Source organism: Entelurus aequoreus, linkage group LG14 (genome assembly GCF_033978785.1).
Source record: "Entelurus aequoreus isolate RoL-2023_Sb linkage group LG14, RoL_Eaeq_v1.1, whole genome shotgun sequence".
Taxonomy (NCBI): domain Eukaryota; kingdom Metazoa; phylum Chordata; class Actinopteri; order Syngnathiformes; family Syngnathidae; genus Entelurus; species Entelurus aequoreus.
The window spans coordinates 5,037,396-5,157,395 of NC_084744.1; the positions used below are offsets into that span (position 1 = coordinate 5,037,396).

Below are 120,000 nucleotides of genomic sequence, written 5' to 3' on the forward strand. Positions count from 1 at the left end.
TATGTATATATATATATGTATATATATGCATATATATATGTATATATATATGTATATATATATATATATATATATATATATATATATATATATATATATATATATATATATATATATATATATATATATATTAGCACTTCCATAACGAGGCTACTGACAGATATAAGTTCGAACTATACACTACTTTGTATTAGAAATGTTGTAGTTTTTATCTTTCATAACGTGTCTACTGACAGATATAAGTTAGAACTATACACTACTTTGTATTAGACAAGAGGATGGAGAAAAAGAAGCAACTTATTGACCACAACGTCGGACTACAACTGAATTAACAATGGCGTACTCGCGCAAATTGCTCTGGTTAACCCCCTACCATATATGGATAATCTGTTGACGTAATTAAGGCAACATGCATCAATTAGGTCTCAAATTCCAAGCAGAAATTTTAGAAGAAAGCAAACTGTTTAATAAATAACTCTCCATACTTTGACTTCACATTTTGGGGACTTATGCAGATTAAAATACACAAGAACATGCATGAATGGGCTAGAAATGTAGTTTTTGCTTAGTATTTAAATGGCAGTGAGTTATGTATATAAAGGCCACTTTCTCTATACACAGGTTTATATACTATACTATTATATGTATATATATATATATATACACACTTATATATACCATTCAAGAACTGCCTTAGTTATTTCCACACACAGTTGCGTGGGCGAGACGTGTTATTGTATTAACCATGCAGACAAAACAGGGACTCCATCACAATCCAGCATGCAACATGTTGCACTCCTGACGCCGACGCAACGTCGGCGAGGAATGGCCGCGAATAGCTCTCAATTATTTTCAACCGTGAGTCATCGTCTCAGAGAGCTCTTGATTTAGCCGCGCTCGCTCAATAATTGATGGTGGAAATAGAATCGACATTAATGAAATGTCCATCAACAAAAGAGAAGGAAGCCCGTCCTAATAGGCTCCCTGTTGCTGCTGCGTGCCAGTGGAAAATACACACACACACACACACACACACACACACACACACACACACACACACACACACACACGCACATATATATACGCTGTTGAAACACCTGGCTTGGCATCGTCTTGCTGAAATAAGCAGGGGCGTCCATGATAACCTTGCTTGGATGGCCACATATGTTGCTCCAAAAGCTGTATGTACCTTTCAGCATTAATGGTGCCTTCACAGATGTGTAAGTTACCCATGTCTTGGCCACTAATACACCCCCATACCATCACACATGCTGCCTTTTGAACATTCTGGATGGTTATTTTCCTCTTCGGTCCACAGTTTCCAAAAAACAATTAGAAATGTGGACTCGTCAGACCACGGAACACTTTTCCACTTTGCATCAGTCCATCTTAGATGAGCTCGGGCCCAGCAAAGCCGGCGGCGTTTCTGGGTGTTGTTGATAAATGGCTGTGGCTTTGCATAGTAGAGTTTTAACTTGAACTTACAGATGTAGGGACCAACTGTAGTTACTGACAGTTGTTTTCTGAAGTGTTCCTGAAGCCCATGTGGTGATATCCTTTACACGCCGATGTCGCTTTTTGATGCGGTACCTCCTGAGGGATCCAAGGTGTGTAATATCATGGCTTACGTGCAGTGATTTCTCCAGATTCTCCGAACCTTTTGATGGTATTACGGAGCGTAGATGGTGAAATGGTGTCTATTAAAATCCCCCATTATAATTATATTGTCTATTACAATCCCCCTTTATAATTATATTGTCTGCTTGTGTCACTAGATCAGCGACACAATCACTGATAAAGTCCGAATAGGGCCCAGGTGGGGGGGGGAACGACTGAGCATTTCATGGAAGCTGCTTTTATACCCAATCATGGCACCCACCTGTTCCCGATTAGCCTGTTCACCTGTGGGATGTTTGATGAGCATTCCTCAACTTTCTCACTCTTTTTTGCCACTTGTGCCAGCTTTTTTTGAAACCTAGTTTATCAACAAAGTTTATCAGTTCATACGTTAAATATCTTGTCTTTGCAGTCTATTCAATTGAATATAAGTTGAAAAGGATTTGCAAATCATTCTATTTTGTTTTTATTTACCATTTACACAACATGACAACTTCACTGCTTTTGCACTTTCGTAAGTAATAAATATAAACCATTTGAGATGCTAACTATGAGATCTGTCACACCGCTACCTCTCTATCTGGCTGTTATCTATCCCCCCCCCCTGGGTCCTATTAGGACTTTATCAGTGATTGTGTCGCTGATCTAGTGACACAAGCAGACAATATAATTATAAAGGGGGATTTTAATAGACAATATAATTATAATGGGGGATTTTAATAGACAATATAATTATAATGGGGGATTTTAATAGACAATATAGTTATAATGGGGGATTTTAATTGACAATATAATTATAATGGGGGATTTTAATAGACAATATAATTATAATGGGGGATTTTAAATATGCATATGAATACTGTGGTGCTCATGACTATAAGTATCTTGTCAACTTCAGTGGTCTTGGGATTTGTATGAAGTCAACATGTAACTGCAGTACACATCACGGCCACCAGGGTGGGAGTTAGTTGTCAGCGAATGAAAGTAGTATCACTGATACTTGACAACGTTCATTTTCTAATTGGTCCCGTCAGTCCACAGTGCTGGGATAGGCTCCAGCTCGGTGGTGAATGAATGGAACAACAACGTCTCTGTAGTCTATTGCCTTTGCGTGACTCTGGTGGGATCATGTGACTTTTGATCTGCTGTTGATCTGGCGATGAATCCCGATGTAATACTCGTTAATACTGGCCGGAATCCAATCAAGGTTCAATAAGCCAGACAATGTGATGGCATTACATATTCAGCTTCCTGGGTGGATCCTTCATTCATGTGTGTGTGTCAATAGTATCTTGTTGTGTATTCTTCATTCATGTTCATGTGTTAATAGTATCTTGTTGTGTATTCGTCATTCATGTTTGTGTGTTAATAGTATCTTCTTGTGTATTCTTCATTCATGTTTGTGTGTCAATAGTATGTTGTTGTGTATTCTTCATTCATGTTTGTGTGTTAATAGTATCTTGTTGTGTATTCTTCATTCATGTTTGTGTGTTAATAGTATCTTGTTGTGTATTCTTCATTCATGTTCATGTGTTAATAGTATCTTCTTGTGTATTCTTCATTCATGTTTGTGTGTTGATAGTATGTTGTTGTGTATTCTTCATTCATGTTTGTGTGTTAATAGTATCTTGTTGTGTATTCTTCATTCATGTTTGTGTGTTGATAGTATGTTGTTGTGTATTCTTCATTCATGTTTCTGTGTTAATAGTATCTTGTTGTGTATTCTTCATTCATGTTTGTGTGTTAATAGTATCTTCTTGTGTATTCTTCATTCATGTTTGTGTGTTGATAGTATGTTGTTGTGTATTCTTCATTCATGTTTGTGTGTTAATAGTATCTTCTTGTGTATTCTTCATTCATGTTTGTGTGTTGATAGTATGTTGTTGTGTATTCTTCATTCATGTTTGTGTGTTAATAGTATCTTCTTGTGTATTCTTCATTCATGTTTGTGTGTTGATAGTATGTTGTTGTGTATTCTTCATTCATGTTTGTGTGTTCATAGTATCTTCTTGTGTATTCTTCATTCATGTTTGTGTGTTAATAGTATGTTGTTGTGTATTCTTCATTCATGTTTGTGTGTTAATAGTATCTTCTTGTGTATTCTTCATTCATGTTTGTGTGTCAATTGTATGTTGTTGTGTATTCTTCATTCATGTTTGTGTGTTAATAGTATCTTGTTGTGTATTCTTCATTCATGTTTGTGTGTCAATAGTATCTTGTTGTGTATTCTTCATTCATGTTTGTGTGTTAATAGTATGTTGTTGTGTATTCTTCATTCATGTTTGTGTGTCAATTGTATGTTGTTGTGTATTCTTCATTCATGTTTGTGTGTTAATAGTATCTTCTTGTGTATTCTTCATTCATGTTTGTGTGTTAATAGTATGCTGTTGTGTATTCTTCATTCATGTTTGTGTGTTAATAGTATCTTCTTGTGTATTCTTCATTCATGTTTGTGTGTTAATAGTATCTTCTTGTGTATTCTTCATTCATGTTTGTGTGTTAATAGTATCTTCTTGTGTATTCTTCATTCATGTTTGTGTGTTAATAGTATGTTGTTGTGTATTCATTCATATTTGTGTGTTAATAGTATCTTCTTGTGTATTCTTCATTCATGTTTGTGTGTTAATAGTATCTTCTTGTGTATTCTTCATTCATGTTTGTGTGTTGATAGTATGTTGTTGTGTATTCTTCATTCATGTTTGTGTGTTAATAGTATCTTCTTGTGTATTCTTCATTCATGTTTGTGTGTTAATAGTATGTTGTTGTGTATTCTTCATTCATGTTTGTGTGTTAATAGTATCTTCTTGTGTATTCTTCATTCATGTTTGTGTGTCAATTGTAGGTTGTTGTGTATTCTTCATTCATGTTTGTGTGTTAATAGTATCTTCTTGTGTATTCTTCATTCATGTTTGTGTGTCAGTATCTTATTGTGTATTCTTCATTCATGTTTGTGTGTTAATAGTATGTTTTTGTGTATTCTTCATTCATGTTTGTGTGTCAATTGTATGTTGTTGTGTATTCTTCATTCATGTTTGTGTGTTAATAGTATCTTCTTATGTATTCTTCATTCATGTTTGTGTGTCAATAGTATCTTGTTGTGTATTATTCATTCATGTTTGTGTGTTAATAGTATGCTGTTGTGTATTCTTCATTCATGTTTGTGTTTTAATAGTATCTTCTTGTGTATTCTTCATTCATGTTTGTGTGTTAATAGTATGTTGTTGTGTATTCTTCATTCATGTTTGTGTGTTAATAATATATTGTTGTGTATTCTTCATTCATGTTTGTGTGTTAATAGTATGTTGTTGTGTATTCTTCATTCATGTTTGTTTGTCAATAGTATATTGTTGTGTATTCTTCATTCATGTTTGTGTGTTAATAGTATCTTCTTGTGTATTCTTCATTCATGTTTGTGTGTTAATAGTATCTTGTTGTGTATTCTTCATTCATGTTTGTGTGTTAATAGTATCTTGTTGTGTATTCTTCATTCATGTTTGTGTGTTAATAGTATCTTGTTGTGTATTCTTCATTCATGTTTGTGTGCTGATAGTATCTTGTTGTGTATTCTTCATTCATGTTTGTGTGCTAATAGTATCTTGTTGTGTATTCTTCATTCATGTTTGTGTGTTAACAAGAACTAGTATGTTGTTTTGTATTTTTCATTCATGTTTGTGTTAATAGTATGTTGTTGTGTATTTTTCATTCATGTTTATGTGTTAATAGTATCTTGTTGTGTATTCATTCATGTTTGTGTGTTAATAGTATCTTGTTGTGTATTCTTCATTCATGTTTGTGTGCTAATAGTATCTTGTTGTGTATTCTTCATTCATGTTTGTGTGCTAATAGTATCTTGTTGTGTATTCTTCATTCATGTTTGTGTGTTAACAAGAACTAGTATGTTGTTTTGTATTTTTCAATCATGTTTGTGTTAATAGTATGTTGTTGTGTATTCTTCATTAATGTTTGTGTGTTAATTGTATATTCTTGTGTATTCTTCATTCATGTTTGTGTGTAAACAAGAACTAGTATGTTTTTGTGTATTCTTCATTCATGTTTGTGTGTTAACAAGAACTAGTATGTTGTTTTGTATTTTTCATTCATGTTTGTGTGTTAATAGTATGTTGTTGTGTATTCTTCATTCATGTTTGTGTGTTAATAGTATCTTCTTGTGTATTCTTCATTCATGTTTGTGTGTTAATAGTATCTTGTTGTGTATTCTTCATTCATGTTTGTGTGTTAATATCTTGTTGTGTATTCTTCATTCATGTTTGTGCATTAATAGTATGTTGTTTATTCTTCATTAATGTTTGTGCATTAATAGTATGTTGTTGTGTTTTCTTCATTCATGTTTGTGTGTTAATAGTATCTTGTTGTGTATTTTTCATTCATGTTTGTGTGTTAATAGTATGTTGTTGTGTATTTTTCATTCATGTTTGTGTGTTAACAAGAACTAGTATGTTGTTTTGTATTTTTCATTCATGTTTGTGTTAATAGTATGTTGTTGTGTATTTTTCATTCATGTTTATGTGTTAATAGTATCTTGTTGTGTATTCTTCATTCATGTTTGTGTGTTAATAGTATCTTGTTGTGTATTCTTCATTCATGTTTGTGTGCTAATAGTATCTTGTTGTGTATTCTTCATTCATGTTTGTGTGTTAATAGTATGTTGTTGTGTATTCTTCATTAATGTTTGTGTGTTAATAGTATATTCTTGTGTATTCTTCATTCATGTTTGTGTGTAAACAAGAACTAGTATGTTTTTGTGTATTCTTCATTCATGTTTGTGTGTTAACAAGAACTAGTATGTTGTTTTGTATTTTTCATTCATGTTTATGTGTTAATAGTATGTTGTTGTGTATTCTTCATTGATGTTTGTGTGTTAATAGTATGTTGTTGTGTATTCTTCATTCATGTTTGTGCGTTAATAGTATATTCTTGTGTATTCTTCATTCATGTTTGTGTGTTAATAGTATCTTGTTGTGTATTCTTCATTCATGTTTGTGTGTTAATATCTTGTTGTGTATTCTTCATTCATGTTTGTGCATTAATAGTATGTTGTTTATTCTTCATTAATGTTTGTGCATTAATAGTATGTTGTTGTGTTTTCTTCATTCATGTTTGTGTGTTAATAGTATCTTGTTGTGTATTTTTCATTCATGTTTGTGTGTTAATAGTATGTTGTTGTGTATTGGGGCGGTATAGCTCGGTTGGTAGAGCGGCCGTGCCAGCAACTTGAGGGTTGCAGGTTCGATCCCCGCTTCCGCCATCCTAGTCACTGCCGTTGTGTCCTTGGGCAAGACACTTTACCCACCTGCTCCCAGTGCCACCCACACTGGTTTGAATGTAACTTAGATATTGGGTTTCACTATGTAAAGCGCTTTGAGTCACTTGAGAAAAAGCGCTATATAAATGTAATTCACTTCACTTCACTTCACTTATTCTCCATTTATGTTTGTGTGTTAATAGTATGTTGTTGTGTATTTTTCATTCATGTTTGTGCATTAATAGTAAGTTGTTGTTTATTCTTCATTCATGTTTGTGGGTTAATAGTATGTCGTTGTGTATTCTTCATTCATGTTTGTGTGTTAATAGTATGTTGTTGTGTATTCTTCATTCATGTTTGTGTGTTAATAGTATGTTGTTGTGTATTCTTCATTCATGTTTGTGCATTAATAGTAAGTTGTTGTTTATTCTTCATTCATGTTTGTGTGTTAATAGTATGTCGTTGTGTATTCTTCATTCATGTTTGTGTGTTAATAGTATGTTGTTGTGTATTCTTCATTCATGTTTGTGTGTTAATAGTATGTCGTTGTGTATTCTTCATTCATGTTTGTGTGTTAATAGTATGTTGTTGTGTATTCTTCATTCATGTTTGTGTGTTAATAGTATGTTGTTGTGTATTCTTCATTCATGTTTGTGCATTAATAGTAAGTTGTTGTTTATTATTCATTCATGTTTGTGTGTTAATAGTATGTCGTTGTGTATTCTTCATTCATGTTTGTGTGTTAATAGTATGTTGTTGTGTATTCTTCATTCATGTTTGTGTGTTAATAGTATGTTGTTGTGTATTCTTCATTCACGTTTGTGCATTAATAGTATGTTGTTGTGTATTCTTCATTCATGTTTGTGTGTTAATAGTATGTTGTTGTGTATTCTTCATTCATGTTTGTGTGTTAATAATATGTTGTTGTGTATTCTACATTCATGTTTGTGCGTTAATAGTATGTTGTTGTGTATTCTTCATTCATGTTCGTGTGTTAATAGTATGTTGTTGTGTATTCTTCATTCATGTTTGTGCGTTAATAGTTTGTTGTTGTGTATTCTTCATTCATGTTTGTGCATTAATAGTATGTTGTTGTGTATTCTTCATTCATGTTTGTGTGTTAATAGTATGTTGTTGTGTATTCTTCATTCATGTTTGTGTGTTAATAATATGTTGTTGTGTATTCTACATTCATGTTTGTGTGTTAATAGTATGTTGTTGTGTATTCTTCATTCATGTTCGTGTGTTAATAGTATATTGTTGTGTATTCTTCATTCATGGTTGTACATTAAACATATGTTGTTAGTTATGGTTATAGTTAAGGTTAGAGTTATAGATGTTATAGTTGATGTTATGGGTAGTGTTAGAGTTATAGTTATGGTTTTAGTTATCGTTATATTTATGGTTAAAGGTAAAGTTTTTTTATCATAATAAAAATCATACTTTTTAGAGGCGGTATAGTACAGAATATGATTCATTAGTATCTTGGTACTATACTAATACTGGTATACCTTACAACCCTCTAGTCGGGTGGCAATTCCAACTTTGGCCACAACGTCAGTTGCTATGTCGAGTGGCACTTTCCATCATTTCCAGCAGACTGCATTGCAAAATGATTAAATCCCCTTTCCCACATGCTGAAATGCTAAAAGTTGTAATTGTTGTGCGTGCACGAATTGTATGACGATGTTTGTCGACAGTGTCTACAGTGCGATACGGCGTTAGAGTGGTGTCTACCAAGATAATGGAGATAACACAAAAAGACAATATCAGATCAGACGCACTTCTTCGCAGCCCTAAAGAGCTTTTGTAGCGAGCGTGTTGGCAGGATGACATTCAGCGGGACGCCACATGAGTGGGGACCCCCCACCGCTAAACCTTTCAGCGGAACTATCGCTTCCTCTTCTGCTTTGAACATACCTTTTTTTTACTTTTCAAACCATTCGTGTTGTGTAAAACTGTAAGTATTATGCATCTGAGTCAAGTATTAATACCTGTATTATTTATAAAATATACAGTATGTTTACTACTGCTAACATACTTTATCAATGTCAAGTATTAATACCTGTATTATTTATAAAGTATACAGTATGTTTACTGTTGCTAACACACTGTATCAAGGTCAAGTATTAATACCTGTATTATAAAGTATACAGTATGTTTATTGCTGCTAACATACTGTATCAAGGTCACGTATTAATACCTGTATTATTTATAAAGTATACAGTATGTTTACTGCTGCTAATATACTGTATCAATGTCAAGTATTAATACCTGTATTATTTATAAAGTATACAGTATGTTTACTGCTGCTAATATACTGTATCAATGTCAAGTATTAATACCTGTATTATTTATAAAGTATACAGTATGTTTACTGCTGCTAATATACTGTATCAATGTCAAGTATTAATACCTGTATTATTTATAAAGTATACAGTATGTTTACTGCTGCTACCATACTGTATCAAGGTCAAGTATTAATACCTGTATTATGTATAAAGTATACAGTATGTTTACTGCTGCTAAAATACTGTATCAAGGTCACATATTAATACCTGTATTATTTATAAATTATACAGTATCATTACTGCTGCGAACATACTGTATCAAGGTCACATATTAATGCCATTATTATTTATAAAGTATACAGTATGTTTACTGCTGCTAACATACTGTATCAAGGTCACATATTAATACCTGTATTATTTATTAAGTATACAGTATGTTTATTGATGCTTACATACTGTATCAAGGTCACATATTAATACCTGTATTATGTATAAAGTATACAGTATGTTTACTGCTGCTAACATACTGTATCAAGGTCACGTATTAATACCATTATTATTTATAAAGTATACAGTATGTTTACTGCTGCTAGCATACTGTATCAAGGTCACATATTAATACCTGTATTATGTATAAAGTATACAGTATGTTTACTGCTGCTAGCATACTGTATCAAGGTCACATATTAATACCTGTATTATGTATAAAGTATACAGTATGTTTACTGCTGCTAGCATACTGTATCAAGGTCACGTATTAATACCTGTATTATTTATAAAGTATACAGTATGTTTATTGCTGCTATGATACTGTATCAAGGTCACATATTAATACCTGTATTATTTATAAAGTATACAGTAGGTTTACTGCTGCTAACATACTGTATCAAGGTCACGTATTAATACCATTATTATTTATAAAGTATACAGTATGTTTACTGCTGCTAACATACTGTATCAAGGTCACATATTAATACCTGTATTATGTATAAAGTATACAGTATGTTTACTGCTGCTAGCATACTGTATCAAGGTCACATATTAATACCTGTATTATGTATAAAGTATACAGTATGTTTACTGCTGCTAGCATACTGTATCAAGGTCACATATTAATACCTGTATTATGTATAAAGTATACAGTATGTTTACTGCTGCTAGCATACTGTATCAAGGTCACGTATTAATACCTGTATTATTTATAAAGTATACAGTATGTTTATTGCTGCTATGATACTGTATCAAGGTCACATATTAATACCTGTATTATTTATAAAGTATACAGTATGTTTACTGCTGCTAACATACTGTATCAAGGTCACGTATTAATGCCATTATTATTTATAAAGTATACAGTATGTTTACTGCTGCTAACATACTGTATAAAGGTCACATATTAACACCTGCATTATTTATAATGTATACAGTATGTTTACTGCTGCTAGCATACTGTATCAAGGTCACATATTAATACCTGTATTATTTATAAAGTGTACAGTATGTTTATTGCTGCTTACAAGGTCACATATAAATACATGTATTATTTATAAAGTATACAGTATGTTTACTGCTGCTTACATACTGTATCAAGGTCACGTATTAATACCTGTATTATGTATAAAGTATACAGTATGTTTACTGCTGCTAGCATACTGTATCAAGGTCACGTATTAATACCTGTATTATTTATAAAGTATACAGTATGTTTATTGCTGCTATGATACTGTATCAAGGTCACATATTAATACCTGTATTATTTATAAAGTATACAGTATGTTTACTGCTGCTAGCATACTGTATCAAGGTCACATATTAATACCTGTATTATGTATAAAGTATACAGTATGTTTACTGCTGCTAGCATACTGTATCAAGGTCACGTATTAATACCTGTATTATTTATAAAGTATACAGTATGTTTATTGCTGCTATGATACTGTATCAAGGTCATATATTAATACCTGTATTATTTATAAAGTATACAGTATGTTTACTGCTGCTAACATACTGTATCAAGGTCACGTATTAATACCATTATTATTTATAAAGTATACAGTATGTTTACTGCTGCTAACATACTGTATCAAGGTCACATATTAATACCTGTATTATGTATAAAGTATACAGTATGTTTACTGCTGCTAGCATACTGTATCAAGGTCACATATTAATACCTGTATTATGTATAAAGTATACAGTATGTTTACTGCTGCTAGCATACTGTATCAAGGTCACATATTAATACCTGTATTATGTATAAAGTATACAGTATGTTTACTGCTGCTAGCATACTGTATCAAGGTCACGTATTAATACCTGTATTATTTATAAAGTATACAGTATGTTTATTGCTGCTATGATACTGTATCAAGGTCACATATTAATACCTGTATTATTTATAAAGTATACAGTATGTTTACTGCTGCTAACATACTGTATCAAGGTCACGTATTAATGCCATTATTATTTATAAAGTATACAGTATGTTTACTGCTGCTAACATACTGTATAAAGGTCACATATTAACACCTGCATTATTTATAATGTATACAGTATGTTTACTGCTGCTAGCATACTGTATCAAGGTCACATATTAATACCTGTATTATTTATAAAGTGTACAGTATGTTTATTGCTGCTTACAAGGTCACATATAAATACATGTATTATTTATAAAGTATACAGTATGTTTACTGCTGCTTACATACTGGATCAAGGTCACGTATTAATACCTGTATTATTTATAATGTATACAGTATGTTTACTGCTGCTAGCATACTGTATCAAGGTCACGTATAAATACCTGCATTATTTTTAAAGTATACAGTATGTTTACTGCTGCTAACATACTGTATCAAGGTCACATATTAATACCTGTATTATTTATAAAGTGTACAGTATGTTTATTGCTGCTTACATACTGTATCAAGGTCACGTATTAATACCTGTATTATTTATAATGTATACAGTATGTTTACTGCTGCTAGCATACTGTATCAAGGTCACGTATAAATACCTGCATTATTTTTAAAGTATACAGTATGTTTACTGCTGCTAACATACTGTATCAAGGTCACATATTAATACCTGTATTATTTATAAAGTATTGAAATCCATGACAAAATTAGTAAAAAAAAAGCTTGTATTAAACGTTAGCATGATGACATAGGACAAGTTAGCATACTTCCAAAAAGGGCGGCAAGTATTTAAATGCAATATTTTTATGTGTAAACATACAAAGTTAGCTACAAAGCTTGCATAAAACGTTGGCATGTTAAAATAGGAGATTTTAGCATACTTCTATGATGGCGCCAAGTACCGAAAATCACCATTTTTTTTGTTTTAAACATGCAAAATTAGCTAAAAACCTTACTAGGGGTTAAGGTGCTGGAAGCATATTATCTGAATAGACAAACATTTTGTCAATAATAAATCTCTAAGCAACAATATCACAACAATCATATGGTTATTGTCAGTACTACCAGAAAAGCAAGACTAAAACCAACTACAACCACAACAATCATATGGTTATTGTCAGTACTACCAGAAAACCAAGACTAAAACCAACTACAACCACAACAATCATGTGGTTATTGTCAGTACTACCAGAAAACCAAGACTAAAACCAACTACAACCACAACAATCATGTGGTTATTGTCAGTACTACCAGAAAACCAAGACTAAAACCAACTACAACCACAACAATCATATGGTTATTGTCAGTACTACCAGAAAACCAAGCCTTAAACCAACTACAACCACAACAGTCATATAGTTGTTGTCAGTACTACCAGAAAACCAAGACTAAAACCAACTACAACCACAACAATCATATGGTTATTGTCAGTACTACCAGAAAACCAAGACTAAAACCAACTACAACCACAACAGTCATATGGTTATTGTCAGTACTACCAGAAAACCAAGACTAAAACCAACTACAACCACAACAATCATATGGTTATTGTCAGTACTACCAGAAAACCAAGACTAAAACCAACTACAACCACAACAATCATGTGGTTATTGTCAGTACCACCAGAAAACCAAGACTAAAATCAACTACAACCACAACAATCATATGGTTATTGTCAGTACTACCAGAAAACCAAGACTTAAACCAACTACAACCACAACAATCATATGGTTATTGTCAGTACTACCAGAAAACCAAGACTTAAACCAACTACAACCACAACAATCATATGGTTATTGTCAGTACTACCAGGAAACCAAGACTAAACCCAACTACAACCACAACAATCATATGGTTATTGTCAGTACTACCAGAAAACCAAGACTAAAACCAACTACAACCACAACAATCATATGGTTATTGTCAGTACTACCAGAAAACCAAGACTAAAACCAACTACAACCACAACAATCATATGGTTATTGTCAGTACTACCAGAAAACCAAGACTAAAACCAACTACAACCACAACAATCATATGATTATTGTCAGTACTACCAGAAAACCAGGACTAAAACCAACTACAACCACAACAATCATGTGGTTAATGTCAGTACTACCAGAAAACCAAGACTAAAACCAACTACAACCACAACAGTCATGTGGTTATTGTCAGTACTACCAGAAAACCAAGACTAAAACCAACTACAACCACAACAGTCATGTGGTTATTGTCAGTACTACCAGAAAACCAAGACTAAAACCAACTACAACCACAACAGTCATATGGTTATTGTCAGTACTACCAGAAAACCAAGACTAAAACCAACTACAACCACAACAATCATATGGTTATTGTCAGTACTACCAGAAAACCAAGACTAAAACCAACTACAACCACAACAATCATGTGGTTATTGTCAGTACCACCAGAAAACCAAGACTAAAATCAACTACAACCACAACAATCATATGGTTATTGTCAGTACTACCAGAAAACCAAGACTTAAACCAACTACAACCACAACAATCATATGGTTATTGTCAGTACTACCAGAAAACCAAGACTTAAACCAAATACAACCACAACAATCATATGGTTATTGTCAGTACTACCAGGAAACCAAGACTAAACCCAACTACAACCACAACAATCATATGGTTATTGTCAGTACTACCAGAAAACCAAGACTAAAACCAACTACAACCACAACAATCATATGGTTATTGTCAGTACTACCAGAAAACCAAGACTAAAACCAACTACAACCACAACAATCATATGGTTATTGTCAGTACTACCAGAAAACCAAGACTAAAACCAACTACAACCACAACAATCATATGATTATTGTCAGTACTACCAGAAAACCAAGACTAAAACCAACTACAACCACAACAATCATGTGGTTAATGTCAGTACTACCAGAAAACCAAGACTAAAACCAACTACAACCACAACAGTCATGTGGTTATTGTCAGTACTACCAGAAAACCAAGACTAAAACCAACTACAACCACAACAGTCATGTGGTTATTGTCAGTACTACCAGAAAACCAAGACTAAAACCAACTACAACCACAACAATCATATGGTTATTGTCAGTACTACCAGGAAACCAAGACTCAAACCAACTACAACCACAACAATCATATGGTTATTGTCAGTACTACCAGAAAACCAAGACTAAAACCAACTACAACCACAACAATCATGTGGTTATTGTCAGTACTACCAGAAAACCAAGACTAAAACCAACTACAACCACAACAGTCATGTGGTTATTGTCAGTACTACCAGAAAACCAAGACTAAAACCAACTACAACCACAACTTATTGTCAGTACTACCAGAAAACCAAGACTAAAACCAACTACAACCACAACAGTCATATGGTTATTGTCAGTACTACCAGAAAACCAAGACTAAAACCAACTACAACCACAACAATCATGTGATTATTGTCAGTACTACCAGAAAACCAAGTCTCAAACCAACTACAACCACAACAATCATATGGTTATTGTCAGTACTACCAGAAAACCAAGACTTAAACCAACTACAACCACAACAATTATATGGTTATTGTCAGTACTACCAGAAAACCAAGACTAAAACCAACTACAACCACAACAATCATATGGTTATTGTCAGTACTACCAGAAAACCAAGACTAAAACCAACTACAACCACAACAGTCATGTGGTTATTGTCAGTACTACCAGAAAACCAAGACTAAAACCAACTACAACCACAACAATCATATGGTTATTGTCAGTACTACCAGGAAACCAAGACTCAAACCAACTACAACCACAACAATCATATGGTTATTGTCAGTACTACCAGAAAACCAAGACTAAAACCAACTACAACCACAACAATCATGTGGTTATTGTCAGTACTACCAGAAAACCAAGACTAAAACCAACTACAACCACAACAATCATATGGTTATTGTCAGTACTACCAGAAAACCAAGACTTAAACCAACTACAACCACAACAATTATATGGTTGTTGTCAGTACTACCAGAAAACCAAGACTAAAACCAACTACAACCACAACAATCATATGGTTATTGTCAGTACTACCAGAAAACCAAGACTAAAACCAACTACAACCACAACAATCATATGGTTATTGTCAGTACTACCAGAAAACCAAGACTAAAACCAACTACAACCACAACAATAATATGGTTATTGTCAGTACTACCAGGAAACCAAGACTAAAACCAACTACAACCACAACAATAATATGGTTATTGTCAGTACTACCAGAAAACCAAGACTAAAACCAACTACAACCACAACAATCATGAGGTTATTGTCAGTACTACCAGGAAACCAAGACTAAAACCAACTACAACCACAACAATCATGAGGTTATTGTCAGTACTACCAGGAAACCAAGACTAAAACCAACTACAACCACAACAATCATATGGTTATTGTCAGTACTACCAGGAAACCAAGACTAAAACCAACTACAACCACAACAATCATGTGGTTATTGTCAGTACTACCAGAAAACCAAGACTAAAACCAACTACAACCACAACAATCATGTGGTTATTGTCAGTACTACCAGAAAACCAAGACTAAAACCAACTACAACCACAACAATCATATGGTTATTGTCAGTACTACCAGAAAACCAAGACTAAAACCAACTACAACCACAACAATCATATGGTTATTGTCAGTACTACCAGAAAACCAAGACTAAAACCAACTACAACCACAACAATCATATGATTATTGTCAGTACTACCAGAAAACCAAGACTAAAACCAACTACAACCACAACAATCATGTGGTTAATGTCAGTACTACCAGAAAACCAAGACTAAAACCAACTACAACCACAACAGTCATGTGGTTATTGTCAGTACTACCAGAAAACCAAGACTAAAACCAACTACAACCACAACAGTCATGTGGTTATTGTCAGTACTACCAGAAAACCAAGACTAAAACCAACTACAACCACAACAATCATATGGTTATTGTCAGTACTACCAGGAAACCAAGACTCAAACCAACTACAACCACAACAATCATATGGTTATTGTCAGTACTACCAGAAAACCAAGACTAAAACCAACTACAACCACAACAATCATGTGGTTATTGTCAGTACTACCAGAAAACCAAGACTAAAACCAACTACAACCACAACAGTCATGTGGTTATTGTCAGTACTACCAGAAAACCAAGACTAAAACCAACTACAACCACAACTTATTGTCAGTACTACCAGAAAACCAAGACTAAAACCAACTACAACCACAACAGTCATATGGTTATTGTCAGTACTACCAGAAAACCAAGACTAAAACCAACTACAACCACAACAATCATGTGATTATTGTCAGTACTACCAGAAAACCAAGTCTCAAACCAACTACAACCACAACAATCATATGGTTATTGTCAGTACTACCAGAAAACCAAGACTTAAACCAACTACAACCACAACAATTATATGGTTATTGTCAGTACTACCAGAAAACCAAGACTAAAACCAACTACAACCACAACAATCATATGGTTATTGTCAGTACTACCAGAAAACCAAGACTAAAACCAACTACAACCACAACAGTCATGTGGTTATTGTCAGTACTACCAGAAAACCAAGACTAAAACCAACTACAACCACAACAATCATATGGTTATTGTCAGTACTACCAGGAAACCAAGACTCAAACCAACTACAACCACAACAATCATATGGTTATTGTCAGTACTACCAGAAAACCAAGACTAAAACCAACTACAACCACAACAATCATGTGGTTATTGTCAGTACTACCAGAAAACCAAGACTAAAACCAACTACAACCACAACAATCATATGGTTATTGTCAGTACTACCAGAAAACCAAGACTTAAACCAACTACAACCACAACAATTATATGGTTGTTGTCAGTACTACCAGAAAACCAAGACTAAAACCAACTACAACCACAACAATCATATGGTTATTGTCAGTACTACCAGAAAACCAAGACTAAAACCAACTACAACCACAACAATCATATGGTTATTGTCAGTACTACCAGAAAACCAAGACTAAAACCAACTACAACCACAACAATAATATGGTTATTGTCAGTACTACCAGGAAACCAAGACTAAAACCAACTACAACCACAACAATAATATGGTTATTGTCAGTACTACCAGAAAACCAAGACTAAAACCAACTACAACCACAACAATCATGAGGTTATTGTCAGTACTACCAGGAAACCAAGACTAAAACCAACTACAACCACAACAATCATGAGGTTATTGTCAGTACTACCAGGAAACCAAGACTAAAACCAACTACAACCACAACAATCATATGGTTATTGTCAGTACTACCAGGAAACCAAGACTAAAACCAACTACAACCACAACAATCATGAGGTTATTGTCAGTACTACCAGAAAACCAAGACTAAAACCAACTACAACCACAACAATCATATGGTTATTGTCAGTACTACCAGAAAACCAAGACTTAAACCAACTACAACCACAACAATTATATGGTTGTTGTCAGTACTACCAGAAAACCAAGACTAAAACCAACTACAACCACAACAATCATATGGTTATTGTCAGTACTACCAGAAAACCAAGACTAAAACCAACTACAACCACAACAATCATATGGTTATTGTCAGTACTACCAGAAAACCAAGACTAAAACCAACTACAACCACAACAATAATATGGTTATTGTCAGTACTACCAGGAAACCAAGACTAAAACCAACTACAACCACAACAATAATATGGTTATTGTCAGTACTACCAGAAAACCAAGACTAAAACCAACTACAACCACAACAATCATGAGGTTATTGTCAGTACTACCAGGAAACCAAGACTAAAACCAACTACAACCACAACAATCATGAGGTTATTGTCAGTACTACCAGGAAACCAAGACTAAAACCAACTACAACCACAACAATCATATGGTTATTGTCAGTACTACCAGGAAACCAAGACTAAAACCAACTACAACCACAACAATCATGAGGTTATTGTCAGTACTACCAGAAAACCAAGACTAAAACCAACTACAACCACAACAATCATATGGTTATTGTCAGTACTACCAGAAAACCAAGACTAAAACCAACTACAACCACAACAATCATATGGTTATTGTCAGTACTACCAGAAAACCAAGACTAAAACCAACTACAACCACAACAATAATATGGTTATTGTCAGTACTACCAGAAAACCAAGACTAAAACCAACTACAACCACAACAATCATGAGGTTATTGTCAGTACTACCAGGAAACCAAGACTAAAACCAACTACAACCACAACAATCATGAGGTTATTGTCAGTACTACCAGGAAACCAAGACTAAAACCAACTACAACCACAACAATCATATGGTTATTGTCAGTACTACCAGGAAACCAAGACTAAAACCAACTACAACCACAACAATCATGAGGTTATTGTCAGTACTACCAGGAAACCAAGACTAAAACCAACTACAACCACAACAATCATGAGGTTATTGTCAGTACTACCAGAAAACCAAGACTAAAACCAACTACAACCACAACAATCATGAGGTTATTGTCAGTACTACCAGGAAACCAAGACTAAAACCAACTACAACCACAACAATCATATGGTTATTGTCAGTACTACCAGGAAACCAAGACTAAAACCAACTACAACCACAACAATCATGAGGTTATTGTCAGTACTACCAGGAAACCAAGACTAAAACCAACTACAACCACAACAATCATGAGGTTATTGTCAGTACTACCAGGAAACCAAGACTAAAACCAACTACAACCACAACAATCATGAGGTTATTGTCAGTACTACCAGGAAACCAAGACTAAAACCAACTACAACCACAACAATCATGAGGTTATTGTCAGTACTACCAGGAAACCAAGACTAAAACCAACTACAACCACAACAATCATGAGGTTATTGTCAGTACTACCAGAAAACCAAGACTAAAACCAACTACAACCACAACAATCATGTGGTTATTGTCAGTACTACCAGAAAACCAAGACTAAAACCAACTACAACCACAACAATCATATGGTTATTGTCAGTACTACCAGAAAACCAAGACTTAAACCAACTACAACCACAACAATTATATGGTTGTTGTCAGTACTACCAGAAAACCAAGACTAAAACCAACTACAACCACAACAATCATATGGTTATTGTCAGTACTACCAGAAAACCAAGACTAAAACCAACTACAACCACAACAATCATATGGTTATTGTCAGTACTACCAGAAAACCAAGACTAAAACCAACTACAACCACAACAATAATATGGTTATTGTCAGTACTACCAGGAAACCAAGACTAAAACCAACTACAACCACAACAATAATATGGTTATTGTCAGTACTACCAGAAAACCAAGACTAAAACCAACTACAACCACAACAATCATGAGGTTATTGTCAGTACTACCAGGAAACCAAGACTAAAACCAACTACAACCACAACAATCATGAGGTTATTGTCAGTACTACCAGGAAACCAAGACTAAAACCAACTACAACCACAACAATCATATGGTTATTGTCAGTACTACCAGGAAACCAAGACTAAAACCAACTACAACCACAACAATCATGAGGTTATTGTCAGTACTACCAGAAAACCAAGACTAAAACCAACTACAACCACAACAATCATATGGTTATTGTCAGTACTACCAGAAAACCAAGACTTAAACCAACTACAACCACAACAATTATATGGTTGTTGTCAGTACTACCAGAAAACCAAGACTAAAACCAACTACAACCACAACAATCATATGGTTATTGTCAGTACTACCAGAAAACCAAGACTAAAACCAACTACAACCACAACAATCATATGGTTATTGTCAGTACTACCAGAAAACCAAGACTAAAACCAACTACAACCACAACAATAATATGGTTATTGTCAGTACTACCAGGAAACCAAGACTAAAACCAACTACAACCACAACAATAATATGGTTATTGTCAGTACTACCAGAAAACCAAGACTAAAACCAACTACAACCACAACAATCATGAGGTTATTGTCAGTACTACCAGGAAACCAAGACTAAAACCAACTACAACCACAACAATCATGAGGTTATTGTCAGTACTACCAGGAAACCAAGACTAAAACCAACTACAACCACAACAATCATATGGTTATTGTCAGTACTACCAGGAAACCAAGACTAAAACCAACTACAACCACAACAATCATGAGGTTATTGTCAGTACTACCAGAAAACCAAGACTAAAACCAACTACAACCACAACAATCATATGGTTATTGTCAGTACTACCAGAAAACCAAGACTAAAACCAACTACAACCACAACAATCATATGGTTATTGTCAGTACTACCAGAAAACCAAGACTAAAACCAACTACAACCACAACAATAATATGGTTATTGTCAGTACTACCAGAAAACCAAGACTAAAACCAACTACAACCACAACAATCATGAGGTTATTGTCAGTACTACCAGGAAACCAAGACTAAAACCAACTACAACCACAACAATCATGAGGTTATTGTCAGTACTACCAGGAAACCAAGACTAAAACCAACTACAACCACAACAATCATATGGTTATTGTCAGTACTACCAGGAAACCAAGACTAAAACCAACTACAACCACAACAATCATGAGGTTATTGTCAGTACTACCAGGAAACCAAGACTAAAACCAACTACAACCACAACAATCATGAGGTTATTGTCAGTACTACCAGAAAACCAAGACTAAAACCAACTACAACCACAACAATCATGAGGTTATTGTCAGTACTACCAGGAAACCAAGACTAAAACCAACTACAACCACAACAATCATATGGTTATTGTCAGTACTACCAGGAAACCAAGACTAAAACCAACTACAACCACAACAATCATGAGGTTATTGTCAGTACTACCAGGAAACCAAGACTAAAACCAACTACAACCACAACAATCATGAGGTTATTGTCAGTACTACCAGGAAACCAAGACTAAAACCAACTACAACCACAACAATCATGAGGTTATTGTCAGTACTACCAGGAAACCAAGACTAAAACCAACTACAACCACAACAATCATGAGGTTATTGTCAGTACTACCAGGAAACCAAGACTAAAACCAACTACAACCACAACAATCATGAGGTTATTGTCAGTACTACCAGAAAACCAAGACTAAAACCAACTACAACCACAACAATCATGTGGTTATTGTCAGTACTACCAGAAAACCAAGACTAAAACCAACTACAACCACAACAATCATATGGTTATTGTCAGTACTACCAGAAAACCAAGACTTAAACCAACTACAACCACAACAATTATATGGTTGTTGTCAGTACTACCAGAAAACCAAGACTAAAACCAACTACAACCACAACAATCATATGGTTATTGTCAGTACTACCAGAAAACCAAGACTAAAACCAACTACAACCACAACAATCATATGGTTATTGTCAGTACTACCAGAAAACCAAGACTAAAACCAACTACAACCACAACAATAATATGGTTATTGTCAGTACTACCAGGAAACCAAGACTAAAACCAACTACAACCACAACAATAATATGGTTATTGTCAGTACTACCAGAAAACCAAGACTAAAACCAACTACAACCACAACAATCATGAGGTTATTGTCAGTACTACCAGGAAACCAAGACTAAAACCAACTACAACCACAACAATCATGAGGTTATTGTCAGTACTACCAGGAAACCAAGACTAAAACCAACTACAACCACAACAATCATATGGTTATTGTCAGTACTACCAGGAAACCAAGACTAAAACCAACTACAACCACAACAATCATGAGGTTATTGTCAGTACTACCAGAAAACCAAGACTAAAACCAACTACAACCACAACAATCATATGGTTATTGTCAGTACTACCAGAAAACCAAGACTTAAACCAACTACAACCACAACAATTATATGGTTGTTGTCAGTACTACCAGAAAACCAAGACTAAAACCAACTACAACCACAACAATCATATGGTTATTGTCAGTACTACCAGAAAACCAAGACTAAAACCAACTACAACCACAACAATCATATGGTTATTGTCAGTACTACCAGAAAACCAAGACTAAAACCAACTACAACCACAACAATAATATGGTTATTGTCAGTACTACCAGGAAACCAAGACTAAAACCAACTACAACCACAACAATAATATGGTTATTGTCAGTACTACCAGAAAACCAAGACTAAAACCAACTACAACCACAACAATCATGAGGTTATTGTCAGTACTACCAGGAAACCAAGACTAAAACCAACTACAACCACAACAATCATGAGGTTATTGTCAGTACTACCAGGAAACCAAGACTAAAACCAACTACAACCACAACAATCATATGGTTATTGTCAGTACTACCAGGAAACCAAGACTAAAACCAACTACAACCACAACAATCATGAGGTTATTGTCAGTACTACCAGAAAACCAAGACTAAAACCAACTACAACCACAACAATCATATGGTTATTGTCAGTACTACCAGAAAACCAAGACTAAAACCAACTACAACCACAACAATCATATGGTTATTGTCAGTACTACCAGAAAACCAAGACTAAAACCAACTACAACCACAACAATAATATGGTTATTGTCAGTACTACCAGAAAACCAAGACTAAAACCAACTACAACCACAACAATCATGAGGTTATTGTCAGTACTACCAGGAAACCAAGACTAAAACCAACTACAACCACAACAATCATGAGGTTATTGTCAGTACTACCAGGAAACCAAGACTAAAACCAACTACAACCACAACAATCATATGGTTATTGTCAGTACTACCAGGAAACCAAGACTAAAACCAACTACAACCACAACAATCATGAGGTTATTGTCAGTACTACCAGGAAACCAAGACTAAAACCAACTACAACCACAACAATCATGAGGTTATTGTCAGTACTACCAGAAAACCAAGACTAAAACCAACTACAACCACAACAATCATGAGGTTATTGTCAGTACTACCAGGAAACCAAGACTAAAACCAACTACAACCACAACAATCATATGGTTATTGTCAGTACTACCAGGAAACCAAGACTAAAACCAACTACAACCACAACAATCATGAGGTTATTGTCAGTACTACCAGGAAACCAAGACTAAAACCAACTACAACCACAACAATCATGAGGTTATTGTCAGTACTACCAGGAAACCAAGACTAAAACCAACTACAACCACAACAATCATGAGGTTATTGTCAGTACTACCAGGAAACCAAGACTAAAACCAACTACAACCACAACAATCATGAGGTTATTGTCAGTACTACCAGGAAACCAAGACTAAAACCAACTACAACCACAACAATCATGAGGTTATTGTCAGTACTACCAGGAAACCAAGACTAAAACCAACTACAACCAACACTAGCAATGGTTATACTGGTGAAAATAAGCTTATTACGCCCAGAACTAGAGAGGAGACATTTTAGTTGCCATGACAACAGGCTGGAGGGGTGTGTCATCAGGAGTATTTATAGACAAGATAGTTTTGTGACACTCACACACGTCGTTCCGTCAAAGTGAGGACTCGTCTTCCACACAGAAAATCCTTCCACGGCACCCTGACATGTAGCGCCTTATTTTTAGTCTCCTGATCATGGAAGCTACTGGCAGCCCCGAGGAGATTATGTGTGTGTGTGTGTGTCTGTGTGTGTGTGTGTGTGTGTGTGTGTGTGTGTGTGTGTGTGTGTGTGTGTGTGTGTGTGTGTGTGTGTGTGTGTGTGTGTGTGTGTGTGTGTGTGTGTGTGTGTGTGTGTGTGTGTGTGTGTGTGTGTGTGTGTGTGTGTGTGTGTGTGTGTGTGTGTGTGTGTGTGTGTGTGTGTGTGTGTGTGTGTGTGTGTGTGTGTGTGTGTGTGTGTGTGTGTGTGTGTGTGTGTGTGTGTGTGTAAAGAGGGAGATATTTTTCTCAGGTCTCAAGAAGGTCAGAAATACAAGAATGTGTGTGTGTGTGTGTTTTTGGCCTTCTAGAGACATGAAGAAGGAAAAGTATCTTCCACATGAGGAGGTGTGAACAAGTGATGACATAAATCAATAACATTGCATCTAATAGACAATGTCTCATTTGCACCCCTGCTGGTCAAAATGAGGGCGGTCCCTTAAAGGAGGGATTTTTCACATTGACTGTGTGTCGCTTTTAAAAGTGCTCCCCCTCTGGTCAACATATGACATAACAAGCGTGTGTAAGAAATTGAAATGCGCCCCCTTTGGCCGAAATGTATTGAAAAACAATAAATAAATATGTATATAGAGACATACTGTAATAACTTGAAGTAAATAATGAAGATTAAAAAACAATTACAAACAAAAAATATATATATATTTTTTTAAATTACTGAAAGCTGTTTTTTTCTCACAATGTGTGGACTTTTTTCTTATAAAATTGGGAACAATTTCTCATATTCTTTCTGTTTCTGTAATATTGCAATATTTTCTCGTAAAATTATCACTTTTTTCATGTAAAATATTAACTTTTTTCATGTAAAATACTAACTTTTTTCATGTAAAATATTAACGTTTTAATGCAAAATGGTGACATTTGTCATATAAAATTCTGACTTTTATCACAATATGACAAATATTTTTGTTGTTCTTGTAAAATAATGAATTTTTTTTAGGAAAATTATAACTTTTGTCATAATTTTGCCCTGCAAAATTCCAATTATTATTATAATGTTGCCAAAATTTTAAACAAACAATTTAAGAAAATAAAAAAAACTGACTAAAAGCAGTTTTTTTTCTCACAATGTGTCGACTTTTTTCTTATAAAATTGGGAACAATTTCTCATATTTTTCTGTTTCTGTAATATTGCAATATTTTCTCTTAAAATTATCACTTTTTTCATGTAAAATATTAACTTTTTAATGCAAAATGGTGACATTTGTCATATAAAATTCTGACTTTTATCACAATATGACAAATATTTTTGTTGTTCTTGTAAAATAGTGATTTTTTTTTTAGTAAAATTTGGACTTTTGTCATAATTTTGACCTGCAAAATTCCAATTATTATTATAATATTGCCAAAATTTTAAAGAAACAATTTAAGAAAATAAAAAAAAACTGACTAAAAGCAGTTTTTTTTCTCACAATGTGTCGACTTTTTTCTTTTAAAATTGGGAACAATTTCTCATATTTTTCTGTTTCTGTAATATTGCAATATTTTCTCTTAAAATTATCACTTTTTTCATGTAAAATATTAACTTTTTAATGCAAAATGGTGACATTTGTCATATAAAATGCTGACTTTTATCACAATATGACAAATATTTTTGTTGTTCTTGTAAAATAATGAATTTTTTTTAGGAAAATTATAACTTTTGTCATAATTTTGCCCTGCAAAATTCCAATTATCATTATAATATTGCCAAAATTTTAAACAAACAATTTAAGAAAATAATAAAAACTGACTAAAAGCAGTTTTTTTTCTCACAATGTGTCGACTTTTTTCTTATAAAATTGGGAACAATTTCTCATATTTTTCTGTTTCTGTAATATTGCAATGTTTTCTCTTAAAATTATCACTTTTTTCATGTAAAATATTAACTTTTTAATGCAAAATGGTGACATTTGTCATATAAAATTCTGACTTTTATCACAATATGACAAATATTTTAGTTGTTCTTGTAAAATAGTGAATTTTTTTTAGTAAAATTATGACTTTTGTCGTAATTTTGCCCTGTAAAATTCCAATTATTATTATAATATTGCCAAAATTTTAAACAAACAATTTAAGAAAATAAAAAAAAACTGACTAAAAGCAGTTTTTTTTCTCACAATGTGTCGACTTTTTTCTTATAAAATTGGGAAAAATGTCTCATATTATTTCTGTTTCTGTAATATTGCAATATTTTCTCATAAAATTATAACTTTTTTCATGTAAAATTATAACTTTTTTCCTGTCAAATTACAACGTTTTTCATGTCAAATTATCACTCTAATGCAAAATGCTGACATTTGTCATATCAAATTCAGACTTTTATCCCAATATTGCCAATTTTTTTGTTGTTCTTGTAAAATAGTGACATTTTTAAAGTAAAATGATGACTTGTCATAATTTTGCTAAACAAAATTCAGATTATTATTATAATATTGCCAACGTTTTTAAGTTTTCTCATAAAATTGTGACTTGTCGAGTAAAATCCCAACTTTTATCCTAAAAATGCCAAAATGTTCAGTTTTTCTTGTAAAATTTTGACTTGCGTGGTAAAATGACGACTTTTACTGCCAAAATTCTAAGTTTTTCTTGTGAAACTGTGACCTTTTTCTTGTGAAATTCCAACTCATTTTTCACAACAAGCTTTTTTATATGTGCATAGTATGTATATATTATTCATGTTGTAAAACAAATAAATAAATATGTATATAGAGACATACTGTAATAACTTGAAGTAAATAATGAAGATTAAAAAACAATTACAAACCAAAAAATTTAAATAATTAAAAAAATTACTAAAAGCAGTTTTTTTCTCACAATGTGTCGACTTTTTTCTTACACAATTGGGAATCATTTCTCATATTCTTTCTGTTTCTGTAATATTGCAATATTTTCTCTTAAAATAATCACTTTTTTCATGTAAAATATTAACTTTTTAATGCAAAATGGTGACATTTGTCATATAAAATTCTGACTTTTATCACAATATGACAAATATTTTTGTTGTTCTTGTAAAATAGTGAATTTTTTGGAGTAAAATTATGACTTTTGTCATAATGTTGCCCAGCAAAATTCCAAGTATTATTATAATATTACCAAAATGTTAAACAATTTAAAAAAATTACTAAAAGTTGTTTTTTTTGTCACAATTTGTCGACTTTTTTTTTCATAAAATTGGGAACAATTTCTCATATTATTTCTGTTTCTGTAATATTGCAATATTTTCTCATAAAATTATAACTTTTTCATGTCGAATTATAACTTTTTGCATGTCAAATTATAACTTTTTTCATGTCAAATTATTACTCTTTAATGCAAAATGCTGACATTTGTCATATAAAATTCAGACTTTTATCCCAATATCGCCAATTGTTTTGTTTTTGTAAAATAGTGATTTTTTTAAAGTAAAATGATGACTTGTCATAATTTTGCAGAGCAAAATTCAGATTATTATTATAATATTGCCAACGTTTTTAAGTTTTCTCATAAAATTGTGACTTGTCGAGTAAAATCCCAACTTTTATCCTAAAAATGCCAAAATGTTCAGTTTTTCTTGTAAAAGTTTGACTTGCGTGGTAAAATGACGACTTTTACTGCCAAAATTCTAAGGTTTTCTTGTGAAATTGTGACCTTTTTCTTGTGAAATTCCAACTCATTTTTCACAACAAGCTTGTTTATATGTGCATAGTATGTATATATTATATAAATAAATAAATATGTATATAGAGACATACTGTAATAACTTGAAGTAAATAATGAAGATTAAAAAACTATTACAAACCAAAAATTTCAAATAATTTAAAAAATTACTAAAAGCTGTTTTTTTCTCACAATGGGTCGACTTTTTTCTTACACAATTGGGAATCATTTCTCATATTCTTTCTGTTTCTGTAATATTGCAATATTTTCTCGTAAAATGATCACTTTTTTCATGTAAAATATTAACTTTTTAATGCAAAATGGTGACATTTGTCATATAAAATGCTGACTTTTATCACAATATGACAAATATTTTAGTTGTTCTTGTAAAATAGTGAATTTTTTTTAGTAAAATTATGACTTTTGTCATAATTTTGCCCTGCAAAATTCCAATTATTATTATAATATTGCCAAAATTTTAAACAAACAATTTAAGAAAATAAAAAAAAATGACTAAAAGCAGTTTTTTTTCTCACAATGTGTCGACTTTTTTCTTATAAAATTGGGAAAAATGTCTCATATTATTTCTGTTTCTGTAATATTGCAATATTTTCTCGTAAAATTATAACTTTTTTCATGTAAAATTATAACTTTTTTCATGTAAAATTATAACTTTTTTCCTGTCAAATTATAACTTTTTTCATGTCAAATTATTACTCTTTAATGCAAAATGCTGACATTTGTCATATAAAATTCAGACTTTTATCCCAATATTGCCAATTTTTTTGTTTTTGTAAAATAGTGATTTTTTTAAAGTAAAATGATGACTTGTCATAATTTTGCAGAGCAAAATTCAGATTATTATTATAATATCGCCAACGTTTTTAAGTTTTCTCATAAAATTGTGACTTGTCGAGTAAAATCCCAACTTTTATCCTAAAAATGCCAAAATGTTCAGTTTTTCTTGTAAAAGTTTGACTTGCGTTGAGTAAAATGACAACTTTTAAAAAAAATTACTAAAAGCAGTTTTTTTCTCACAATGTGTCGACTTTTTTCTTATACAATTTGGAACAATTTCTCATTTTCTTTCTGTTTCTGTAATATTGCAATATATTCTTTTAAAATGATCACTTTTTTCATGTAAAATAACTTTTTAATGCAAAATTGTGACATTTGTCATATAAAATTCTGACTTTTATCACAATATGACAAATATTTTAGTTGTTCTTGTAAAATAGGTAATTTTTTTTAGTAAAATTATGACTTTTGTCATAATTTTGCCCTGCAAAATTCCAATTATTATTATAATATTGCCAAAATTTTAAAGAAACGATTTAAGAAACTAAAAAAAACTGACTAAAAGCAGTTTTTTTTCTCACAATGTGTCGACTTTTTTCTTGTAAAATTGGGAACAATTTCTCATATTCTTTCTGTTTCTGTAATATTGCAATATTTTCTCATAAAATTTTTACTCTTTAATGCAAAATGATGACATTTGTCATGCAAAATTCTGACTGTTGTCACAATATGGCAAATATGTTTGTTGTCCTTGTAAAATGGTGATTTTTTTTTTAAGTAAAAAGATGACTTTGGTCATCATTTTGCCGAACAAAATTCAGATTATGATTATAATATTGCCAAAATGTTAAAGTTTTCTCATAAAATTGTGACTTGTCGAGTAAAATTCCAACTTTTATCATAAAAATGCCAAAATGTTAAGCTTTTCTTGTAAAATTGCGACTGTTATTGAGTAAAATTCCAACTTTTATCATAATATTGCACAAATGTTCAGTTTTTCTTGTGAAATTTTGACTTGCGTGGAGTAAAATGAGGACTTTTATTATAATACTGCCAGAATTCTAATTTTTTCTTTTTCTGTCCTTGTAAAATAGTGACATTTTTAAAGTAAAATAATGACTTTTGTCATAATTTGGCCAACCAAAATTCCGATTATGATTATAATATTGCCAACATTTTAAAGATTTCTCATAAAATTGTGACTTGTCCAGTAAAATGCCAACTTTTATCATAAAAATGCCAAAATGTTAAGCTTTTCTTGTAAAATAGACAATGTCTCATTTGCACCCCTGCTGGTCAAAATGAGGGTGGTCCCAAAAAGGAGGGATTTTTCACAAGGACTGTGTGTCGCTTTTAAAAGTGCTCCCCCTCTGGTCAACATATGAAATAACAAGTGTGTAAGAAATTGAAATGTGCCCCCTTTGGCCAAAAATAATAATACATTTTTATATATATATATATATATATATATATATATATATATATATATATATATATATATATATATATATATATATATATATATATATATATATATATATATATATATATATATATATATATATATATATATATATATATATATATATACACACACATATAGAGACATACTGTAAAACTTGAAGTAAATAATGAAGATTAAAAAACAATTACAAACAAAAAATACAAAAATAAATGAACTAAAAGCAGTTTTTTTCTCACGATGTGTCATTTTTTTCTTATACAATTGGGAACAATTTCTCATATTCTTTCTGTTTCTGTAATATTGCAATATTTTCTTGTAAAATTATATCTTTTTTTAATGCAAAATGGTGACATTTGTCATATAAAATTCTGACTTTTATCACAATATTCCCAATTTTTGTTTGTTGTTCTTGTAAAATAAAAAAAAATAAAAAATGTGTGTGGTTGTACTGTGCAGGTTTGAAATAAATACTTAAATTCAATTCAATTAAAAAAAATAGTGCATTTTTTAAAGTAAAATGATGACTTTTGTCATCATTTTGCCGAGCAAAATTCCAATTATGATTATAATATTGCCCAAATTTTAAAGTTGTCTCATAAAATTGTGACTTGTCGAGTAAAATTCCAACTTTTATCCTAAAAATGCCAAAATGTTAAGCTTTTCGTGTAAAATTGCGACTGCAATTGAGTAAAATTCCCACTTTTATCATAACGTTGCACAAATGTTCAGGTTTTTTTGTAAAATTTTGACTTGCGTCGAGTAAAATGAGGACTTTTATTATAATACTGCCAACATTCTAAGTTTTTCTTGTGAAATTCCAACACATTTTTCACTACAAGCTTTTTTATGGAGGGTCTGACGTGTCGGACATGTCTGCTGGCATCAAAACTGGCCGCTAAAAACAGAGACGAGTCGTGAGTGGAGGAGATCCTGCTCGGATGCTTTTCTGCTCTACTGCTCGCATGATGCTCACCAGTACTGATTGTTGCTCTCAGCACAATGTAACAAATTGGCTGCCATCTTTTGCTCCCTCGTCATCAATTCTATTCAACTGCTCTTGTGATGTGTGTAATACATGTATAGTACACATAGTTGTAGTATTTATAATGTATATAATACATGTATAGTACACATAGTTGTAATATTTATAATGTATATAATACATGTATAGTACACATAGTTGTAGTATTTATAATGTATATAATACATGTATAGTACACATGGTTGTACTATGCAGAAAAGCCAAAAGCAGTGAAGTTGTCACGTTGTGTACATGGTAAATAAAAAGAGAATACAATGATTTGCAAATCCTTTTCAACTCATATTCAATTGAATAGACTGCATAGACAACATATTTCATGTTCACACTAAAAAAACTATTTTTTTTTCATTCTGGGTGTTGTTGATAAATGGCTGTGGCTTTGCATTGTCGCGTTTTAACTTGCACTTACAGATGTAGCGACCAACTTTAGTTACTGACAGTGGTTTTCTGAAGTGTTCCTGAGCCCATGTGGTGATGTCCTTTACACACCGATGTGGCTTTTTGATGCAATACCGCCTAAAGCTTCCAAGGTCACAGCATGCGGCATTTGGCCTTTACATCACATCAAGTCCTCGTCATCATGGTGTTAAAGATCCACAGGAAAGCAGAGGGATAGTTTTAGTACACAAGGATTTATTCAAATATTATGTTGACATCCAATATAATATTTTCAGCCACAGAACCTCACACTGATCTACTAAATGATGATTGTCTGTTCAATCAAACTTGTCCTAAAGATTATTATTGTGCAGCACGCTAATTGTGGCTGGCAACTAGCGCACTAATTGCTAACGAGATCCAGGCCAGCAGACTATGACCTCCATGTTGTCTTGCAGGCTCAGACTTCCAGTGCAACATCCACATCATCCCTGTGAAGAACGAGGAAGGCGTGGTCATGATGTTCATCCTCAACTTCGACTACGTGGCCGACGAAGGAAGTGACAACTCTGCCGAGAAGATAAGCCCCGCCTCCCCCACTAAGTCTGATCAGAGTGAGTACTCAACACCTGTCAGATATTACACAGCAGCTCTCTACAACAAACATTTACTGTTGTATACGTTATAATCAGATCGATAATACGTTATTGTAAAAATGAGTAAAGAGACTCCAACATGTCGTCTTACTGTAAAAGGTCATTTCAAAATAAAAGCTGACAGGACTGAGAGTTTTGCTGCAATGATTTCATTGTTTGTCTCCAAATGTCAGGCTCTTATTTTGAAGTGATTTAAAATGACGCAATAACCCGTGATTAATCATGATTAATCACACTTGTGAGTGTGATTAATCATGATTAACTCACAGTTGTGAGTGCGATTAATCATGATTAACTCACACTTGTGAGTGTGATTAATCATAATTTAACTCACACTTGTGAGTGTGATTAATCATGATTAATTCACACTTGTGAGTGTGATTAATCATTATTAACTCACTTATGAGTGTGATTAATCATGATAAATTTACACTTGTGAGTGTGATTAATCATGATTAACTCACACTTGTGAGTGTGATTAATCATGATTAACTCACACTTGTGAGTGTGATTAATCATGATTAACTCACACTTGTGAGTGTGATTAATCATCATTAACTCACACTTGTGAGTGTGATTAATCATGATTGACTCACACTTGTGAGATTAATCACACTTGTGAGTGTGATTAATCATGATTAACTCACACTTGTGAGTGTGATTAATCATAATTTAACTCATACTTGTGAGTGCGATTAATCATGATTAACTCACACTTGTGAGTGTGATTAATCATGATTAACTCACTCTTTGGAGTGTGATTAATCATGATTAACTCACTCTTTTGAGTGTGATTAATCATAAATAACTCACTCTTGTGAGTGTGATTAATCATGATTAACTCACATTTGTGAGTGTGATTAATCATGATTAACTCACTCTTGTGAGTTTGATTAATCATGATTAACTCACACTTGTGAGTGTGTTTGATCATGATTAACTCACACTTGTGAGTGTGATTAATCATGATTAACTCACACTTGTGAGTTTGATTAATCATGATTAACTCACACTTGTGAGTGTGATTGATCATGATTAACTCACACTTGTGAGTGTGATTGATCATGATTAACTCACACTTGTGAGTGTGATTGATCATGATTAACTCACACTTGTGAGTGTGATTGATCATGATTAACTCACACTTGTGAGTGTGATTGATCATGATTAACTCACACTTGTGAGTGTGATTGATCATGATTAACTCACACTTGTGAGTGTGATTGATCATGATTAACTCACACTTGTGAGTGTGATTGATCATGATAAACTCACACTTGTGAGTGTGATTGATCATGATTAACTCACACTTCTGAGTGATTAATCATGATTAACTCACACTTCTTAGTGTGATTCATGTGACTAAAAAAGGACGAATCGTTTAAAAGTTGTCACTTTGGACACAAATAGCACAACAAAACAAAGCTGTGCTAACTTTAATTTGAAAAAGAAAACCATGAAAAGAAAGCACACGTCAATGTGTGTTGACACACTAATACTTTGTGAGTGTAGTGCAATACTTTTCAAAATAAAATGAACCACAAAAAAGACTTCATTTTTGTCTTTATTCAAACAGAAAATGTTATCATGCATGAAACTTCTGTTTCTTATTGCAATCCTTAATTTGTGTCCTTTCATTTTGTCAACATTATTCATCTACTTGTCCATTTCCTGTTTATATCTGCTCACTTCCTGTTTCAACATGTTTCCTAATAAAGGGGACCACAAAAATTGAATTATTTACTTTATTGTAGCACATTTTTTTAATGAAACATATGTTTATTATTGTAATTTAGTCCTTAAATAAAATGTTGAACATACTAGACAACTTGTCTTTTAGTAGTAAGTAAACAAACAAAGTTGGTCCTAAATTGGCCTAATTTGCCCTAATTTGCCTAATTTAGCCCTAAATTGGCCCTAAGTTGGCCCTAAATAAGTTGGCCCTAAATTGGCCCTAATTGGTCCTAATTGGCCCTAAGTTGGCCCAAAATTGGCTCTAAATTGGCCCTACAAACATTTTACAAAGTGATCACTGCAGACACTTGTTTGCCAATTTAATCCTTAAATAAAATAGTGAACATACTAGACAACTTGTCTTTTAGTAGTAAGTAAACAAAAAAAAGACTCCTAATTAGTCTGCTGACGTATGCAGTAACATATTGTGTACTTTATACACCTATTATTTTGTACACATTATGAGGGACAAACTGTAAAAAATATTATTAATCCACTTGTTCATTTACTGTTAATATCTGCTTATTTTCTGTTTTAACATGTTCTATCTACACTTCTGTTCAAATGTAATAGTCACTTATTCTTATCTTCTTTGATACTTTACATTAGTTTTGGATGATACCACACATTTAGGTATCGATCCGATACCAAGTAGTTACAGGATCATACATTGGTCATATTCAAAGTCCTCATGTGTCCAGGGACGTATTTACTGACTTTATAAACATAATATGAACAAAATAAAACAAAAAACATATCAATGTAATCATAGTAGTATCGACTAGATACGCTCCTGTACTTGGTATCATTACAGTGGATGTCAGGTATAGATCCACCCATGGCGTTTGTTTACATTGTGATGCCGGTGAGCTATTGTATCCTCCTACGGTGTGTAGTGAAGCATGTTTAGCTGTTCCTCCTCCTCCTCCAGTGATAATGATACTTGTAAGGCCAGGATTAGTGATTTAGAAGTAGCCAAAACACTGCGGATGGACGTTAGCCGCTAGCTAGCTAGCCATGTCTTAAAGCAGCTCTTCCTGAGGGTGTTTCAGTGTTATAACTTCACCTTTATCTTGACTTTTCACACCAAAATGCGTCCGTTCTCCCTTTTCTGTCTCCACACTGTGTCTGCTTGTAAGTACTCAGTGTGTGTGCGCTGCCCAACATGCTCCTCTTTGTCAGCACGTACAACTGTCACGATGTCATGTCCGGGGAAAAAAAAAAGTACTGGTATTTTTCAGAAGCAGTATAGTACTTAATTCATTAGTACTTTATTAGTAGAGGTACACCTTATTTTATGATTTTATTTCATTCTTCTTGTGGATGAATGTCCATCCATCCATTTTCTACCGCTTGTCCCTTTTGGTCAGAAGGTTTAAATGTGAGAGTGTGACTCCTGCTGCCTTCTGATTGGACGCTGTCAGCATCATGTCTCTGACTCATGCTCCCTGTGTGTGTGTGTGTGTGTGTGTGTGTGTGTGTGTGTGTGTGTGTGTGTGTGTGTGTGTGTGTGTGTGTGTGTGTGTGTGTGTGTGTGTGTGTGTGTGTGTGTGTGTGTGTGTGTGTGTGGGGGTAATCACATTTGTTTGCTTGAGAGCACGTGTGTGTAGTGGGACGGCTTCTGATGTGATATGATGTGTTCAGATGGCACTGAAGTCGCGTATGAAATCTTCTTAATATTGTACACCAACATATATATATATATATATATATATATCCAAGTAGCATTATCACTGGAGGAGGAGGAATAGCTAAACATGCTTCACTACACACTGTAGGAGGATACAATAGCTCACTGGCCTCACAATGTAAGCAAATGCCATGGGTGGATCCACTGTAATGATACCAACTACAAGAGCGTAGCTAGTCGATACTACTATGATTACGTCGATATTTTTTGTTGTCACAAAATCTTTTTTCCTTTAAAAAAAAAAAAATCATATTCTGTTTATAAAGTCAGTAAATACGTCAGAACTTAAATTATGACCAATGTATGATCCTGTAACTACTTGGTATCGGATTCAGATCGATACCTAAATGTGTGGTATCATTGAAAACTAATGTAAAGTATCAAAGAAGAGAAGAATAAGTGATTATGACATTTTAACAGAAGTGTAGATAGAACATGTGTACCCTCTAAATATATATATCTTGAAGACACACAGATTCACCCGGTCACAACAATAGGTACACAACGTGCACTCACTAAATATATATCTTGAAGACAAACAGATTCACCCGGTCACAACAATAGGTACACAACGTGCACTCTCTAAAACTGTATCTTGAAGACAAACGGGACTTTCTGTCTTCTACATGTGGTTGAAAAAAAGTCATAAACATAATACAGATTCACCCGGTCACAACAATAGGTACACCATCACACTCTGACTGATCAAACTCTGCATACAAAAACAATTGTTATTAGCATTTATGTCCCAGCCTGCTAAATGTCAGTTAGGATGTACTTGCCAGGATTACATGGAATATAACTTAGTCTTTTATTAGCATTTATGTCACTGCATGTGATACAAGCAGGCCTGCAGAGTATTTACTTGTGTGTGATATCATGTGTGATACAAGCAGGCCTGCAGAGTATTTACTTGTGTGTGATATCATGTGTGATACAAGCAGGCCTGCAGAGTGTTTACTTGTGTGTGATATCATGTGTGATACAAGCAGGCCTGCAGAGTGTTTACTTGTGTGTGATATCATGTGTGATACAAGCAGGCCTGCAGAGTGTTTACTTGTGTGTGATATCATGTGTGATACAAGCAGTCTTGCAGAGTGTTTACTTGTGTGTGATATGTGTGATACAAGCAGGCCTGCAGAGTGTTTACTTGTGTGTGATATCATGTGTGATACAAGCAGGCCTGCAGAGTGTTTACTTGTGTGTGATATCATGTGTGATACAAGCAGTCCTGCAGAGTGTTTACTTGTGTGTGATATCATGTGTGATACAAGCAGGCCTGCAGAGTATTTACTTGTGTGTGATATCATGTGTGATACAAGCAGTCTTGCAGAGTGTTTACTTGTGTGTGATATCATGTGTGATACAAGCAGGCCTGCAGCGTGTTTACTTGTGTGTGATATCATGTGTGATACAAGCAGGCCTGCAGAGTGTTTACTTGTGTGTGATATCATGTGTGATACAAGCAGTCTTGCAGAGTGTTTACTTGTGTGTGATTTGTCTGATACAAGCAGGCCTGCAGAGTATTTACTTGTGTGTGATATCATGTGTGATACAAGCAGTCCTGCAGAGTGTTTACTTGTGTGTGATATCATGTGTGATACAAGCAGGCCTGCAGAGTGTTTACTTGTGTGTGATATCATGTGTGATACAAGCAGGCCTGCAGAATGTTTACTTGTGTGTGATATCATGTGTGATACAAGCAGGCCTGCAGAGTATTTACTTGTGTGTGATATCATGTGTGATACAAGCAGTCTTGCAGAGTGTTTACTTGTGTGTGATATCATGTGTGATATAAGCAGTCCTGCAGAGTGTTTACTTGTGTGTGATATCATGTGTGATACAAGCAGGCCTGCAGAGTGTTTACTTGTGTGTGATATCATGTGTGATACAAGCAGTCTTGCAGAGTGTTTACTTGTGTGTGATATGTGTGATACAAGCAGGCCTGCAGAGTGTTTACTTGTGTGTGATATCATGTGTGATACAAGCAGGCCTGCAGAGTGTTTACTTGTGTGTGATATCATGTGTGATACAAGCAGTCTTGCAGAGTGTTTACTTGTGTGTGATATGTGTGATACAAGCAGGCCTGCAGAGTGTTTACTTGTGTGTGATATCATGTGTGATACAAGCAGGCCTGCAGAGTGTTTACTTGTGTGTGATATCATGTGTGAGACAAGCAGTCCTGCAGAGTGTTTACTTGTGTGTGATATCATGTGTGATACAAGCAGGCCTGCAGAGTATTTACTTGTGTGTGATATCATGTGTGATACAAGCAGTCTTGCAGAGTGTTTACTTGTGTGTGATATCATGTGTGATACAAGCAGGCCTGCAGAGTGTTTACTTGTGTGTGATATCATGTGTGATACAAGCAGGCCTGCAGAGTGTTTACTTGTGTGTGATATCATGTGTGATACAAGCAGGCCTGCAGAGTGTTTACTTGTGTGTGATATCATGTGTGATACAAGCAGGCCTGCAGAGTGTTTACTTGTGTGTGATATCATGTGTGATACAAGCAGTCCTGCAGAGTATTTATTTGTGTGTGATATCATGTGTGATACAAGCAGCCCTGCAGAGTATTTATTTGTGTGTGATATCATGTGTGATACAAGCAGTCCTGCAGAGTATTTATTTGTGTGATATCATGTGTGATACAAGCAGCCCTGCAGAGTATTTATTTGTGTGTGATATCATGTGCGATACAAGCAGTCCTGTAGCGTGTTTATTTGTGTGTGATATCATGTGCGATACAAGCAGTCCTGTAGAGTATTTATTAGTGTGTGATATAATTTGTGATGCAGGCAGTCATGGAGAGTATTTAATTGTGTGATATCATGTGCGATACAAGCAGTCCTGCAGAGTATTTAATTTTGTGATATCATGTGCGATACAAGCAGTCCTGCAGAATATTTACTTGTGTGTGATATCATGTGTAATACAAGCTGTACTGCAGAGTGTTTAGGTGTGTGTGATATCATGTGCAATACAAGCAGTCCTGCGGAGCATTTACTTTTGTGTGTGATATCATGTGCGATACAAGCAACCCTGTAAAATGTTAACTTGTGTGTGATATCATGTGCAATACTAGCAGTGCTGCTGAGTGTTTACTTGTGTGTAATATCATGTGCGATACAAGCAGTGCTGCAGAGTGTTTGCTTGCGTGTGAGATCAAGTGCAATGCAAGCAGTGTTGCCGAGTATTTACTGGTGTGTGATATCATGTGCGATACAAGCAGTTCTGCAGAGTATTTTGTTGTGTGTGATATCATGTGCAATACAGACAGTGCTGCAGAGTGTTTGCTTGTGTAGGAGATCAAGTGCAATACAAGCAGTGTTGCAAAGTATTTACTGGTGTGTGATATCATGTGCGATACAAGCAGTCCTGCAGAGTATTTAGTTGTGTGATATCATGTGTGATACAAGCAGTCATGTAGCGTATTTAGTTGTGTGTGATATCTATCATGTGCGATAAAAACACAGCCTTGCAGAGTATTTACTTGTGTGTGATATCATGTGCGATACAAGCAGTGCTGCACAGTGCTTACTTGTGTGTGGTATCATGTGATAAAACCAGTCATGCAGAGTGTTTTTATGCGCAATACAAGCAGTCCTGCAGCGTGTTTACTCGTGTAATATCATTTGCGATACAATCAGTCATGCAGTGTTTTTTATGAGTGATATCGTGTGTGATACAAGCAATCCTCGATCATGTGCGATACAAGCAGTCCTGCACACTTACTCTGCAATCTTACAAACTCACTGTACAAAGTTACACACTTACTGTACAAAGTTACACACTCACTCTACAAGGTTACACACTTACTGTACAATGTTACACACTTACTGTACAAAGTTACACACTTACTGTACAAAGTTACACACTCATTGTACAAGGTTTCATATTTACTGTACAAAGTTACACACTTACTTTACAAGGGTACACACTTACTTTACAAGGGTACACACTTACTGTACAAGGTTACACGCTTACTGTACAATGTTACACACTTACTGTAAAAGGTTACACACTTATTGTACAAGGTTACACACTCACTGTACAAAGTTACACACTTACTGTAAAAGGTTACACACTTATTGTACAAGGTTACACACTCACTGTACACGGTTACACACTTACTGTACAAAGTTACACACTCATTGTACAAGGTTTCATATTTACTGTACAAAGTTACACACTTACTTTACAAGGTTACACACTTACTGTACAATGTTACACACTCACTGTACAAGTTTACACGCTTACTGTACAATGTTACACACTTACTGTAAAAGGTTACACACTTATTGTACAAGGTTACACACTCACTGTACAAAGTTACACACTTACTGTAAAAGGTTACACACTTATTGTACAAGGTTACACACTCACTGTACACGGTTACACACTTACTGTACAAAGTTACACACTCATTGTACAAGGTTTCATATTTACTGTACAAAGTTACACACTTACTTTACAAGGGTACACACTTACTGTACAATGTTACACACTTACTGTACAAGGTAACACACTCACTGTACAAAGTTACACACTTACTGTACAAAGTTACACACTTACTGTAAAAGGTTACACACTTATTGTACAAGGTTACACACTCACTGTACAAAGTTACACACTTACTGTACAATGTTACACACTTACTGTAAAAGGTTACACACTTATTGTACAAGGTTACACACTCACTGTACAAAGTTACACACTTACTGTACAAAGTTACACACTTACTGTAAAAGGTTACACACTTATTGTACAAGGTTACACACTCACTGTACAAAGTTACCCACTCACTGTACAAAGTTACACACTTACTGTACAAAGTTACACACTCATTGTACAAGGTTTCATATTTACTGTACAAAGTTACACACTTACTTTACAAGGGTACACACTTACTGTACAAGGTTACACGCTTACTGTACAATGTTACACACTTACTGTAAAAGGTTACACACTTATTGTACAAGGTTACACACTCACTGTACAAAGTTACACACTTACTGTAAAAGGTTACACACTTATTGTACAAGGTTACACACTCACTGTACACGGTTACACACTTACTGTACAAAGTTACACACTCATTGTACAAGGTTTCATATTTACTGTACAAAGTTACACACTTACTTTACAAGGTTACACACTTACTGTACAATGTTACACACTCACTGTACAAGTTTACACGCTTACTGTACAATGTTACACACTTACTGTAAAAGGTTACACACTTATTGTACAAGGTTACACACTCACTGTACAAAGTTACACACTTACTGTAAAAGGTTACACACTTATTGTACAAGGTTACACACTCACTGTACACGGTTACACACTTACTGTACAAAGTTACACACTCATTGTACAAGGTTTCATATTTACTGTACAAAGTTACACACTTACTTTACAAGGGTACACACTTACTGTACAATGTTACACACTTACTGTACAAGGTAACACACTCACTGTACAAAGTTACACACTTACTGTACAAAGTTACACACTTACTGTAAAAGGTTACACACTTATTGTACAAGGTTACACACTCACTGTACAAAGTTACACACTTACTGTACAATGTTACACACTTACTGTAAAAGGTTACACACTTATTGTACAAGGTTACACACTCACTGTACAAAGTTACACACTTACTGTACAAAGTTACACACTTACTGTAAAAGGTTACACACTTATTGTACAAGGTTACACACTCACTGTACAAAGTTACCCACTCACTGTACAAAGTTACACACTTACTGTACAAAGTTACACACTCATTGTACAAGGTTTCATATTTACTGTACAAAGTTACACACTTACTTTACAAGGGTACACACTTACTGTACAAGGTTACACGCTTACTGTACAATGTTACACACTTACTGTAAAAGGTTACACACTTATTGTACAAGGTTACACACTCACTGTACAAAGTTACACACTTACTGTAAAAGGTTACACACTTATTGTACAAGGTTACACACTCACTGTACAAAGTTACACACTTACTGTACAAAGTTACACACTCATTGTACAAGGTTTCATATTTACTGTACAAAGTTACACACTTACTTTACAAGGGTACACGCTTACTTTACAAGGGTACACACTTACTCTACAAGGTTACACACTTACTGTACAAAGTTACACACTTACTGTAAAAGGTTACGCACTTATTGTACAAGGTTACACACTCACTGTACAAAGTTACACACTTACTGTACAAAGTTACACACTCATTGTACAAGGTTTCATATTTACTGTACAAAGTTACACACTTACTTTACAAGGGTACACACTTACTTTACAAGGGTACACACTTACTGTACAAGGTTACACGCTTACTGTACAATGTTACACACTTACTGTAAAAGGTTACACACTTATTGTACAAGGTTACCTACTTACTGTACAAAGTTACACACTTACTGTAAAAGGTTACACACTTATTGTACAAGGTTACACACTCACTGTACAAAGTTACACACTTACTGTACAAAGTTACACACTCATTGTACAAGGTTTCATATTTACTGTACAAAGTTACACACTTACTTTACAAGGGTACACACTTACTTTACAAGGGTACACACTTACTATACAAGGTTACACGCTTACTGTACAATGTTACACACTTACTGTAAAAGGTTACACACTTATTGTACAAGGTTACACACTCACTGTACAAAGTTACACACTTACTGTAAAAGTTTACACACTTATTGTACAAGGTTACACACTCACTGTACAAAGTTACACACTTACTGTACAAAGTTACACACTCATTGTACAATGTTTCATATTTACTGTACGAAGTTACACACTTACTTTACAAGGGTACACACTTACTTTACAAGGGTACACACTTACTCTACAAGGTTACACACTTACTGTACAAAGTTACACACTTACTGTAAAAGGTTACACACTTATTGTACAAGGTTACACACTCACTGTACAAAGTTACACACTTACTGTACAAAGTTACACACTCATTGTACAAGGTTTCATATTTACTGTACAAAGTTACACACTTACTTTACAAGGGTACACACTTACTTTACAAGGGTACACACTTACTCTACAAGGTTACACACTTATTGTACAAAGTTACACACTCACTGTACAATGTTACACACTTACTGTACAATGTTACACACTCACTGTACAAAGTTACACACTTACTCTACAAGGTTACACACTTACTGTACAAAGTTACACACTCACTGTACAAAGTTACACACTTACTTTACAAGGGTACACACTTACTCTACAAGGTTACACACTTACTGTACAATGTTACACACTTACTGTACAAAGTTACACACTTACTGTACAATAATAAATGTTACAAAGTTGGATCATGGTGTTACACAACAACAGAGCATCAAATCCTGAAGTTGAAAGTCTGGCTACGTTGTGATGTCACAGCGAGGTGGAAGTCCTTATTTAGACTTGAGGTCAAGCTCCTCCCCCTTTGAGGAAACATAAAAAAGGTAAATAAACATGAAGTGAATATTTGTTTCATCTCCACTTTCAGGAATGAGTCGATTCTTCCGCTTCCGCCAGGCGGCTCTGAGCCTGATGAACACCAAGCAGTCTCTCCCGCAAGAGGACCCGGACGCCGTGTTGGTGGACTCCCCCAAAGACCAGGAGGACTGCGTGGCCCTCCAGGGCCTCCCCTCCCCCACCAAGAGCACCTGCAGCCCCCTGGAGGCCAACGACACTCACGCTCTCATCAGCTCCAGCCGACACTCCTCCCAGGCCAGCGTGGCCCCGGAGCCTCTGGACCACTCCTCTCCCAAACTCCTGTGGGAAAAACTGTACCAGACCCAGGCGCACCATTCCTCCACCTCCCTGTCCAACACCTTCCCCCGAGGAAGTGTCAGCAGCATGAGGCGGGCCTCCTCCGTCCACGAGATGGAGGGTTACACCTCCAGTTCCAAGAGCATCTTCAGGGAGCGGCACGCCAACGAAGGTACAGTAGGGGCCACACCCCAATAAGGTGCAATGAGGGCCACATACCAATCAGGGTACAGTAGGGGCCACTCCCCAATCAGGGTACAGTAGGGGCCACACCCCAATAAGGTGCAATGAGGGCCACATACCCCAATAAGGTGCAATGAGGGCCACATACCCCAATAAGGTGCAATGAGGGCCACATACCAATCAGGGTTCAGTAGGGGCCACACCCCAATCAGGGTACAGTAGGGGCCACACACACCAATCAGGGTACAGTAGGGGCCACACACGCCAATCAGGGTACAGTAGGGGCCACACGCCAATCAAGGTACAGTAGGGGCCACACACACCAATCAGGGTACAGTATGGGCCACACCCCAATCAGGGTACAGTAGTGAAGTGAAGTGAATTTTTATTTATATAGCGCTTTTCTCTAGTGACTCAAAGCGCTTTACATAGTGAAACCCCAATATCTAAGTTACATTTAAACCAGTGTGGGTGGCACTGGGAGCAGGTGGGTAAAGTGTCTTGCCCAAGGACACAACGGCAGTGACTAGGATGGCGGAAGCGGGGATCGAACCTGCAACCCTCAGGTTGATGGCACGGCCACTCTACCAACCGAGCTATACCGTCCAGTAGGGGCCACACCACATTCAGGGTACAGTAGGGGCCACAAACCAATCAGGGTACAGTAGGGTCCACACGCCAATCAGGGTACCGTAGGGGCCACACCCCTATCAGGGTGCAGTAGGGGCCACACGCCAATCAAGGTACAGTAGGGGCCACACGCCAATCAGGGTACAGTAGGGGCCACATGCCAATCAGGGTACAGTATGGGCCACATGCCAATCAAGGTACAGTAGGGGCCATATGCTAATCAGGGTACAGTATGGGCCTCACGCCAATCAAGGTACATTAGGGGCCACATGCTAATCAGACTACAGTATGGGCCACACGCCAATCAAGGTACAGTAGGAGCCACACGCCAATCAGGGTACAGTAGGGGCCACATGCCAATCAGGGTGCAGTAGGCGCCACATGCCAATCAGGGTACACTAGGGGCCACACACCAATCAGGGTACAGTGGGGGCCACACACCAATCAAGGTACAATAGGGGCCACACACCAATCAGGGTACAGTAGGGGCCACACGCCAATCAAGGTACAGTATGGGCCACACGCCAATCAGGGTACAGTAGGGGCCACACGCCAATCAAGGTACAGTAGGAGCCACACACCGATCAGTGTACAGTATGGGCCACATGCCAATCAAGGTAGAGTATGGGCCACATGCCAATAAAGGTACAGTAGGGGCCACATGCTAATCAGGGTACAATATGGGCCACACGCCAATCAAGGTACAGTATGGGCCACACGCCAATCAGGGTAAAGTAGGGGCCACACACCAATAAGGTGCAATGGGGGCCACATACCAATCAAGGTACAGTAGGGGCCAAACACCAATTAAGATACAGTAGGGGCCACATGCCAATGAAGTTACATTAGGGGCCACATGCCAATCAAGGCACAGTAGGGGCCACACGCCAATCAAGGTACAGTAGGGGCCACACACACTATCGGGGTACAGTGGGGGCGACACATCATTCAGGGTACAGTAGGGGCCACACACACTATCAGGGTACAGTAGAGGCCACACACACTATCAGGGTACAGTAGGGGCCACACACACTATCAGGGTACAGTAGAGGCCACACACACTATCAGGGTACAGTAGGGGCCACACACACTATCAGGGTACAGTAGGGGCCACACACACTATCAGGGTACAGTAGGGGCCACACACACTATCAGGGTACAGTAGAGGCCACACACACTATCAGGGTACAGTAGAGGCCACACACACTATCAGGGTACAGTAGAGGCCACACACACTATCAGGGTACAGTAGAGGCCACACACACTATCAGGGTACAGTAGAGGCCACACACACTATCAGCGTACAGTAGAGGCCACACACACTATCAGGGTACAGTAGAGGCCACACACACTATCAGGGTACAGTAGAGGCCACACACACTATCAGGGTACAGTAGAGGCCACACACACTATCAGGGTACAGTAGAGGCCACACACACTATCAGGGTACAGTAGAGGCCACACACACTATCAGGGTACAGTAGAGGCCACACACCAAATGGACTTCATAGTGGACTTCATAGTGGACTTCATAGTGGACCTCATAGTGGACCTCATAGTAGACTTCATAGTGGACTTCATAGTGGACTTCATAGTGGACTTCATTGTGGACGTAATAGTGGACTTCATAGTGGACGTCATAGTGGACTTCATAGTGGACTTCATAGTGGACTTCATAGTGGACGTCATAGTGGACCTCATAGTGGACTTCATAGTGGACCTCATAGTGGACGTAATAGTGGACTCCATAGTGCACCTCATAGTGGACTTTATAGTGTACAAATGTGTTTTTCATAGTAGACTTCATAGTGGACCTCATAGTGGACTTCATAGTGGACCTCATAGTGGGCCTCATGGTGGACCTCATCAATCAATCAATCAATCAATGTTTATTTATATAGCCCTAAATCACTAGTGTCTCAAAGGGCTGTACAAGCCACAACGACATCCTCGGTGTCGAGTGGGTCTGATATAATATTGTGAAAGTCCAACACATCAGCGAAAGTCCAGTCCATGGTGGGGCCAGCAGGAACCATCCCGAGCGGAGACGGGTCAGCAGCGTAGAGATGTCCCCATCTGATGGACAGGCTAGCGGTCCACCCCGGAGCAGAGTAGAAAAGAAAAGAAAAGAAACGGCAGATCAACTGGTCTAAAAAGGGAGTCTATTTAAAGGCTAGAGTATACAAATGAGTTTTAAGATGGGACTTAAATGCTTCTACTGAGGTAGCATCTCTAACTGTTACCGGGAGGGCATTCCATAGTATTGGAGCCCGAATAGAAAACGCTCTATAGCCCGCAGACTTTTTTTGGGCTCTGGGAGTCACTAGTAAGCCGGAGTTCTTTGAACGCAGATTTCTTGCCGGGACATATGGTACAATACAATCGTCAAGATAGGCAGGAGCTTGACCGTGTAGTATTTTATACGTAAGTAGTAAAACCTTAAAGTCGCATCTTAGGTGCACAGGAAGCCAGTGCAAGTGAGCCAGTATAGGCGTAATATGATCAAACTTTCTTGTTTTTGTCAAAAGTCTAGCAGCCGCATTTTGTACCATCTGTAATCTTTTAATGCTAGACATAGGGAGGCCCGAAAATAATACGTTACAGTAATCGAGACGAGATGTAACGAACGCATGGATAATGATCTCAGCATCGCTTGTGGACAAAATGGAACGAATTTTAGCGATATTACGGAGATGAAAGAAGGCCGTTTTAGTAACACTCTTAATGTGTGACTCAAACGAGAGAGTTGGGTCGAAGATAATACCCAGATTCTTTACCGAGTCTCCTTGTTTAATTGTTTGGTTGTCAAATGTTAAGGTGGTATTATTAAATAGATGTTGGTGTTGAGCAGGACCGATAATCAGCATTTCCGTTTTCTTAGCGTTGAGTTGCAAAAAGTTAGCGGACATCCATTGTTTAATTTCATTAAGACACGCCTCCAGCTGACTACAGTCCGGCGTGTTGGTCAGCTTTATGGGCATGTAGAGTTGGGTGTCATCAGCATAACAGTGAAAGCTAACACCGTATTTGCGTATAATGTCACCTAGCGGCAGCATGTAAATACTAAAGAGTGCAGGGCCAAGAACTGAACCCTGGGGAACTCCGCACGTTACCTTAACATAGTCCGAGGTCACATTGTTATGGGAGACACACTGCATCCTGTCAGTAAGATAAGAGTTAAACCAAGACAAGGCTAAGTCTGACATCCCAATACGCGTTTTGATACGCTCTAATAAAATATTATGATCAACAGTATGGAAAGCGGCGCTAAGATCAAGAAGCAGCAACATAGATGAAGCATCAGAATCCATCGTCAGCAATAGATCATTAGTCATTTTTGCGAGGGCTGTCTCCGTAGAGTGATTTGCCCTGAAACCGGATTGAAAAGGTTCACAGAGATTGTTAGTCACTAAGTGTTCATTTAGCTGCTGTGCGACAATTTTTTCGAGAATTTTCGAGATAAACGGTAGGTGGGACACCGGCCGGTAGTTCACCATGAGGTCAGGATCGAGGTTAGGTCTTTTGAGTAGAGGATGAATAACCGCTTTTTTGAATGCTAGAGGAACAGTACCAGAGGAAAGTGATAGGTTTATAATATTTAACACTGATGGACCTAATAAAACAAAAAGCTCCTTGATAAGTTTCCCAGGAATTGGGTCAAGTAAACATGTTGTTTGTTTTGTCCCATTTACACATTTTAACAATTCCTCCAATGTTATTTCATCAAAGAGAGAGAAACTATTTTGGAGGGCAATGTCCGTCGTATATACAGTCATATTTGTGTTAATAGAACCCAGTTGTGGCTGGGATGCATTGTCTTTAATCTCTTTTCTGATGAGTTCAATTTTCTTATTAAAGAAATTCATAAAGTCATCTGCTGAGTGGGTGGAGCTACTGGTAGGAGTCCCTTGTTGGGTTAGCGATGCTACTGTACTAAACAAAAATTTAGGATCATTTTTGTTGAGGTGGATGAGATTTGAGTAGTATTTAGCTTTAGCTGAGGTAAGCATGCGTTTATAAGTTATTAAACTATCACTCCATGCTTGATGGAAAACCTCAAGTTTAGTCGCACGCCATTTGCGTTCCAGCTTTCTACATGATAATTTCTGGGCTTTAGTTTCTTCTGTAAACCATGGGGTACGCCTTTTAGGGGCCCTTTTTAGCTTTAGCGGTGCTACAATATCAATGGTGTCGCACAGGGCGTCGTTAAAGTTGTTAGTGAGGTTATCAATAGAGCCCACATAATTTGGGAAAGGTGCCATTACTGAAGGCAGTAGGTCAGTAAGAGTCGTCGTTGTGGCAGTATTAATGTTGCGGCTGCTATAGTAGTTATTATTATTATTATTAGTTTGTTGACAATGAGTCCGAACTTCGAATTTTATAAGGTAATGATCGGACATTACTTTAGTGTACGGGAGTATCGTAACTTTAGAGGTGGTGACACCCCTGACAAGCACTAGATCTATCGTATTACCGTTGCGATGCGTGGGTTCATTTATTATTTGTGTAAGACCACAGCTATCAATTATAGTCTGGAGCGCCACGCATGGAGGGTCCGATGGGGTATTCATATGGATGTTAAAGTCTCCCATTATGATTATATTGTCGGCGTGCGTCACTAGATCAGCAACGAACTCTGAAAATTCATTGATAAAGTCCGAATAGGGCCCAGGGGGGCGGTAGATGACAGCCAGGTGGAGAGGCAGCGGTGTGACAAACCTCATAGTGAGCACCTCAAACGAGTTATATTTATTATTTAGGTCCGAGGTAAGGCTAAAGTTTTTGTTGTATATTAGTGCAACACCCCCACCCCTTTTAATGGGGCGGGCAATATGCGTTCCCGCATAGCCAGGAGGAGACGCCTCACCCAGCGCAAAAAATTCGTCTGGTTTGAGCCAGGTCTCGGCTAAACCAACGACATCAAGATTGTTGTCTCTGATGACTTCATTAACTAATAACGTTTTGGAAGACAATGACCTTATGTTTAAAAAGCCCATATTATAGGTAGTGGGCTGTTTTGAGGAGTTTTTGTTGAAAGTATCCGTAGTAGCAATATTAATAATGTTACGTTTATTATGCATAGTGCACTTTAAATAATTTCGACCATATCTAGGAATTGATATGACAGGAATTTTTAGATTGTTTGCCACCTCAGTAAAATGCATGTCCACCTCTGACGCAGAAAAAACATTATGTGAGTTGTATATTATTCTAGAAGAATTGCTATGTGTGCAGGGATTATCCAGCCTGGCGCTGGCTAGTTCTAGCTTAACAGACTCCTTATTAGCGCTTCTTTGTGGATTAGCATTTAGCTTTTTCGTTAGCCCCGCTAACAACAAAGCATTTAGCTTTGTTGTTAGCCCCGCCCGACACCCCCGCTTCTGCTTCCGAGCGCACCGCTTACGTCTCTTTCGCTGACCGTCTCCGCTGGAAGTCGACGCCGCTGCTTCAAAGGCCACTGCTGGATGTAGCTCGCGAAGAATTCCCAAGCTAGCGAGCAGGTCCATCGTACACGCATCTATCAGCCCAAAATGGCCCGATCTCTCCACATCCAGAATTGTAAGTCGGTCGTAAGTGATCACGGAGTGAACACGCTGTGAGCCAGCCATGAAATTGACTGAATTAAGGGGTATTTTTGCCCTCACTTCCAGGAGCGCTCGCACGAAGCCGCTGCTCTGAAGCGCAGCCATCTTGGAAATCATGGTGGACTTCATAGTGGACCTCACAGTGGACGTAATAGTAGACTTCATAGAGGACTTCATAGTGGACTTCATAGTGGACCTCATGGTGGACTTCATAGTGGAACTCATAGTGGACTTCATAGTGGACTTCATAGTGGACTCCATAGTGGACCTCATAGTGGACTTTATAATGTACAAACGTGTACTTCATAGTAGACTTTATAGTGGACTTCATAGTTGACTTCATAGTGGACTTCATAGTTGACTTCATCGCGGACTTCATAGTGGACCTCATATTGGAGAGGATAGTGAACTTCATAGTGAACTTCATAGTGGACTTCATAGTGGACTTTATAGTGTACTTCGTAGTAGACTTCATAGTGGACCTCATAGTGGACCTCATAGTGGACTTCATAGCGGACTTCATAGCGGACTTCATAGCGGACTTTATAGTGGACCTCATAGTGGACCTCATAGTGGACTTCATAGCGGACTTCATAGCGGACCTCATAGTGGACCTCATAGTGGACCTCATAGTGGACTTCATAGCGGACTTCATAGCGGACTTTATAGTGGACCTCATAGTGGACCTCATAGTGGACTTCATAGTGGACCTCATATTGGAGATGGTAGTGGACTTCATAGTGGACTTCACAGTGGACTTCATAGCGGACTTCATAGCGGACTTTATAGTGGACCTCATAGTGGACCTCATAGTGGACTTCATAGTGGACCTCATATTGGAGATGGTAGTGGACTTCATAGTGGACTTCATAGTGGACTTCATAGCGGACTTCATAGCGGACTTTATAGTGGACCTCATAGTGGACCTCATAGTGGACTTCATAGTGGACCTCATATTGGAGATGATAGAGGACTTCATAGTGGACTTCATAGTGGACCTCATATTGGAGATGATAGTGGACTTCATAGTGGACTTCATAGTGGACTTCATAGTGGACTTCCTGCTGGACTCACCTGAACCTCTCCTCCCTCGCCAGGTGCGTTTAACCACGTGAAGTCCAGCCTGCTGGGATCCACGTCGGAGTCCAACATCAACAAGTACAGCACCATCCACAAGATCCCTCTGATCGCCCTCACCTTCTCAGACGCCAACGACAAGAAGACTCATCACTCGCCGCCATCCTCAGACAAAACCATCATCGCTCCCAAGGTCAAAGACCGCACGCACAATGTCACGGAAAAAGTGACACAGGTGAAGACTATAGGGATAGCATTCATTCGTTCATGCATCTATCCATCCATTCATCCATCCAACCATCCATCCATCATTCACCTATTCATTCATCCATCCAACCATCCATCCATCATTCACCTATTCATTCATCCATCCAACCATCCATCCATTCAATCATTCATCATTCACCCATTCTCCATCCATTCATTCACTAATTCCTGCATTCATCCATCCACTCATCCATTCAATCACTCATGCATTCATCATTCACCTATTCATTCGTCTATCATCCATCAAACATTCATTCATTCACCCATTCATCCATCCACTCATCATCCAGCAATTCATTCATTCACTCATCCATTCAACCATTCATTCATCCACTCATCCATCATTCATCCATTCATTCATTCATCGTTCACCCATTCATCCATCTAACCAGCCATCCATTCATTTATTCACTCATTAGTTCACCATTTATCCATACACATGTCTACTTCCTCCTTGGTGATGATACGCATGTCTACTTCCTCCTTGGTGATGATACACATGTCTACTTCCTCCTTGGTGATGATACGCATGTCTACTTCCTCCTTGGTGATGATACACATGTCTACTTCCTCCTTGGTGCTGATACACATGTCTACTTCCTCCTTGGTGATGATACACATGTCTACTTCCTCCTTGGTGATGATACACATGTCTACTTCCTCCTTGGTGATGATACACATGTTCCTCCTAGGTGATGATACACATGTCTACTTCCTCCTTGGTGATGATACACATGTCTACTTCCTCCTTGGTGATGATACACATGTCTACTTCCTCCTTGGTGATGATACACATGTCTACTTCCTCCTTGGTGGTGATACACATGTCTACTTCCTCCTTGGTGATGATACACATGTCTACTTCCTCCTTGGTGATGATACACATGTCTACTTCCTCCTTGGTGATGATACAAATGTCTACTTCCTCCTTGGTGATGATACACATGTCTACTTCCTCCTTGGTGGTGATACACATGTCTACTTCCGCATTGGTGATGATACACATGTCTACTTCCTCCTTGGTGATGATACACATGTCTACTTCCTCCTTGGTGGTGATACACATTTCTACTTCCTCCTTGGTGATGATACACATGTCTACTTCCTCCTTGGTGGTGATACACATGTCTACTTCCTCCTTGGTGGTGATACACATGTCTACGTCCTCCTTGGTGATGATACACATTTCTACTTCCTCCTTGGTGATGATACACATGTCTACTTCCTCCTTGGTGGTGATACACATTTCTACTTCCTCCTTGGTGATGATACACATGTCTACTTCCTCCTTGGTGGTGATACACATGTTCCTCCTTGGTGATGATACACATGTCTACTTCCTCCTTGGTGGTGATACACATGTCTACTTCCTCCTTGGTGATGATACACATGTCTACTTCCTCCTTGGTGATGATACACATGTCTACTTCCTCCTTGGTGATGATACACATGTTCCTCCTTGGTGATGATACACATGTCTACTTCCTCCTTGGTGGTGATACACATGTCTACTTCCTCCTTGGTGATGATACACATGTCTACTTCCTCCTTGGTGATGATACACATGTCTACTTCCTCCTTGGTGATGATACACATGTCTACTTCCTCCTTGGTGGTGATACACATGTCTACTTCCTCCTTGGTGATGATACACATGTCTACTTCCTCCTTGGTGATGATACACATATCTACTTCCTCCTTGGTGATGATACAAATGTCTACTTCCTCCTTGGTGATGATACACATGTCTACTTCCTCCTTGGTGGTGATACACATGTCTACTTCCTCATTGGTGATGATACACATGTCTACTTCCTCCTTGGTGATGATACACATGTCTACTTCCTCCCTGGTGGTGATACACATTTCTACTTCCTCCTTGGTGATGATACACATGTCTACTTCCTCCTTGGTGGTGATACACATGTCTACTTCCTCCTTGGTGGTGATACACATGTCTACGTCCTCCTTGGTGATGATACACATTTCTACTTCCTCCTTGGTGATGATACACATGTCTACTTCCTCCTTGGTGATGATACACATGTCTACTTCCTCCTTGGTGGTGATACACATGTCTACTTCCTCCTTGGTGATGATATGCATGTCTACTTCCTCCTTGGTGATGATACACATGTCTACTTCCTCCTTGGTGGTGATACACATGTCTACGTCCTCCTTGGTGATGATACACATGTCTACTTCCTCCTTGGTGGTGATACACATGTCTACTTCCTCCTTGGTGGTGATACACATGTCTACTTCCTCATTGGTGATGATACACATGTCTACTTCCTCCTTGGTGATGATACACATGTCTACTTCCTCCTTGGTGGTGATACACATTTCTACTTCCTCCTTGGTGATGATACACATGTCTACTTCCTCCTTGGTGGTGATACACATGTCTACTTCCTCCTTGGTGGTGATACACATGTCTACGTCCTCCTTGGTGATGATACACATTTCTACTTCCTCCTTGGTGATGATAAACATGTCTACTTCCTCCTTGGTGGTGATACACATTTCTACTTCCTCCTTGGTGATGATACACATGTCTACTTCCTCCTTGGTGGTGATACACATGTTCCTCCTTGGTGATGATACACATGTCTACTTCCTCCTTGGTGGTGATACACATGTCTACTTCCTCCTTGGTGATGATACACATGTCTACTTCCTCCTTGGTGATGATACACATGTCTACTTCCTCCTTGGTGATGATACACATGTTCCTCCTTGGTGATGATACACATGTCTACTTCCTCCTTGGTGGTGATACACATGTCTACTTCCTCCTTGGTGATGATACACATGTCTACTTCCTCCTTGGTGATGATACACATGTCTACTTCCTCCTTGGTGATGATACACATGTCTACTTCCTCCTTGGTGGTGATACACATGTCTACTTCCTCCTTGGTGATGATACACATGTCTACTTCCTCCTTGGTGATGATACACATATCTACTTCCTCCTTGGTGATGATACAAATGTCTACTTCCTCCTTGGTGATGATACACATGTCTACTTCCTCTTTGGTGGTGATACACATGTCTACTTCCTCATTGGTGATGATACACATGTCTACTTCCTCTTTGGTGATGATACACATGTCTACTTCCTCCCTGGTGGTGATACACATTTCTACTTCCTCCTTGGTGATGATACACATGTCTACTTCCTCCTTGGTGGTGATACACATGTCTACTTCCTCCTTGGTGGTGATACACATGTCTACGTCCTCCTTGGTGATGATACACATTTCTACTTCCTCCTTGGTGATGATACACATGTCTACTTCCTCCTTGGTGGTGATACACATTTCTACTTCCTCCTTGGTGATGATACACATGTCTACTTCCTCCTTGGTGGTGATACACATGTCTACTTCCTCCTTGGTGATGATACGCATGTCTACTTCCTCCTTGGTGATGATACACATGTCTACTTCCTCCTTGGTGGTGATACACATGTCTACGTCCTCCTTGGTGATGATACACATGTCTACTTCCTCCTTGGTGATGATACACATGTCTACTTCCTCCTTGGTGGTGATACACATTTCTACTTCCTCCTTGGTGATGATGCACATGTCTACTTCCTCCTTGGTGATGATACACATGTCTACTTCCTCCTTGGTGGTGATACACATGTCTACTTCCTCCTTCGTGGTGATACACATGTCTACTTCCTCCTTGGTGATGATACACATGTCTACTTCATCCCTGGTGATGATAACACAAGTCTACTTCCTCCTTGGTGATGATACACATGTCTACTTCCTCTTTGGTGATGATACACATGTCTACTTCCTCCTTGGTGATGATAACACATTCAGTCAGGAGACATCACTCCTGTGTGGTTGATGGATGACATCATGTAGGGAAAGGTGAATACCAAGAAACACTACTGTATGTAGAGCAGAGAGACACCCCTCCCCCAGCCCTCACTTTCACTTTCACTTTCACTTTCACTTTGGGCATGAAGCGCCTTCCAAGTCCGGATGTTGAATAATTGAGCATCCAGCCAGAATTCTCCCATGTGAGGAAATGGAAACTATGTTTGCTCCATTGTTGTTCTTCTTGCCAAACGTGTCGTCATGTCATCCATGATGCATGGGACCTGATCACTAAGCCCTGATTATGACGTACTAATAGTACACACTGTTTTATAGATTGTACACACTAATAGTACACACTATTTTATAGGTAGTACATATACAGTTGTGGTCAAAAGTTTACATACACACATAATGTCATGGCTGTCTTGAGTTTCCAATCATTTGTACAACTCTTGTGATGTAGTGATTGGAGCACATATCACTAAAAACATTCATGAAGTTTGCTTCTTTGATGAATGTATTATGCGTCTACTGAAAATGTGAGCAAATGTGCTGGCTCAAAAGTATACATACAGCAATGTTAATATTTGCTGACATGTCCCTGGGCAAGTTTACCTGCAATAAGGCGGCAGCAAAACAGGCCCAGAGCATAATACTACCACCACCATGCTTGACGGTAGGAGTGGTGTTCCTGGGATTAAAGGCCTCACCTTTTCTCCTCCAAACATATTGCTGGGTATCGTGGCCAAAAGGCTCCATTTTGGTTCCATCTGACATCACATGGACAAAGATAAGACCTTCTGGAGGAAAGTTCTGTGGTCAGATGGAACCAAAATGGAGGTGTTTGGCCACAATACCCAGCAATATGTTTGGAGGAGAAAAGGTGAGGCCTTTAATTCGTTCACCATTCATCCATCCACTCATCCAGCCATCATTCATCCATTCATTCATCCTTGCAAACAGCCATCCATTTGTTCATTTATTCACTCATTCATTCATACTCATCCATCATTCATCCACCCATTCATTCGTCCATCCAACCAGCCATCCATCCATTCATTCACTCATTCGTTCACCATTCATCCATCCACTCATCCATTCATTCATTTATTCTTTTATCCATCCAAACAGCCATCCATCCATCCATCCATCCATTTGTTCATTCAACCATTCATCCATCCACTCATCCATCATTCATTCACTCATTCATTCAACCATTCATCCATCCACTCATCCATCATTCATCCATTCATTCATTCAACCATTCATCATCCACTCATTCATCAATTCATTCACCCATTCATTCACCCATCCATTCATTCATATACTAATTGGTTAATTCAACCATTCATCCATCCATCCTCTTATCCATCATTCGTCCATTCATTTGTTCATTCAACAATCCATCCATCCACTCATCCATCATTCATCCATTCATTCGTCCATTCATCCATCCACTCATCCAGCCATCATTCATCAATTCATTCACCCATTCATTCACCCATCCATTCATTCATATACTAATTTGTTAATTCAACCATTCATCCATCCTCTTATCTATCATTCATCCATTCATTTGTTCATTCAACCATCCATCCATCCACTCATCCATCATTCACCCATTAATTTTTTCATTCATCCATCCACTCATCCAGCCATCATCCATCCATCCATCCATCCATCCATCCATTCATTCATTCATTCATTCATTCATCCATGCAAACAGCCATCCATCCATCCATTTGTTCATTCATTCACTCATTCATTCAACCATTCATTCATCCACTCATCCATCCATTCATTCATCCATTCATTCATTCATCGTTTACCCATTAATTCGTCCATCCAACCAGCCATACATCCATTCATTCACCATTAATCATCCACTCATCCAGCCATCATTCATTCATTCATCCATGCAAACAGCCATCCATCCATTTGTTCATTCAACCATTCATCCATCCACTCATCCATCATTCATTCACTCATTATTTCAACCATTCATCCATCCACTCATCCATCATTCATTCAACCATTCATCATCCACTCACTCATCCATTAATTCACCCATTCATTCATGCTGCCATTGATTCATACACTCATTTGTTCATTCAACCATTCATTCATCCACTCATCCATCATTCATCCATTCATTTGTTCATTCAACCATTCATCCACCATTCATTTGTTCATTCAACCATTCATCCATCATTCATCCATTCATTTGTTCATTCAACCATTCACCCATCCACTCATCCATCATTCATCCATTCATTTATTAATTCGACCATCCATCCACTCATCTATCATTCATCCATTCATTTGTTCATTCAACCATTCATCCATTCATTTGTTCATTCAACCATTCATCCATCCACTCATCCATCATTCATCCATTCATTCAACCATCCATCCACTCATCCATCATTCACCCATTCATTCAGTCATTCATCCATGAAGTTACAAGGTGTTTGATCGTGGTCACAAGAGTGTTGCCAGCTGGTGGAGTTGTAGAACTGATCGGGACAAGTTGACCATCCTGCACTACAGTAGTACTATATGCAGTACTAGTCAGAGTACTAGTCAGAGTACTAGTCAGAGTACTAGTCAGGTGAGTCCTGACCTAGTTGTGGCTGCAGGTGTTGTCCCTGGGAGCGGACGTGCTGCCGGAGTACAAGCTGCAGACCAACCGCATCGACGTGTTCACCATCCTGCACTACAGTAGTACTGCATACAGTACTAGTCAGAGTACTAGCCCGACTACTAGCTAGTTGTGAACTAGTTGTGTTGTGGTGACTGCAGGTGTTGTCCCTGGGAGCGGACGTGCTGCCGGAGTACAAGCTGCAGACCAACCGCATCGACGTGTTCACCATCCTGCACTACAGTCCGTTCAAGGCGGTGTGGGACTGGCTGATCCTGCTGCTGGTCATCTACACCGCCATCCTCACGCCGTACTCCGCCGCCTTCCTGCTCAACGACCAGGAGGAGCAGCGCAGGCGGGAGTGCGGCTACTCCTGCAGCCCCCTCAACGTGGTGGACCTGATGGTGGACATCATGTTCATCATCGACATCCTCATCAACTTCAGGACCACCTACGTCAACCACAACGAGGAGGTGGTCAGCCACGCCGCCAAGATCGCCATCCACTACTTCAAGGGCTGGTTCCTCATCGACATGGTGGCCGCCATACCCTTCGACCTGCTCATCTTCGGCTCTGGCTCAGACGAGGTCAGTTCTTTCTACTGCGTCCCTCCTGTCTTAAAATTATACTTGTACTTATACTTATACTTATACTTATACTTGTACTTGTACTTCTACTTCTATTTGTACTTGTACTAGAGAGTATTACCTAGTATTGTTCCTACAGGAAGTAATACTGCATGGCTCCTGTCTTGTACTTCTACTTCTACTTCTACTTGTACTTCTACTTATACTTATACTTATACTTCTACTTATACTTGTACTAGAGAGTATTACCTAGTATTGTTCCTACAGGAAGTAATACTGTATGGCTCCTGTCTTGTACTTCTACTTGTACTTGTACTTGTACTTGTACTTGTACTTGCACGTATACTTATACTAGAGAGTATTACCTAGTATTGTTCCTACAAGGAAGTAATACTGCATCCCTCCTGTCTTCTACTTGTACTTATACTTATACTTGTATGTATACGTATACTTTGTTCCTACAGGAAGTAATATTGCATGGCTCCTCTCTGGTGGTTCCTCTCTTTAAGAAGGGGAACCGGCGGGTGTGTTCCAACTATTGTGGTATCACACTCCTCAGCCTTCCCCGGTAAGGTTTATTCAGGTGTACTGGAGAGGAGGCTACGCCGGATAGTCGAACCTCGGATTTAGGAGGAACAGTGTGGTTTTCGCCCTGGTCGTGGAACTGTGGACCAGCTCTATACTCTTGGCAGGGTCCTTGAGGGTGCATGGGAGTTTGCCCAACCAGTCTACATGTGCTTTGTGGACTTGGAGAAGGCATTTGACCGTGTCCCTCCAGAAGTCCTGTGGGGACTGATCAGAGAGTATGGGGTATCGGACTGTCTGATTGTGGCGGTCCGCTCCCTGTATGATCAGTGTCAGAGCTTGGTCCGCATTGCCGGTCACCGATTCTGTTCATAACTTTTATGGACAGAATTTCTAGGCGCAATCAAGACGTTGAGGGGATCCGGTTTGGTGGCTGCAGGATTAGGTCTCTGCTTTTTGCAGATGATGTGGTCCTGATGGCTTCATCTGGCCAGGATCTTCAGCTCTCACTGGATCGGTTCACTAGCCGAGTGTGAAGCGACTGGGATGAGAATCAGCACCTCCAAGTCGAGTCCATGGTTCTCGCCCAGAAAAGGGTGGAGTGCCATCTCCGGGTTGGGGAGGAGATCTTGCCCCAAGTGGAGGAGTTCAAGTACCTGGGAGTCTTGTTCACGAGTGAGGGAAGAGTGGATCGTGAGATCGACAGGCGGATCGGTGCGGCGTCTTCAGTAATGCGGACGATGTATCGATCCGTTGTGGTGAAGAAGGAGCTAAACCGGAAGGCAAAGCTCTCAATTTACCGGTCGATCTACGTTCCCATCCTCACCTATGGTCATGAGCTTTGGTTTATGACCGAAAGGACAAGATCACGGGTACAAGCGGCCCAAATGAGTTTCCTCCGCCGGGTGGCGGGTCTCTCCCTTAGAGATAGGGTGAGAAGCTCTGTCATCCGGGGGGAGCTCAAAGTAAAGCCACTGCTCCTCCACATGGAGAGGAGCCAGACGAGGTGGTTCGGGCATCTGGTCAGGATGCCACCCGAACGCCTCCCTAGGGAGGTGTTTAGGGCACTTCCAACCGGTAGGAGGCCACGGGGAAGACCCAGGACACGTTGGGAAGAATATTACTCCCGGCTGGCCTGGGAACGCCTCGGGATCCCCCGGGAAGAGCTGGACCAAGTGGCTGGGGAGAGGGAAGTCTGGGTTTCCCTGCTTAGGCTGCTGCCCCCGCGACCCGACCTCAGATAAGCGAAAGCAGATGGATGGATGGATTACTGCATATGTGTAGTATTATGGTATATTATTACTGCATATGTGTAGTGTTATGGTATATTATTACTGCATATGTGTAGTATTATGGTATATTATTACTGCATATGTGTAGTATTATGGTATATTATTACTGCATATGTGTAGTATTATGGTATATTATTACTGCATATGTGTAGTATTATGGTATATTATTACTGCATATGTGTAGTGTTATGGTATATTATTACTGCATATGTGTAGTATTATGGTATATTATTACTGCATATGTGTAGTGTTATGGTATATTATTACTGCATATGTGTAGTATTATGGTATATTATTACTGCATATGTGTAGTATTATGGTATATTATTACTACATATGTTCCTGCACGTTCCCTCCCTGCAGCATCATCCTTTACCAGTCCAGACATGGTCCATAGGCCATGGACCATGGACCATGGACCATGGACCAGGTCACTATACTTAGTGTCTCTGTCTGGGCTCTGAGAGGATTACTTCAAATTGCATGTTTTTTTTTTTCAATGGTGCTCATTGTGGAATGCATTTGCGGATTAATGGCTTAGCAAGCGGCAATCATTGATGCATTTATGTGAGGGCGGGCAGCTTACATGCAGATGTTGGATGCTGGATGCTGGATGCTGGATGCTCGGATGGCTGCCAGGCCGCGCTGATGGATGTGGATCCACTTCTGTGAGGACGCCATGACACCAAACATGATCTGCCGTAATCATCTTCTTTCACCACGCCACTCTACTTTCCCTCCTAAATAATGACATCATGTTTACTGTGACAACATACAGTATACATAATGTGATGTAACAACATACAGTACACATAATGTGATGTAACAACATACAGTACACATAATGTGATGTAACAACATACAGTACACATAATGTGATGTAACAACATACAGTACACATAATATGATGTAACAACATACAGTACACACAATGTGATGTAACATACAGTACACATCATGTGATGTAACAACATACAGTACACATAATGTGATGTAACAACATACAGTACACATAATATGATGTAACAACATACAGTACACACAATGTGATGTAACAACATACAGTACACATCATGTGATGTAACAACATACAGTACATAATGTGATGTAACAACATACAGTACACATAATGTGATGTAACAACATACAGTACACATAATATGATGTAACAACATACAGTACACACAATGTGATGTAACAACATACAGTACACATAATGTGATGTAACAACATACAGTACACAATGTGATATAACAACATACAGTACACAATGTGATGTAACAACATACAGTACATAATGTGATGTAACAACATACAGTACACAATGTGATGTAACAACATACAGTACACAATGTGATGTAACAACATACAGTACATAATGTGATGTAACAACATACAGTATACATAATGTGATGTAACAACATACAGTACACAATGTGATATAACAACATACAGTACACAATGTGATGTAACAACATACAGTACATAATGTGATGTAACAACATACAGTACACAATGTGATGTAACAACATACAGTACACATAATGTGATGTAACAACATACAGTACACCATGTGATATAACAACATACAGTACACATAATGTGATGTAACAACATACAGTACACCATGTGATATAACAACATACAGTACACAATGTGATGTAACAACATACAGTACACACAATGTGATGTAACAACATACAGTACATAATGTGATGTAACAACATACAGTACACAATGTGATGTAACAACATACAGTACACATAATGTGATGTAACAACATACAGTACACCATGTGATATAACAACATACAGTACACATAATGTGATGTAACAACATACAGTACACAATGTGATGTAACAACATACAGTACACCATGTGATATAACAACATACAGTACACATAATGTGATGTAACAACATACAGTACACCATGTGATATAACAACATACAGTACACATAATGTGATGTAACAACATACAGTACACCATGTGATATAACAACATACAGTACACATAATGTGATGTAACAACATACAGTACACCATGTGATATAACAACATACAGTACACATAATGTGATGTAACAACATACAGTACACCATGTGATATAACAACATACAGTATACATAATGTGATGTAACAACATACAGTACACATAATGTGATGTAACAACATACAGTACACATAATGTGATGTAACAACATACAGTACACATAATGTGATGTAACAACATACAGTACACAATGTGATGTAACAACATACAGTACACCATGTGATATAACAACATACAGTACAAGTACACAACGTTAGTTTTAGCATCTTTTTTCTGTTCCAATAGCAATGTAATTGTTTTCTTCATTGAGAGTCAGTAAGTGTTTGAGTTGTTGTTGTTCAGCAGCTGAGTGTTATTTCCAGTGCTGGAGCAGGAGTTTGTCCCTGCATGAACGTCCCGTGTGGACTATTCCCCCAATGCAGGCTTACAGGCACAACTCTGCAGACATTTGATTGCATAACTCCTGCAGAGAGAATGTTCAACTAGCAGTCACTTCACCAGGCTTCACTATGGATTACTAGGAGTAATAGTACTACTAGTAGTGGAGTAGTAGTAGTACTAGGATATTTGATTGCATAACTCCTGCAGAGAGAATGTTCAACTTGCAGTCACTTCACCAGGCTTCACTATGGAGTACTAGTAGTGAAATACTAGTACTACTAGTAGTGGAGTAACAGTAGTACTAGGATATTTGATTGCATAATTCCAGCAGATAGAATGTTCAACTAGCATTTACTTCACCATGCTTCACTATGGAGTACTGCAAGTACTAGTAGTGGAATACTAGTAGTACTAATAATGCAGTAGTAGTAGTAGCAGTAAGGTAGTACTAGTGGTGTAGTACTAGCAGTACTACTGGTTTGATTGATTGATTGAGACTTTTATTAGTAGGTTGCACAGTGAAGTACATATTCCGTACAATTGACCACTAAATGGTAACACCCGAATAAGTTTTTCAACTTGTTTAAGTCGGGGTCCACTTAAATTGATTCATGATACAGATATATACTATCATATATACTATCATCATAATACAGTCATCACACAAGATAATCACATTGAATTATTTACATTATTTACAATCAGGAGTGTGGAGGGGGGGGGGTGGGGGGTGGGGATATGGACATCAAGTAGTGGACATAGAGAGAGAGAGAGAGAGAGAGAGAGAGATCAGAAGGCATAAGAAAAAGAATCTGCATTTGATTGTTTACATTTGATTATTAGCAATCCGGGGAGGGTGTTAGTTTAGGGTTGTAGCTGCCTGGAGGTGAACTTTTATAGCGGTTTTGAAGGAGGATAGAGATGCCCTTTCTTTTATACCTGTTGGGAGCGCATTCCACATTGATGTGGCATAGAAAGAGAATGAGTTAAGACCTTTGTTAGTTCGGAATCTGGGTTTAACGTGGTTAGTGGAGCACCCCCTGGTGTTGTGGTTATGGCGGTCATTTACGTTAAGGAAGTAGTTTGACATGTACTTCGGTATCAGGGAGGTGTAGCGGATTTTATAGACTAGGCTCAGTGCAAGTTGTTTAACTCTGTCCTCCACCTTGAGCCAGCCCACTTTAGAGAAGTGGGTAGGAGTGAGGTGGGATCTGGGGTGGAGGTCTAGAAGTAACCTGACTAGCTTGTTCTGAGATGTTTGGAGTTTAGATTTGAGGGTTTTGGAGGTGCTAGGGTACCAGGAGGTGCATGCGTAATCGAAAAAGGGTTGAACGAGAGTTCCCGCCAGAATCCTCAAGGTGCTTTTGTTGACCAGAGAGGAAATTCTGTAGAGAAATCTCGTTCGTTGGTTAACCTTTTTGATTACCTTGGTTGCCATTTTATCACAGGAAAGGTTAGCCTCTAGAATGGAACCTAGGTAGGTGACCTCATCTTTCCTGGTGATGACACTGTCACCTACTTTTATGGTGAAGTGATTGACTCTCTTAAGTTTGATGTGGGACCCAAACAGGATGGATTCTGTTTTACCCAAGTGGATGGATAGCTTGTTGTCAGTGAGCCAGGTGCAGGTTCTACAGAGCTCAGCACTGAGGATTTTCTCCACCTGTGACTTGTCCTTGCCGGATACCAGCAGGGCAGAGTCATCCGCAAACAAAAACAATTCACAGTCACATGCCGATGACATGTCGTTTATGTATATTAGGAACAGTAAAGGTCCCAATATACTGCCTTGGGGGACTCCACAGCTCACCGAGAGGGGGGGGGACACGGTGCCGTTCACCTCTACCACCTGCTCCCTCCCCTCCAAGTAAGACTGCATCCAGCTCCAAGAGGTTTTGTTAAATCCGATTGCTCTGAGCTTATCCAACAGTATAGCGTGGTTAACGGTGTCAAAGGCCTTCTGAAGGTCCAGCATGACCATGCCGCAGTATTTGCCCGCATCCACCTCATGTTTTATGTGGTCGCTCAGATAGAGAAGGCATGTGTCAGTGGAGTGGTTAGTTCTGAAGCCGGATTGGAATTTGTACATGAGTTTATTAGTGGCAAGGTAACTATCGACCTGTTCATAAACTATTTTCTCCATTACTTTCGAAATGGAGCTGAGAATAGAAACGGGTCGGTAGTTGCCAGGTTCCAATTTGCTTACTTTTTTAAAGAGGGGAGTTACTCTTGCTATCTTAAAATCTTTTGGTACTTGGCCTTGTGTAATTGATAGGTTTATTATGTGCGTGATGATCGGGGCAATGATGGAGGCAGAGTCCCTGAGGAATCTGGAGGGAATATTATCAAGGCCGGTGGCCTTGTTAGGGTGGAGCGCGCTCAATTTTTTAAACACCTCATCAGCTGTGACCATTTCTAATTTGAAATCATTGTTGGATACTCCTAGCTTTCTGTAGAAGGCTTTAATGTGTTCTACACCAAAGCGACCAGAGTGGTGGGACAGCTTGTTGACAAGAGTTGCAGCTATGCTGGTGAAAAAGGCGTTAAGTCTGCTAGCTACCTCCATTTTGTCTGTAATGAGGGAGTCACCCTCCTTGATGCTGATGTTGGTGAGTCTTGTTTTAAGTTTCTGGCTGCAACCAGGAAGCTGGTTGTTGAGAATTTTCCAGAGCTCACGTGGCTTATTCGTGTTTTCCTCTATTTTGTCATTAATGTAATTTTTTTTTAAGGATTTAGTCAGGTTGGTTGACTTATTTCTTAATTTATTGCATTGCTTTTTGAGAGTTGAAAGGAGTAATTTGAGGTTGATATTATTGGGTTGTTTATCTACTTCTGTTTTACATTTTTGGTATTCAGAGTATTTCCTGTCTCTGTCTTTTATGGCAGCTAATAGGTCCGGATTCATCCATGGTTCCGAGCGGGCTTTGATCCTGACTGTTTTCACGGGAGCCATGTCATTTAGTATCTTTAGGAACGCCGTTTTGAAGCGATCCCAAGCGACATCGACCAGGTTGCTCGCGAGCACAGGGGACCAGTCCCACTCATCTAATTTTAAATTGAAATTGTCATTGGAGTATTTTTTGAGGGATCTGGATTGGGCTGTTATGTGGCCATTGGCTTTAGGTTTAGCTATTTTACGGGTGCAGAAGGTCAGATAGTGGTCGCTAAGACCACAGATCATGACCCCACTATTTTTTATTTTAGGCCGGTCTGAAGTGAGAATGAGATCTATGGTTGATTGGGTGGAATCACACACCCTTGTGGGTAGCGCTATTAGCTGGGAAAGACCGTGCAGATTACAAAACTTGCTGAAGGATCTGAAGACAGGCGCATCTTTGCGTTGAATATCTGTGTTCAGATCCCCAGTTATAATTTTCTCCATGTTGTCTGTCCCCGCCAAGCATTCTTCCAAAGCCCCATAGAAATCACTCTGATTAGGGGGTCTATAAACAGTCCCTATTAGTACCGGCTTAGCATTTTAGAATATTAGTAGTACTAGTATTACTAGTTGGCCCTGCGACGAGGTGGCGACTTGTCCAGGGTGTACCCCGCCTTCCGCCCGATTGTAGCTGAGATAGGCTCCAGTACCCCCCGCGACCCCAAAAGGGATAAGCGGTAGAAAATGGATGGATGGATAGTATTACTAGTAGTGGAGTACTAGTAGTGTGAGTAGTGGCATATTAGTAGTGGATTACTAGTAGTGCTAGTGGTACTAGTAGTGGAGTACTAGTAGTTGAGTACTAGCAGCACTAGTAGTACTGGTAGTGGAGTACTAGCGGTGGAGTACTAGCAGTAATATTAGTGGTGTATTAGTAGTGTAGTACTAGTCATATTAGTAGTACTGGTAGTACTAGTAGTGGAATACTGGTAGTACTAGTAGTGGAATACTGGTAGTACTAGTAGTGGAATACTGGTAGTACTAGTAGTGGTCTATTAGAAGTGGGGTACTAGTAGTACTAGTAGTACAAGTTGTACTAGTAGTGTAGTATTATTTGTGGAGTACTAGTAGTACTAGTAGTGGAGTACTAGTAGTGTAGTCCAAATAGTGTAAAAGAGGCACACACAAAACAAAGAAAGTGGATCAGATTGTTGTGGAAGTGAAAACGAGCCGGAAGCAGAAGTACAAATCCTGACGATGCATTTCAGCTGAGTATGTTTGCATCATACTGCATCTTTCATACTTTGTGTACTGTGTACTGTGTACTGTGTTACTGTTTACTGTGTTACAGTGTACTGTGTTACTGTGTACTGTGTTACTGTTTACTGTGTTACAGTGTACTGTGTTACTGTGTACTGTGTTACTGTGTACTGTGTTGATTCTCACGCCACACAAGAGACGTCAGCTGGATCTTCTAGGCCATAGGTGTCAAAGTCCGTTTATGTGAAACGAGGGAAATACCCTAGGGCCGGGCCGATAATACCATATCAACATATATCGCCATAGACGTCAATATAAAATGCGTTTGACAAAATATTCGATTTATATTTCTATTTTTTGGTCAGAAGAAACCAGAATTTTTTCAAAGCAAGATTCGTTTCATGAAGTTTACTCGCAATTTGGGAACAGGAAACAGAGAGTGTCACTGAGCAATAACAGCCAATCACGTAACAGTATCAACTACACAGTACTCAATAGAAACAGCTTCTTCATCCTTTAAAATTCCCCCAAAGTGATGAGTTCAGGTAACCTCAGATCTTTTTGCATTTCATTCCATGACCATGGAGCTGCAAATATGAAGGCTTTTTTTTTTTTTTACCGAGACTTGCGTTGGCCCTAGGAACCAACATTCTAAGGATGTCATGTGACCTTATAACTGTAGCGACTGGACTCTGTACACATAAAAGAAGGTAACTAAGGGGGAACCCCACCAAGAAGGGATAAAAACCACCCATGGAGAAAACCTGCGTACTGACAAAGACTGACAGTTGATATTTGCATATAAAGTGCAATGGTGCACCAGGTTGCCACAAGCAGTACTAAAACCTAAGGCATGATGATATACACGATACAGTTTTTTCTAATAAGAGGAAAGTGCATTTCTAAAAATCAAGTCTCCATAGTCTAGCAAAGGCATAAAAAGTGGTCAGAATCAAGCGTTTCCTAACTTCAATAACTATCAATAACAATCCCCGAGTCCTTAAATGTCGTGACTTCAACCTTATCAGCGGTTGACATTTCTGGAATGTTCACTGGCGGTCGTTTGCCATTTGAAAATGACACCACCTTAGATGTCTGTAGTCTCAGCTGAGTCAGCTGGCACGGAACAACATCAAAAGCAGACGGCAGGAGCTCAAAGGTTTGCGCTACCGCGGGGGACGAACAACATGTGACCTCGTCATCTGCTTTAGAATGGAACACAGCATCCAACACATTGTCACAGACATGATTTACATAGATGGAAAACTACATTGGACCTAGTATGCAACCCTGAGGTACACCCTTTAATACGGGAAGGACTACCACTAGAACTACTATTAGTACTACTACTACAGCGGGGGATGAACAACATGTGACCTCGTCATCTGCTTTAGAATGGAACACAGCACGCAACACATTATCACAGATGGAAAACTACATTGGACCTAGTATACAACCCTGAGGTACACCCTTTAATACGGGGAGGACTACCACTAGAACTAGTATTAGTACTACTACTACAGCGGGGGATGAACAACATGTGACCTCGTCATCTGCTGCTGAGGCTGGTGCGGGTGGCCAGTACTACTACTAGTACTAATACTATTACTATTACTATTCTAGACCACCACCCTGATCGGACTGCTGAAGACGGCCAGGCTGCTGAGGCTGGTGCGGGTGGCCAGTACTACTACTAGTACTAATACTATTACTATTACGATTGCAGACCACCACCCTGATCGGACTGCTGAAGACGGCCAGGCTGCTGCGGCTGGTGCGGGTGGCCAGGAAGCTGGACCGCTACTCGGAGTACGGGGCGGCGGTGCTGATGCTGCTGATGTGCATCTTCGCCCTCATCGCCCACTGGCTGGCCTGCATCTGGTACGCCATCGGCAACGTGGAGAAGCCCTACCTGGAGCACAAGATCGGCTGGCTGGACAACCTGGGCGTGTCCATCGGGAAGCGCTACAACTACAGCGACGCCAACTCGGGGCCGTCCATCAAGGACAAGTACGTGACGGCGCTCTACTTCACCTTCAGCAGTCTGACCAGCGTGGGCTTTGGAAATGTTTCCCCCAACACAAACTCCGAGAAGATCTTTTCCATCTGCGTCATGCTGATTGGCTGTGAGTATTTCTCCCCTTATGCCAGTACTACAATCTGTATTTGCTGCAAGTATTTGTACAATGTCAGGTCATGGCAGTACTACAATGTGTATTTTTGTATTTGGTGCAAGTATTTCTATATTTGGTGGAAGTATTTTTTACAATGTCTGATTATGGCAGTACTACAATGTGTATTTTTGTATTTGCTGCAAGTATGTGTATATTTGGTGCAAGTATTTGTATAATGTCTGAATATGGCAGTACTACAATGTGTATTTTTGTATTTGGTACAAGTATTTTGATATTTGGTGCAAGTATTTGTATATTTATTACAAGTATTTTTTTTATTTGGTGCAAATATTTTTATATTTGGTGCAAGTATTTTTATATTTGGTGCAAGTATTTCTATATCTGGTGCAAGTATTTCTATATTTGTTGCAAGTATTTGTATATTGGTGCAGGTATTTCTATATTTGGTGCAAGTATTTGTACAATGTCTGATAATGGCAGTACTACAATGTGTATTTTTGGATTTGGTGCAAGTATTTGTATTTTTGGTGCAAGTATTTTTATATTTGGTGCAAGTATTTTTATATTTGATACAAGTATTTTGATATTTGGTGCAAGTATTTGTATATTTATTACAAGTATTTTTTTTATTTGGTGCAAATATTTTTATATTTGGTGCAAGTATTTTTATATTTGGTGCAAGTATTTCTATATTTGGTGCAAGTATTTCTATATTTGGTGCAAGTATTTGTATATTGGTGCAGGTATTTCTATATTTGGTGCAAGTATTTGTACAATGTCTGATTATGGCAGTACTACAATGTGTATTTTTGGATTTGGTGCAAGTATTTGTATTTTTGGTGCAAGTATTTTTATATTTGGTGCAAGTATATAATATTTGGTACAAGTATTTTTATATTTGGTGCAAGTATTGTTATATTTGGTGCAAGTATTTTTATATTTGGTGCAAGCATTTTTATATTCGGTGCAAGTATTTGTATATTTGGTGCGAGTATTTTTACATTTGGTGCAAGCATTTTTATATTTGTTGTGAGTATTTTTATATTTGGTGCAAGTATTTGTAAATTTAGTACAAGTATTTTATTATTTGGTGCAAGTATTTTTATATTTGGTGCAAGTATTTGTACAATGTCTGATTATGGCAGTACTACATTGTGTATTTTTGGATTTGGTGCAAGTATTTTTATATTTGGTGCAAGTATTTTTATATTTGGTACAAGTATTTTTATATTTGGTACAATTATTTTTATATTTGGTGCAAGTATTGTTATATTTGGTGCAAGTATTTTTATATTTGGTGCAAGCATTTTTATATTCGGTGCAAGTATTTGTATATTTGGTGCGAGTATTTTTTATTTGGTGCAAGCATTTTTATATTTTTTGTGAGTATTTTTATATTTGGTGCAAGTATTTGTATATTTAGTACAAGTATTTTATTATTTGGTGCAAGTATTTTTATATTTGGTGCAAGTATTTGTACAGTGTCTGATTATGGCAGTACTACAATGTGTATTTTTGGATTTGGTGCAAGTATTTGTATTTTTGGTACAAGTATTTTTATATTTGGTGCAAGTATTTTTATATTTGGTGCAAGTGTTTTTATATTTGGTGCAAGCATTTTTATATTCGGTGCAAGTATTTGTATATTTGGTGCGAGTATTTTTATATTTGGTGCAAACATTTTTATATTTGTTGTGAGTATTTGTATATTTGGTGCAAGTATTTGTGTATTTAGTACAAGTATTTTATTATTTGGTGCAAGTATTTTTATATTTGGTGCAAGTATTTGTACAGTGTCTGATTATGGCAGTACTCCAACATATATTTGTATATTTGGTGCAAGTATTTATACAATGTGGTATTATGGCAGTACTCCAACATATATTTGTATATGTGGTATAAGTATTTGTACAATGTGGGATTATGGCAGTACTCCAACATATATTTGTACATGTGGTGCAAGTATGTGTACGTGTACACAGTACTCCAACATATACTGTAAGTGTATATGTGGTGCAAGTATTTGTCGTGTACATAATACTCCAACTTATACAGTAAGTGTATATGTGGTGCAAGTATTTGTATGTGTACATAGTACTCCAACATGTATGTGTATATTTGCAGCCCTGATGTACGCCAGCATCTTCGGCAACGTGTCGGCCATCATCCAGAGGTTGTACTCGGGCACGGCTCGCTACCACGCCCAGATGTTACGTGTCAAAGAGTTCATTCGCTTCCATCAGATCCCCAACCCTCTGAGGCAGAGACTGGAGGAATACTTCCAGCACTCCTGGGCCTACACCAACGGCATTGACATGAACACGGTACGCAGAGCGGGAAGGCATTGTCGTCATGGCAACCATGACTCAACTTAACTAACCCTCACCCTTTTCTCTCTTGTCTGCTACACATCTGGACATCACCACCTGGCAGGAGGTGAGGATTTCTGTGCAAGTGGGTCACACACACCCTCACCCAATACACCCTCCCACTAAACACCCTCACCCAGTACACCCTCACCCTAAACACCCTCCCCCAATACACCCTCACCCAACACACACCCCCAATACACCTTCACCCAGTACACCCTCACCCAACACCCCCCCCCCAATAAACCCTCACCCAATACACCCTCCCCCAATACACCCTCCCCCAACACCACCAATACACCGTCCCCCAATACACACTCCCCCAACACCACCAATACACCGTCCCCCAATACACCCTCCCCAACACACTTCACCCAGTACACCCTCACCCAAAACACCCTCACCCAATACACCGTCCCCAACACACCCTCCACCTAAACACCCTCCCAACAGACTCTCCCCAACACACCCTCCCCAACACACCTTCTACCAACACATCCTCCTCCAATACAACCTCTCCCAACACACCCTCCCCCAACACCACCAATACACCCTCACCCAATACACCCTCACCCAATACACCCTCCCAACACACCCTCACCCAACACACCCTCTCCCAACACCACCAATACACCCTCACCCAATACACCCTCCCCCAACACACCCTCCACCTAAACACCCTCCCCAACACACCCTCTCCCTATACACCCTCCCCTAAACACCCTCCCCCAATACACCCTCCCCCAACACCACACCCTCCCCCAATACACCCTCTCCCAACATACCCTCCCTCAACACACCCTCTCCCATCACACCCTACCCCAACACACCCTCCCCCAACACCACCAATACACCCTCCCCCCACACACCCTCTACCAACCCACCCTCCCCCAACACACCCTCTACCAACACACCCTCTCCCAACACCACCAATACACCCTCACCCAATACACCCTCCCCCAACACACCCTCCACCTAAACACCCTCCCCAACACACCCTCTCCCTATACACCCTCCCCTAAACACCCTCCCCCAATACACCCTCCCCCAACACCACACCCTCCCCCAATACACCCTCTCCCAACATACCCTCCCTCAACACACCCTCTCCCATCACACCCTACCCCAACACACCCTCCCCCAACACACCCTCCCCCAACACCACCAATACACCCTCCCCCCACACACCCTCTACCAACCCACCCTCCCCCAACACACCCTCTCCCAACACACCCTCCCCCAACCAGTCAGTACTTCTAAATATACTGCCTCACTAAAATATACATGACATTTGACTACAAGTACATGAAGTGTGTAGTAAATATCTTCTTGTACTGCCTCAGTAAAATATACAGTAAGTACTAGAAGTGTGTAGTACTCCTAAATATCTTCTTGTACTGCCTCAGTAAAATATACAGTAAGTACTACAAGTGTGTAGTACTCCTAAATATCTTCTTGTACTGCCTCACTAAAATATACAGTAAGTACTTGAAGTGTGTAGTACTCCTAAATATCTTCTTGTACTGCCTCACTAAAATATACAGTAAGTACTTGAAGTGTGTAGTATTTTTAAATATCTTCTCAGTAAAATACACAGTGTGTACTAGAAGTGTGTAGTATTCCTAAATATCTTCTCAGTAAAATACACAGTGTGTACTGGAAGTGTGTAGTATTCTTAAATATCTTCTGAGTAAAATACACAGTGCGTACTAGAAGTGTGTAGTACTCCTAAGTATCTTCTCAGTAAAATACACAGTGCGTACTAGAAGTGTGTAGTACTTGAGTGCTGGACTGAGCTGTTGGCTCCGCCCCCTAGCAGGTGTGTAGAAGCGTGTAGTATTTGAGTGCTGGACTGAGCTGTTGGCTCCGCCCCCTGGCAGGTGTGTAGAAGTGTGTAGTACTTGAGTGCTGGACTGAGCTGTTGGCTCCGCCCCCTGGCAGGTGTGTAGAAGTGTGTAGTACTTGAGTGCTGGACTGAGCTGTTGGCTCCGCCCCCTGGCAGGTGCTGAAGGGCTTCCCAGAATGCCTGCAAGCTGACATCTGCCTGCACCTGAACAACAACCTGCTGCACAACTGCAAGGTGTTCCAAGGAGCCAGCAAAGGCTGCCTGAGAGCTCTGGCCATGCACTTCAAGACCACCCACGCTCCTCCTGGAGACACCCTGGTCCACTCTGGAGACGTCCTTACCGCCCTCTACTTCCTGTCCAGAGGATCCATAGAGATCCTCAAGGACGACATCGTGGTCGCCATCTTGGGTAAGTCTTCTTCTTCTTCTTCCTCTTAGTGATCAAAGGTGAAACGTGTCTACAGTAATGGTTCACAGTTCGGGGGTGGTAAGGGTAGCTGTCTTTTGTTCAAAAGATAAAAGTAAAAAGGGGGTGGGGTAGCTGGGGGAGCTAGCATTCACAAGTTAGCATTAACAAGCCTGATGGCCTGTGGGTAGAAACTGTTTGTCAGTCTCGTAGTCCTGGATTTCATTCTCCTGTATCGTCTGCCTGATGGTAAGAGGCTGAAAAGACTGTGTACTGTCCTTTATGATGTGTGCTCTCCTGGTGGCCCTGGTAGAGTACATGTCCTGCAGTGAGGGTAAGGCTGCTCCTGATATGTACTGAGCAGTTTTAATCACTCGCTGGAGTGCCTTCCTGTCCTTAGCAGTGCAGTTTCCATACCAGACCGGGATTGAGCTGGTAAGGACACTCTCAATCGTACTTCTATTGAAGTTGCTGAGAATTTTGGGTGGCATGCCAAATTTTCTCAGCCTTCTTAGGAAGTACAGTCGCTGCTGGGCTTTCTTTATTGTTTGTTGGGTGTTGTGATCCCAGGTGAGGTCCTCGCTGATGTGGGTCCCGAGGAATTTAAAGGTTTTCACCCTGTCCACCTCTGTCTCCCCTATGTACAGAGATGTGTACTGTGCACTTCTTCTCTGTGGGTCAATAATCCTCTCCTTGGTCTTGTCTGTGTTCAAGGAGAGATTATTATCCTGACACCAGGCCACTAGTTCTGTTACCTCCCTTCTGTACGCGGCCTCAGCTCCCCCGGCGATAAGTCCGACAACCGTAGTATCATCTGCAAACTTGATGATACTGGTGTTGTTCTGGGAGGCCACACAGTCGTGTGTGAAGAGGGTGTACACCAGGGGGCTCAGCACGCAGCCTTGGGGGGTCCCTGTGCTGAGAACCTTTGTGCCGGATGTCTGGTTGCCGACTCTGACTGACTGGGGCCGGTTTGTGAGAAAGTTCAGCACCCAGTCACAGAGAGCCGGTGTCAGACCAACAGTGAGGAGTTTAGCAGTGAGTTTTTGTGGGATGACCGTGTTAAAAGCAGAGCTGTCGTCGATGAATAATAGCCTGGCATAGGTGTCCTTGCCCTCCAAGTGGGTGAGGGTGGTGTGTATGACGGTGTTGACTGCATCCTCAGTGGACCGGTTCTGCCGGTAGGCAAACTGTAGAGGGTCCAGTGTGTCTGGGATGGTCTTCTTGATGTGTGACATGACTATCCTCTTGAAGCACTTCATCACTATTGGGGTGAGTGCAACGGGGCGATAGTCATTCAGACAGGTCAGTGTTTTTCTTTGGCAGGGGCACGATGGTGGTGGTCTTGAAGCAGGTGGGCACAACAGCTTGTGCTAGTGACAAGTTGTATATGTCAGCCAGCTCTGATGAACACACCCTGAGGGCCCGGCCAGGGATGTTGTCTGGGCCAGCTGCCTTCCGTGGGTTTGTTCTCGTCAGAACTGTACGTACCTCTGCTGTTGTCACAGTGAGTGGTGGGTCGTGCGTGCGCTCCGTGGTCAGAACCCCTCTCTGTTGGTTGGTGTTGAGGACCTCGAAGCGGGCGTAGAATTCATTCAGCTCATCTGGCAGTGAGGGTTGGCTGTTTGAGACCCCCCTGCTCCCCTGCTTGTAGTCTGTGATGTGTTGCAGGCCTTGCCACAAGCGCCGGGAATTTTTGGTGGAGTAGAATCCTTCCAGCTTTAGTCTGTATTGTCCCTTAGCCTCGCTGATGGATCTACGCAGGTCATATCTGGCCTTCTTGTAGTCCTCAGCGTTGCCTAAAACAAATGTAGCTTGGACCGAACATCACAGTTAATCCAGGGTTTTTGGTTTGGGTATATCTTGTATTGTTTTGTGGGCACAATGTTTTCCACACATGTGCTGATGTAGCCAGTTACACTGGAAGCATATTCCTCTATGTCCACAGTACCGTCATCCCTCTGAGCAGTAGTTTTGAACATGTCCCAGTCTGTAGTCCCAAAGCAGTCCTGAAGCACTAGTTCAGTGTCTTCATTCCACACTTTAACAGTTTTACTCACTGGGGGGGCTTGCTTGAGGCGCTGTCTGTAGAAAAGCTGAAATGTGATCAGATAGTCCAAAGTGTGGTCTGGGTACAGCCTTGTAGGCTCCCCTCACGTTGCACTACATCTGGTCCGGAGTGTTTTTTTCCTTCGTAGGAAAGTTCACACACTGATGGTATTTCGGGAGGACACTCTTTAGGTTGCGGTGGTTAAAATCCCCAGCTACCATCGGGGGTGTGGTCTCTTGTTTACTGATGACGTCATGCAGCAGCTTCAGCGCTGTAGTGGAGTCCGCCCGTGGGGGGGTGTAAACAGACAGTATAAACACTGCACTGAACTCCCTTGGCAGGTAAAGGGGTCTGCATTTCACCATCAAAAACTCAATGTTGTCCGAGCAGTGTCTTTCAACCACCTGTACGTCCGAGCACCAGCGGTTACTCACGTAAACACAGACGCCGCCGCCTCTCGCCTTTCTTGAAGCCGTTGTCCGGTCTCCACGGTAGACCGAGTGCGTTGCTAGCTGGATAGCAGAGTCTGGGATGCTGTTTGAAAGCTGGGTTTCCGTGAAAAAGCACAGCATTCTCTCAGTTCACGCTGGGATGTAATCCTGGTTCTCAGCTCATCCAGCTTGTTGTCCAGCGAGCGCAGGTTATCTAGCAGCAGGCTAGGTAGTGGTGGCCGTGTAGCTCTAGCCTTTAGCCTAGCATGTAGCCCCGCTCTCTGGCCCCGCCTAGCATGTAGCCCCGCCCTCTTGCTCCGCCGCCTTGTTGTTGTTTTGGTGTGGCTGTGGTTAGCTGGGTCTCGTCGTAGCAGAAAGTTGAAGTCTGTCAGACCATAAGTGATCTCATGGTGAGCTTTTCCCATGTCCAGAAGTGCATCTCTGTTATAGCTCACTGTTGCGGACAAAAACTTTGCATTTAGGAAGCAAATTAGGACTATAATAAATAAAAAACGTAGTTGTTGTCGGGAGGATGACGCAAAGACGTCCTCCTCCTCTTCTTCTTCTTCGTCTTCTTCTTCTTCTTCTTCTTCTTCTTCTTCTTCTTCTTCTTCTTCTTCTTCTTCTTCTTCTTCTTCTTCTTTTCTTCCCGTTCTTCTTCTTCTTCTTCTTCCTCTTCTTCTTCTTCTATATGTAAACTTTATTTTGTGTTCGGTACGTTGGTTGGTGTTTCTCCTGACACGAGTAAATATCTGAAAAAAATGGTCAAAGAGCACCAGTAAATGTCTGGAAAAAGATGGTCAAAGAGCATGAGTTAATATCTGAAAAGGATGGTCAAAGAGCACCAATAAATATCTGAAAAAGATGGTCAAAGAGCAGGAGTAAATATCTGGGAAAAAAAATGGTCAAAAAGTACCTGTAAATATCTTAAAAAGATGGTCAAAGAGCAGGAGTAAATATCTGAAAAAAATGGTCAAAAAGCACCAGTAAATATCTGAAATAGATGGTCAAAGAGCAAGAGTAAATATCTGAAAAAGATGGTCAAAGAGCAGGAGTAAATATCTGAAAAAGACGGTCAAAGAGCATTAGTAAATATCTGTGAAAGATGGTCAAAGAACAAGACTAAATATCTTAAAAAGATGGTCAAAGAGCATGAGTAAATGTCTAAAAAAGACGGTCAAAGAGCACGAGTAAATGTCTGAAAAATATTGTCAAACAGCAGGAGTAAATGTCTGAAAAGATGGTCAAAAAGCAGGACTTGATATCTGAAAAAGATGGTCAAAGAGCACGAGTAAATGTCTGAAAAAGATGGTCAAAGAGCACGAGTAAATGTCTGAAAAAGACGGTCAAAGAGCACGAGTAAATGTCTGAAAAAGATGGTCAAAGAGCATGATTAAATGTCTGAAAAAGATGGTCAAAGAGCACGAGTAAATGTCTGAAAAAGACGGTCAAAGAGCACGAGTAAATGTCTTAAAAAGATGGTCAAAGAGCACGAGTAAATGTCTGAAAAAGACGGTCAAAGAGCACGAGTAAATGTCTTAAAAAGATGGTCAAAGAGCACGTGTAAATGTCTGAAAAAGATGGTCAAAGAGCACGAGTAAATGTCTGAAAAAGATGGTCAAAGAGCACGTGTAAATGTCTGAAAAAGATGGTCAAAGAGCACGAGTAAATGTCTGAAAAAGATGGTCAAAGAGCACGAGTAAATGTCTGAAAAAGACGGTCAAAGAGCACGAGTAAATGTCTTAAAAAGACGATCAAAGAGCAGGAGTAAATATCTGAAAAAGATGGTTGAAAAGCAGGACTTGATATCTGAAAAAGATGGTCAAAGAGCACGAGTAAATGTCTGAAAAAGATGGTCAAAGAGCACGAGTAAATGTCTGAAAAAGATGGTCAAAGAGCACGAGTAAATGTCTGAAAAAGACGGTCAAAGAGCACGAGTAAATGTCTTAAAAAGATGGTCAAAGAGCACGAGTAAATGTCTGAAAAAGATGGTCAAAGAGCACGAGTAAATGTCTGAAAAAGACGGTCAAAGAGCACGAGTAAATGTCTGAAAAAGATGGTCAAAGAGCACGAGTAAATGTCTGAAAAAGATGGTCAAAGAGCACGAGTAAATGTCTGAAAAAGACGGTCAAAGAGCACGAGTAAATGTCTGAAAAAGATGGTCAAAGAGCACCAGTAAATGTCTGAAAAAGATGGTCAAAGAGCACGAGTAAATGTCTGAAAAAGATTGTCAAAAAGCAGGACTTGATATCTGAAAAAGATGGTCAAAGAGCACGAGTAAATGTCTGAAAAAGACGGTCAAAGAGCATGAGTAAATGTCTTAAAAAGATGGTCAAAGAGCACGAGTAAATGTCTGAAAAAGACGGTCAAAGAGCACGAGTAAATGTCTTAAAAAGATGGTCAAAGAGCACGAGTAAATGTCTGAAAAAGATGGTCAAAGAGCACGAGTAAATGTCTGAAAAAGACGGTCAAAGAGCACAAGTAAATGTCTGAAAAAGATGGTCAAAGAGCACGAATAAATGTCTGAAAAAGACGGTCAAAGAGCACAAGTAAATGTCTGAAAAAGACGGTCAAAGAGCACGAGTAAATGTCTGAAAAAGATGGTCAAAGAGCACGATTAAATGTCTTAAAAAGATGGTCAAAGGGCATGAGTAAATGTCTGAAAAAGAGGGTCAAAGAGCACGATTAAATGTCTTAAAAAGATGGTCAAAGAGCACGAGTAAATGTCTGAAAAATATTGTCAAAGAGCACGAGTAAATGTCTGAAAAAGACGGTCAAAGAGCACAAGTAAATGTCTGAAAAAGATGGTCAAAGAGCACGAGTAAATGTCTGAAAAAGACGGTCAAAGAGCACACGTAAATGTCTGAAAAAGATGGTCAAAGAGCACGAGTAAATGTCTGAAAAAGACGGTCAAAGAGCACAAGTAAATGTCTGAAAAAGATGGTCAAAGAGCACGAGTAAATGTCTGAAAAAGACGGTCAAAGAGCACAAGTAAATGTCTGAAAAAGACGGTCAAAGAGCACGAGTAAATGTCTGAAAAAGACGGTCAAAGAGCACAAGTAAATGTCTGAAAAAGAGGGTCAAAGAGCACGAGTAAATGTCTGAAAAAGATGGTCAAAGAGCAGAAGTAAATATAGCTATAAATATACCATAAATAGTTATTGTATATTCAGTGAAATAAGATAAATAATTATTGTATAATTACGTGATAATAACAACATAAATAATGATTGTATATACCAATATTTTGGTACTCGTTTGTGTACTTGGTATCGTTACAGTGGATATATGTATAGATCCACCCATTTGTTTACTTTGAGGAGCGCTAGCTTGCTGTTAGCGGTGAGCTAATGTATCCTTCTACGGTGTGTAGTGAAGCATGTTTAGCTATTCCTCGTCCTCCAGTGATAATAATACTTGCAAGAAAGGTTAGTCATTCAGAAGTAGCTAAAACACTGTGGAGGGACATTAGCTAGCTATGTTTTAAAAGCACAATTGCACAGCAGCGCTTCAGTGTTTATAGCTTCAACTTTATCGTAGTTTTGAAGACAAAATATGTTCATTCTCCCGCTTCTGTCTCCACACTGTTTCTGCTTGCCAGTGCTGCGTGTGTGTTGACTCACAGCCACCTCGGCTCATATCAGCAGCAAAGCCACCACAGCGCCATCATGTCCATGAAAACACTGTGTTCCACTTTTTGTCAAAGACACTATAGTACCTGTTTTAATTCATCAGTACTAGTATACTTTATTAGTACTAGCATACTTTATTAGTACTAGTATACTTTATTAGTACTAGTATACACTACTTTAAGTCTACTTCATGTTACTGTGAAATTATTATGCAGAATTATCAACTTTTTTTTTAGCGATTTATGAATCCATTATCATGAGAATACATGACATTACCGACATGTACGATATGTGCACAGCCTCAATAAGTACAATCAGTGCAATAAGTGTGGAAGTACATAAAGTGCATTAATTACAATAAGTGCAATAAGTACAATAAGTGCAATAAGTGCATTAAGTGCAATAAGTAAAATACGTGCAATACGTACTTTAAGTGCAATAAGTACATTAAGTGCAATAGGTGTAATAAGTACAATAGGTACATTAAGTGCAATAAGTGCAATGAATACATTTAATACAATAAGTACACTAAGTGCAATAAGTGCAATGATTCCAATAAGTACTTTAAGTGCAATACGTGCATTAAGTGCAATAGGTGCAATACGTACAATAAGTACAATAATTAAAATAGGTACATCAAGAGCAATAAGTGCAATAAATACATTTAATACAATAAGTGCATTGAGTGCAATAATTGCAATAAATACAAGTGCAATAAATGCATTAATTGCATTAAGTACTTTAAGTGCAATAGGTGCAATACGTACAATAAGTACAATAGCTACATTAAGTGCAATTACTACATTTAGTACAATAAGAACAATAATTGCAATGAGTACAATAAGTACTTTAAGTGCAATATGTGCATTAAGTACATTAAGTGCAATAGGTGCAATACGTACAATAAGTACAATATGTACATTAAGTGCAATAAACACATTCAGTACAATAAGTACAATATGTACATTAAGTGCAATAAATAATTCAGTACAATAAGTACAATTGCAATAATTGCAATAAGTACAATAAGTGCAATAATTGTAATAAGTACATTAAGGGCAATATGTACATTAAGTACATTAAGTGCAATAGGTGCAATAAGTACAATAAGTACAATAAATAAGTTTAGTACAATAAGTACAATAAGTGCAATAATTGCAATAAGTACAATATGTGCAATAATTGCAATAAGTACTTTAAGTGCAATATGTGCTTTAAATACATTAAGTGCAATAGGTGCAATACGTACAATAGGTACATTAAGTGCAATAAATACATTTAGTACAAAAAGTATAATAAGTGCATTAATTGCAATATGTACAATACGTGCAAAAGATGCATTAAGTGCAATAAGTGCAATAAGTGCAATAAGTACAATAAGTGCAATAAGTACAATAAGTGCAATAAGTGCAATAAGTGTAATAAGCGCAATAAGTGCAATAAGTCCAATAAGTGGAATAAGTGAAATAAGTGCAATAAGTGCAATAACTGTAATAAGTGCAATAAGTGTAATAAGTGCAATAAGTGCAATAAGTACAATAAAGTGTAATATAAATGTGTGTGTGTGTGTGTGTGTTCCCAACCAGGTAAAAACGACATCTTTGGAGAGATGATCCACCTGTTCGCCAAACCCGGCAAGTCCAACGCTGACGTGCGAGCCCTGAGTTACTGCGACCTGAGCACCATCCAGCGGGAGGACCTCCTGGAGGTGTTGGACATGTACCCTGAGTTTGCTGACTACTTCTTCGCCAACCTGGAGCTCACCTTCAACCTGAGAGACGAGTCTGCCAGGGTAAATACGGGGTGTTGTTGTCATGGCAACCATGATGTTTACCATGAACACACAACCACAACAAAAGTACATTTACAGAATAATAGAGTAATATTTGTGTCAATTCAAGTATTCTGACGAGTACGGTTGTACTAGTGTAGTACCACGATAGTAATGAATCATATTCGGTACAATACCGCCTCTAAAAAGTACCGGTTCTCTTTTTTAAATTATTTAACAGGCTTGACATCGCGTCGTCACGTCATGACATTGCTGGTTTTAGGAGCAGAGGAGCATGTTGGGCAGCGCACACACACAGAGTACTTACAAGCAGACACAGTGTGTAGACAGAAAAGGGAGAACGGACGCATTTTGGTGTAAATAGTAAAGATAAAGGTGAAGTTATAACACTGAAACACCCTCAGGAAGAGCTGCTTTAAGACATGGCTGGCTAGCTAGTGGCTAACGTCCATCCGCAGTGTTTTAGCTACTTCTAAATCTCTAATCCTGGCCTTACAAGTATTGTTATCACTGGGGGATGACGAATAGCTAAACATGCTTCACTACACACCGTAGGAAGATACAAAATTTCACCGGCGTCACAATGTAAACAAATACCATGGGTGGATCTACACCTGACATCCACTGTAATGATACCAAGTACAGGAGCGTATCTAGTCAATACTACTATGATTACATCCATATTTTTTAGCGTCACAAAATCTTCTGTTTCTTCACACATTCAACGTGAAAAAAACATATTAAACGTGAAAAGAAAGACATTAAACGTGAAAAAGACATAGTAAACGTGAAAAAACACATTAAACATGAAAAAAACACATTAAACGTGAACAAACACATTAAACATGAAAAAAAACACATTAAACATGAAAAACACATTAAATGTGAAGAAAACATATTAAACGTGAAAATAACACAAACGTGAAAAAAAACATATTAAATGTAAAGAAAACAAATAAAACTTGAAAAACATATTAAACGTGAAAAAAACATTAAACGTGAAAAGAAAGACATTAAACATGAAAAAGACATAGTAAACGTGAAAAAACACATTAAACATGAAAAAAACACATTAAACGTGAACAAACACATTAAACATGAAAAAACCACATTAAACGTGAAAAACACATTAAATGTGAAGAAAGCATATTAAACGTGAAAATAACACAAACGTGAAAAAAAACATATTAAATGTGAAAAGAAAGACATTAAACATGACAAAGACATAGTAAACGTGAAAAAACACATTAAACGTGAACAAACACATTAAACATGAAAAAAACACATTAAACGTGAAAAACACATTAAATGTGAAGAAAACATATTAAACGTGAAAATAACACAAACGTGAAAAAAAACATATTAAATGTAAAGAAAACAAATAAAACTTGAAAAACATATTAAACGTGAAAAAAACATATTAAACGTGAAAAGAAAGACATTAAACGTGAAAAAGACATAGTAAACGTGAAAAAACACATTAAACATGAAAAAAACACATTAAACGTGAACAAACACATTAAACATGAAAAAAAACACATTAAACGTGAAAAACACATTAAATGTGAAGAAAACATATTAAACGTGAAAATAACACAAACGTGAAAAAAAAACATTAAATGTAAAGAAAACAAATAAAACTTGAAAAACATATTAAATGGGAAAAAAACATATTAAACGTGAAAAGAAAGACATTAAACGTGAAAAAGACATAGTAAACGTGAAAAAACATATTAAACGCGAAAAAAACACATTAAACATGAAAAAAACACATTAAACGTGAAAAAACATGTTAAACGTGAAAAACACATTATACGTGAAAAAACACATTAAACGCGAAAAAATATATTAAATGTGAAAAGAAAGACATTAAACGTGAAAAAGACTTAGTAAACGTGAAAAAACACATTAAACGTGAAAAAAACAAATTAAACATGAAAAAACACATTAAACGTGAAAAAACACATTAAACGTGAAAAACACATTAAACGTGAAAAAAACATATTAAATGTGTAAAAAAAACACATTAAACGTGAAAAAATATTTTAAACGTGAAAAAAACACATTAACATAAAAAACATTAAACGTGAAAAAAACACATTTTTCGTGCAAAAAAACACATTAAACATGAAAAAAACACATTAAACATGAACAAACACATTAAACGTGACAAAAACACATTAAACGTGAAAAACACATTAAACGTGAAAAAAACACATTCAACGTAAAAAAAACATATTAAACATGAAAAAAACATAAACGTGAAAAAAACATATTAAATGTAAAGAAAACAAATTAAACTTGAAAAACACATTAAACGTGAAAAAAACATATTAAATGTGAAAAAAACATTAAACGTGAAAAGAAAGACATTAAACGTGAAAAAGACATGGTAAACATGAAAAAACACATTAAACGTGAAAAAAACACATTAAACATGAAAAAAACACATCAAACGTGAAAAGAAAGACCTTAAACGTGAAAAAGACATAGTAAACGTGAAAAACACATTACACGTGAAAAAACACATTAAACGTGAAAAAAACATTCAACGTGTAAAAAAACACATTAAACGTGAAAAAATATATTAAACGTGAAAAGAAAGACATTAAACGTGAAAAAAACAAATTAAACATGAAAAAAACACATTAAACGTGAAAAAACACATTAAACGTGAAAAACCCATTAAACGTGAAAAAACACCTTAAACGTGAAAAAATATATTAAACGTGAAAAAAACACATTAACATAAAAAACATTAAACGTGAAAAAAACACATTTATCGTGCAAAAAAACACATTGGACATTAAAAAAACATATCAAATGTGGGAAAAAAACACATTTATGGATCTACACCTGACATCCACTGTGATGATACCAAGTACAAGAGCGTATCTAGTCGATACTACTATGATTACATCGATATTTTTTATCATCACAAAATCTTTTTTTCCTTTTTTGAAAATTCATATTATGTTTATAAAGTCAGTAAATATGTCCCTGGACACATGAGGACTTTGAATATGACCAATGTATGATCCTGTAACTACTTGGTATCGGATCGACACCTAAATGTGTGGTATCATCCAAAACTAATGTGTGGTATCAAAGAAGAGAAGAATAAGTGATTATTACATTTGAACAGAAGTGTAGATAGAACATGTTCAAACAGAAACCAGCGTGACACCTACCCTTTACATCAGTATTTCTTAACCATATTATTATTGGTTTATTAGGTATTATATTTTATTGTATGATCCTGCAACTACTTGGTATCGCATCGATACCTACATTTGTGGAAGATCACAGCGATTCTATGTTCCGCAGCCTTCCAGTCCTCAGGGCTGTGACTCGGACGGCGAGGGCACTCGGAGCATGAAAAGAAGAATCTCCTTCACGCCAGAAAGTAAGTGGAAGAATCCCCAGGAATAGTTGACCCTCAGTGGCTGACGGGTGTTGTTGCTGCCCCCTAGTGGACGACCATGACGTCAGCACACACTTGGAAAGGGACTCAAACCTGTGCCTGAAAGTCCGAGGTCCCTCCACGCCGAGCACCCCGGTGCTGGAGTCCAACCTTCTCGGACACAGCGAGACCACGGACAACTTGAGGAGAAGTCCATCTTTCCAAGGTACTTTGACCCAAAATACAACATTTGAATCGGTCATTTGCTCGCATTTGGATCATGCTAGTAATGGTATTTGTTGATTAATCCAGAAGGGGTCAAAGTCGTTTTCACTAAGGGCCACATCGCAGTTATGTTTGGCCCCAAAGGGCCACTTCTAACAGTGAATACTATTATTACACCATGTTTTAATGAATTTTACTAGTAGATTTAAAAAAAATTTAAATGTAAAAACAATATGGTAAAAAAAAAAACATATTAAAGGTGAAAGAAAACACAATAAACATGAGAAAAAACACATTAAACGTAAAAAAAACATTAAACGTAAAAAAAAAACAGATGTGAAAAAAACACATTAAGCTAAGTGTGATAAATCACATTAAACGTGAAAAAAAACATTAAATGTGAAAAAAACACATTAAACACAAAAACATTAAACGTGAGAAAAAACACATTAAACGTGGAAAAAACACATTAAACGTGAAAAAAACACATTTAACATGAAAAAAACACACTAAATGTGAAAAAACACATTAAACATGAAAAAAATACAAAACGTGAAAAAACACATTAAACATGAAAAACAGATTAAACGTGAAAAAAACACATTAAACGTGAAAAAAACACATTAAACGTGAAAAAAACACATTAAACAGGAAAAAACACATTAAACATGAAAAAACACATTATACCTGAAACACATGAAACGTGAAAAAACACATTTAACGTGAAAAAACCACATTAAACATAAAAAACATTGAACGTGAAAAAACTATATTAAACGTGAAAAAGCTATATTAAACGTGAAAAAACTATATTAAACGTGAAAAAAACACATTATACATGAAAAAACACATTTATCATGCAAAAAAACACATTAAACATTAAAAAAAACATATTAAATGTGGAAAAAAACACATTTAATGTGAAAAAATCAATTAAACCCGAAAAAAACATTAATCGTGAAAAAAAACACATTAAATGTGGAAAAAACACATTAAACATGAAAAAAAACTTATTAAACGTGAAAAAACACATTAAATGTGAAAAAAACATATTAAACGTGAAAAAAACATATTCAACTTGAAAAACATAAAAAATATATTAAACTTGAAAAAAACATATTAAACTTGGAAAAAAAACATAAACGTGAAAAAAACACATTTATCGTGCAAAAAACACAAACATAAAAAAAAAACATTTAAGGGAAAAAAAAACATTGAATGTAAAAAAATCTATTAAAGGTGAAAAGACACATTAATCGTGGAAAAAAACACATTAAACGTGAAAAAAACGTATTAAACGTGAAAAAAACACGTTAGTTTAAAAAAACATTGAATGTAAAAAACAACACATTAACCGTGAAAAAAAACATATTAAAAGTGCAAAAAACGCATTATACATGAAAAAACCTATTAAACGTGAAAAAAAACAATAAAAACGTGAAAAAAAACATTAAATGTGAAAAAAAAAACATGCTAAATGTGAAAAAAACACATTAAATGATAAATGATGAATGGGTTATACTTGTATAGCGCTTTTCTACCTTCAAGGTACTCAAAGCGCTTTGACAGTATTTCCACATTCACCCATTCACACACACATTCACACACTGATGGAGGGAGCGGCCATGCAAGGCGCTAACCAGCAGCCATCAGGAGCAAGGGTGAAGTGTCTTGCCCAAGGACACAACGGACGTGACTAGGATGGTTTAAACATGAAAAAAACATATTATACGTGAAAAATACATATTAAACGTGAAAAACACATTAAACTTGAAAAAAACATATTAAACGTGAAAAACACATTTATCATGCAAAATAACACATTTATCAAGCAAAAAAACACATTAAACATTAAAAAAACATATTAAATGTGGAAAAAAACACATTTAATGTGAAAAAATCAATTAAACCTGAAAAAAACATTAATCGTGGAAAAAAACACATTAAACATGAAAAAAAAACATATGAAATGTGGAAAAAACACATTAAACATGAAAAAAACATATTATACGTGAAAAAACACATTAAATGTGAAAAAAACATATTAAACGTGAAAAAAACATATTAAACTTGAAAAACATAAAAAATATATTAAACTTGAAAATAACATATTAAAATTGGAAAAAAAACACATAAACATGAAAAAAACACATTTATTGTGCAAAAAACACATTAAACATGAAAAACATTAAATGTAAAAAAAAAACATTGAATGTGAAAAAATCTATTAAAGGCGAAAAGACACATTAATCGTGGAAAAAAACACATTAAACATGAAAAAAAAACATTAAATGTGTGGAAAAAAACACATTAAACGTGAAAAAACGTATTAAACGTGAAAAAAACACGTTAGTTTAAAAAAATATATTAAATGTGAAAACAACACATTAACCGTGAAAAAAAACATATTAAAAGTGCAAAAAACGCATTAAACATGAAAAAACCTATTAAACGTGAAAAAAAACAATACATGTGAAAAAAAACATGTTAAATGTGAAAAAAACACATTAAACATGAAAAAAACATATATGTGAAAAATACATATTAAACGTGAAAAACACATTAAACTTGAAAAAAAACATATTAAACGTGAAAAACACATTAAATGTGAAGAAAACATATTAAATTTGAAAAAAACATAATAAACGTGAAAAAACTAATTAAACTGGAAAAAACACATTAAACGTGTAAAAAACACGTTAAACGTGTAAAAAACACGTTAAACGTGTAAAAAACACATTAAACGTGTAAAAAACACATTAAATGGGAAAAAAACACATTAAATGTGAAACAAACACATTAAACATGAAAAACACATTCAATGTGAAAAAAACACATTAAACATGAAAAAAACACTTTAAACGTGAAGCAAACACATTAAACATGAAAAAACACATTAAACGTGAAAAAAACATTTAAACGTGTAAAAAAGACATTAAACGTGAAAAAAATATATTAAACGGGCAAAAAAACACATTAAGCATAAAAAGCACATTCAATGTGAAAAAAAACATATTAATCGTGTAAAAAACACATTAAACGTGAAAAACACATTCAACATGAAAGAAACACATTAAACGTGAAAAAACACATTATACGTTAAACAAACACATTAAACATGAAAAACACATTAAACGTGAAAAAAAACATATTAAACGTGTAAAAAACACATTATACTTGAAAAAATATATTAAACGTGCAAAGAAACACATTAAGCATAAAAAAGCACATCAAATGTGAAAAAAACATTTAAACGTGTAAAAACACATTAAACGTGAAAAAATATATTCAATGTTCAAAAAACACATTAAACATAAAACAACATGTTAAACGTGCAAAAAACACATTGAATGTGAAAAAACCCATTAAACGTGTAAAAAACACATTAAACGTGGGGAAAAAAACGTATTATACATGAAAAAAACACAAACGTGAAACAAACACATTAAACATGAAAAAACACATTAAATGTGAAAAAAATATATTAAACGTGCAAAAAAACACATTAAACATAAAAAAAACATTAAATGTGAAAAAACATATCAAACGTGTAAAAAACACATTATACGTGCAAAAAAACACATTATACTTGAAAACATATTAAATGTGCAAAAAACACATTAAACATAAAAAAAACATTAAATGTGAAAAAAAAACATATTAAACGTGAAAAAAACACATTGACGTGAAAAAACTATATTAAACGTGTAAAAAACACATTAAACGTGCAAAAAAACATTTGCCTGAGTAGCTGGAAAGGACAAAAAAAAAAAAAATTAAATGAAGTACACTTTTTGTTGTAAATTAAAAAAAAGTATATATTGTTACATATGGAAATATAGAAATAAATAAAACATGTTTTATTATTGTTGATTATTCTAAAACGTTGTGCTAGTAGCTAAGGCTACTAGTTAGCGACCCTCCTGTTAGCGGAGCCTCGCTATGCAGCGACAACATTTCCAAAATTCTCACACTCCTGCTTCGCTTTTAATGATTACTAATGGAGTGTGGCCCCGGACCCCTGCGTAGTGGAAAGTTTGAGAACCCCTGATGTAGACCACCAGGGGGTGTGGACAAAAACCCTGGAACATGATTGGAGTGACGCCGTTTTGGTTTTCACACCATCTAGTTTCCATGGCAACCGTACTGGCTTTTGAAAAGCGAGCACTTTTTTAAAACAATGTAAGAGAAGGAGGTGGTGTGCCGGGTGTTGTTGATAGGATGGATGAAAGGCTGCCAAGGTCACGGGAGGACGTGTGTCCAGGAGAAAGCCACTCCTGCTCCCTGCTATCTTTACAGCAGGACTAATCAAAGGAGCAGACATCCATTAGGGTCCTGACACACGTAATGGGAGAGTGTCCAGCTGAGATAACCACTAATTGTGCTTGGACAAAAGTCCTGATGGATGGCAGCGGAGAAGGTCCACTCAGCAGCGCTGAGAGATTAATGACGCCCCGTTTAATGAGCGCCTCTTTTCTCTGCCGGTGGGTCGCACGTGCGACGTAAAGAATGCGACTGCTGACTCCGCAGATCTGTGCTGTGACAAATGGGCGTGCAAGAAGCCCGCCCACCACCTGGAGGAGGCGGCCATCTTGCAGGACCTGAGAGAAGACGAGCGCTCCGCCAGCGAGGTCACCTATGGGGAGGTGGAGCAGCGCCTGGCGCAGCTGCAGGACCACCTCAGCAGGTATGTGGGGCGTGGCCTCGGGTGTGTGGGGCGGGACCACGGGTGTGTGGGGCGGGGCCATGGGCGTGTGGGGCGGGACCACGGGCGTGTGGGGCGTGACCACAGGTATGTGGGGCGGGACCACGGGCGTGTGGAGCGTGACCACGGGTATGTGGGGCGGGACCACGGGTGTGTGGGGTGGGACGACGGGCGTGTGGGGCGGGACCACGGGTATGTGGGGCGGGACCACGGGGCATGTGGGGCGTGACCAGGGTTGTGTGGGGCGTGACCACGGGTGTGTGGGGCGTGACCACGGGTATTTGGGGCGTGACCACAGGCGTGACCACGGGTATGTGGGGCGGGACCACGGGTGTGTGGGGTGGGACGATGGGCGTGTGGGGCGGGACCACGGGTATGTGGGGCGGGACCACGGGGCATGTGGGGCGTGACCAGGGTTGTGTGGGGCGTGACCACGGGTGTGTGGGGCGTGACCACGGGTATGTGGGGCGTGACCACAGGCGTGAGGGGCGTGACCAAAGGTGTGTGGTGCGTGACTACGGGCATGTGGGGCGGGACCACGGGTGTGCGGGGCGTAAATGTTACGACAGGTATGTGGGGCGTAAATTTTAAGACAGGTATGTGGGGCGTAAACGTAACAACAGGTATGTGGGGCGTAAATTTTACGACAGGTATGTGGGGCGTAAATTTTACGACAGGTATGTGGGGCGTAAATTTTACGACAGGTGTGTGGGCGTAAATTTTACGACAGGTATGTGGGGCGTAAATTTTACGACAGGTATGTGGGGCGTAAACGTAACAACAGGTATGTGGGGCGTGACCACAGGTGTGTGGGGCGGGACCACGGGCGTGTGGAGCGTGACCACGGGTATGTGGGGTGGGACCACGGGTGTGTGGGGTGGGACCACGGGCGTGTGGGGCGGGACCACGGGTATGTGGGGCGGGACCACGGGGCTTGTGGGGCATGACCAGGGTTGTGTGGGGCGTGACCACGGGTGTGTGGGGCGTGACCACTGGTATTTGGGGCGTGACCACAGGCGTGACCACGGGCGTGTGGGGTGTGACCACGGGCGTGTTGGGTGTGACCACGGGCGTGTGGGGCGTGACTACGGGGTTGTGTGGGGCGTGACCACGTGCGTGTGGGGCGTGACCACAGGCGTGTGGGCCGTGACCACGGGTATGTGGGGCGTGACCGCAGGCATGAGGGGCGTGACCAAAGGTGTTTGGGGTGTGACCACGGGTGTGTGGGGCGGGAGCACGGGTGTGTGGGGCGTGACCACGGGTGTGTGGGGCGTGACCACTGGTATTTGGGGCGTGACCACAGGCGTGACCACGGGCGTGTGGGGTGTGACCACGGGCGTGTTGGGTGTGACCACGGGCGTGTGGGGCGTGACTACGGGGTTGTGTGGGGCGTGACCACGTGCGTGTGGGGCGTGACCACAGGCGTGTGGGCCGTGACCACGGGTATGTGGGGCGTGACCGCAGGCATGAGGGGCGTGACCAAAGGTGTTTGGGGTGTGACCACGGGTGTGTGGGGCGGGAGCACGGGTGTGTGGGGTGTGACCACGGGTGTGTGGGCCCTGACCATGGGTGTGTGGGCCGTGACCACGGGTATGTGGGGCGTGACCACAGGCGTGTGGGGCGTAAACATAACAACAGCTATGTGGGGCGTAAATTTTACGACAGGTATGTGGGGCGTAAATGTTACGACAGGTATGTGGGGCGTAAATGTTACAACAGGTATGTGGGGCGTAAATGTTACGACAGGTACATGAATTATTACTGGATTTTGAAGAAGAAGAAGAATTATAGCGGGGTGAGAAAAGTAAATAACGACATTCGCCTCATTTGGCTTACCTCCGCAACCAAAGGGCTGTTCACGCTTGGAGCGATTGATGGAGTTTATTGTTCCCTAATGGGAACGTGGCGACATATTTCACTGCCTGTTTACTTTGGCTTTAGAAGCCAGCGTAGAAACATCCATCAGGTGACGACGCAGTGACAAAAGCAGGGTGAGCATTACGGGTCATAAATCCGGTTTCACTCCACCGCTTTTCCCCGTTTAACGACTCGCAGGCCGTTTAAATTCCCGCACCTTTTCTGCTGCGCCTGCATTGTCCGGACACGCCCGGGGGGCTCGAGGGCTGATTGACAACATTTGGTTTCATGTTGCTCCCTAATTCATGTGGTCATAGTTACATTCATGGCGACTGTACTGCGGTGCACACGCATCTGCGGCGTCCTTAGCTTAACTTAATTTACCGACTGCAACGTCAATATTGGGCCTAATCCAGAGCAAAGAATACCGGGGGTCGGCAGAGGTCTCGAGTGGCACTATAACCAGAACTCATTGTTTCCCAAAAAAGAAATAATCCAAACAGTGAAGAAATCCAAGAACTCTACAGATTGTCATGGAATAAATATAAAAAAAACCTTTTAAAAAAGTAATCCAAGAAGTTGCAGATCATTTACACCTGGGGTCTCAAACAAATTTTAGCTCGGGGGCCGCGAGGAGGAAATTACAATCCCACGTGGCGCCGGACTGGTGAAACCACGGCATGATAACTTTAAAAATAAAAACAACTTTGGATTGTTTCCTTTTGTTTTGCTTTGATCAAAAAATAGAACAAGCACATTATGAAAATGTACATTTTGACAAATAATTCTCTTGGCAAAACACTTCAGGTTTGTTGAAAATTCTGAGGAAAAGAATCGGTGGGGTGTATTTACAAAGGCATTCAACTTTAAGCACTTCCTGTTTATCGCTCTCATGTTGGCAGTTCAACATTAAAGACGTGTTTGGAAGAGCAAACTGCCACATTGGTGACACCTGCAACTGCCGCAACACATTCATTTATCATCATCCAACTATCCATCCATCTTCTTCCGCCTATCCGAGGTCGGGCCTAAACAGGGAAGCCCAGACTTCCCTCTCCCCAGCGACTTCGTCCAGCTCCTCCCGGGGGATCCCGAGGCGTTCCCAAGCCAGCCGGGAGACATAGTCTTCCCAACGTGTCCTGGGTCTTCCCCGTGGCCTCCTACCTGTAGGACGTGCCCTAAACACCTCCATAGGGAGGCGTTCGGGTGGCATCCTGACCAGATGCCCGAACCACCTCATCTGGCTCCTCTCCATGTGGAGGAGCAGTGGCTTTACTTTGAGCTCCCCCCAGATGGCAGAGCTTCTCACCCTATCTCTAAGGGAGAGACTCGCCACCCGGCGGAGGAAACTCATTTTGGCCGCTTGTACCCGTGATCTTGTCCTTTCGGTTATAACCCAAAGCTCATGACCATAGGTGAGGATGGGAACGTAGATCGACCGGTAAATTGAGAGCTTTGCCTTCTGGCTCAGCTCCTTCTTCACCACAACGGATCGATACAGCGTCCGCATTACTGAAGACGCTGCACCGATCCACCTGTCAATCTCACGATCCACTCGTCCCTCACTCGTGAACAAGACTCCGAGGTACTTGAACTCCTCCACTTGGGGCAGAGTCTCCTCCCCAACCCGGAAATGGCACTCCACCCCTTTCCGGGCGAGAACCATGGACTCGGACTTGGAGGTGCCGATTCTCATCCCCAGTCGCTTCACACTCGGCTAGTGAACCGATCCAGTGAGAGCTGAAGATCCTGGCCAGATGAAGCCATCAGGACCACATCATCTGCAAAAAGCAGAGACCTAATCCTGCAGCCACCAAACCGGATCCCCTCAACGCCCTGACTGCGCCTAGAAATTCTGTCCATAAAAGTTATGAACAGAATCGGTGAGAAAGGGCAGCCTTGGCGGAGTCCAACCCTCACTTGGAATGGGTCCGACTTACCGCCGGCAAGGCGGACCAAGCTCTGACTCTGGTCGTACAGGGAGCGGACCGCCATAATCAGACAGTCTGATACCCCGTACTCATTAAACTATTACAATTATAATATAAACAAAACAATGATAAAAATTGACACCATAGCTAACATCAAGGTAACATAAATACAAACTTAACCAATGTGAAGATGGTAGCATGATCCGCCTGTCGATCTCACGATCCACTCTTCCCTCACTCGTGAACAAGACTCCGAGGTACTTGAACTCCTCCACTTGGGGCAAGATCTCCTCCCCAACCTGGAGATGGAACTCCACTCTTTTCCCGGGCGAGAACCATGGACTCGGACTTGGAGGTGCCGATTCTCATCCCTAGTCGCTTCACACTCGGCTGGCGAACCGATCCAGTGAGAGCTGAGGATCCTGGCCAGTTGAAGCCATCAGGACCACATCATCTGCAAAAAGCAGAGACCTAATCCTGCAGCCACCAAACCGGAACCCCCTCAACGCCCTGACTGCGCCTAGAAATTCTGTCCAGAATCGGTGACAAAGGGCAGCATTTGCGAAGTCCAACCCTCACTCGAAACAGGTCCGACTTACCGCCGGCAACGCGGACCAAGCTCTGACACTGATCGTACAGTGAGTGGACCGCCACAATCAGACAGTCCGATAACCCGTACTCATTCGACTATTACAATTATAATACAAACAAAACAATGATCAAAAATGACACCATAGCTAACATCAAGATAACATAACTACAAACTTAACCAATGTGAAGATGGTAGCATGCCGCACCGATCCGCCTGTCAATCTCACGATCCACTCGTCCCTCACTCGTGAACAAGACTCCGAGGTACTTGAACTCCTCCACTTGGGGCAGAGTCTCCTCCACAACCCGGAAATGGCACTCCACCCTTTTGCGGGCGAGAACCATGGACTCGGACTTGGAGGTGCAGATTGTCATCCCTAGTCGCTTCACACTCGGCTAGCGAGCCGATCCAGTGAGAGCTGAGGATCCTGGCCAGTTGAAGCCATCAGGACCACATCATCTTCAAAAAGCAGAGACCTAATCCTGCAGCCACCAAACCGGAACCCCCTCAACGCCCTGACTGTGCCTAGAAATTCTGTCCATAGAAGTTATGAACAGAATCGGTGACAAAGGGCAGCCGTGGCGGAGTCCAACCCTCACTGGAAACGTGTCTGACTTACCGCCGGCAATGCGGACCAAGCTCTGGCACTGATCATACAGGGAGCGGACCGCCACAATCAGACAGTCTGGGCCACACTGTGAACCCACACCAAACAAGAATGACACACACATGTCGGGAGAACATCTGCACCGTAACACAACATAAACACAACAGAACAAATACCCAGAATCCCTTGCAGCCCTAACTCTTCCGAGCTACAATATACACCAACGCTACCACCAAACCCCCCCCCCCCCCCCCCCCCCCCCATCTCCCAAATTCGGAGGTCTCAAGGTTGGCAAGTATGAAAGAAGTGCGTCGATACTGCATCAGTCTGCCGCCATCTGCCGCCAGCCACACCAGGAGCAGCTGATTGCTTGCACCTGCGCTGATGGGTGTGGCAGCAGCCAATCCGGAGGGCGCTTAAAGTCAGCTGACACTTCGTCTTTAAAGATGTGTGACGTGGGTTGCACTCAATTGCAACATCCAGTGGACACATTTAGAACTGGTTTCTTTCAATAAAAAAAAATATATATATTATACTTAGCAAAGTCCTCTTGCAGGCCACGGACCGGATTAAACCTGTTTGCGGGCCTGATATGGCCCACGGGGCCCGTATGTTTGACACCCCTCATTTAGAAACTGTTCATGTTCTAGTGAAACCAATCTGGTGACTTAGTGTTACCATGCAACCTAACCCGTGGGACAACAGCTCCCTCTGGTGGTCAGTAAAGGTACTGGCTATCCTTAAAGGACTCTTTCCACTCGCCAAGGTGGCTTTGTTGCTAGGATACCACGCGCAGGGGCCGTAGCTACGGTCGGACAAACACCGAGGTCGACCATTGGTTGTCCAAGAGGAACTTTAAAGGCTAAAATCATGATTATATGGAAACGGGGTTTGTAATATATATATATATATATATATATATATATATATATATATATATATATATATATATATATATATATATATATATATATATATATATATATATATATATATATATATGTGTGTGTGTGTGTGTGTGTTTTGTTGAGGTTGGAGTCTCAGCTGATGTCGGACATCCAGAGCATCCTGCAACTGCTGCAGAGACAGCCCACCCTGGGCCCCCCCGCCTACAGCACCGTGACCGCCAGTCCAAACTACCACGCGTCTGCCGTCAACATTCAGCCTGTTGCCTTGACGACGAGACATGTTTTCAGCCATACGCAAACTCAAGTAAGTAAGAGAGGACGAGCCCAAGTCCTGACGCAATGTCATGTAGTAGTACTGTAAGAGGTACTACTACACACGCCTGGTACTGGTGTACTGGTACTGTGTACACACTATAAAATAGTGTGTACTATTAGTGTGTGCATAGTATAAAATAGTGTGTACTATTAGAGTGTACACAGTATAAAATAGTGTGTACTAGTAATGTGTACACATTATAAATAGTGTGTACTATTAGTGTGTGCAAAGTATAAAATAGTGTGTACTAGTACTGTGTACACAGTATAAAATAGTGTGTACTACTAGTGTGTACTACAAAGTATACAAAAGTGTGTACTATTACTGTGTACACAGTATAAAATAGTGTGTACTATTGGTGTGTGCAAAGTATAAAATAGTGTGTACTAGTACTGTGTACACAGTATAAAATAGTGTGTACTATTAGTGTGTACAAAGTATAAAATAGTGTGTATTATTAGAGTGTGCAAAGTATAAAATACTGTGTACTATTAGAGTGTACACAGTATAAAATAGTGTGTACTATTGGTGTGTGCAACGTATAAAATAGTGTGTACTAGTACTGTGTACACAGTATAAAATAGTGTGTACTACTAGTGTGTACTACAAAGTATACAAAAGTGTGTACTATTACTGTGTACACAGTATAAAATAGTGTGTACTATTGGTGTGTGCAAAGTATAAAATAGTGTGTACTAGTACTGTGTACACAGTATAAAATAGTGTGTACTATTAGTGTGTACAAAGTATAAAATAGTGTGTATTATTAGAGTGTGCAAAGTATAAAATACTGTGTACTAGTACTGTGTACACAGTATAAAATAGTGTGTACTATTAGTGTGTACACAGTATAAAATAGTGTGTACTATTAGTGTGTGCAAAGTATAAAATAGTGTGTACTATTAGAGTGTACACAGTATAAAATAGTGTGTACTATTGGTGTGTGCAAAGTATAAAATACTGTGTACTAGTACTGTGTACACAGTATAAAATAGTGTGTACTATTACTGTGTACACAGTATACAATTGTGTGTACTATTGGTGTGTGCAAAGTATAAAATAGTGTGTACTATCAGTGTGTGCAAAGTATAAAATAGTGTGTACTATTAGAGTGTACACAGTATAAAATAGTGTGTACTATTGGTGTGTGCAAAGTATAAAATAGTGTGTACTAGTACTGTGTACACAGTATAAAATAGTGTGTACTACTAGTGTGTACTACAAAGTATACAAAAGTGTGTACTATTACTGTGTACACAGTATAAAATAGTGTGTACTATTGGTGTGTGCAAAGTATAAAATAGTGTGTACTACTAGTGTGCACTACAGAGTATAAAATAGTGTGTACTATTAGAGTGTACACAGTATAAAATAGTGTGTACTAGTAATGTGTACACATTATAAATAGTGTGTACTAGTACTGTGTACACAGTATAAAATAGTGTGTACTATTAGTGTGTGCAAAGTATAAAATATTGTGTACTACTACTGTATACAAAGTATAAAATAGTGTGTACTACAAAGTATAAACTAGTGTGTACTAGTAGTGTGTACATAGTATAAAATAGTGTGTACTATTACTATTAATAACAACAACACTAACAATATCACCGCCAATAACAACACTAACAATAGCGCCAACAATAACACCAAGACCGTCACCACCACCAAGAACACTAATAACACCACCAACAACACTAATAACACCAACAACAACATCACCACCACCACCAACAACATCAATAACAACACCACCAACAACATTAACATTAATAACAACAACAATGACAACAACATTAACAATGACAACAACAACATTAACAACAACAACATTAACACCGACATTAACAACAACATAAACAACAACAACAACATTAACAACAACAACATTTACAACAACAACACTAACAACAACAATAACAACAACAACAATGACAACAACAAAATTAACAACATTAACAACAACCACATTAAAAACAACAACAACATTGTAAACAACAATATTAACAACAACACCAATGACAACAAAAACAACAACAATAACAACAACAACATTAACAGCAATAATAACAACAACATTAACAACAACAATAACAACAACACCACCAATAGTGTACTCACTTGTGTCAAACAGACAACATTAACAACAACAACAATAGTGTACTCACTTGTGTCAAACACAGATAACATTAACAACAACAACAGCAGCAATAGTGTACTCCCGTGTGTCAAACACAGACAACATTAACAACAACAACAACAACAACAACATTAACAACAACAACAGCAATAGTGTACTCACTTGTGTCAAACACAGACAACATTAACAACAACATTAACAACAACACCAATACGGTATTCACTTGTGTCAAACACAGACAACATTAACAACATCAGCAATAGTGTACTCACGTGTGTCAAACACGGACAACATTAACAACAACAACATTAACAACAACAATAACAACAACAACAATAACAACACAACAACAGCAATAGTGTACTCACTTGTGTCAAACACAGACAACATTAACAACAACCACAACAACACTAACAACAACAACAGCAATAGTGTACTCACTTGTGTCAAACACAGACAACATAAACAACAGCAGCAATAGTGTACTCACATGTGTCGAACACGGACAACATTAACAACAACATTAACAACAAAAGTAACAACAACAATAACAACAACAACATTAACAACAGCAATAGTGTACTCACTTGTGTCAAACACAGACAACATTAACAACAACAACGCCAATAGTGTACTCACTTGTGTCAAACACAGACAACATTAACAACAGCAGCAATAGTGTACTCACGTGTGTCAAACACGGACAACATTAACAACAACATTAACAACAACAATAACAACAGCAATAGTGTACTCACTTGTGTCAAACACAGACAACATTAACAACAACAACATTAACAACAACAACACCAATAGTGTACTCACTTGTGTCAAACACAGACAACATTAACAACAGCAGCAATAGTGTACTCACGTGTGTCAAACACGGACAGCATTAACAACTACAACAGCAATAGTGTACTCACGTGTGTCAAACAACATTAACAACAACAACATTAACAACAACAACAACATGAACAACAACATTAACAACAACAGCAGCAATAGTGTACTCACGTGTCAAACACAGACAACATTAACAACAACAACAAAAACATTAACAACAACAACATTAACAACAATAACAACAACATTAACAACAACAACGGCAGCAATAGTGTACTCACGTGTGTCAAACACGGACAGCATTAACAACAACAACAGCAATAGTGTACTCACGTGTGTCAAGCAACATTAACAACAACAACATTAACAACAACAACAACCTAGTCTGCAGTGGGCACATGCGTTGACTGTAATAACAACAACAACAACCTAGTCTGCAGTGGGCACATGTGTTGACTGTAACAACAACAACAACAACAACAACAACAACAACAACAACAACCCAGTCTGCAGTGGGCACATGTGTTGACTGTAATAACAACAACAACATTAACAACAACAACCTAGTCTGCAGTGGGCACATGCGTTGACTGTAATAACAACAACAACAACCTAGTCTGCAGTGGGCACATGCGTTGACTGTAATAAAAACAACAACAACCTAGTCTGCAGTGGGCACATGTGTTGACTGTAATAACAACAACAACATTAACAACAACAACCTAGTCTGCAGTGGGCACATGTGTTGACTGTAATAACAACAACAACATTAACAACAACAACCTAGTCTGCAGTGGGCACATGTGTTGACTGTAATAACAACAAAAACATTAACAACAACAACAACCTAGTCTGCAGTGGGCACATGTGTTGACTGTAATAACAACAACAACATTAACAACAACAACAACCTAGTCTGCAGTGGGCACATGTTTTGACTGTAATAACAACATTAACAACAACAACCTAGTGCACAGTGGGCACATGTGTTGACTGTAATAACAACAACAACAACCTAGCCTGCAGTGGGCACATGTGTTGACTGTAATAACAACAACAACAACCTAGTCTACAGTGGGCACATGTGTTGACTGTAATAACAACAACAACAACCTAGTCTACAGTGGGCACATGTGTTGACTGTAATAACAACAACAACAACCTAGCCTGCAGTGGGCACATGTGTTGACTGTAATAACAACAAAAACATTAACAACAACAACAACCTAGTCTGCAGTGGGCACATGTGTTGACTGTAATAACAACAACAACATTAACAACAACAACAACCTAGTCTGCAGTGGGCACATGTTTTGACTGTAATAACAACATTAACAACAACAACCTAGTGCACAGTGGGCACATGTGTTGACTGTAATAACAACAACAACAACCTAGCCTGCAGTGGGCACATGTGTTGACTGTAATAACAACAACAACAACCTAGTCTACAGTGGGCACATGTGTTGACTGTAATAACAACAACAACAACCTAGTCTACAGTGGGCACATGTGTTGACTGTAATAACAACAACAACAACCTAGCCTGCAGTGGGCACATGTGTTGACTGTAATAACAACAACAACAACCTAGTCTACAGTGGGCACATGTGTTGACTGTAATAACAACAACATTAACAACAACAACGACCCAGTCTACAGTGGGCACATGTGTTGACTGTAATAACAACAACATTAACAACAACAACAACCTAGTCTACAGTGGGCACATGTGTTGACTGTAATAACAACAACAACATTAACAACAACAACAACAACCTAGTCTACAGTGGGCACATGTGTTGACTGTAACAACATTAACAACAACAACAACCTAGTCTACAGTGGGCACATGTGTTGACTGTAACAACATTAACAACAACAACAACCTAGTCTACAGTGGGCACATGTGTTGACTGTAACAACATTAACAACAACAACAACCTAGTCTACAGTGGGCACATGTGTTGACTGTAATAATAACAACAACATTAACAACAACAACAACCTAGTCTACAGTGGGCACATGTGTTGACTGTAACAACATTAACAACAACAACAACCTAGTCTGCAGTGGGCACATGTGTTGACTGTAATAACAACAACATTAACAACAACAACAACAACGACCCAGTCTGCAGTGGGCACATGTGTTGACTGTAATAACAACAACATTAACAACAACAACAACAACAACCCAGTCTGCAGTGGGCACATGTGTTGACTGTAATAACAACAACATTAACAACAACAACAACCTAGTCTACAGTGGGCACATGTGTTGACTGTAATAACAACAACAACATTAACAACAACAACAACCTAGTCTACAGTGGGCACATGTGTTGACTGTAATAACAACAACAACATTAACAACAACAACAACAACCTAGTCTACAGTGGGCACATGTGTTGACTGTAATAACAACAACATTAACAACAACAACAACAACAACAACCTAGTCTACAGTGGGCACATGTGTTGACTGTAATAACAACCTTAACAACAACAACAACCTAGTCTACAGTGGGCACATGTGTTGACTGTAATAACAACAACATTAACAACAACAACAACCTAGTCTACAGTGGGCACATGTGTTGACTGTAATAACAACAACAACATTAACAACAACAACCTAGTCTACAGTGGGCACATGTGTTGACTGTAATAACAACAACAACATTAACAACAACAACAACCTAGTCTACAATGGGCACATGTGTTGACTGTAATAACAACAACAGCATTAACAACAACAACAACCCAGTCTGCAGTGGGCACATGTGTTGACTGTAATAACAACAACAACATTAACAACAACAACAACCCAGTCTGCAGTGGGCACATGTGTTGACTGTAATAACAACAACAACATTAACAACAACAACGACCCAGTCTGCAGTGGGCACATGTGTTGACTGTAATAACAACAACATTAACAACAACATTAACAACAACAACCCAGTCTGCAGTGGGCACATGTGTTGACTGAGTGTTGTCACACTGTCACCAGGGTCCTGACCCCAAAGTGAAGACGGCCTTCCAGGAACCCAAAGAGTCTGTGGCCAGCGTGAAGACGCCCGCAGAGAACAACCTTTTACCAAGACCCACAGAAGCCCAACACCAACTTATTCCAACATCCTCCTCTTCCAACCTCACCTAGACTGGAGACCACCGACCCGTCTCAGACCCAGAGCTGCCAAGGCCAAAAACCTCCTAACCTCTGTCTAGCGCGGAGTGGTCCGGAAGTCCCTTTTAGATCCGCATGCTGCCACAATCTTCTTTTGCAGTCGCTTCCTAGAACATTCCATTGACACCCGAGGATCCCAACAACACCCAGATCCCTTCGAACCACTCTAGTCCTTCTGGTATATGCAAAACTGTACTGTACGTCTGGACATACAGCACAGATCCACCAACGCCCGTTTTCCTCCAGGGTCGCTTCTAGATCTTCTCATGAGACTTCAGTCGGGTGTTGTACAAAAACTAAGCACTGTGAGAAAGTACAAAACCCCAAAGTTGTCACCTTGTGTAAATGGTAAATAAAATCAACTTATATTCAATTGAATAGACTGCAAAGACAAGATATTTAACGTTCGAACTGGTAAACGTTGTTATTTTTTGCAAATATTAGCTCGTTTGGAATTTGATGCCTGCGACATGTTTCAAAAAAGCTGGCACAAGTGGCAAAAAAGACTGAGAAAGTTGAGGAGTGCTCGTTAAAGACTTATTTGGAACATCTCACAGGTGAACAGGCTAATTGGGAACAGGTGGGTGCCATGATTGAGTATAAAAGCAGCTTCCATGAAATGCTCAGTCATTCACAAACAAGGACGGGGCGAGGGTCACCACTTTGTCAACAAATGCCTGAGCAAATTGTTTAAGAACAACATTTCTCAACCAGCTATTGCAAGGAATTTATGGACTCACCATCTACGCTCCGTAATATCATCAAAAGGCTCAGAGAATCCGGAGAAATCACCGCACGTAAGCGGCAAGGCTGAAAACCAACATTGAATGCCCGTGACCTTGGATCCCTCAGGTGGCACTGCATCAAAAAGCGACATCAGTGTGTAAAGGATATCACCGCATGGGCTCAGGAACACTTCAGAAAACCACTGTCAGTAACTACAGTTGGTCGCTACATCTGTAAGTGCAAGTTAAAACTCTACTATGCAAAGCCACAGCCATTTATCAACAACACCCAGAAACGCCGCCGGCTTCGCTGGGCCCGAGCTCATCTAAGATGAACTGATGCAAAGTAGAAAAGTGTTCTGTGGTCTGACGAGTCCACATTTCTAATTGTTTTTGGAAACTGTGGACGTCGTGTCCGCCGGAACAAAGAGGAAAAGAACCATCCGGATTGTTCTAGGCGCAAAGTGTAAAAGGCAGCATGTGTGATGGTATGGGGGTGTATTAGTGGCCAAGACATGGGTAACTTACACATCTGTGAAGGCACCATTAATGCTGAAAGGTACATACAGGTTTTGGAGCAACATATGTTGCCATCCAAGCAACGTTGTCACAGACGCCCCTGCTTATTTCAGCAAGACGATGCCAAGCCACGTGTTACAACAGCGCAATATGAAGGCTAAAATATGAGAAGGGAGACTGTTGAACAACTTAAGCTGTACATCAAGCAAGAATGGGAAATAATTCCACTTCAAAAATGTGTCTCCTCACTTCCCAAACCTTTACTGAGTGTTGTTTAAAGGAAAGGCCATGTAACACAGTGGTGAACATGCCTTTTGCAAAACGTTTCTCAGTGTGAACATGAAATATCTTGTCTTTGCAGTCTATTCAATTGAATATAAGTTGAATTGTAAGATGTATTGTCTTTGTATTTACCATTTACACAACGTGACAACTTCACTAGTTTTGGGGTTTGTAGTTTACCCAAACTCAGGGGTTCTCCAACTACGGTCCAGGTGGTCTCTCCTCAGACAATCTGAGACCCTCGGGGCAAAAAGTAAACACCCGAGTGATGAGAGTTTGGATGAAAAATCCCAGCGCTGAACTTTTTGTACCACTTCCAACTGGATCCCCTCCCTGGAGGTGAAAAAGGACTTCCGATCCAGTCCAGCGATCCTGCAGGTCCAGGGTTCTGAAATGCATACATATCGCGGCATATTCGGCATTTCATACCAGCAAGCACACCACGGCATGATCACCACTGAGTCACAAATGTACAAGTTGATTTGAAAGGAAGGCAGCATGATATTGCCCACAGTGTATGTTCCAGCTCCGTGTACCCACTAGTGTACCACAGCGTCTACACTAGTGTACCACAGCGTGCACCCACTAGTGTACCACAGCGTGCACCCACTAGTGTACCACAGCGTCTACACTAGTGTACCACAGCGTGCACCCACTAGTGTACCACTAGTGTACCACAGCATGCACCCACTAGTGTACCACAGTGTGCACCCACTAGTGTACCCCAGCGTCTACACTAGTGTACCACAGCGTGCAGCCACTAGTGTACCAAAGCATCCACACTAGTGTACCACAGCGTGCACCCACTAGTGTACCATTTGTGTACCACAGTGTGCAGCCACAAGTGTACCACAACATCCACACTAGTGTACCACAGCGTCTACACTAGTGTACCACAGCGTGTACCACAGCGTGCAGCCACTAGTTTACCACTAGTGTACCACAGCGTCTACACTACTGTACTACAGCATGCAGCCACTAGTTTACCACTAGTGTACCACAGCGTGCAGCCACTAGTTTACCACTAGTGTACCACAGCGTCTACACTACTGTACCACAGCATGCAGCCACTAGTTTACCACTAGTGTACCACAGCGTCTACACTAGTGTACCACAGCGTGCAGCCACTAGTGTACCACTAGTGTACCACAGCGTCTACACTAGTGTACCACAGCGTGCAGCCACTAGTGTACCACTAGTGTACCACAGCGTGCAGCCACTAGTGTACCACAGCGTCTACACTAGTGTACCACAGCGTGCAGCCACTAGTGTACCACAGCATCTACACTAGTGTACCACAGCGTGCACCCACTAGTGTACCACAGCGTGCAGCCACTAGTGCACCATAGTGTCTACACTAGTGTACCACAGCGGGCACCCACTAGTGTACCACTAGTGTACCACAGCGTCTACACTAGTGTACCACAGCGTGCAGCCACTAGTGTACCACAGCGTCTACACTAGTGTACCACAGCGTGCACCCACTAATGTACCACAGCGTGCAGCCACTAGTGCACCATAGCGTCACCACTAGTGTACCACAGCGTGCAGCCACTAGTGCACCATAGCGTCTACACTAGTGTACCACAGCGGGCACCCACTAGTGTACCACTAGTAAACCACAGCGTCTACACTAGTGTACCACAGCGTCTACTCTAGTGTACCACAGCGTGTACCCACTAGTGTACCACAGCGTCTACACTAGTGTACCACAGCATCTACTCTAGTGTACCACAGCGTGTACCCACTAGTGTACCACAGCGTGTACCCACTAGTGTACCACAGCGTCTACACTAGTGTACCACAGTGTGCATCCACTAGTGAACCACTAGTGTACCACAGCGTCTACACTAGTGCACCACAGCGTGCACCCACTAGTGTATCACAACGTCTACACTAGTGTACCACTAGTGCACCACAGTGTCTACACTAGTGTACCTCAGTGTGCACCCACTAGTGTACCACAGCATCTACACTAGTGTACCACAGTGTGCACCCACTAGTGTACCACAAAATCTACACTAGTGTACCACAGCGTCTACACTAGTGTACCACAGTGTGCACCCATTAGTGTCCCACTAGTGTACCACAGAGTCTACACTAGTGTACACCAGTGTCTACACTAGTGTACCACAGCGTCTACACTAGTGTACCACAGCGTCTACACTAGTGTACCACAGCGTTTACACTAGTGTACCACAGCGTCTACACTAGTGTACCACAGCGTTTACACTAGTGTACCACAGCGTTTACACTAGTGTACCACAGCGTCTACACTAGTGTACCACAGCGTTTACACTAGTGTACCACAGTGTCTACACTGGTGTACCACTTTGTCTACACTAGTGTACCACAGTGTTTACACTAGTGTACCACAGTGTCTACACTGGTGTACCACTTTGTCTACACTAGTGTACCACAGTGTTTACACTAGTGTACCACAGCGTCTACACTAGTGTACCACAGCGTCTCCACTCACATTCTTGCTTGTGTTCTGTGACGTGTGACTCAGGGCTTATGGAGAATTGCACTGCAGTTTACAGTATGAAGAATATTTACAGTATGAAGAATATTTACAGTATGGAGAATACTGTCCTTTTTGCTATTTCTACAAGGTGCATTATTAGGACTTATGTATCATTTTTAGTCCCAGCATGGTTCTTCTTCCTGGATATTGTCCTCCTTTTGCACCACTTGCTCGCCCAAAGTAGCAGACAGGAAATGATGTCTCCTCTAGCACGTCAAGGTAGTTGTCGCACATGGACAGCGTGGTGCCTAGACCGAGGGCACAAAGTATTCCTGCAATATGGAACATATCAACAAGGTCTCCTCTCCCAGCACCATTCTGGTGGAAACACCACGAGGAACCGCAAGAAATCACATTGCCAGATGGATCTTTCAAAAAAAAAAAATCTATTTTTTTTACTGCTATACTGGTAAATCTTTTTTTAGAAAGTAGTACTTGTTTGTTTTGAAACTGTGGGATCAGCAATAAATGGAGACTCTCAAAAAGAATCGTGAATGACTTTTTGTACATTCGCACTTTTTATACACCAAAATTCATCTATTTATTCAACTTTTTCTCCACATTTTGGCGCTCTACCATCCACATTTTTCAGCCCCGATTCAAACCGTTCCAATTTCAAACTGTTCAGTCTATTCAGGAATCGTGGCCTTTACCGTGACAAATTCCAAAAATTGCCGGATTTTCCCAGAATTCCAGGTTTTCCTGGACATTTTTCCCCATTCAAAATGAATTGGCCATTTTTCAAACTTCCACCATTTCCACAATTGTCAACCTATTCAAACCATTCTGTCAGGTTCAAACACTGATGACATCTGTTAAACGAGACAAGAAGCAAGGAAATAAACAGAGACAGAATTCAATTTTGCTCAATTGAAGAGAAACGTGTCGACCTGTAACCTCTTACAGTGTCAGCCACGCTCTGGCGAAAGATTGTACGCCACCTCTTTTTATTTGGATTTTCCCTGTTTACATAACAACATCTGTTTCTAAAGGAATGGGGAGTATGTAAACAGTCATTGTTTTCGGTTACATTAACACAAAAGAAAAAGATGCCTCTGGCTTGGGCTGGTCCTGGATTCAGCTTGGGCAAGTCTTGGATCACAATAGACAACCCCCCTCCCGTCTCCTCACATCGTACACAATGGAATTTTCCAAGCCTTTGCTTGGTGCAACAAAGACAACCCCTTGTCTATTTTTTTTGACATTTCCCTCCTGTTTATCAAATAACTTCCCCATAATCTCCTCATCCCCATAACTTCTTCTTGCGATTTCCAGTTAATGGTTCATTTCCCAAGGACCAAGTTATGTTTACACTCAGAATTGAACATCAATTTTTTCCTCATAATTAGGACATTCCTGGAAACAAATCAGGAACACCATCCAGGTAGGTATCCTCGTCATCAGATTCATCTTCCTTGCCGTCCACCAGGAAGTGCATCTGAACAGTTCTATCATCTGCTGGGCTAATCGCTGTGGTGATCAGACGGTTAAGCAGAGAACGCAGACAGGGAATACAACAACATCCACACAACGTCAGTATTGCTGCAAACACGGCCATAGATACCAGATACCAAAGACTTGTATTTGCCAAACACGCCCAACCACCCCTCCCACATAGATGTATCTATGTCTGAATGCTCTTTCAGTTTACCGTTAAGGGTGTGCAGGCCTTCCAGTGCTTTGGTCAGGCTACCTTCTGCATCATTGTTGTTTGATATGAATATTGCGCACACATCTAATTTTTCCGCTAACAACATGTCTAGCGTCATACGGTTTTGAAAAGCCATAAGGGAGGTGGCGGCGAGTTGATCAGCGATTACTTCAAGTCCGGCCTGTGTCCAATTTCCTAATCTCTGTACGTTGTAGTGGACGTAGTTTATTCTGTCAACATTCTTCTTAGTCGTACACCACCAGCAGACGGATGATTCGAATCCAGCTGCAACTTGATTTACCAATTTATAGTCGTCAGATACACTTCTTTGGACACCCATTGCATCGATATAAGTTGGAACTACAACACTTTGCCAGTTTACATCACATCTAGTTATTTTCCAGTGTTCAGGTATCAAACTGTTCAGGCGTGTTAAAGGCCTACTGAAAGCCACTACTAGCGACCACGCAGTCTATAGTTTATATATCAATGATGAAATCTTAACATTGCAACACATGCCAATACGGCCGGGTTAACTTATAAAGTGACATTTTAAATTTCCCGCTAAACTTCCGGTTGAAAACGTGTATGTATGATGACGTATGCGCGTGACGTCAATCGTTGAAACGGAAGTATTCGGACACCATTGAATCCAATACAAAAAGCTCTGTTTTCATCTCAAAATTCCACAGTATTCTGGACATCTGTGTTGGTGAATCTTTTGCAATTTGTTTAATGAACAATGAAGACGGCAAAGAAGAAAGCTGTAGGTGGGATCGGTGTATTAGCGGCTGGCTGCAGCAACACAAACAGGAGGACTTTGACTTGGATAGCAGACGCGCTATCCGACGCTAGCCGCCGACCGCACGGATGATCGGGTGAAGTCCTTCGTCGCTCCGTCGATCGCTGGAACGCAGGTGAGCACGGGTGTTGATGAGCAGATGAGGGCTGGCTGGCGTAGGTGGGTAGCTAATGTTTTTAGCATAGCCCTGTGAGGTCCCGTTGCTAAGTTAGCTTCAATGGCGTCGTCAGCAACAGCATTGTTAAGCTTCACCAGGCTGGAAAGCATTAACCGTGTAGTTACATGTCCATGGTTTAATAGTATTGTTGATTTTCTGTCTATCCTTCCAGTCAGGGGTTTATTTCTTTTGTTTCTATCTGCAGTTAAGCCCGATGTGCTATCACGTTAGCTCCGTAGCTAAAGTGTTTCGCCGATGTATTATCGTGGAGATAAAAGTCACTTTAAATGTCCATTTCGCTTTCTCGACTCTCATTTTCAAGAGGATATAGTATCCAAGGTGGTTTAAAATACAAATCCGTGATCCACAATAGAAAAAGGAGAGTGTGGAATCCAATGAGCCAGCTTGTACCTAAGTTACGCTCAGAGCGAAAAAAGATGCGTCCTGCGCTGCACTCTAGTCCTTCACTCTCACGTCCCTCATCCACGAATCTTTCATCCTGGCTCAAATTAATGGGGTAATCGTCGCTTTCTCGGTGCGAATCGCTCTCGCTGCTGGTGTAAACAATGGGGAAATGTGAGGAGCAGGCAAGGCTTTTTTTTTATCAGCGACCAAAAGTTGCGAACTTTATCGTCAATGTTCTCTACTAAATCCTTTCAGCAAAAATATGGAAATATCGCGAAATGATCAAGTATGACACATAGAATGGATCTGCTATCCCCGTTTGAATTTAAAAAAATCATTTCAGTAGGCCTTTAACAATTATTGTACAAATATTGATACATTTGCTATGTGTAAGCAGTTATCCGATGATAAGTTTCCCAACTGTTGTATAGAGCCTAGCATGTTAATGCAGGTATAATTAGCTTTTGTCACATATTTATCAAATATTGGTTTCTGTTTTGTCTCTTTAGCTACAAGGTCAGGAGTTGTTTTGCTCATTACTTCAATTAAACATTTTTTTTTTACTCATCTTGAGTAATTGTCTGGGCTTATGCATACAACACAATCAGTTTTTTGTAGCCTTTCGCACTTGCTCCGCCATAAGGAACAAATGAATTGCCAAAACAGGAACCAATTATTATCAAACTTTGACACACCATCAAATGGTATGCTTACAACTAGGGATGATACTCGAAACCGGTTTTCCCGGTTGTTTGATAAGGAAAGAACCGAGTCCTCAGACTCGAATCCCTTTTTGAGAACCGGTACCCGTCATCGAGACCAATATAGTAAAGGAAAAGAGTTGATTCTTTATTCGAATCCCGTCCCGACCAGAAATGCTCCGTGGGACATCACAAGAAATGACGTCACGTAGCTCAGTCATTTGGCGCAGATAGCGAAAGCAGGAAAACAATGGACGGGAAAAAGCGCTCCAAGGTGTAATAAAGTTCAAAACAAAAGCTATAATCCATCGAATAACTTTACTGAAAGATTTGAGCAGGATACAAACACATGACCAACACTTTTACCACCAACCGGAAACATAGCAACCAGGCTAGCAACGCACCTCCTTTACGGCAGCTGTCGCAACCTTCTTAAAACAACCGCAGCACATACATATATATACAACACATCTCCCTTTTTGAACTTTTGTTTTTCTTTCCTTGTAAACGTTACAAAATCACACTGTAGATGTGTTGTTTGTCTAATTATAAATAATGCAGACGAGGCGTGTTGGCTGAGTTCTTGACGTTTACTTTCACAGCGTGGCAACATGCAACACTTTTCGGGGCTACCGCGCATGCTCGTCACTCCCGTTGCATGCTGGGTAGTGTAGTTGTTATATTCTCTAGCTCATAACATTTCCCCCCCTATAAAGAAATAATGTTAACTCAATAAAGTGTATTTCTTTTTTTAGCTTTGACTTTTCATTTTTTAGCATTGTATCCACATTTGTAAAGAACTTTTCTCTTCATAGAATGTTCTTTCAATAAAGAAATAAAGTGCAAAAATGTCAAAGCATCATAACAGACAGTTATGTTCCAATAGCAGCAGAAGTGCACTTTTTGGAGAGCTGTATTATTTTCAGTTTTGTGCCCAAGGGACTGATTTTATTTAACACTATATTATTATTTATACACCTATAGTGATCACAGAGACAGGTTGTTTTTGTGTTACTGTATATATTTGTTTCTCTGAAAAATCCTACTTAATATACTTTGGGTAACAACAGTCAATATTTATTTATTTTATTTTATTTTTTAGGTGGGTAACAGTCAATATTTATTTATTTATTAGATTTTATTTTTTTATTATATAATAAAAGCGAGCTTTTGTTAAAACAAATATTGTGTGTTTTTTTCCATATACAACAACCTATCTGGACTCCATAAGAGAATCGATAAGAAATCGGTTCGATAAGAGGATTCCATAATAGGCTCGAACTCCATAATTCCTTATCAAACATCATCCCTACTTACAACTGTGACAGTGGAATTTGTAGTGTGCTAGTTAACATGTCCCTCTGATAACACAAATACAATCCCAAATACTTTTCCCATTATATGACCTTCTTACAATGTACTCAGCTTGGTCTTTCCACTATCTTTACTGCTGTCTTGGTTGTTTACAATCTCTCCCACCTTGGAGAATGCCAATGTTTTCTTTCCATTGATTTTTGCAAAATTTTGGTAACTGATAAGGTCTTCCAAATATTATTTCAAGTGGTCTGAATCCTGTTGTACTTGTAATGTTTATGTACCGTACATTTTTACTAAATCTATACGATGTTCATGGACGTTTTGTGTCTTCCATACATTTCTTTAGTCTGTTTTTAATTGTTCCGTTTGTAGTTTCCACTAGTCCTGCGCTATGTGGATGATAAACACAGTGGTTTTTTGAGATCAATGTGGAATAATGATCCTATATTCTTGATCAATTGATTTACAAAATAAGGTCCATTGTCACTGTATAGATTTAGTTATCTTTGCATAATGCTTTTGCTAGTGTTAGCGCATCTGTTTTTCCTGTAGGAAACATTTCTACCCACTTTGAAAATGCATCTACTATGACCAGACAATATTGTGTTTCTACACTCCTATTTTGTTCAATAAAATCCATGCGAATTAAACTATAGGAAGTATAGTACTTCTGTATAAGGTTCATATTATCCCTCCTGTTGAGACATGTGTACAACCATGGCTCAATATTGCTACCCACTTATACAGATTTTTCTTTGTAAGATTGGCTTATTGTCTGGACATACTGTACATACAGTAGATGTCTTCTTTGTTCCGTTTTTTATCCATTTATTTTTCCCTTTTGGAGTACTTTGTTGTTGCATGTCTTTTAGTATATCATTTGCTTCCTTGTTTGTGGTTTTCTTACTTGTAGTACTGCTGTTTTTCTGCTGTCCACAATAGTGTGTCCATCTTTGTTTAGACCAGGGGTCACCAACGCGGTGCCCGCGGGCACCAGGTAGCCCGTAAGGACCAGATGAGTAGCCCGCTGGCCTGTTCTAAAAATAGCTCAAATAGCAGCACTTACCAGTGAGCTGCCTCTATTTTTTAAATTTTATTTATTTACTAGCAAGCTGGTCTAGCTTTGCCCGACATTTTTAATTCTAAGAGAGACAAAACTCAAATAGAATTTGAAAATTTAAGAAAATATTTTAAAGACTTGGTCTTCACTTGTTTAAATAAATTAATTTATTTTTTTTACTTTGCTTCTTATAACTTTCAGAAAGACAATTTTAGAGAAAAAATACAACCTTAAAAATGATTTTAGGATTTTTAAACACATGTACCTTGTTACCTTTTAAATTTCTTCCTCTTCTTTCCTGACAATTTAAATCGATGTTCAAGTAAATTTATCTTTTTTATTGTAAAGAATAATAAATACATTTTAATTTAATTTTTCATTTTAGCTTCTGTTTTTTTGACGAAGAATATTTGTGAAATATTTCTTCAAACTTATTATGATTAAAATAAAATAAAAATATTCTGGCAAATCTAGAAAATCTGTAGAATCTAATTTAAATCTTATTTCAAAGTCTTTTGAATTTCTTTTAAAATTTTTGTTCTGGAAAATCTAGAAGAAATAATGATTTGTCTTTGTTAGAAATATAGCTTACAAAGTGCAGATTGGATTTTAACCTATTTAAAACATGTTATCAAAATTCTAAAATTAATCTTAATCAGGAAAAATTACAAATGATATTCCATAAATTATTTTTTTAATTTTTTCCAAAAGATTCGAATTAGCTAGTTTTTCTCTTCTTTTTTTCGGTTGAATTTTGAATTTTAAAGAGTCGAAATTGAAGATAAACTATGTTTCAAAATTTAATTGTCATTTTTTTCGTGTTTTCTCCTCTTTTAAACCGTTCAATTAAGTGTAAATATCATGAATTATTAATAATAACATAGAGTTAAAGGTAAATTGAGCAAATTGGCTATTTCTGGCAATTTATCTAAGTGTGTATCAAACTGGTAGCCCTTCGCATTAATCAGTACCCAAGAAGTAGCTCTTGCTTTCAAAAAGGTTGGTGACCCCTGCTTTAGACAATGTCCCAGATACTTTACTTCTGTTTTGCATAAATGGACTTTTATTTTGCTTACTTTGTGTTCTTCACTGTGTAGATGATTTAATGACGCTAATGTTATTTTTCTCCTAATTCAAATGTTATACGTATTACTTTGTAATTTTAAGTAACATTTTTAACTCACTTAAAGGCCTACTGAAATTATTTTTTTTTTTATTTAAACGGGAATAGCAGATCCATTCTATGTGTCATACTTGATCATTTCGCGATATTGCCATATTTTTGCTGACAGGATTTAGTAGAGAAAATCGACGATAAAGTTCGCAACTTTTGCTCGCTGATAAAAAAAAAGCCTTGCCTGTACCGGAAGTATAGCGTGACGTCACAGGAGCTAGTATTCCTCACAATTCCCCGTTGTTTACAATGGAGCGAGAGAGATTCGAAGCGACAAAGCGACGATTACCCCATTAATTTGAGCGAGGATGAAAGATTCGTAGATGAGGAACGTTACAGTGAAGGACTAGAGAGGCAGTGATGGACGTATCTTTTTTCGCTCTGACCGTAACTTAGGTACAAGCTGGCTCATTGGATTCCACACTTTCTCCTTTTTCTAATGTGGATCACGGATTTGTATTTTAAACCACCTGGGATACTATATCCTCTTGAAAATGAGAGTCGAGCACGCGAAATGGACATTTAAAGTAACTTTTATCTCCACAACAATGCATCGGTGACACACTTAGCTACTGAGCTAACGTGATAGCATCGTTCTCAAATGCAGATAGAAACAAAAGAAATAAACCCCTGACTGGAAGGATAGACAGAAGATCAACAATACTATTAAATCAGGTACATGTAACTACACGGTTAAAAATTCTCAGCCTGGTAAGGCGTAACAATGCTGTTGCTAACAACGCTAAGGCTAATTTAGCAACTTAGCAACCGGACCTCACAGAACTATGATAAAACATTAGCGCTCCACCTATGCCAGCAAGCCCTCCTCTTCCCATCAACAGCCGTGCTCACCTGCGTTCCAGCGATCGGCGGCGCGACGAAGGACTTCATCCGTGGGTTTGGCGGCAAGCATCGGCTAGGCGTAGTAAGTAGTCCTTGTGTCGCTGTAAGTATTGTACTTAGCCGCTAATACACCGATCGATCCCACCTACAACGTTCTTCTTTGCAGCCTCCATTGTTCATTAAACAAATTGCAAAAGATTCACCAACACAGATGTCCAGAATACTGTGGAATTTTGTCGAAGAAAACAAGAGGTTTTTATATCGGGTCAGATGGGGTCCAACTACTTCCGTGGATTTTGTGACGTCACGCGCATAAATCATATCCAAAGGAGTTTTTCAACCGGAAGTGTGGCGGGAGTTTTAAAATGTCACTTTATAAGTTAACCCGGCCGTATTGGCATGTGTTGCAATGTTAAGATTTCATCATTGGTATATAAACTATCAGACTGCGTGGTCGCTAGTAGTGGCTTTCAGTAGGCCTTTAACTGTCTATACGCCAATTAAACTATACTTTTACACTCAGAATTGACATTCTTCCAATTCTTTATATTTCTTATTTACAATTATTATTCAACAATATTCAAAGCAAACAGTTGTTATGGTTACAGTCATACTCCTGTTCATGCACCTCATGCTATTTACCCAGCACTTCATTTAAATATCTTCACACCTCCACTCTTAATGCGGCACACACACACAAAGTTGTGTGTGAGTGTCAGTTTATAAACATGTAACCCACTTTATCACTTTATCATGCTATACATATCAACTCTTATTATAGTAATTAATCTAGGTTTTTATTTGTTCCATTATTTAATGTTATATATATATATATATATATATTTATATATATATATATATATATATATATATATATATATATATATATATATATATATATATATATATATATATATATATATATATATATATATATATATATATATATATATATATATATAAAAGTGCTATTTATTTACATAAATATACATGTATATCTTCAGTCTACATTTTCTTCACATCTTATTTCAATACCCCCACATTATCTTTGTCGTACGCATTAGTTTATTCCATTTTGGTTGTAATAGATTGTAATAGACCATTTCAGGTCTGCGTTTCTTTTGGTACCTTTTTCCATTTTAATCATTTGGAGTAATCCGTCGCTCCCTACAGAGCCGAACTTATAAGGATTACTTTTGTCTTTGTTGTAAGATAGTGGTTTAATTTATTATTGTGGTACATGTCGCTTCTACTGGAGATTATTCCCCAGTGGAGGTGTCTTGCATAAAGCTTCCACAGTAACCCACGATTACTTCTCACAACTTTAATATGGAGTGATAGCCTAATGGCGATTACTCCCACACACTCTCACAATCACACCTTTCAGTTTATTGATCCACGGATATTTCAGTTTTTCGTATGGACTCGTGCCGCCCTCCATGTTATTGTTTTTTTACGGATATTTCAGTTTTTTTCTGAATAGACCATTTTAGGTCTGCGTTTTGGACTACGTCGCCCCTCAGGATATTGGTTTACGGATTTTTCAATTTATTGTGGGCTCCGTTGCCCTCCAGTATATTGGACTCTTCAGTTTTAGAATTTTAGTTTTTACTTAACTTTAGCTTACTTTCAATGTTGAATTCCCGGAATTTTTAGTTTTTTCTCTTTCTTGCAGACTCCGTCACCCGTCTTATTGGCCTTTTTACCTGTTAGATCCTAGGATTTACAGGGTTTGTTTATGCGTCATAACCCTCAGTCACACGCTCTTTCTTTGTAATTCAAAACATACTCACTGAACTCTGCATTCCTTCCTCTTGTCCTCGGTTTTCCGTCAGTCGTCAGATTCCAGTCGAGGTGAAAAAAGCAGTTCCTCAATCAGGAGTTCAGTGCCATGGTCTTTCTGGTTTCACTCACCCTGCTGGAATCGTCAGACGTGTTGGAATCCGTCTCGAAGGACCAAGAAGATATCAGGTTCAAACACTGACGACATCTATTAAACGAGACAAGAAGCAAAGAAATAAACAGAGACAGATCTCAATTTTGCTCAATTGAGGAGAAACGTGTCGACCTGTAACCTCTTACAGTGTCACCCACCCTCTGGCGAAAGATTGTACGCCACCTCTTTTTATTTGGATTTTCCCTGTTTACATAACAGCTGTTTCTAAAGGAATGGGGAGTATGTAAACAGTCATTGTTTTTGGTCACATTAACACAAAAGAAAAAGATGCCTCGGGCTTGGGCTGGTCCTGGATTCAGCTTGGGCAAGTCTTGGATCACAATAGATAACCCCCCTCCCGTCTCCTCCCATCGTACACAATGGAATTTTCCAAGCCTTTGCTTGGTGCAACAAAGACAACCTCTTGTCTGTTCATTGGGAACTTAGAAAACGGAAATTGTTTTGATAATTTACATACAATTTTTCTGACAATTCCACCTTCAACGTATTCCACTCCTCCTGGAAATTCAAACCATCTTTTTTCCAAGTTCAAAAAAATTCCAGGATTTTTCAGAATTCCTGTTTTTTTCGGGACATTATTCCCATTCAAAAGGAATTGGCCATTTTTAAAACTTCTACCATTTCCAAATTTTTCAAACTATTCAAACCATTCCACCTTCAACATATTCCGCCATCCTGGAAATTTAAACTACATTTTTTCCAAGTTGAAAAAAATTCCAGGATTTTCCAGAATCCCCTATTTCCACCCTTTATTCTGGCGACTACTCCTTCCACATTTTTCAACGCATTTCAACCGTTCCACCATCAAATCATTGCTCTTAATCAGGAAAAAAAAACAAGTTGTCTTTTAACTGGAAAAATTCCCGAAATTCCAGGAATTCCTTAATACCATTTCTCAATTAAAAATGTTACTACTTCAACATTTCTCAACCGATTTCAAAAATTCCAACACCAACCATTTGAAATCATTGAGAACATTCACAATTTATTTTGCATTTTAAAAAAAATTCCCGCTTTTCCCGAAATTTTCGAAAATTTACCTGAAATTCCCATTGGAAATAAGTGGGACATGATTAAAAGTACCACAACTCCCACATTTTTCAACCGATTCAAACCATTCCAGCTTCATAATCAGGAAAAAAACGAAGTTGTTTTTTTAACTGGGAAAAGTCCCGGAATTCCAGGTTTTCCTGGACATTTTTCCCCATTCAAAATGGATTGGCAATTTTTCAAACTTCCACCATTTCCGCATTTTTCAACCGATTCAAACCATTCCACCTTCAACATAATCCACTCATCTTGGACATTCAAACAATTATTTTTTTCAAGATAAAAAAAATTCCAGGAATTTCCAGAATTCCCATTTTTTCAAACCCTTTTTTCACCCTTTTTTCTGTCGACTACTCCTCCCACATTTGTCAACCCGCTTTAACCGTTACACCGTCAAATTTTTCCTCATAATCAGGAAAAAAAACTAAGTTGTTTTTTTAACTGGAAAAAGTCCCGGAATTCCAGGTTTTCCTGGACATTTTTCCCTATTCAAAATGAATTGGCAATTTTTGTAATTTCCACCATTTCCGCATTTTTCAACCGATTCAAACCATTCCACCTTCAACATATTCCACTCATCCTGGACATTCAAACAATTATTTTTTTCAAGATGAAAAAAATTCCAGGAATTCCCAGAATTCCCTTTTTTTCAAACCCTTTTTTTACCCTTTTTTCTGTCGACTACTCCTCCCACATTTATCAACCCGCTTTAACCATTACACCGTCAAATCTTTCCTCATAATCAGGAAAAAAACGAAGTTGTTTTTTTAACTGGAAAAAGTCCCGGAATTCCAGGTTTTCCTGGACATTTTTCCCCATTCAAAATGGATTGGCAATTTTTCAAACTTCCACCATTTCCGCATTTTTCAACCGATTCAAACCATTCCACCTTCAACATATTCCACTCATCCTGGACATTCAAATAATTATTTTTTTCAAGATAAAAAAAAATCCATGAATTCCCAGAATTCCCATTTTTTCAAACCCTTTTTTCACCCTTTTTTCTGTCGACTACTCCTCCCACATTTGTCAACCCGCTTTAACCGTTACACCGTCAAATCTTTCCTCATAATCAGGAAAAAAAACGAAGATGTTTTTTTAACTGGAAAAATTCTTGGAATTCAAGGAATTCCAGGTTTTCCTGGACATTTTTCCCCATTCAAAATGAATTGGCCATTTATCAAACTTCCACCATTTCCGCATTTTTCAACCGATTCAAACCATTCCACCTTCAACATATTCCACTCATTCTGGACATTCAAACAATTATTTTTTTTCAAGATCCAAAAAATTCCAGGAATTCCCAGAATTCCCATTTTTTCAAACCCTTGTTTCACCCTTTTTTCTGTCAACTACTCCTCCCACATTTGTCAACCCACTTCAACCATTCCACCGTCAAATATTTCCTCATAATCAGGACAAAAAACAAAGTTGTTTTTTTAACTGGAAAAATTTCCGAAATTCCAGGAATTCCGTAATACCATTTCTCAATTAAAAATGATACTACTTCAACATGTCTCAACCGATTTCAAAAATTCCAACACCAACCATTTCAACTCATTGAGAGCATTCACATTAATTCCCGCTTTTCCCGAAATTCCCGAAAATGTACATGAAATTCCCATAGAAAGAAATTGGACATGTTTCAAAGTACCACAACTCCCACATGTTTTATCCGATTCAAACCATTCCACCTTCAACACATTCCACCATCCTGGAATTTCAAACTATCATTTTTCCAAGTTCAAAATTTTTTCCAGGATTTTACCAGGATTCCTGGTTTTCCAAAGCCCTATTTCCACCCTTTTTTCTGGCAACTACTTCTTCCACATTTTTCAACCGTTCCACCGTCAAAACATTCCTCTTAATCAGGACAAAAAACTAAGTTGTTTTTTTAACTGGAAAAACTTCCTATTTTCCCGAAATTCCTGGGATTCTGTTATACCATTTCTCAATTGAACATTTCTCGACCGATTTGAAAAATTCCAACACCAACCATTTCAACTCATTCAGACCATTCAAATATATATATATATATATATATATATATATATATATATATATATATATATATATATATATATATATATATATATATATATATATATATATATATATATATATATATATATATATATATATATAATATATGTGTGTGTGTGTGTGTACAAAGTATGAAATAGTGTCTACTAATAATGTGCACAAAAAATAAAAAAGTGTGTACTATTAGTGTGTACAGCATATAAAATAATGTGTACTATTACTGTGTACAAAGTATACAATAGTGTGTACTACTAGTATGTACAAAGTATAACATAGTGTGTACAAAATATAAAATGGTGTGTACAAATTATAAAATAGTTTGTACTACTAGTGTGTCTAAAGTATACAATAGTGTGTACTACTAGTGTGCACAAACTATAAAAAAGTGTACACTATAAGTGTGTACAGCATATCAAATAATGTGCACTATTAGTGTGTACAAAGTATAAAGTAGTATATACTATTAGTATGTACAAAGTATAAAATAGTGTGCACTATTAGTGTGTACAAATTGTAAAATAGTTTGTACTACTAGGTTTTACAAAGTATAAATACTGTGTACTCTTAAGTGTGCACAAACTATAAACAAGTATGTACTATTAGTGTGTAC

General features: G+C 38.5%; 1 protein-coding gene across 1 annotated transcript; it reads left to right on the forward strand.

Moving 5' to 3' along the window:
• The first annotated feature begins 32,150 nt into the window (after positions 1 to 32,150).
• LOC133664320 (potassium voltage-gated channel subfamily H member 7-like) lies at positions 32,151 to 89,694 on the forward strand. Its single transcript, XM_062068826.1, has 11 exons — positions 32,151 to 32,301; positions 43,323 to 43,760; positions 51,084 to 51,298; positions 57,978 to 58,403; positions 68,519 to 68,918; positions 71,052 to 71,252; positions 73,297 to 73,551; positions 81,248 to 81,453; positions 84,781 to 84,859; positions 84,927 to 85,082; positions 89,590 to 89,694. Exons 1-11 carry the CDS (start codon positions 32,205 to 32,207, stop codon positions 89,601 to 89,603), a joined length of 2,487 nt encoding a protein of 828 aa, XP_061924810.1. The 5' UTR covers positions 32,151 to 32,204; the 3' UTR covers positions 89,604 to 89,694.
• Positions 89,695 to 120,000: the final 30,306 nt, after the last annotated feature.

Bases quoted from the DNA above. Each gene is read 5' to 3' on its own strand.
- LOC133664320 (XM_062068826.1), top strand. From the start codon at position 32,205: ATGATGTTCATCCTCAACTTCGACTACGTGGCCGACGAAGGAAGTGAC. The intron at 43,761-51,083 runs GTACAGTAGGGG...CTCCCTCGCCAG, and splicing joins GGAGCGGCACGCCAACGAAG to GTGCGTTTAACCACGTGAAG. The intron at 73,552-81,247 runs GTAAGTCTTCTT...GTTCCCAACCAG, and splicing joins CATCGTGGTCGCCATCTTGG to GTAAAAACGACATCTTTGGA.